This window comes from Trachurus trachurus, assembly GCF_905171665.1.
Source record: "Trachurus trachurus genome assembly, chromosome: 10".
NCBI classification, from domain to species: domain Eukaryota; kingdom Metazoa; phylum Chordata; class Actinopteri; order Carangiformes; family Carangidae; genus Trachurus; species Trachurus trachurus.
Genome location: NC_139894.1, coordinates 2,066,662 through 2,210,840, shown reverse-complemented (window position 1 = coordinate 2,210,840; position 144,179 = coordinate 2,066,662). Strand labels below are relative to the sequence as shown.

At 40.6% G+C, this 144,179-nt stretch overlaps 2 protein-coding genes across 2 annotated transcripts; both read right to left on the bottom strand.

Moving 5' to 3' along the window:
- Nucleotides 1-76,419: 76,419 nt before the first annotated feature.
- On the bottom strand, nt 76,420-91,956 carry emx3 (empty spiracles homeobox 3; the record flags this gene model as incomplete). The annotated part of the gene is made up of 3 exons (XM_083980436.1): nt 76,420-76,590; nt 80,643-80,827; nt 91,530-91,956. 3 exons carry the CDS (start codon nt 91,954-91,956, stop codon nt 76,420-76,422), a joined length of 783 nt encoding a protein of 260 aa, XP_083836562.1.
- Nucleotides 91,957-100,135: 8,179 nt separating this feature from the next.
- Nucleotides 100,136-136,295, bottom strand: ccdc69 (coiled-coil domain containing 69). Its single transcript, XM_083980432.1, has 9 exons — nt 136,189-136,295; nt 116,604-116,661; nt 109,928-110,106; nt 108,040-108,127; nt 106,292-106,365; nt 106,077-106,178; nt 105,356-105,475; nt 104,430-104,527; nt 100,136-102,951 (listed from the first exon to the last, which is right to left on the bottom strand). The coding sequence occupies exons 1-9, from the start codon at nt 136,207-136,209 to the stop codon at nt 102,783-102,785; spliced, it is 909 nt and encodes a 302-aa protein (XP_083836558.1). The 5' UTR covers nt 136,210-136,295; the 3' UTR covers nt 100,136-102,782.
- Nucleotides 136,296-144,179: the final 7,884 nt, after the last annotated feature.

The following is a 144,179-nucleotide window of genomic DNA, read 5'->3' as shown; positions in this document are numbered from 1 at the left end:
AGGAGTTGTGAAGCCAGAAATTAAAAGTAGGATATTAAAAATGTACTTACCAAGACGACATAAAATAATGAAATGCTAAAAGAAAGAGAGCGTTTTGAAATAAAAGTAGGAATAAAATAAACAACAAAAGAATAGAAGTGAGAAGATTTTCCAGAAAATGATCACAGAATAAAAGAAAGCAAGAGAAAAAAATATAAATAAATAACATTCATTAAATAGTTTTGGTAGGTGCTGAGTTTGCAAAAATGTCTATTATGATGTTTTATGTTCACCAGGTCAAAGGTCGACTTCACCGTGACATCATAAAGTTCTGTAAAAACACCTGTGGCCGTTGTGATGATGGCTTCCTATGAACTGTGTGTGTGCGTGTGTGTGCGTGCGTGTGTGTGCGTGTGTGTGCGTGCGTGTGTGCGTGCGTGTGTGTGTGTGTGTGTGTGTGTGCGTGCGTGCGTGTGTGCGTGTGTGTGCGTGCGTGCGTGCGTGCGTGTGTGTGTGTGCGTGTGTGTGTGTGTCATTCAGGAGCAGAGTCGATACGAGAAGCTGCAGCAGAAACATGAAAACAAGTTGCTGATTGTTATTGGGATTAAATATGAGCACAAGTGTGACGCTTTGTGTGTGTGTGTTAACTGTGTGTGTTAACGTGTGTGTGTTAACTGTGGTTGTGAGCAGTTTTTTTTTTTTTTTTGTGAGTGTGTATCACTTGTGATTCATTTGCAGTTTACTGGCTCTGTGAGAAGTGGAGGCGTCGCCTTCACTTCCACTCCGGGGCCGAACATGTTGCCGTGACATATTTCAGCGCCGAGCCGTGCCAAACACACGCCGACACACAAGGCGGCCATTGTTTGCTGCTCGGCGTCGTGTTTTCACAGCAGCGGTGTTGTTATTGTCGTCGTCCTTGTTGTTGTTGTTGTTGTTTGGTGAAGTTATTTGCGGGACGACGGTTCTTCACACACTCGTGTGTAACGAGACATATGCTGCTAAAAAAAAAACTCCTGTGTCTCCGACTGTGAATGGACGGACACCTGAAGGACACTTCAACCTGAGATTAAAGGGATAGTAGCATTTTTTTAAATTGGGGTTGTATGATCTACAAATAGCCTTTAAGTACTTTAATTGCAGTAGAAGACTCTCTGCACTCCTCCCGTTAGCAACACCAGCCCATAATAGCCCTGCCCAGAGATTTACAACATACATTGTTGTGAATGGACCCAAAGAAACGGCCTATTTTCACGGCCTAAAAGAGGTTTTACCTGAAAAAAAATACACAGTTCCATTGTTCACTATAATATAATTTTTTCCAGCCCTTCAAAGTGCAGGAAAAACACAGTTTTTATTTGGACCTAACCAACTCACGTATCCCTCCGCCCAGGGTTAGCGCCCGCCGATCAGCAGTTGGTTAGGTCCAAATAAAAACTGTGTTTTTCCTGCACTTTGAAGGGCTGGAAAAAATTATATTATAGTGAACAATGGAACTGTGTATTTTTTTTTCAGGTAAAACCTCTTTTAGGCCGTGAAAATAGGCCGTTTCTTTGGGTCCATTCACAACAATGTATGTTGTAAATCTCTGGGCAGGGCTATTATGGGCTGGTGTTGCTAACGGGAGGAGTGTAGAGAGTCTTCTACTGCAATTAAAGTACTTAGGGGCTATTTGTAGATCATACAACCCCACTTTAAAAAAAAAATGCTACTATCCCTTTAAAGGATGAATCTGCTTTATTTTTGTGTCAGTATCTTTAATAAGACAGAAGATTATTACATTAACAGACAATTAAAGGCTGAACAATCGTTTAGTTTATTGACTCTGAGGCTGATGTGCAGGCTGCTCCTCATCTGTCCAGATGTTTCTGTGGCTGCAGATAAAGTTCAGTGTGTGTTCAGCTCTGCAGCTTCTTCTTACGTCCACACAGAAACAAAAAACATTTTTAAACTCTTCTCTTTCGTTTCTTTCTTGCTCTCGTTCACACGACTCTGTTGAAAACAATACGATAAGAAAATTGAAGTGTCACTGACCTCGTCATCGTTGCTGCAGCGTGAGTTTAATCCTGTATTTTAACTCAGCGGCTCTTCACTGTTTCTTGTTTAGAGGATTTTTTTTGCAACAGAGGAGACAAATGTTAACAATCAGACACCAGAGACATTATTTTCTATCTAGAAAGTCCTAAAGGGAAATTCACCGCCATGATACATCACTTCCATCTTCCACTGGTTCAGTCATATTGAACGTGTTCATGTGCTCAGGCTGATAATCAAACTTCTCTGTGCACATTTGTTAGCTTTACTGTTCTACAACACACTTTAAAGCTCAACACACGCGTTCCCATACGTCGGTTCAAAACCATGATGATACATTTTTCTGCTCCTGGATGTGAAGCAATATTGTTGTGAAAGGGATAGTTCAACATTTTGGCAGATTCATTGCCATAATCCCTATAGTTTTAGCAGTAGGTTCGTTACCTTTAATTGTCGGTGCAAGCTATTTTTAGATTGGCGGGGCAGAGATACGACCTGCTCAGAGTTACACTAGGGAGGCATGTGGTATTTCATGTGTCGTAATGTGACATAATTATTTCATATGTGCAGGTCACAACTTGTCCACAAGTGCGTTTTGGAGTTGTTGTATTGTGTATTTGATGAGTTTGATGAGGGAAACGTGGAAGTACCATGCAGCACCACGCGTCTCTGCCACGCCGATCTGAAAACAGCTTGCACCGACAATTACAGGTAATGAACCTACTGCTAAGACTATAGGGGTTATGGCAATGGGCGAATTTGCCAAAATGTTGAAATATCCCTTTAAATTCTTGTTTCTCTGCATTTTCCTGGACAGATCTCTGCAGACAAGTTCACTTTTCTCTGTTTATCGCTGAGTTTCATTCTGTTTGTTGTCTCAGCTCGGTGCTGCATTCACTGACCCAACCTGAGCTAACGATACAAACAAGGGGAAGGTTTTATTATTTGCCATTGCCGTTACACCACCAAACTCAACTCCGGTTGTGGTCACCTAGCAACCTTGACAACACATACACTAACTTTGATTCACAAACACAAAGTTGTAGTCTATACCGTTAGCTCTTGAACTGAGCTGAAAACAAAAACACCAATCGGCTCTGTCGGTGTTTGCTGATCAGGAATCTTGGGACGGGATCGGACATTTCTTTACTGGTGTCGGCCATATTTGTTAAAGAGTATTTATTTATTCTTTTTCTATCGTGGTGGAAAGTGGAACTGCAGCTTGAATTACAGATTTTAATTTTTACATTTTGCATTTACAAACAGATTTTGTTCATTTGTTAGATAGAAATAAAACGTCTGCAGGTATCTGAGGTCACATGGACTATAGCTTTCCTATCCGACTGATCATTTTCTACCTCGTTAGATTTTAGATTTCGTTGTGAACTTAAATTATTGACAGAATAAAATCAGAAGAAAATCAAATAAAAAAATAAAAGCGAGTCGTCGTTCAGCGGTGACTTGGATCTGTGCGGCTGCAGCAGCGTCGCTGCCGCCGTCGTATCGGTGCCAGAGTCAGACGTGTAGTTGGCCGTCACGTTCCACGCTAATGAGTCTCCATATCACCTAATTGTCTGACAAACTGTTCCTTTAATATCCGCCAGTGTGTTTGTACAAGTGTGTGTGTGTGTGTGTGTGTGTGTTTCCTTAATTTATGCAGGAGAATACAGGACGCCTTCTGCCGAGCTGCTCCTTCCTTCCACAATAACACACATCCTCCTCCTCCTTTTTCTTTCCCTTCAACCTTCTGTTCTCTTCCTCCCTCAACTCCTCTCACTTTTCCTCCCCCCTCTCTCTCTCTCTCTCTCTTTCTCCCCCTCTTTCTCCCTCTTTCTCCCTCGTCTCTCCCGGACAACTGTGACTGTTTTAATTCTGACCACTGATTAGCCCGAATCAATTAAGTCCTCCGTGCTGAGTCCAACAGCAGAGCAGCATGGGGTATTTAGAGTATTTAGGCTCCTATTCATCGAGCTCCAGCCTCTTAATCACCCTTTAATTACAGCCTACGACTACGGGGGCTGAAGTGGGACAATTAGGCAAAGCTGATCTCTCTCTCTGTGTGCAGAGAGCCCCGGGTCCAAACGAATCAGGCGGTCGCTGCTGCGTCGCCGCGTCCTGACGGCTGATTGCTCTCAGCAGCAGGGGTCAGAGGTCAGTTAATTATTGTGATTTAGCTTATTTACTGTGTAATATTTTATGTCCATGTCGATGAATGTGGATTAAATGAATAAGAAGAGTGAAATAAAAGTTAAATATGGGGTCAAAAATCAAATATTTTTAGAATTCCTGCACTGAATTTTCACAATAAAAGCCTTTTCCTACCTGGCTCACAGACTTTTATTGTGAAACAACTACAGGAAATGTAATGTTTTACTGACAGAGGTTTAGTGAATGAACAAATATCTTAAGACATATTTTAAGAACACAAAATAACTCTGTCCTCCTCCTGTCAATCCTCCACGTGGTACGTTACTCCATTTTAAAGTATAACATAATGTAAACAGTAATCTATGAATAAAAAAACAATTCTTTACGAGTCATTTACAATAAAGTTTGTACAGATTGAATTACAAACTGCTTTATAATCACATGAATGGAACTTGTCCAGGGATCAATCAACTTACCGTTTGAAAATGTTGAAGCCACTGTCCTCAGATCAGCTGGAGGAAGAACTACCTGTGGTTAGTGAACGAATCAAGCGCTCCTCACTCTTTCCCCTCGATAAGAATAAGAAAAACAAGATTTTAAATAGTAGTTTTAATATTATGTTAAATATGGGATCAAAAGTTAAATATATTCTCAGAATTCCTGCACTGATTTTTCACAATAAAAGCCTTTACAGCACTACAATTCTTACCTGGCTCACAGACTTTTATTGTGAAATAGCTGCAGGAAGTGTCAAGTTTTACTGACAGAGGTTTAGTGAATGAACAAATATCTTAAGACATATTTTAAGAACACAAAATAACTCTGTCCTCCTCCTGTCAATCATCCGTCCACCTGACAGGTGTGATGTCACCAAGACGCCGATGACGCAACTTTTTACAAATGTGAAATGCTTTTTCAAACTTTAACTTTATTATTGTTCTGGTACATTGCTCCATTTTAAAATATAGTAACATAGCCTAATGTAAACAGTAACCTACAAATAAAAAACAATTCTGATTAATGTTTACAAGTCATTTACAATAAAATTTGTACAGATTGAATTACGAACAGTTTTACTTGTCGAGGGATCAATCAAAAAATGTTGCAGCCAACTGTCCTCAGATCAGCTGGAGGAAGAACTACCTGTACGAATCAAGCGCTCCTCACTCTTTCCCCTTAGTAAGAATAAGAAAAACAAGATTTTAAATAGTAGTTTTAATATTCAGTTTCAGTTCAGTTTATTTGAAAAGGGACAATGCACATTAATAAACATTGTATAAAAAACACACGTAAAAGCACCCGAATTAGCTTAAAAAGCTAGTTTTCATTGACTGTCCCTCTGCCAGATTGTAAAAGGCAACCTTTAAAAAGAACAACAATGGAATAAAATATTCTATCACATACAGTAGGGTAGAACACATACACATACTAACTGTCCGTAAATACATACATAACAAATACACATTTGGACGACAACAAGGTGATGCGTGTCCACGTTATGTTAAATATCAGGAAACTCCGGAGCAGGAAGTGAAACTCTCTCTCTCTGCCTCTCTGCCTCTCTCGCAGCTATCAGCGTTACTAATCCTTTTTGTGCGTCTCTTGTTCGGCGGCTCAAAGCGACAGCAGGGATAACACATCACTTCATTGACGAGGCCCGAGTCCCCGGTTCGTCAATTAGACCTGGTGCTGGATTTAATCTCCTGCTGGAGAGAAAGGCCGAGCGCTTTAAAGCCGTCTAATGACGTTATGGGAGGAATAGCCCCATGCCGCTGGGAACCTGCTAATCCCACTTTGTTCCTTTTTTTTGGGATTTGTTCAGAGACCCCTCCTCCTCACCCCGTCCCCCCCCCCCCCTCCTCTCCCTCCCGGTTGCTGATCCCCTTCGTGTTGCACCGACACAATGGGGCCCCCCGCCGTCGGGCCCCATCCACCTCTTATTCTCTAAACGCCTCTCTCATTTGTCGGGCCGCGCTCCCGTTATTATCTCCTCCTCAATTAGCAGAAAGGAGCTTGTGTTGATCACTTCCTCTCGCCGAGGTGAGTGAACATTCCTCCGGGCTGCGTTCACGCGCGTCATTAAGGAAAGGGAGGTTATCACTGCTGCCCTGCAGAGGCAAAGTGCAGTATCTGTAAAAACAGCTTTTTGTGTTTTTCATTGTCAGGTTTAAGCATCAAATTATGAATAACTACCAAGTCTATAATTGGATAAAGGTGGACTGAATTAAATGTGTTTTGTGGTTTGTCTTTCTGGCCAATTTTGACTGTTTTAAGGCAGATACTGCACTTTTGCCTTGGTTTTGATGCAGATACTGCACTTTGGCTGGGTATTAGCTACAGATACGGCACTTTGCCTTGGTTTCACAGTGTTTTTTTGGATGGACAGCAAAATAAAAAGCCCAATAACTCTGGAAATTTTAGCAGTACCAATATCAAATTCTACCAGATTTAAGAGAATATGCCACACTTTTGATTGGTCAAAAAAAAAACACTTTTTCTGCCTTTGTAGGGCAGAATGGTTCTCCGCCGCCGCCGCCGCCCCTTCTCTCTTTCAGAGACGACCGTCATTAACCTGGAGGTGGAAATCAGATTCCAGACGTTGGTGGATTCGTTCCAGGTCGACTCCTCCTCCTCCTCCTCCTCCTCCTCCTCCTCCTCCTCCTCCTCCTCCTCCTCCTCCTGCTGCTGCTGCTCAGGACAAAATCAAAACTAAAGCCTCGATGAGTGTTTCATGTCACGTCCGTTGTTCAGGATCGGGTTTAGGGCGGTGGCGGTGGCAGGACGCAAAGGCCGACAGTTGCGGACCCTCCAGAGCTCCTCCCACCTCCTCCAGCCTCATTATGGCTGAGGGGAGGAGGAGAGGAGGAGGTGAGATGGGAGAGGGGGGGTGAGGCTTTGATGAACCTGTCCTCCCATTTCCGCCGGACTAAACTCTGCCAAATCCTTCAATCCAGAAACGCTCAACCCCCATCCCCTCACTGCAAAAACTCAAATATCTTACCAAGAATATTTGTCTTATTTCTAGTCAAAATGTCATTTCTAGTCAAAACAAATCTAAGAAACATTGCATTACTGTAAAAAGTTGCTTGTTTTTAGACACTTTTTACTTCTTTCAAGCATGTTTTCTCCTTAAAAATCTGACAGTGGAGCAAGTTTTTCTTCCTTATTACAAGCACAAAAAACTTGCACTGGCAGATTATTGTAAGTGAATATTTGTTTGAAACAAGTGAAAATAATCTAAAAACAAGTTCATTTTTAGGTGATGAGTCTTAGTTTTGACTAGAAATTAGACATTTTGACAAGAAAAAGGACGAATATTCTTGGAAAGATTTTATGTTTTTGCAGTGCTCCAAACAGAGGCTGATGGGAGGAGGGGGGAAAGGTAAGGACCAGGATTAAGGACCGACGGCCACAGTCGACATCGAACTCACCGACAAAGGGAAAAAGAAACACGACTTAACTCAACCAAGTTTCAAGTTTCCTCCACTTCCTCCTCCTCCAATCAGAAGAATGACATCACATATCAGATCGATCACCTGTTGAGAGGAGGAGCCGGATCAATCATGAGACGAGGCAGGAGGAGGTTTCTGTCCGAACACACGTTGTTGAAGTGAAGCGATCATCGATCATCTGGATCCACAAAAACGTCTCAGAGAACCTGAAGAAACAAACCACAGCAACATTTTATTATACAACTGAGTGTTTGATGTTTTTCTCATGGACAAGAAGGAAAATCAACCTCCTGGTTAAATCCAAACATCCTCAACCTTGGGAAATCTACATCAAAGTAAAATTCTTTGTGTTTCATTATGAGTTATTTTCTCACACAAAAGCTCTGGACGTCACAACGGAGAAGAAGAAGGAAGTTTTGTCACTTTCTTTTATAAAAGAACATTATAAAAGGTCTTTTCAACATCCATAGTTGACTGTAGGTTTATAGGTTATAGGATAACCAAACACAATGACAAATACTGTCCAGAAACCTTCAAAGGCCTCACTGCTCTAATAAAGACACTACGGCTGATTCATTTCTACCAAAGGTCAAAGGTCAAAGGTAGAACATGTAGTAATGACTCCTCAAATTGAAAAAGAATTTGCATTAAAAATAACTTGTGCGGTCGTGCAGGTCACAACTTGTTCACCAGAGCGTTGTGGAGTTGTTGGATTGTGTATTTGATGAGTTTGATGAGGGAAACCAAGAAATCCCATAATGAGCCTCCGTAGCGTAGCTCTGAGCAGCTCACGGCTCTGCTCCGCCGTTCTAAAAAAATAGCTTGCACCGACAATTAAAGGTAACGAACCTACTGCTATGACTATAGGGATTATGGCAATGGGCCCTTTTTGCCAAAATGTTGAACTATCCCTTTAACTTTGATGTATATTATATAATATGATATATTAATATCATATGCATCTGTTTCCTGTAGAATTTCCTAAGTTCCTGCAGCCAATCAGACAAACTATGTCACATGTCCCTTGACGACTTTAAACTTGTGTCTTATTTCCTGAGCTGTGACCACGTGTCTCTCTCTCTCTCTCTCTGTTTCTCTTTCTCTCTGTTTCTCTCTCTCTCTGTTTCTCTCTCTCTGTCTCTCTCTGGGGTCTGGGTTGGACGAGTCATTTCTCGTTTCTTCTCTTTAGAGACTCTTTTGTCTTTGTTGTGTTTTGAGGAGGGGGTGGTGGGTGAGGGAGAGAAGGGGAGGTGACTCCCACCCTCACCCTCCCACCGGCTGCACCCTCTGGCGCCAAGAAAAACTCAAGAGGAGAAAAGACAGATGGCCGCTCGGTTTAAAATCAGCGCTCGGTCGCCTGAGACGCCGGCGTGGAGCGTCCGCGGCTCTGACGGCTCTGACCCGGGCACAGGAAGCAGATGATCCTGCATATGTTTCTGCTTCAAATGGTCCCGTGTGTTGGTGGGGACGACCGGGGACACGCGGAGCGGGACACCGGAGCGGGGTCGCCGTCGGTTCTGAAGGCCGAGGTCTGATCTGTGTGTTTGTTTAGATGACAGAGGACGGCGGAGGAGGGAGGAGACTGTGTTTACTCAGACTGTGGTTCAGTTCAGTGACGTCGTGAGGCCTGAAAGAGACGGAGACACCAAACCAGGCCCATCACCATAATCCCTATAGTCATAGCAGTAGGTTCTTTACCTTTAATTGTCGGTGCAAGCTATTTTTAGAACGGCGGAGCAGAGCCGTGAGCTGCTCAGAGCTACGCTACGGAGGCTCATTATGGGATTTCTTGGTTTCCCTCATCAAATACACAATCCAACAACTCCAAAACGCTCTGGTGGACAAGTTGTGAGCTGCACATTCACCACGCTATGAGATAATAACACAACGTTACCACACAGAGTTGTTTTAGGGGTAAATACAGAGACTGATGATGAAAAACTGTCCCCGACGGGAACACACATCAGCGGTTTTGCATGAATTTACCTTGAAAACAAGTTGGAGTTGTTGGATTGTGTATTTGATGAGTAGATGACGAACCTACTGCTATGACTATAGGGATTGTGGCAATGGGCCAATTAGCCAAAATGTTGAACTATCCCTTTGAGGCCTTTGTACACCAAGTCAGTTTTTCTCATCCTAAATTGTGGCATGTTTAAAGAAATTCAACCTCATGTTGTGTTGATCATTTTCATACACTGACTCCAAGGCTTTTGTCCGTCATTAAAGTTTTAGGGACAGGTTTGATTTTCTGCGTTTTTCACATCTGTAAAAAGCTTTTTTGACCATTTACATCAGTAAGTAAGTAAAATGGAAAATGCTCTTCTTTTTAATGTGTGGCTCCAGGAGATCTTATCATCATCTATCAAACTGGACCACTGACATCCTGAAATAAACTGTGCCGGGGAAGATTTTGCAGCTCAGTGACAAGCAGGTTGCTCTTGTCGTCCTCTCAGGAATGGATGGACACAACATTTTCTTTTTTTGTTGGGTGGCAGATTAGAAAAACGCAAACGATACCTTTACATTCATTAGAAAACGGTGGCGCTGAGTAATTCCTGTTAGTGAATAACTCAGATGGACACATTGTTAGTGTGGGTTTGAGCATGACCAATGGAAATGTCTCTGTACACAAACGGGCGGACGCCAAACCAATCAGAGCAACGATTCCAGATAACGTCAGAAAATGTGTCAACAGATGTGGTTGTTGTTGTAGTTCTGCAGCAGTGATGGCGTCTGAGGACAAAGAAAACCGGAGAGTGTCTGTTAGTTGCTCTTCGGTGGCGGCCATGTTGCATGTAAACAAAAGCTGCTAGACGTCGCCGGTTCTTTGTCGTCATCACATTATTCCCGTTTGTGTAAAAATCCTGTTTGTGTTTGGTTCCCCAGTTTTCGGGGAGCTGGAAGTCGCCTCAACAGTTTCCTCTCCAGATGGACCTGCAAAGAGAAATGATCCAATAAATATTGAAATATGAGTCTGATTATTTTTCTATGCTGCTCTGATTGGAGGAGGTTTATTTAACCTTGAAACTGCAGACACTAAATTCCTCTTCATATCTTTCTAGTTAAAGCAGAAGTAAGTGATATATTTGTGTTAATATAAGTCTTAAATAGTTGTATCTTCCGACAGCAATCACTTACATAGAGTGTTTGGACTGAAACACGGGTCTGTCAGTCACTCTGCTCTGCTCTGAGCCGAAGAGAAAACATTTATCGTATCCTACAGTTTTTATCCAATGAGGAGAGAGAACGGCATGCAGGGCTGTGTGTGCAGCCAAGGAACGCCGTGAATGTGGTGACGTAGCGACGAGGACTGTTATGGTGCGTTCAAGGAAACTCGTATTTTTCCGACCGTGAAGTGGTACCAGTTCGATCTGGTACGAGTTCACGGGTCAGAAGTTACGAGTGGCCGTTATAGTGACTTTCACCGGTAAAACAGGTCGGAAAAACACGAGTGGGTTGCCTGGAACGCTACAAAGTCGTAAGTTGTGACTTGAAGCTGTAATTTACGATTTCAAAAGCCTGCCTGGAACGCAGCATTAGCGAAAACGACAGGACCACTTACTTCTGCTTTAATTCTAGTTCGTTATAGTTTCTTTTGTGTCCTCATCCATCTAAACCACAGAAGAAATAACATTTACATTAATTTGCATGTCTAAGTCTTGTTAGAAATGTTATTAACCAGATTAATATGAAGTTTATCATCATATCTGTGGCTGTTCTGGGACCAGTGGATGGACGGCAGCTCAGACTCCGTCCACAGAGTCTCTGGACACAAACAGCCAGTTTGAAGACGGAGCCAGAGAATCAGAACATTAGGAGACAAACTGTGAAATCTTTGCACGAGTCGACTTTCCAAAATGAAATGGGCCTGGTTCCACGTCGCTGCCAGTGTGCTGCTGGTGTCTGATAGGTGTGGGAGAGACGACCGTCTGTTCCCGCCGTAATTAGCGGCAGATGATGGCAGGGCGTCTCGTGATGAGACGTGGCGTCCTGTAAGTGGAAGGTCACAGGTTTGAGCGCCGTGACGACGCCAGAAAGAGAGAGAGAGAGAGAAACAGGAAGTGTGACTCAGCCTCAGGTCGTCCCTGATCTCCACTGTGGTGCTGAAGTCTGAGTTCCTGTTCATCTTCTCCGTCACAATCACACCACGAGTCAAACAAGGGAACAACAGGAAGTTTGTGCTGCAGACTTTTTACCCAAGACTTCAACCAATGTGCAACATGTAAAGCTACTGAATGCTGCAAACGGAGCTGTGAAATGGTTACAAGGTGGGTTTATTTAAGTTTTTAGTCTATTATTTATTCTTTGTTGTATTTATTCTTTATTCTGTACCAATGGGATTGCAAACAATTTCAATTTCAATTTTGTTTTCTGCAGGAACCAGGATCTACATTTAAATCCAGGTCCACTGATCTTTCCCCCAAAAAAGTCGAGGTTAGTTCAAGAAGTTTTGGGGGGGTGGTCTGCAGTGTTGAGCATTTCTGATTGGTTGAGTACTCGCTGCATTTTGTTTCATCCTCCATGTTTTGTGTTGGTTTTTTTTGTTTTATTTGGAGACTTTTTGTTTCTTTATTGCAGTTCAAGATGAAGTTGCAGAAGAATAAAAACATACAAAGTATGGGCCAAGGAAGAGCTGCAGGCATCGCTCAGTCAGTGATGCAGAAGATATCGTCAATTGTTTTAAAGTGCCACTGTCTCGCTCGTTGCTGGGAGAGGTCTATTCCCTGGGCACCGACAGAGGAACAGGATACTTCCTGCAGCATTTGAACGAAGTCCAACCTGCACCAGTGATAGTTAACTTCTACACCTCCATCCATCCCTCAGTCCATCCTCTCCTCCTCCGTCAGCACCTCCTTCACTGCCGTCGCTCCTCCAGGATCCTGAGGTGAGCAGGTTGGATATAAGCCCCGCTGGCAGGAGGCTTATTGCACATATCATTTTTTTTTTATCCGTTTATTCTTTCGGTGACACTTTACAATAAGGGTCCCTTAATTAACATTAGTTAGTACATTATTAAGCATTAATATATAAACTAATTATGTTAATTAATGCTGAGTAATGCATACATAATGATAACTAATTACATTATTCAACTTTTATTATTACTTACCGTAACTAACTTTGAGTAGTAAACATTAATTAACAGCTTACTAATAGGCTACATTAATTAATGTGTTTCCTAATCCTAAGTAATACATAATAATGATTGTTAATATATCTGTAAACAGTTAATTAATGCTTAATAATGTACTAACTAAGGTTAATTAAGGGACCCTTATTGTAAAGTGTTATTCTTTCTTTCTGTGCACATCTTTATTCAGGATAATTAACTCTAATTCTATTGTATCTACATTTTCTACATAAACCAGATTCTGATTGTTGAGGTCACACGATGACGACACACATGCGTCAAACATTTAGTGTGCAGCGTGTGAGAGTTGTGAGTTTTTACACTGTGTAAAAAAAAAAAGAAAAGAAAAAGAAATGTCACCTCTGTTTTTCTACCTGTCCGATGTCTTTCTTCTCCTCTCGTCGTCTCTTCCTCTCCCTCTTTTCTTTTCTTGGACTCCCTCCTCCTGTTTCTCATCTCAAACACCTGCAGCGCCTCGGGGCAGATCTGTCGTCCACCGCTAACTCCAAAACACAGAGGGCTGTCTCACACACACACACACACACACACACTCAGCGGGAGGAAGTGAAGAAGCGTAACAGCTGAAGTGTTTTTCCAAAAGGTCAAAACATCTCAGATGATCCTTCTCCGTCCCTCCAGGAATCCACTTCAACAGTTAAAGTCCCTCTCTGTTGTTTTTTTTTTTTACCCATCAGCCCCTCCTCTGGGGTAAATCCCACTAATTTGCTCACATTACACTCACTGATGGGTTTTTTTTTTTTTACCTGCTGCTGGATGTTGTCACAGTCCAGAGTCCAGCACACGTATGAAGCAGTGAACATGTATGAACTCCTCTGTGACTCGGGGCTCAGCTGTGATTCACGGTTCATCACGTCCTCGTTAAAAGCTCATTAAAGAAACCTTCGTATCCTGGTAACTACGGAGCAAAGACACTGAACTGTGACGTTAATCATGAACTGAGCTGAATAAACATGATGATGTTGACACGGAGGATGGATTATAACACAGGTGAACACACCAGCTGTGGATTGTGGTTCACGTCACCTTAAAGGAGACATATCGATGGCCGAAATGCAAAACCTTAAAAAAATTTGGAGAAAAAAAAAAAACATATTATTTTCTTGCAGAATGCTATTTGTCAATGGTATCCAATGCATGATACACTGTTTTTGGAGTATATTACTATTATTACATACCGACCAGTATTGGTGCCTCACAAAGTGCAGATAGGAGGTTTTTCCCTACTTTTCCTGGATCATTTTGCAGATAGGAGCTTTTGCACTTGGTGCAGGTTGGAAGAGGTTCTACAAAACAATGCTCTAAATTAGGTTAATTATGAAAAGTTACTTAAAAATGAAACTAAGTTTGTGTTCAGGTAAAAAGGTGGGCCAGTTTGGGTAATGTAATAGTTATTAGTATACTAGCATCAGAATTCCTTAAAGGAAAGTATTTATTAATACGGGACCAATTATTAATCCTTCAGCATGGTCGTAGCCAGCTATGAGGTCACCGAGGTCTGGACCTCAGTAAAAAAAAAATTCTGTGAGAAAAAAATAGAAGAAGCCACAGGGCCTAAATAGCATGATAAACATATCGGTCAGCTTTTATTTAGAAACGACACACGGAAAATTGATGTATTGGCGGAACGCAGAAAACTGAAGGTGAGATGACAGGCACCTTGGTTAAAACGTGTGTGTGTGTGTGCATGGGGGGGGGGTCAGATATAGCGTCTTTTGCACACACATCCATAACTTTCACACATCCCCCAAAATCCTGCCAAAAGACTATAAAAAATAAAATAAAATAAAACATTTAAGTGTGACAAATCTGCAAGAAAGTAAGACATTTGGAAGAGGGCAAATACTTTTTCACTGCACTGTATTTGCTGGTCAGCGGTGTAAGGCTCAACCAGCCTCCTTTCATAATAAAAAGTCTAAGTCTACTTTATATAATTGTGGGTCATTTTGATGTAATTATGTATAGCTAGAGGGGTCCAAAGTGATGCACAGTTAAATCATGAACTAACTGTGATAATGAAATGAAAGACATTCAAGAACAGATGAAAAAACTAATAATTGACACCTACTGTAGCAGTCTGGAAAGTGTTACAAAGACATTTCTAAAGCTTTGGGACGCCAGTGAATTATCCACTAAAGGAGAACGCTACAAGCTTAGAAACAGTGGTGAAAACCTTCCCTAGATGGCTGCCATACAATAAAAAAATAAAATAAAATGATGATGTTAAAAGGCTGAAAACCACAGGACAAGGCTGTCCTGCTGGTCACCGGTGTAAGGCTCAACCAGGCTCCTTTCATAATAAAAAGTCGAAGTCTACTTTATATAATTGTGGGTCATTTGGATGTAATTATGTATAGAGGGGTCCAAAGTGATGCATAGTTTTTTGTCAAAAATGTCAAAAACATTTTCCACTTGTTCACATAACACTCTTTGAGATTTGTGGGGTAGAGACACAAGGTGCTAAGGGAACACAATGGAGGTGAACGGTACAGGTCCTCTGTCCCTCAAAACTCATCAAATACACAATCCAACCATCTTTGTCCAGCTCTCATGGACGAGTTGTGATCTGCACATTCACCACGCAATGAAATAATCATGTAACATTACATGACAGAGTTGTTTTCGAGACAAATGCATAGCCAGCTGCCACATTGCTGCACATTAAAGCAGAAGTAAGCGATCCGGTCGTTTTGGCTAATGCTGCGTTCCAGGCAGGCTTTTGAAACCGTAAATTACAGCTTCAAGTCACAACTTACGACTTTGTAGCGTTCCAGGCAACCCACTCGTGTTTCTCCGACCTGTTTTACCTGTGAAAGTCACTATAACGGCCACTCGTAACTTCCGACCCGTGAAATCGTACCAGATCAAACTGGTACGACTTCACAGGTCGGAAAAACACGAGTTACGGGTTGCCTTGAACGCACCATAACAGTCCTCGTCCCTACGTCGCCACATTCACGGCGTTCCTTGGCTGCACACACAGCCCTGCATGCCGTTCTCTCTCCTCATTGGATAAAAACTGTAGGATACGATAAATGTTTTCTCCTGGGCTCAGAGCAGAGCAGAGGGACTGACAGACCCGTGTTTCAGTCCAAACACTCTATAGAAGTGATTGCTGTCTGAAGATATAACTATTTAAGACTTATATTAACACAAAAATATCACTTATTCTGCTTTAAGAGTCTGTTATAGAAACTATAGAGGGAGGGTTCGGTTTGATGTCATGATGCTGCTGTGATGTCACCGTGACATCAGCAGGTTTTTGTTTGGAGATGTGACACACATGATGTAAGGAGTGAAAAGTCGGTGACGTGTTGAATCTCTAGATCATGTGACACAAACGCACACGTCACACAGACTCCGATCGGTTCACATGTGAAACTAATGAAAAAACGGACGTTCCTTTGATCTTTTATTATGAAAAAAATTGTTTAGCCATACTAGAGTTGTTTATGACTGTGTTGGTCGGTCCGTTGGTTGATCATTGATTTTTACAAGAATAACAGTTATTTAAAGCAGAAGTAAGTGATATAGTTGTGTTAATCTAAGTCTTAAATAGTTATATCTTCCGACAGCAATCACTTACATAGAGTGTTTGGTCTGAAACACGGGTCTGTCAGTCACTCTGCTCTGCTCTGAGCCGAAGAGAAAACATTTATCGTATCCTACAGTTTTTATCCAATGAGGAGAGAGAACGGCATAAAGGGGCAGTCCTCTCTGTGTGTGCAGCCAAGGGATGCGCCTGAATGTGGTGACGTAGGGACGAGGACCAATAGATCCATGACGAGGGCGGGGGCTGCTAACTCCATCTGCTGACAAGAAGTTATGGTGCGTTCAAGGCAACTCGTAACTCGTGTTTTTCCGACCGTGAACTCGTACCAGTTCGATCTGGTACGAGTTCACGGGTCAGAAGTTACGAGTGGCCGTTATAGTGACTTTCACAGGTAAAACAGGTCGGAAAAACACGAGTGGGTTGCCTGGAACGCTACAAAGTCGTAAGTCGTGACTTGAAGCTGTAATTTACGGTTTCAAAAGCCTGCCTGGAACGCAGCATTAGCCAAAACCACCGGATCGCTTACTTCTGCTTTAACTGACAAGAAGTGAGAGGTTTATCTAATCAGATAAAACTAGGTCATAAATCAAAATGAGTCATAAAGTTATTTATCACAATATTCAGGATGTTGCACAAGGTTTAAAATGGAAATAATAAAGTCTCATAGAGCCTCAGGTGATTCACACCTCTACTTGACGTGCTGTTGTGTGTCTGTGTGTGTTTGTGAATGAGAGAGACACAGTGAGCAAATATTTATTTTTGGTTTGTCTAATGCCTGGTTTGTCATTTGATTATGTTGTTGTACGTGTGTGTGTATTTAAATCTGCGTGTGTGTACTAATAATTTGTATTATCTGCCGCTGTCATCTTCACATTAGTAAACATAAACACATTTCTTCATATGATGGTGTAAATGTTTCCATATAAAACGTGTGTTTGTTCTAATTAAAAAGGATCGAGTGTAAATCGTGGTGATAATGAATGAATAATCAGCGGGAGTGACACGTCTAATGATTTAAAACTAAATCGGCTTCTGAAGCTGCTTTTCAATGGAAACAACAGGAAGGCCGGAGATCGATTGATTGATTTACTTATTGATTAATTGTTTTTTTTACTTATGATCTTTGATATTTGAACTGTTCATCTCCTCCCTCTGAGAATCAATCAATGAACTGATCAATCACTGGGCAGTTTCTGTTCATGATGTGTAATCAATTTCATTTCAGTGTTAAATATTCTTTATCACCATTGATCGTATTTAATATATATAAAATATTGTTATTTTTTTATTCTTTTTTATATTTGTATACTTTAATGAATCAATTAACAATGTAAAGTATTGATTGATTCTTATTGTGTCACTTTAACACAAACGTCCCATTGTGTTGTCGATCGTAAAGTGTCTGAGTGAAAATCAATAACAATTTGAGGTAACACTTTACAATAAGGGTCCCTTAATTAACGTTAGTTAGTACATTATCAAGCATTAATTAACTGTTTACAGATATATTAACAATCATTATTATGTATTAGGATTAGGAAACACATTCATTAATGTAGCCTATTAGTAAGCAGTTAATTAATGTTTACTACTCAAAGTTAGTTAATAATAATAAAAGTTGGATAATGTAATTAGTTATCATTATGTATGCATTACTCAGCATTAATTAACACATTCGTTTATATATTAATGCTTAATAATGTACTAACTAACGTTAATTAAAGGACCCTTATTGTAAAGTGTTACCTAATTTGATATCATTGATTGTGTTGAAGCTTTTATTTTATTTTATTGATGATGTTTGATCAAAATCAATCATGTGATGATAATGAAACACAATCCACAGTGTGTGTGTGTGTGTGTGTGTGTGTGTGTGTGTGTGTGTGTGTGTGTGTGTGTGTGTGTGTGTGTGTGTGTGTGTGTGTGTGTGTGTGTGTGTCCCAACTGGTCTGGTTTTGTTGGTGAGAACCAAACTCTGCCCATTTACCCACAATTCCCAGCAGCAGCAGCACCATCACCTCCTCCTCCTCCTCCTCCTCCTCCTCTTCTTCGTCCTGTTTAGCTTTGACACCTCAGCTGTTCAGCCGGCTGCGGAGCGGAGAGGAAGGTGTGGGGGGAGGAGGGGGGAGGGGGAGGAGGAGGGGGGAGAGAGAGTTGATAATGAAGGTAGCATGTTGTTGTCACCACAGATTGTTGCTCAGGGCTTTCCGTGCTGCCACGTTAATGTGTGTGCGTGTGTGTCTGTGTGTATGTGCGTGCGTGTGTGTGTGTGTGCATGTGTGAACTCCACCCACCTACACACTTTCACCCCCCTAAGCCCCCCCCACCCCACCCCACCCCCACCCCCCCCCCCTCCTAACATGGACTCCATTAACCACCCAAACATACACAAATATTCATACTCATCGTTAATTATGACACAACCACACACAGCTCCATCCTCGCTCTGTGTGTGTGTGTGTGTGTGTGTGTGTGTGTGTTTGATGTTTGATGATTGATCACTTCCATTGTCTGACTGACTCAGAGATGATGATGTCACCGCGTCCTGTCACGTCCAATCATCTGAGCTTTAATTGTTTCCCAGAAGTCGTACTTTTGTTATCCAGTAAATGTGTGTGTGTGTGTGTGTCTGTGTGTGTGTGTGTGTGTGTGTGTGTCTGTGCGTGTGTGTGTGCGTGTCTCTGTGTGTGTTTCAATCATGCTGAGAAACGTAGCTCACCTGAGGATTGATGCTTCCTCCTCCAGCAGCTGTGGATGTGGATGTGGATGTGGATGTGTTTCTGTACATGTCAGGGAATGTGTGTCTGTGTGCATGTGTGTGTGGATGAAAGAGGTAAAAAGAAATTCCCCTGGAGCATCAAAGCTTCTGGTATTTGTAAAATGAAGCTGTGTGTGTCTGTGTCTCTGTGTGTGTGTGTGTGTGTGTGTGCGTGCGGATGTACAGGTTGTGTGTTTGTGCTGCAGGTGTAAGGATGTAGCTACACTGGAGGTGTTGGTGGGCGCATTGATAGGTGTGTGTGTGTGAGGCTGAATATTTGCTACTTTGTGGTTGTGTGTTTTTGCACATTTCATCTGTGTGTGTGTGTGTGTGTGTGTGTGTGTGTGTGTGTGTGTGTGTGTGTGTGTGTGTGTGTGTGTGTGTGTGTGTGTGTGTGTGTGTGTGTGTGTGTGTGTGTGTGTGTCTGTGTGTGTGTGTGAGAGATGTGTGACTGATGCGGTGGCGGTTTCCCTCCAGAGAGCAGAGCCTGAGCAGAGGCTCTCCAGGCTTTAACACCTGAGCTCCGGTTGCTGGTTCTGATCCCGGCAGCTTCACCGACCGGTCTGACAGGTGTTTCTCAGGTGACGTCTCACTGGTCTCAGATCTGTTTGAGCCTCAGTTTGTTCTAGAGCTGAGACATAAAACCGATCAATATCTCCCACATGTTCCTTCTCTCTCTTCTTACCGTCTTCGTCCATGAACCTGACTGGACTGACCGTCACCAGCTGCGTCTACATGCAGCGTTTTCATCAATCTGATTGAAAACAATGGAATTAAATGAATCTCAGAGCTACGCTACGGAGGCTCATTATGGGATTTCTGGGTTTCGCTCATCAAACTCATCAAATACACAATCCAACAACTCCACAACGCTCTGGTGGACAAGTTGTGACCTGCACATTCACCACACTATGAGATAATAACACAACGTTACCACACAGAGTTGTTTTAGAGGGAAATTCATGCAAAACCACTGATGCATGTTACCGTTGGGGGCAGTTTTTCATCAAGCAGTCTCTGTATTTCCCTCTAAAACAACTCTGTGTGGTAACGTTGTGTTATTATCTCATAGCGTGGTGAATGTGCAGGTCACAACTTGTCCACCAGAGCGTTTTGGAGTTGTTGGATTGTGTATTTGATGAGTTTGATGAGGGAAACCAAGAAATCCCATAATGAGCCTCCGTAGCGTAGCTCTGAGCAGCTCACGGCTCTGCTCCGCCGTTCTAAAAATAGCTTGCACCGACAATTGAAGGTAACAAACCTACTGCTATGACTATAGGGATTATGGTAATGGGCCAATTTGCCAAAATGTTGAACTATCCCTTTAATAAAAAGTCAATATCACATCATTCAGATCTTATTTGTTAAACTTTGTGCTGACTTTTTGTGTCTCCGGAAACATTTGTTTTTCTTTTGATGTGTTTTCTCACTCTGTTGACCCCTCAGGGCCACCGTAGATACCAGACTTTCTGTATTTTTACATTGTTTTATATCAAATTTATATCAATATAAAAAAAAACATTTGCAGATAATCATAACTTTATCTTTATATCCTGATTTGACCAGTTTCACTCTCAGCTCTGTGTTATTTCTCACATCACATAGAGCCGGATGTTTTTTCTCTCCTCAGTTAAAATGCTGAGGCGACGACAACGATGATGATTATGATGATGATGATGATGATGTGTTTGAACCTCACTCATCACGTTCCTCCAGCTGACTGTTAGAAACCCCCCACCTCCTCCTCCTCCTCCTCCTCCTCCCTGATCCAACATGAAGTCTTTCAGCTGAAGCGTTTCCTGCGCGTTCGTTAGTAAACACTGATTCATATGTTCATAAGTTGAGATGACAAATCATATTAATATCCCTCCTTCCAAAAAAAAAAAAAACTTGCTAATGATACCAAACAGGCCCGGCTTGGCTGCAGATCTGCAGCCGTTTGCCACCAGTGTTTCTCCTCATACTATTTGCACCACTCTCTCTCTCTTTCTCTCTCTCTCTGAAAGTGAGAAGTTGATTGGCTGTCAACAACTTTCCACATTTCCCTCTCTCTCTCTCTCTCTCTTTTTTTCCTCTCTCCCTCCATCCACACTGTTCTCCTGCAGCCTAATTAACACTAAATGTGCCACCGGGCAAATGCTGAAACGCATGGCAATATTTGATTACATGAACAATAAATTACCATCAACAACGCGCTGGAGAAACACGTTGGAGAATAGTGACAATGATAATTATGTACAGTCAAAACCACAGTGTCAGAGGAGGACAGGTAGAGCTGTAACACCGCGCCGCCGCCGCACGCTGTGATCATAATCACCGTTAGCGAAGGAATCGGCGCCGCTCTGCTCCGGGTCGCCTGCCGGTCAATTATACATGCACGTCGTCAACAACACCTGAGGAGACGGCACGGATGAGATAACGAGGCGGAGGAGGACGAGATCACACTTCACCCCGCAGATTAACCTGTGCTTTTTATATTTATCATATGGATGGAAACGTGGACGAGATAGATGAATGTGTCCTTTAAATACAGCTCTTTTCCTGTGGTTGGTTACTGATCATAGAAAACTGAGGCTCCACATCATCAGTCAGATATGATCATATGATTTCTTCATCTAAAGGAACAGTTCGACACTTGAGCTCGTCTCTTAAGGTGTCAACAAACACCAATCAGGCCTAACACTCGGAGCACTTACAGGTGAAGTGAACAACACTTCATCGTGTGGCACCTGTTAATTGGCGGGATGTACAGTATTTGACAGCAGGTTGATGTTAGAAGCAGGAAAAATGGGCATCGTAAGGATCTGAGTCAGGTTGACAAAGAACCAAACGGTGATGTGTGGACGACCAGGTCAGAACGTTCCTGGTCTGCAGTGGTCGGGATCTATCAGAAGTTGGTCCAAGGAAGGAACAGTGGAGAACCACGGGTGTTATACCTCATCGATGTGTGTGTATGTGTTAGCTTAGCATTAAAGGGGAACTCTGTAAGTCCGGTCTCTAACCCTCCTCTCCTCCATGTGCATCTGTTTTCAACGAAGCCAGTCAGAAATCAATCCACGGAGCGGTGGATAACGATTATTTATCATCTACCATGTTACCATGTGTATATCTGTTTAGTCTTATCTAATCATAAACAAGAGATTACGGGTTAGCGCGTTACGTTTGTGTGGCGGTGTCGCCATGGAGACGAGAGCTGGGACACCGGGTCGGAGGCTCTGATCTTACACTGCAAAAACTCAAAATCTTACCAAGAATATTTGTCTTATTTCTAGTCAAAATGGCATTTCTAGTCAAAACAAATCTCATTATACTTAAAATAAGACTCATCACATAAAAAGTAGTTTGTTTTTAGACACTTTTTTCTTCTTTCAAGCATATTTTTACTTAAAATAAGTAGAAAAATCTGATAGCAGGGCAAGTTTTTCTCTCTTATTACAAGCACAAAAAACTTGCTTTCACTGGCAGATTTTTCTATTTATTTTAGGTGAAAATTAGTTTGAAACTAGAAAAAGCATTTCCAAGAATGGAAATGGTGTGACTGCTGATAGCAACTGAACGCTGTTGCAGAATTAGCAAATAGTGCAAGCAATGATCACCATACAAATGTTTGACCAAGGTCGGAATCGAACCCACAACCTCATGGTCATTAGACTTCCACTCTGCCTCTAGGCCACGGTGCACACACAGTTAACATCAAGAAAGCTTGAGAGTCAAGCTTGAATGACTTAGAATGAAAATTTCTGTGAATTTCAGGCTGAGAGCAGCAGTTTCAACATGAAGCAAGTTATCAGAAGTCAATAGAGGACAACTGGGAAAATAATTCACTATAATTGTTGTTGAGGCAAGATTTGAACCAGCAAACCTTCAGGTCTCCAGACCAGCAAGCTAACCACTAGGCTACAGACAGAGACAGTATGTGAGGGGTAAAGAAAACCTTTGATACAATGAGCTTTATACTATGAGGAATCAAAGACTGTCCAATGACAGCTGAATAATTGGAATCAAAAGTCAAGCAATGATGTGAAATGACTAAGGCAGGAATCGAACCCATGACCATATGATCACTAAACCTTTACTCTGCCACTTGGCTACAGAGAGCACACTGCTTCCAAGACTGTTGTCATTCATAGTAATGTGATGATGTGCTGCAAACTGGTATGAGTAATCAAGGAGATAACAAACACCTGTAACCAATTGAAGGCGGGGGAGGAGAGCAGAATTCAACATAACATAACAAGAGTTCTTCCCTTGGATTCGAACCAGTGACCTTAGGGTTGGCAAGCAGCCACCCTAACCCCTTCACTACAGTGGAGTTGTGAAGAAGACTGTTGTCTGTTAATGATCTGCACACTGTCAACATCTAAAAAGTTAAATATTTGAAAAAGTATAAATAGTTAAAAAGAGAAAAGTAATGCCAATAAAGTTCAAAAAAAGCTGCATGTTTTGATATATGAATTGTTGAAATAGCACAAAGTATGAAGGACTAGAAGAAGACCGTAAAAAGGCGGAAGAAAATGGCCAAACAGAAGAACAATAGTGTGACTGCTTCAGCAGTCACACTAAATAGAAAAAGCATTTCCAAGAATGGAAATGGTGTGACTGCTGATAGCAACTGAACGCTGTTGCAGAATTAGCAAATAGTGCAAGCAGTGATCACCATACAAATGTTTGACCAAGGTCGGAATCGAACCCACAACCTCATGGTCATTAGACTTTCACTCTGCCTCTAGGCCACAGTGTACACACAGTTGCAGAGACTGTTGTCTGTTAATGATCTGCACACTGTCAACATCAAGAAAGCTTGAGAGTCAAGCTTGAATGACTTAGAATGAAAATTTCTGTGAATTTCAGGCTGAGAGCAGCAGTTTCAACATGAAGCAAGTTATCAGAAGTCAATAGAGGACAACTGGGAAAATAATTCACTATAATTGTTGTTGAGGCAAGATTTGAACCAGCAAACCTTCAGGTCTCCAGACCAGCAAGCTAACCACTAGGCTACAGACAGAGACAGTATGTGAGGGGTAAAGAAAACCTTTGATACAATGAGCTTTATACTATGAGGAATCAAAGACTGTCCAATGACAGCTGAATAATTGGAATCAAAAGTCAAGCAATGATGTGAAATGACTAAGGCAGGAATCGAACCCATGACCATATGATCACTAAACCTTTACTCTGCCACTTGGCTACAGAGAGCACACTGCTTCCAAGACTGTTGTCATTCATAGTAATGTGATGATGTGCTGCAAACTGGTATGAGTAATCAAGGAGATAACAAACACCTGTAACCAATTGAAGGCGGGGGAGGAGAGCAGAATTCAACATAACATAACAAGAGTTCTTCCCTTGGATTCGAACCAGTGACCTTAGGGTTGGCAAGCAGCCACCCTAACCCCTTCACTACAGTGGAGTTGTGAAGAAGACTGTTGTCTGTTAATGATCTGCACACTGTCAACATCTAAAAAGTTAAATATTTGAAAAAGTATAAATAGTTAAAAAGAGAAAAGTAATGCCAATAAAGTTCAAAAAAAGCTGCATGTTTTGATATATGAATTGTTGAAATAGCACAAAGTATGAAGGACTAGAAGAAGACCGTAAAAAGGCGGAAGAAAATGGCCAAACAGAAGAACAATAGTGTGACTGCTTCAGCAGTCACACTAAATAGAAAAAGCATTTCCAAGAATGGAAATGGTGTGACTGCTGATAGCAACTGAACGCTGTTGCAGAATTAGCAAATAGTGCAAGCAGTGATCACCATACAAATGTTTGACCAAGGTCGGAATCGAACCCACAACCTCATGGTCATTAGACTTTCACTCTGCCTCTAGGCCACAGTGTACACACAGTTGCAGAGACTGTTGTCTGTTAATGATCTGCACACTGTCAACATCAAGAAAGCTTGAGAGTCAAGCTTGAATGACTTAGAATGAAAATTTCTGTGAATTTCAGGCTGAGAGCAGCAGTTTCAACATGAAGCAAGTTATCAGAAGTCAACAGAGGACAACTGGGAAAATAATTCACTATAATTGTTGTTGAGGCAAGATTTGAACCAGCAAACCTTCAGGTCTCCAGACCAGCAAGCTAACCACTAGGCTACAGACAGAGACAGTATGTGAGGGGTAAAGAAAACCTTTGATACAATGAGCTTTATACTATGAGGAATCAAAGACTGTCCAATGACAGCTGAATAATTGGAATCAAAAGTCAAGCAATGATGTGAAATGACTAAGGCAGGAATCGAACCCATGACCATATGATCACTAAACCTTTACTCTGCCACTCGGCTACAGAGAGCACACTGCTTTCAAGACTGTTGTCATTCATTGTAATGTGATGATGTGCTGCAAACTGGTATGAGTAATCAAGGAGATAACAAACACCTGTAACCGATTGAAGGCGGGGGAGGAGAGCAGAATTCAACATAACATAACAAGAGTTCTTCCCTTGGATTCGAACCAGTGATCTTAGAGTTGGCAAGCAGCCACCCTAACCCCTACACTACAGTGGAGTTGTGAAGAAGACTGTTGTCTGTTAATCATCTGCACACTGTCAACATCTAAAAAGTTAAATATTTGAAAAAGTATAAATAGTATAAAAGAGAAAAATAATAGCAATATTGTCCTGAAAAAGCTGCACGTTTTGATATATGAATTGTTGAAATAGCACAAAGTATGAAGGACTAGAAGAAGACCGTAAAAAGGCGGAAGAAAATGGCCAAACAGAAGAACAATAGTGTGACTGCTTCAGCAGTCACACTAACAAGTGAAATTGTCTAAAAACAAGTTAATTTTTAGGTGATGAGTCTTATTTTAAGTGGAAAGAGATTAGTTTTAACATATATGAGACATTTTGACAAGAAATAAGACAAATATTCTTGGAAAGATTTTGAGTTTTTGCAGTGTACAAGGTTGGTTTTCAGCCAAGAGACTCTAGGTGGAAGGCAGAGAGCCTCCACTCTCCCTGGAACTAGTTACAAGTCACTGATTAACCAGCACTAGAACTCTGGAACTGGTTAATTTAGGTAAACATGTAGAATAGTTCAGGTGAAAATCCTGCAGAGTTCCTCTTTAAGACTGGAAACACAAGGGAACAGCTAATACACCAGCTAGTGTCTCTAAGGAAGCGGTCCGTCCTCCTGTAGTTTGATTTATTTGGTCCAGACTGAGGGACAGAATGATCCGTTGTTGTCTTTCAGTTCTGGTCCTTTTCATGGTCACATAATAATGTCACGTGTTGTTAAACTGCAAATCATGAATAATGAGGCTGCAAAACATAGGACATGTGACATATTCAGTCATACAGTTTGAGGGTATATAAATACATACACTGCATTTACACAGCAGCCGCTCCTCTTCCCGGTTCGTCCAAATTTGACGAACCGGGAAGAGAAGCTTTGAGAAGCTTCCGCTACAAAACAAGCTTGAAAAATAGACTTATTTAATTTTTTTCGGGACAATTTCGCATTTCGGGGCTTCAATACAAGACGGACATTACATACGAGCAGCATGGAGGTATTTGGATGTTTTTTGGTGTGTCTTTTTGTTACGAAGACAGTTGGTATCCATTTGCAACCGTTATATGGACATGCACTGCTACGCCGAGACCCCCTGTAACTCAGAGAAGCCACGGAGGACTCTGAAACTTCTCCCAGCCCTTAGTCCACATGAGGGTGAGTAGATAATGAGTGCAATTTCAATTTTGGGTGAACTATCCCTTTAAAAGGTTGTGGAGAGTTAAATTATTGGTTTGTTATTGTAGTTTGTTTGAATGTGAAACCAGTGTTTGAGTTGAACTGAGGTCAGAGGAAGAGGATTATTTGTCTGTAGCTATAATCAATATTCATTTGACAACATTCGTCAGGAGTTTCCAGTGGTGATGAACCCACTCATTTATCATCTGGATCTGCAGCTCCTCTCTTTTGCAGGTTGGATGAGGTTGAATGAAGAAGAAATGAAGAAAAAAAAAAGTTACTGTTGTGAAGTGAAGATTTATGTTTTTATGTTCAAATTAGGAAATAAGGCAGTACATTTCTGGCAGAGACCGGTTTTGGCAGCTTTAGATAGAAAAGAGTGTCGTCTGCATATAAACTGATTTTTGCAAATCTGTGGTGTGATCACTGCTGATAATAAAAACAGATGGTTTGTCAGAGACCTTTTCAGCTTCCAGCGACGGTCTAATATCTCACCTAATTTCACTTAATGAGGCCTCAGTCTTTCTGTCTTGATGTTTTCACGTTTCGTTTTGTCGTAGCTCAGTCAAATCTCTGTGTTTCTTTCTTCTGCTGGTGTTTATTGGCCGTCGCTGACAGACAGGTGTGGAGCTGCTAAGCGACAATAAATCTTCTTCGTGTCTGATCTCACGACGCAGACAGGACGAGTGACATGTTGTGTCTCTTTGTTTCCCATTAGTCCGTTTTCTCTCCAAACCTGTCACCATTTCATTTTCTCTCTCTTTTGCTTTTACATATCCCGTCCTCTTCTTCTCCTTCTTTGTCTATTTCTGTTTCCCTCTGTCCTCCGTCTTTGTTCTTCCTCCTGAGCTTTCCTCCTCTTTCAGCAGGCTCTCTCCTCTTTCTCTCCTTCCTCACCTCCCAGTCTATTTTAGTCGTTCTTCCTCCACACTCTCACCCTTCATCTCTCTCCGACGCTCCCTCTTTTTCATTCCCGACACATTTTGTCTTCTCTCCTTTTCGTTCTTTTCTTCCCTTTTCCCTTGTCCTCCGATGTATACCACCCTTCTTTTCCTTTTTCATTTACATCTTTCCTTCTCACCCAAATCTGCATGTTTTTACCTGTTTCTCTTCCTCTTGTTTCCTCTTCCTAGTTTCTTCATCCTTAGTGAATGAGGTAACACAGTGTTGACTGAGCTCTGCAACATATTTGCAGTTTTATGAACTGGGTATCTGTTCATGAAGTTGCTGATAATGCAAACCGAACATTTCCTGCTGCTGCAATTTCACATTAAAAGCATTGAACTAGTGAAACACTACTTGATTTTTCCCATCAAGTTCTCACAGGAAATGCATTTACACTGACACTGGATCAGTTTGAAATGTTGTAGTATCAAGCATCAAAAGAAGAAATACTGTATGTCTTCTGGCCCAATGTGTATGCCTGGTGTCTTGGGCCCGTATTCTCCCACATCTGTGAATTGCCTTGTGCAGATTCCAGTTGTTATTCTCTGTTTCTAGTTTCTGCATCCACATGTGGAAGTAGCAACAAAAAGTCACACTGTATCGGCCAAATTCAGGCCTTGAAACTAGATGTATACTGCACCAGAAGAAAACGAGTGTGGCCTAACTTTGGGCCGGACTATCAAAACCTTTTACATCTTTTCTTCCATCTCCTTTTCACTGAGCCCTCCTGTTCACAGACTCTGGTTTTTACGTGCATCAGATCAGATCACAGTTGTTGACAGATGATGGAGAAAAGGCTGATTACAACCCGAGTCTTTGTTTAAACAACAGCAGTTTATTTTTGCAGCCCGGAGAACCAGTTGTAGCTCATTAGCTCCATCTCAAACACCTACACAGTCGAAATGATTCATGACAGAAACCATTCACCACAATAAGCATCACCTTCACTTACAGAGCGTTTCTTTCCTCTTGTTATTATGGAGGTAAATGGTTTATATACTGTCAATCATCGCACATCAATATGTCCGATGTTCACAAACTCTCAGCGAGTCACGTTTCCTACTCCTCTGAATTCAAAACCGTCTCTTTTCTCCTCGCCGGCGGGATCTCTGTTTCGTTTCCCTCTCTTTTCTCTGACACATTTCTAAGTCTCCTCCGTCTTTCTTTTTTCTCTCTTCTGACACATTTCGCCTTCTCTCTCTCTTCTGTCAGGACACACACACACGCACGCACGCACACACACAGCGGAGGTGAAGTCGAGAGGCTTGTCTTAGCGTGCCATCTGTCCTCGACGCTGACGTTGGCTCTAATTACTGCGTCTCCCCTGGCTAATGCTGCCTCATTAGGCCGCCGGAGCATGTGCAGCCGACACAAGCGCAGCAGAGAATTTGCACCAGGAAACGCGAGCTCGAGCCATTATGGGATCAGGAAATCTGTCTGGTGCGAAAGGCAATTCACACCAGCGACTAAACGCTCATTTTGCTTCTCTCTCTCCCTCTCTCTTCAAGTCTTCCTCTCTCTGCCGTGCTCTCTCGCTCCTCTCGCCTGGCTTTGGAAAGCGTCTCGAAGGCCCGAGTCCAAGCACCAAAACAAAGGAGTCAGGATGGAGTCCTGCTCCAAGAGAGACGCCCGTGAATCCACCCAGCACTTGGTGCGTCTCGAAAATGAAATTCAACAGCTGATGCATCAAATATCTGACAAAGGAGGGATCGTTCCTCTTTATTTCTTTTCTCCCATATTTCTATTCCACAAACCAGGGCTGACTTTAGTTCCACCTCTATTAGTCTACTTGCCAGCCCATAGGGCCCCATTGTGAACCCGGAAATGTTGAGTACCCCAAAGTTTTATGTTAGAAATAGATAGTATGGGTCCCCAGTATTCAGAAACTGCCGGATGCTAACTTATATATATTGGGCAATTAGCATAATTGACATAATTAGCATAAATTAGCATAATTGCCTATATGGGCAATATTTCAACAAAATTGACTTGGCTGATCTGGGCAATATTGGAGTGGTTTTAGGGGTTATTGATGATGCTGAATCCATTTCTGACATTTTCAAAATTCAAAATGGCTGTCTAAACCGGAAGTGACCAGATTTTAACCGCCAGTGGGCCGATTTTGATGGATTTCAAAATCTGGTCACCGGTTTAGACGGCCATTTTGGATTTTGAAAATGTCAGAAATGGATTCAGCATCATCAATAACCCCTAAAACCACTCCAATATTGCCCAGATCAGCCAAGTCAATTTTGTTGAAATATTGCCCATATAGGAAATTATGCTAATTTATGCTAATTATGTCAGTTATGCTAATTGCCCAATATATATAAGTTAGCATCCGGCAGTTTCTGAATACTGGGGACCCATACAATCTATTTCTAACATAAAACTTTGGGGTACTCAACATTTCCGGGTACTCATTGTTGGCAAGTAGACTATATGTAAATACTGGATTTAAACGTAGACCAGTGGCCATCTTGTCTTCATAAACCCGGCAACCTACAGGCATTGGCCCCAGAATTTACATATGGAAAACTGTGGTCACATTAAAGAGCGCCGATGTCACAAATGAGCTCATACAGCGTCTTTAACATGAAGTCGAACTTCCTGTTTCCGTGTTTGCACCTGTTTACAAACCATTTGAATTTCAAGCCACGAGTGACCTCGGCCTGACTCAGTGGCGTAGATGACGTAGGGTTGGTGGGTTTTGTAAACCCATGGGCCCTCTTGTGGTGAAATCCTGAGGCCCCCCCACACTGCCGAGGATTTTTTTTTTTTTTTTTAATCGGGGCGGGCTGGTCATAGGAAGGTTCGGGACGCGGTTGACCGCGGCTGCCTTCCGTCGCAGTGGCAGGTAGCACAGAGTGTAACATCAGACTGGGTCACTGCATTATGTTGCATATTAAGGGGGGATACGAGCGGGCGCGGCCCCTCCCAATTTGAGCTGATCCATGCGTCTATTACATAAAATTAAACAACAGAAGCTGGTCTACAACGTGTATAAAACATGTTTTTATGACCCAAACACAGCCCAAACACTACTCAAATAAACAACTAAACATCAAACTTCATGAAGCACCTCTGTGTGGACCCAGTCGCCACATTTCTGGCTCGTATACTACTGTGCATTATGCAAAACAGTACACAGCTACCGCTCAAGAGCCGGTTACAAAGATTGGAACGTTACATAGCAGCCGCGGCTGCACAGCAGCACGGCTGAGAGAGAAGACAACAACCAGCAAAGTCCAGCACACACAGACACTGCTTGACCAAAACATGGTCGTACATTTCCTCTTACCTTTGCTGTTTTGCCGTGAAAAGTTTGTTTTATGGGTAAATCCCATAGACTGTAAGGTAAATCCACAATATTTCCAGTTTGAACAGAACTTTGACAGGTGTTACATCTAAATCGGTCCGGACGGGCTTTAGGAGCGGCCGAACCTTTGTTGTTGTTTTTTTTTTTTTTTCAACTTTATTTAAAGTTGTAGCAACAACAACATTTCAGTCTTTCCAGCTCACATTCCTTAAAACAGTAACAGCACACTTTATCAGAATCAACCACTGCAGAGATAATGTTCATACATTGTACAATCATTTGATAGAGGTTTTGAGCTTTAGCAGCATCATTCTGAAGGACACTCATCTAAAATATGATTATTATTATTTTTATTTTTTTTTTGGGGGGGGGGGGGGGGAATATTATTATTTATTTATTTATTTTTCCCGTGTGCCATCTTCATTTACTCTTCACCAGTAGGCTAACATACAGTAGGCTATACTGAAATTTACACATCTCAGCAATTTCAGATGTTTTTCTAATCACTGTCATGGTTCATTCTTGATGCACTTTTTTGGCTTTTTTTCTGTCCTCTATTTGTGTGTGCAATGTGGCCCGCTGCGCACGCGGGCCCCTTGGACCTCAAAACCCATGTGGAATACAGCCCAGCTACGCCACTGGCCTGACTTCTATCATCTCAGCACACGAGACATTCATCACTGATGGCTATACCAAAATACACTACAGGCCTAGATAGAGATAGATCTGCTAGTGGACATTTGAAGAACTGGAGTTTCTGGTACTTAAAGGGATAGTTCAACATTTTGGAAAATTGGCCCATTGCCATAATCCCTATAGTCTAATGTAAAGTTATGAGAGTTGTTTTCGAGGTAAATTCATGCAAAACCGCTGATGCGTGTTCCTGTCAGAGGCAGTTTTTCATCAATCAGTCTCTGTATTTCCCTCTAAAACAACTCTGTCTGGTAACGTTGTGTTATTATCTCATAGCGTGGTGAATGTGCAGGTCACAACTTGTCCACCAGAGCGTTGTGGAGTTGTTGGATTGTGTATTTGATGAGTTTGATGAGGGAAACCAAGAAATCCCATAATGAGCCTCCGTAGCGTAGCTCTGAGCAGCTCACGGCTCTGCTCTGCTGTTCTAAAAATAGCTTGCACCGACAATTAAAGGTAACAAACCTACTGCTATGACTATAGGGATTGTGGCAATGGGCCAAATTGCCAAAATGATTAACTATCCCTTTAAAGTACAATTCCGGGCAAATTCAACCCAGAGCTCTAGTTTCCTTATGTTCTAAACAAAGGAAAAACGAAAAAACGAAAATCTTCAGATTCATTCTTTTAGACCTAAAATATTAGGAAACTAGAGCCCCAGGTTGAATTTGCCTGGAATTGTCCTTTAAACTTGTCGCCCACATTAGGCTACAGTTACAGAGTTAACCAGTTTGAAAAGGGACAAAATGTTTCCCGTTGTAATTTGCTGAACTGTTTTGACCGTCTTTTATTATCAGTCCTTGAACTCCTCACTGCTCTGTGGACTGAACATCAACAGTTTAACACTTCCTGTCTGCGTCGCTCGCTGCTCTTAAAGTTTCGCTAATATTTTTAGCATCTTGACATCTTTTTTTGCTAATTGGGATGATTTAAACAGATTTAAAGTGCCACAGGGTATTTCCATTCATCATGCTTAATGGTTTTGACTTAAAACCTCCATTGTGTCTTAAAGTGTTGCCATGGCGATGTTGCACCTGAGCACTTCCTGTACATTATTAAAGCGCTGCATGGAGGCTGCACGTCTGCTGAGAGTTTGACAATGTCGTATACCTGAGCCTGTTTTTGGCAACAATTAAATCACTGCATACTTCATTTTATCATAACACTTCAGAAAAAAAGTAGATAATTATAATCTATAATTAGGAATTTGACAAAATATGTGAAAATTTGTTTTCATCTAGTTTGATGTTGTCGTGCCTGCAGGTTTCCCCTCATGGGTGAAAAATTAACACCTGCCAAAAACCAAATGCTGTTTACAGCAGCCGGCGCTCCGACTGTAAATGAAGCCGCATTTGGAGCTTTGACTAAATCTGCCTCTCGAGCAGAGAGAGTGTTTCCTGCTGTCTGACATGTGGCTCATGGCCTGTCTCTACCTCCTCAAGTCCCTGCAGCTTCCCGCCATGAATCATCTGACAAACTGCGAGATAAGGATCTAAAAGTCTTTATTTCATCTCTGTTGCGGTCTGCGTGTTCTGACAGCAGTAAATCTGTGCAGATTGATAATTGCAGTTTATCCGTGACAGGTCGTCTGATGGCATTAACTGTAAATGGTTCCTCACGTCGTCTGAAGTCTTTGTTTACCGAGGATGTTCATGACAAGCGCTGTGGCAACTGGTTAACCAGAAACACAACAGAGGAGCAGCACATGCAGGCCTCGGAGCTGAGTGGTTGTTTTATGCTGTAATGAGAGTTGACGGCGCAGATTTACTCAAGTTGAACAGACAAATGAGGCAGAAACATGATGAAATATAACAAAAGACCCACTCAACAGTCAGTGATGCATCCAACAGGTGGAAGCAACTACTTTGGAGAGAAGCACCTGAAAATGACCACATTGAATGTTTCTAGTGCACTGCAATGTTGATCTGTTGATGTGGATCTGTTACAGATTGTGTTAGTATTCTTGAGTTTGTTGCTGATCCTACAGTACATAGTCGCACTGATGGTTACTACTTTTATTTTTCTGTTACTGTGCTGCCCACTTACACTGTATGGGGGGACACTAAAGGTGAACAGATTTCGCCATGATTTTAGGAATAAAATGTTGTATAAATCAGGCTGTGAATGATATATCAACAATCCCCTCTGTAAAAACCTTCAGCATATAGACAGGAATAAAACTGGAAGGTTTGGTGTCTGTGAGTGCTGCTGAAGTAGAGATTTCTAGCTCAGAGTCTGAGGAAAAACTCATTTTGAGAAAACGGCCTTTAAAGGGATAGTTCAACATTTTGGCAAATTGGCCCGAGAGCGTTGTGGAGCTGTTGGATTGTGTATTTCATGAATTTGATGAGGGAAACCAAGAAATCCCATTAGCCTCCGTAGCGTAGCTCTGAGCAGCTCACGGCTCTGCTCTGCTGTTCTAAAAATAGCTTGCACCGACAATTAAAGGTAACGAACCTACTGCTATGACTATAGGGATTATGGCAATGGGCCAATTTGCCAAAAAATGTCCCTTTAAAGACTTGTACTGTAAAATTCCATAGATTGTTAATGTAAATCGTACTTTTACGATTGGTTGCAGATACAGAGGAAATTGCCATTTTTACAGCCTACATAACTGTTCGGGAGAGAGAGAGCTTTACAATGACACCTACCATGACACCTGTTCTCAGGTCAGTTTACTCTCCAGACTCCTGCTGCCTTCATGTTTGGTAAAACTCTTAGAAATACACCTGTGGTCCTGAAGGTCAGTTAGCAGGTAGCAGGTAGAAACACACAGGAGGCCACGAAGCTCCTCAACCGTCATTGGTTGAACACTGAATTTTCTCTTTTACACCTTTAGATTTTCCACAACATAAATAAAACTCTCTCCAGATCTCCGTACCACACACTTTCAGACATGATCCACTGGTGTGTGTGTGTGTGTGTGTGTGTGTGTGAAGTATTCCCTCAGGTGTCATTTATCCGGACTCATCCATATGTTCGTTAACATGACGAGCTAATGGAGCTGGTACGAAGACGACGGCCAAATAGGCTCCTGACCAACTTCCTTCACTTGCCAACACTTCACTGAACTGCACGTGTGTTTGAGTGTTACTTTATTTCACAGGATGAATATCACCGTTTTCTACTTCTCTAGGAAGAGTCACATTTTAAACCACATGTCCATCCATCCGTTGTAATTCTTTATTCTGCTCGTTTCCGTCTTTTTACCCCGTTGGTCATTATTTGTTGTTTTTTTATCTTTGTCCTTCTGTTTTTGTTGTCGTTCCAGATAAGTCGTCCACTTATCAGAAGGCTGTTGGTCCGATTCCCAGCTCCTCCAGTCCAAAGTTCAAAGAAATGTTGGAGATCCTGAACCTCAACTTGGCCTCGATGATCATTAGTGTGTAAGTATATTTGTGTGTGTGCTTGTAGAAAAGAAGTGGGCGTGTAACATTTCCATCTGTGACGGTCTGAAAACATGAACCTGGAGTTAAAGAGAGAACCCGGACGACGGACCTTTACTCTCCTGAAAGATCTGTGCTGCTGATGACGTGACAAGAGACTCATCAGTTATCACATGGTTCCTTCTTTCTAACCTCCCTCATGATTCACCATGTTAACATCCAGTTTTAAGACCTTTTTTTCCCCTGAAGTTATTAATTCTTACAATGATTATACTATTGATGCCTGGCCAATAAGAGTTTTTTTCCACTACACAGTCACGGCACAGCACATCCTCGGTGCTTTTCCATTACAGCTCTCCTCTCGTCAGCTCCAAACTCACTCGTCTGCACCTCCATCACGGACCACAGCATGGTTTTCCACACAGCCGACATTTAACTACACATGAAAAAATAACAACAGTCTAAGTAAAGGTCGGTGGGCGCTGTTGTTGGTGTGTTTTTAAATTTAGTGGGTTTGATTCTCGTGTCTTCCAGCAGTGATGACCCTCTGGCCAATCAGTGGAAGGCGGTCGGCTGACGTCACGTTAAGTATCTCTTTGGCTCGCTTGGAACCCGGGCTGAGGCGTCACCAATAACGTTACCAATAAAGTACCAGGTGGAAAAGCGCCATAAGAACTAAAAATAAAATCTTTTTTGCACTAATTATTTGCACAAAAGTTGAATCTTGTTCGTTTTTTTCGCAGGGTTCCAGTTGTGTTTTACCATTTTTCAGAGAGGACAAAGTGACATAGGAGGTTCAAGGGGGGGTGACAAGCATCAAGAGGGCTGCCAATTGGACTCAAGCCAATAGCCACTGAAATTAGGACTGAATCTTCAAGGAATGCCTTCTATCAGTTGAGCTGTTGGATCTTCACCATTCAAGGTTTTCGCTGTTTGAATTTGCTGTGATACCAAGAGGACGAACTTCTGAAACCCAACTGAACGCGCAGCTCCTCCCAACCCAACAGAACTGATCGTAAAAAACTCCCTGCACAGTGAAAACCACGTACCTCAACCTCATTTTCAAGTAAACTCCAGACCAGAACCCTGAGACCAGTTCTATACCAGTCTGAACCAACCCGAGGTCTAAACACCACATCACCCTCCACTCGGTCCATACGTCCAAACCGGAAGAACCAAACACGGACCGACTCCCTCTCTCGGTGATGACGTCAGCCAGGCCGAACTGCGGGCCAAACTCCCACCGCCACCGGCGTCTTCGGGCCCCTTCCCACGTACGACCACATCATCTGGGAGGAAGCTGGGCTCTCGCCGCCGTCGTCTGTTCGGGTCAGGCCTCAGACACCCACCATGAGGGAGGGGACGCACAAATTATCCCTCCAAACGCAGAGGAACAATGGAAATGTGTCGATCCAAAAAATTAAAAAATCACTGGAATACAAAAAGACACCTACACTCATGACTTGATTAATGGCTGGAAATGATCACAGATTAAACATGACAATTGTGCTTTTTTATCAGAAATCTGGAGGAGAAAGTTTGACACAAAGTGGTGAAGGAAAAGGAGGAGAAACGCGTGTGGACGGAAGCAAAACTTCTGCTTCATGATGCCTTGATGTTGTTGCTAAATTTCACTGACATCTAAATGCAGATATGACGACAATAAACGCAGCCAGTCTTCATTCACTGATTCATTACTTCAGCCTTTTTTAAAAGCCCACACAGACTGTGGTTTCCGAGTCGTCCTGTTGCTCGTCGTGCGTCTATTTTTAGTGGAGATTCAGTAGCAGATGAATAAAAGTCTCTGTCAGCGCGGCTCAGGCTTCTGCAGAGGGTGAAGTGTCAGCTCCGGGCCCCGTGTGCGCGCTCACATCGAGCTTTGTGCTCCCATTTCTTTTCCTGAAAAAGTGACTGGACGTTCGTCATTGTGTTTGCAGCAGTGCCGTTGGCGAGCGGGAGCCGGTCCAGCCATCTTGTGTGGAAAATTTCGGACTGGGCACGAGCCGGCCATCTGCAGCTCCAGGCCTTCAGCAGCCAGCAGCCAAACGCAAGAAACACTCACAGCAACGACTTGAGGGAGGAGGACGATGGAAACCGATCGACAGCTTCAAAAAACGTCCCTGTTGCATTTTGGAAGGAAAAGCTTTGACTAGTCATGATTGCAGAGTAATTACATTCATTTACATTTGTAATAAGGAGGATTTAGAGGCTGCATTCTTCTGCACTCAGAGAAAAAAATAAAAATAAAAAAGATCCAAACTCACAAATTAAATTTTGGAACAAGTAAAACATTTCAACATATTAAAGTAAAACAAGTTATTTTCTCTGGAGTAAAAATCTGTTCATGTTCTCATCTCATATAATCATCAGAACAAAGGTGAATGACAAACTAAAAGCATGCTGACATAAAAACTGAAGAAGGAGAAGAAGTCAGCTACAATTCCCAAGGTGCAGTTCACTGACAAACATCCAATCACAGACCTCAGAGCCATCACACACACACACATTAAAAAAAATACCCCAAAAAAGTAAAGTACAGGTAAAGTAAAACTATCACAGATCTTTGGCGTCTTATTGATCCACATCTTCACTCTCCCACCACAACAGTTCCACCTACTTTTCCGACCCAGCGTTGTTGCTTCCACTTTGTTAGCTATTGTTGTTGTTAGCGTTGTTAGCTAGCACCACGATAATAACACACTACATGATAGTTAACGCATAATAAAGGCCACCACATAGTCGGGCGTACTTGACTCTGTGGACGTCCGTGCGTACTCGAGGCGAACTCAAAGCTCAATTTTTACGACCACGAAGACTCAGCGTACGCGTACTCGGTGTCGCACAATAGACTGCTCGGCGGGAACTCTTCACATCGACCTGTTTTAAATGTGACACCGTACGCTCGACTATGAAACCTCAAACGTCTGCGGACAGAGGCGCAGAGTCTGCAAACAACATACGGCTACAGGTCAAAGTCACACAACTCTCACAGTACAGTTAATTTAACAAGACTGAGTTCCTGATGAACGATGTAATGTTAAACTTCTCTCGACGAGTGGCCATCTTGGATTGTGCGCTTAGGGTTAATGAAGTTCCTCCAAGTTCCTGCTTGAACTGTGGGATTGTGACTTTAAAATCGTTTGGATTAAAGCACCAAACATGAACTATTAATGTGGATTATTCCGCTACTGAAAATAGATCCCAAACAAATGCACTGCTTCTTTTTTGGGGGGGTAAAAAAAAAAAAATACTAGGAGCAGCTTTAATGAGGTGTTTTTAAAGATTTACATCTTAAATAGGAACCAATGGGCTGCAGACAGAGGGGAGGGAAGTCAAAAAAGTGACGGACCAGCGCACTGTTGGTTTGTGTTTGCTCATCAGATTTGCAAACTATAATAAAAAAAAACACATCTACAATGTCTTGTTAAAACATATCTAGTCAGAAGCCATCATCAGACTCTTAGGCCTACTTCATGTCGTCAGAGAACAATCCACATTTTCTGACAAATTCTCCAATTATGCCTCTAAAACCAAACAAAGGGTGAAAAAAACACCTTTTCTGCGTCTGAGAGTGAGAGTGTGAAGTTCCTGTCTCTGTTTTTTTCTTTTCAGTCTTCAGGTAGAGCGGTGTGTGTGTGAATCACAGAGTGCGGTGGCGGCGGCGGCGGCGGCAGAGACGATTGTGCTGTTGTTTAGGAAATGGTCGGGGAAAGGAAGGTGACATCATCTCTACACCTGAGGCGACGGAGCTGACACCTCCAACTCTTAGACAGGTGAGAAGACAGCTGCTGGTCTCCAACAGACACAGACACACACCGAGCCATGTTTGTTGTGTTTTTGTGTAAAGGGTTTGGGCCTTCGAAGGAAACGTGCATGTTTTATCACCTGTATCATTAAGTGGCTGGCAGGTAGTAGGCTAAATTATTTTAGCCGTCAGCCATTTTACCAAAGTTGAAGTTTTACTTTTGTTGTTTGTTTGCTCAGATCAGAACGAGATTCAAACTTCCGTTGTTGTTTTGTGTCCCTCTGATTTTCCAGACAACAGATAATCGCTCAAGTTCTCCAACAAGAGAGAGAAAAACCTCCTCCTGTGGGTGAAGCAGGCTGGAGGGAGCATCAGGATCTGAGTCTCTGTTTCCTCCCGACCCAAACGACTCCACATCATCAAGAGTTAAGTGATGCTATTTAACATTTAAACCACCACAGACACACAAAAGACTATTAATAGGCTATAATGATGTCAAAACATCACATCTGAACAACAACTATTCCCTCATTGTGTTTCTGCTCATGCTCTTGGTGAGAAAATCCAGTGGAAATGAACTAAACTATAATTTAAAAATGGTAAAAACTTGTGGGTATTAGTAGTGAGCTTAACTGTAACAGAAGGCTAAACATATATTAGCTAACGTCAGTAAACTAAACTGTAGTTAGAAACAGCCTGACATTCCTAAGATAAACTGTAACGGTTAAATTTGGCTAATTAACATTAGTTAGCTAAACTGCTCCTTGAAGTTAAAATTAGAAATAGCCTAAGATAACATTAGTTAGGTCTGCATAAAATGCTAGTTAGAAACTATTAGTACGCTAAAGTGTAACATAATAAAAGCTAAAGTTGGAAACTATCTAAGAATTAGCTGAACTATGGGGCGGTGCGTGGCGCAGTGGTTAAAGCGGCCACCCCATGTAGAGGCTACAGTCGTCACCGCAGGCGGCCCCTGTTAGAATCCCGCGTCGGGCAGCCCTTTCCTGCGTGTCATTCCCCTTCCCTTTCCTGTCTATCTCTACTGTGTGCTATCAAATAAAAAATAAAAAAAGGAAAAAAGTCAAGAAATAGCTGAACTATAAAGTTATCTGACATTAGTAACCTCAACTGTAGCATACAGTAGCCTAACTGTGTTCACAGATATCATCCAGATCGGCATAGGAACCCGGCAGATGTTCATTTTTAATTTTAAGTTGAAAGAAGCTGATCTTTATGCAAATGAGCACCGTCACCGTCGAAGCAGCAGCCAATTGCAGACCGGGATTCCCAAGGCAGGAGGAATTGAAAGAGAAAAAAAAGAAGAGGGAAAGAGAAGACAAAGATGGAGGAAACGTCCGTAATTGTCTCTTTATTCATATACAGAGTATAAATACGATACAGTCATCCTTGTAAAGTGCACAGCTGGTCAACCTAGATGGACACATAGAAGATCTGCAGTGCAGTTTGGACACTTTGGGCGATACCAGCGATGCGTTTGGTGTGAACGCAGAACAATATAATTGTTTATCAAGCTAACACTCATTAGCTAAACTAACACAAAGCTATAAAATAGTTAATATTAGTAGGACTAACTATCAAACATTACATAAGCTGTGTCATAAGACTAAACCAGTTAAAATGTATTAGCTAAACTGTAATTCAACGTTGTAAACTAGCTTATCATTAGCTATAAACTGTAACAAGTAGGCTAACAATGTTTAAGTCAAGAAAAAAAAAGAGCTAAGACCAGATTTTTCCCACCTGCTCTGTGATTGTTAATGTTCAACAAAAACACAAAAGACTGTAATTATAATAGTTTAATTGGTTCTGATCAGAAGATGCAGAATAATAGCTACAACTGTTTGGTGAAATCATGTTTTTAGATGCATATTTTAACAGATGGTTTTTTTTAAAGGTGTTGGGACTTCTTTTGGAAAATATAGAAGAGAGAGATGCTTACCTCGTTCACACCTCTGATGAGAGAGCTGAGGTGTGTGTTTTGTATGTGTGTGTGTGTGTGAGTATGTTTGAAGGTGGGATAATTGATTTGGACAGTTGCCAAAACGCGGGAAACATCTGCTGGGCCGATTTTTGAAAAACGAAATGAAAAAAAAAAAGTCGCCTTCTGATGTCGTCACATGGATATTACAAAGTCTTTATTAACATGGAATCTGCACACACACACACACACACACAAACACAAACACACTCCAAGCTTTTGAATTCAACACCTTGTGAACCTAATCCTAATTGATATGTAGTGTGTGCAGATAATGCAAAATATGAAGAAGAGCCTGAGGGCAGCATTGTTCCTTCAGCAGAGAACAGGTGATGAAACAGTCACAGAGGTGATATCAGACCTCAGATCAGTTTGCCGAGGGTTAAGCAGGGTCGAACCAGAGACAGGAAGTCGAACATTAAACAGGTTGAGCTTCAGGTTTATTGATGAGAATGATGTCCGTTTTGTTTTTTTGTTGTTTTAGCTTCTTCATGTGCTGCTACACAAACAGGCGGCCATGTTTGATTTGGAGAAACTTAGAGCTGCACGGTTTACTTTCCTATCTCTGCTACCACCTATAGCCTAGCTACCTAGCAGCAGCAGGTGACTGAACAGACAGGATTCAAGGAATGAATTATAATTACATCTATTAACACTGAACAACTTCCTGCTGTGGAGTGAATCCAAAACAATTAAACCAACTATTTACTTCTGTATTCATTCAAGCCTCAACGGTCATTGAGGTTTCCCTCATTTGCAGCAATGTCATGATATACATGCGAGATCAACAGAGTGAGGTCTCTGCACTGCAAAAACTCAAAATCTTACCATGGATATTTGTCCTATTTCTAGTCAAAATGTCATTTCTAGTCAAAATAAATCTCATTATACCTAAAATAAGACTCATCACATTAAAAAGTAGCTTGTTTTTGACACTTTTTACTTCTTTCAAGCCTATTTTCACTTGAAATAAGTAGAAAAATCTGATAATGGAGCAAGTTTTTCTTTCTTATTACAAGTACAAAAAAATTTGCTTTCACTGGCAGATTTTTCTACTTGTTTTCATTTGTTTGAAACAAGTAAATTTTTAGGTGATGAGTCTTATTTCAAATGTAAAGAGATTCGTTTTGACTAGAAATTAGGTATTTTGACAAGAAATAAGACAAATATTCTTGGAAAGATTTTGAGTTTTTGCAGTGTTCCAGTGGTTTACTGTAATCGACCATTCATAGGTGAACATCGATGTGATGCTCGTCCACTTTTATTCTTTACCTTTCACCTCTGAGATCAGCGTTGTCAGTTCTGAGGAACATCAAGACCAGGACAAACAGACCCCAAAGCCATCACAGTACTGAATGCAAACATGAACTGACAGCCTATGGCTATATAATATCTCTTATTTATTCACTTTTTATATTTTTATAGCTACTATACTCTCATATTTTACCCTGTTAGTCATCAATGCACTTGCACTTATCACTTTATCCATACGCATACTCATATTGTTGATTGTTGAATAACTGAATGTCGGCACTGATTGCGTTATCTGTCTCGTAACACACACATAAACAACACAAATTGGGTTGTTATATCCTGAAAATCCTGCTGTTTCCTAGTCAGTGAACTCATCATCCTCAGCCGGGCAGAGATCCAGATCACGTCTGATTTATTCTGACACTGACACTCAGTACGACTCTGATGTTTTCAGTGTTTTGTGTAAAGCACCAAGCTGCAATTTGTATATTTCCCCTTCTTCCTTCCTTCCTTTCTTCCTTCCCTTTCTTTCTGTCTTTTTTTTTTGTTGTTGTCTTGCTGTTTCTCTCTCCACCCACCCGCTCAGCTCTGCGCTGCCTCAGGATCTGTTTCACTCACTAAATTGGCTCCTCAGACACCCTTCCCCTTCTTCCCCATCTCTCATTTAAAAAGTGAGAAATTATAATTATCTGAATTATGCTTTTAATGATGCGTTAATTAGAGTCATGGAGTGAGATTAGCCTATGAATTATTACTTGTGAAATCCTTCCAGATTCGTACGAGCTTCTCTTTGCAGGCGGAGAGAGAGGAGGGAGAGGAGAGAAATGTTGCTGCGCTCGGTGATTAGCGCACCAATAAATAACAGAACAGATTGTGGTGCATATGCTTACGATTACAACTTTTAAACCAACGCTTTAAACTCACACCGACTGTCTTGTGCTGGCAAGAGGTTCCTGTACCAGCAGCCCAGTCAGTTTTTTGTGTTTCCTTCAGAGGCTCTGTGCAATTCTCACCAAATGTGAACTATTATTATACTGTGTGAGGAGAAAACTGATTGTTGATCTCTCAGCTTTTACTGTCGGCGAGCTAATGCTGCAAAATGAGTCTGAATCCACGAGTAAACATGCAAGATCCGCTAGAAGCTGTACTTTGTGTATTAATATTATCTCGATAAATCCTCAGGGGGTCATGCACATAGACTTTTATCCTCTTTTAGCTGCTGTTTTTGGTTTTGCAGCACGTTTCCATTCTCAGATGTAAAAAAAAAAAAAAGAATCACACCTGGAGCAGCCTGACTGACTGTTTTACACAAGCACAGCGGCTGCTTCGCTTCTTGTTTGCAGCTGCATCGGCCTACTTACAGTTTACAGGTCAATGTTAATGATTCCTTTTCATTTCATATTGATTTTTGATTTATTTTAGACAGAAAACATCAATTAAAAACAGTCACTGTATCTGCATGTAGTTGCATCAACAGTTAAACAGCTGCCAGTTTTATGTCATGTTAATAGAGCGATGTCACTATGATGTCATTAGGTCTTTGCTGTGTTTTCTTGGAGACTCTCACATTGATTGGCTCTTTTATAAACAGTAGATCTGTTCCTGGTTCCTGGCTTCCTCTTATCTGTGTACAAACATAACAGTGCTGAACAGCAGAACTTTTCTGGTGCTAATTTAGAAATTATACCTGAGTCATAATTGATTGTCCTTGACCTTGTAATCAATATTGATTGGAAACTGTGGTTTCACTCATTTGTTGTGTGTTTACACTGTTTGTATTGTCTAATTTATTTATTGTTAAGGTTCAGACAACTTTATTTATCCCAAATGGGCAATTAATTTGCAGTTTCCCTCATGCACACAGTGAAGGGAAAATTAAGACACATGGGCACATGAAATCAACCCAAATTAATAAAATCAACAATAAAAGAGCTAAGCAGCAGAAGGAATAAAAGATTGCGTATTGGGCACCTTATAGTGTAATCTTTGCGTAACTTATGGTTCGTGCTGCATTCAAGGCCTGGTCACTCTTGAAAAAGAGATGATTTTCAATCTTAATGAGGTTTTAACCTGGTTAAATAAAGGTCAAGTTCAAGGTCAAGGTCAAGGGTAAAACTGTTGTGCAGAGAGGAGATGCAGCATCTAAAGCATATAGCACATTAAAATAAATGAAAGGCAAAAAGGGCAAAATGTAACATACTGTATAAACATGAAGCCTAATGTTGTGTTTTCAGCTTGTTTCATTTCTCTTCTCTTTTTCATGACAGAAATCATCTTCATCATCATCTTCATCATCATCATCCTCCTCTCAGTGGCGACCAGCATTAATAACCTGTTCCTTCTCGACCGTATGAACAGACCAGGTGAGCTGGTAAAATACCAAATGATTGAACTGTTATTGATCTCAGGGAAGTTTTGACCCCGTTTGAACACTTGTTTAGTGTCTTCTCATCACCTGTGTGACCTGGTGTATTGACATATTGGATATAAAAACACATTATGTCTTGTCTTGTATGTAACAACATCTACTGCACATCTGTCCGTCCTGGGTGAGGGATCCCTCCTCTGTTGCTCACCCTGAGGTTTCTCTGATTTTTCCCTGTTAAAAGGGTTTTCCATGGAGTTTTTCCTCAATCGATGTGAGGGTCTAAGGGCAGAGGATGTTGTTACGATGCCATGTAAAGCCCTTTGAGACAAACTGTTTGTAAAAACGGGCTATACAAATAAAATTGCCTTACCTTGCCTTGCCATTAAATACACTCATACTTCATCTATCAGCATCAAACCAAAGTCAGCACTTTCGCTCCACGCGACTCCGTCTCCATCAGCCACTTGATTTGATCACAGCAGCGTGATAATGAACCAGTGAAGGTTAAAGCGTGTCAGACAGAACAGGTAAATCTGACGACTGGTGTGAGGTGAAGGTGATTGAAGAGCGGAGGTGAGTCAGAGCGGCAGGTTAATGTCAGAGGAAGAGAACGGCTCATTAAGCTGCTGCTGCTGCTGCTGCACAACAACAACAACAACAAGCAGCTCCTCTCCATGGAAAGCAGCTGAAGCTACAGACGCTACAGGAGAGACGGTATCAAACACTCATTTGCACTTCAGTGTGATACCATTGTGTAAACATTAACATGTAAACAAGATTTAAAACAACACCGAGCTGCATTTAACTCTGACTCCAACCAGCTTCCCATCACCTGTTGTTATTATTATTATTAATCATTGATTATTGATCAAACCTGTCGTTCAGAAAAGATCCAGAAACTTGAGGAGTTTTTTAAAAGTTGTCAGAAATTTGCTCACATGTTAAAGGGACATTAGGAATTACTAGCGTTGCGGTACACTTCAGTTTGTTGATGGGGGGGATTACTGGTTAATGAAAAACAGACTTTTGAACCAAATAATCGATTTTCGTGAATAGATAACAGGAGAAGTTACACAATGTCCCTTTAAAAGTTGTCAGGAATTTGCTCACATGTTAAACAAATGTAAATAAGATGCAAATCAGATAATGACTTTGTGTAAATATGTCCTAGATGACATACTGTAATGAATGGAGCAGTAATAGCTCTAAAACACAAACACACACACACAATGACTTTTACAGTCATCCTTTTTAATTTGATCTATTATGTAATAAAACAACATTATGAGGTAGACACAGGTTAAAGGCAGAAGTTTAGTCGTATAACCTGTGCACACAGCTGCAGAAAATACAGGAAGTGGAAGCTGCTGCGTCTCCAGATCTCAGATCAGTCAGAAGTTAAATCAATAAAGTCATTTTTTAATTTGTTGATAAATCAATCAAACAAAAAAATGAACAAATATCTGCTCAGAGAGAAGAGAGGCTGGTTTCAACTTCACAAGTATCCGATGATCTGTGTGAAACTATTTGTTCTGGCAGAGGGTGAAACACACACACACACAGCCAAACACACACACATAAAACACACACACAGAGACAAACACGAAGCCTTTTACTGCCTCATTGCACTTATGTAAAACACGTATGCCATTATTACCCTCCTTGTTCCACTCAGCTCCTCACATTTACATGGAGGGGGAGTTGGGAGTTGGGGGGTGGGGGTTGTGTTTTCCCTCCTCAGCCAGAAAACCTCTGATGTTAAACAGGGTTAATGCTGCTGTTAATGTGTTGGACGGTTCAGACCAGTCAAGTTCCTCCACGTCAAACTGGAAACAGTTCCTCATGGAGCTTCTTTTAATTAACATCCTGCTTTTTTTTTTAAATCTGTGCTTTGTGACAGTTTCATTTAATTTATTGTTAATTTGACTAGTGCACATTAATGAACAATTCATGTAAAGATGCCGGATTCAGCTCAAAGCTAATTTCCATCCGTAGTCCTCACATTTAAAGACGGACAGACATACCACACAAAAAGATAACAGTAGGAAGCTACCTGCGTAAGTATGAAAAAACATAGTATTAGCAGCAGTTACAACAATAAGAAAACAGATAACAACCTGCATAAATATAAGAGAGGACAGAGTAGCAGCATTTATGTCAGTAAAAAATAAGAAATAAGAAAACAGATAATGCTGTGCAGCGCTGCATGGCATTGTTATCTGCATAGATATAAGAAAAAACTGTTGTTTTGAAAAGTGCTGTATAATATAGATTATTACTGTTTTACTGTCATTATTATTAGTAGTAATATGTTATGGGTTTGTTTACATTTTTACATTCATAGTCAAAAGCTGAGACGATGGTTGTTGCTGCTGCGTTAGCTCGTTAGCTTGTTAGCTTTAGAGTTTAGCTCCGCTCTTATTGTCTATTTTATTTCCCTTTAAATGTAAAAATAAACTGAAATACCAAATTGATGCTGAATAGTTTTAATGCAGTTGATGTAGGGAGATAAATTATATAATATGTGAAATGTAAAGTCTTTATTCATTAGGCTACTTCATTTGCTCCTTAAGTTGATAACTGATGATGACGCTTGTTTGTTGTCAGGGGAGACAGCGACATCACTCATGTTGTTGTGGGAATCATATAATCATCTTCACCTGAGGTTTAACCCTCCTGTCGTCCTTCTGGGTCAAATTGACCCAATCTGTTCCCTTTCTCCATCCTTCCTTCTTTCCACAATCCCTTTTCCCTTCCTTCCTTCCTTCCTTCCTTCCTTTCGTCCTTACTTCTCTTCCTTCCTCTTTTGATCCATTTGACCTGATCTGTTTCCTCCATCCATCTTTCTTTCCTTCCTTTTTCCCTTCCTTCTTTCGTCCCTTCTTTCCCTTCTTCCTTCCTTGAACGAATCTGTTCCCTCCCTCCATCTTTCTTTCCTTCCTTTTTCCCTCCCTTCCTTCCTTATGTCCCTTCGTCCTTACTTCTTCCTTCCTCTTCCTTTTTCCCTTCCTTCTTTCCTCCCATATTTCCCTTTGTCCTTCCTTCCTTGACCCAGGGCAACAGGAGGTTCAAGTGATGGTTCAGGTTTTTAGATGTGCTGTGTTTTCCCACAGAAACAAGCTAACTTCAGTCAGTGAGCTTTGTGTTGAACATTGTCACCACTTCCTGCAAACAGGTGCAACGTCACTAACAGCTGCTCTGTGGAATACAATACACGTTTGGGTGAAGGAATCTCATTATTTTGCAAAATGTAATAAGAAAATACTTCAAATAATCACAAATGATGAACTTCTTAAGACAAGTAAATGTTCTGTTTTTAATGAAGCGATGATTTCTCCTGTCACGACGTCGTTCCTGCTGCAGAAATTATATTTGAGTTTCCCTTTTGCAAAATATTTCTTGCAAAAACCATGAAAATCTTGTGTAGCATTTGAGTTTTTACGTGTTGCTGTTGTATCTTATTGCGTTACTGTCCCGAGTGACTTCAACACACTCGTCCTTATCTGTGTTAGTCGTCGTCAGTGTGTTGTAGCTCAGTGTTGTAGCTCAGTGTTGTAGCTCAGTGTGGCTCCATGTTTTAGTTAATTAGACCTCATCATGCTCCTCCACCGGCGAGGACGCTCCTTCACTTCCTGTGCTGCTGCAGCCAAACCGACCGTGCACTGGACATTTGGGTAATCCCCGCTTGTAACAACACCGGCTGGAGCGTTTTGAATCGGAGGCGGCCATGTTCGCTCAGCCACTGTGACGCTGGCCTCGGTGTTTAGGGCCTGCAGATGAGTGGCGGGAGCCTTTGTCCAAACCCCGCGAGGGAAATCAGCTCTGCTAATTTGCAGGATGTGCCGTCCTCCTCCCCGTTTTAGGCATGCATGGCTGCAGCTAAACAAGCAGAGGGGAGGAGGAGGAGAGGAGGGGGGGGCTGCGGGAATGAGGCTCGCTTTCACTGTTTGAAAAGACAGAGCCGGATAACGAGGCCTCCTCTTAACCTGCCTGTACCTTTTTAAACAAATTAGCTGAGCTGGATGTTGGAGGAGCACACACACACACACAGACACACACAGACACACACACACACACACACACACTAAATCAGCTGAGCTCAAGTCTTCAGTGGAGCTGGGAAACCAGAGGGAGGAGCACACGACTGATGAAACAAGGAGCAGAGAAATAACTATCAGACTGAAGGTGGAGCAGCTCATTAACAGAGTCGAGTACAGATTGTTCCAGACCAGTACAAACTGCTGCTGCTGCCGGAGACGGAGAGACTTGATCTGCACAAACACACAGAGAGAATCCGCACAAACACATGACAAACACACACAGAGAATCCGCACAAACACATGACAAACACACACAGAGACGACGAGAAAGAAAAGGTTGAACACATGAAAGTTAACACACACACACACACACACACACACACACACAGGTTACATGAATCAGTTAACCTGCTCTGAGCTCAGAGGTCTGAGGTCATCGTTTATACAGTGACTGAGTGGCAGGAAAGATAGTGAGTTAGTGAGTGAGTTACTTTGTGAATTAGTTACTTACTTACGTTGTTTATTAGTTTAGTTACTCTGTTAGTTTGTTTAGTTAGTTACCGAGTGAGTGAGTGAGTGAGTGAGTGAGTGAGTGAGTGAGTGAGTGAGTGAGTGAGTGAGTGAATTAGTTTACTTACTTTGTTTATTAGTGTAGATAGTTAGTTCGTTTGGTTGGTTGGTTGGTTGGTCACTAAGTTAGTTAGTTAGTACGTTAGTTACTTACTATGTTAGTTTGTTAATTGTTTAGTTAGTTTGTGAATTAGTTTACTTAGCCTACTTATTTTGTTTTTTTTGTGTAGATAGTTACTCTGTTAGTTCCTTTACTTAGTTGGTTGGTTGGTTAGTTGGTTAGTTATAGTTAGTTGGTTGGATGTTTGGTTGGTTAGTTATAGTTGGTTGGTTAGTTGGTTAGTTGGTTGGTTAGTTATAGTTAGTTGGTTGGTTGGTTATAGTTAGTTAGTTGGTTGGTTAGTTGGTTGGTTGGTTAGTTATAGTTAGTTAGTTGGTTGGTTGGTTGGTTAGTTGGTTGGTTGGTTAGTTATAGTTAGTTAGTTGGTTATAGTTAGTTAGTTGGTTGGTTGGTTGGTTGGTTGGTTGGTTGGTTAGTTGGTTGGTTAGTTATAGTTAGTTAGTTGGTTGGTTAGTTGGTTGGTTGGTTGGTTGGTTGGTTGGTTGGTTGGTTGGTTAGTTATAGTTGGTTGGTTGGTTGGTTGGTTGGTTGGTTGGTTGGTTGGTCGGTTGGTTGGTTAGTTATAGTTGGTTGGTTGGTTGGTTGGTTGGTTGGTTGGTTGGTTGGTTGGTTAGTTATAGTTGGTTGGTTGGTTGGTTGGTTACTAAGTTAGTTAGTACGTTACTTACTTACTTACTATGTTAGTTTAATTATTTTGTTTGTATAGTAAGTTCATTTGTTAGTCCATTAGTTATTTTGTTAATTTGTTAATTTGTTAGTTTCTTAATTAGTTAGTTAGGTAGTTAGTTGGTTACTTTGTTGGTTTGTGTTGGCTGGTTGGTTGGTTGGTTGGTTGGTTGGTTGGTTGGTTGGTTGGTTGGTTGGTTGGATACTTTGCCTTCTTACTTAGTTGGTTAGTTACTTTGTTTATAATTGGGTTTGTACGTTAATTTTGTTAATTAATTACTTTCTTATTTAATTTGTTAGTTTGTTCATTAGTTTGTTAGTTCATTCATTGGTTGGTTTGTTGGTTAGTAAGTTAGTTCAGTAGATGATTAGTTTGTTAGCCAGTTCGTAAGTTATAGTTTTAGTTTTTTTTTACCTGTGATTAGCACACAGTATGATGTCATTGGTTTTGTTCAATGGATAATGGAGTTACATTTGCATAAAGCATAGAATGAGTATATTTGTAGTGGTCAATTACCTACGGACACCATGACAACCTGCCAAAACTGGAGGTTTTTATGCCTTTGGATGAAACCTGATATTTATTTTCCTCAGGATCTCTGTCTCTGTTGTTTGCTTTCAGTGCTGCCCCGCAATGCACCCTGGGACATGTTGAACTATAAAGATCAACCTGTGGGAAGAGAAGACGGACGTTGTCGTGCTGCGGTGATGTAATCAGCCTTTAATTGAGCTAATTACCTTGAAATGAGTTTGTTTTCACTGTAAACAGACTGTGTCTCCACCCTGAAGGAAACCCACGCAGCCGTTTGACTAAGTGGTTGTAAATATTAAAGGTTTTATTGTAAATACTGATAATAACTTCAGTTAAATTTGACCTCGTGCTCTGTGGGAATTAATTAAGAGTTTGATTTTATGAGCAAACCAGCTTTTATTTATTAGCTCAGTTGTCAAAGTGAAGTCTTTACAGCAGCTTTTCTTCCTCTCGTCTTCGTCCATTAAACCAAAAATCATCTGTCAACACTTAATAAAAAAAAAGAAGAAGAAGATTAAATCTCCTCCAACAATCACATTTGAACCCAGATGAGATAAATCAAGCCAACGACGTCCAGAGGCCGACAGCTTTATTATCAGCAGCTGTGGTTGTTGGCGTGACTGGTTTTGTCATGACAAGTTGTTTTATGTTGTTTGATATGATGTTGAGATACAACTGAATCAAGACTAATCCTCACATCACTGCACGTCAGGCTGCAGCAGTCGAGTCCCATCACTGTTTTTATCTGCTAACAGGGAAATAAACGGCCGGACGGAGACGAGACGCTTCACTGATTCATGAGTGTCCACTCAGTGATAGAGGAATGTAAACAGGAAGTAAAACATATTTACCTGCTTTCAGAAATAATTTTAAAAAATGTTAATTATTTCAACACAGTATTGTTCTCAACTTGAAAATAAATGATTTAAAAAACTAACTTTTGCTTTTGTTTAGGAAAATCAAACTCACACATGACGGCATGATCGATTTTATTTCACAATATTATGCTAATGTGAAAAAAAAGGTACCGTGGAACTTTGTCAAGTTATACCAACAGATCTAATATATAAAGTTAAAAAGCAATATTTCAACTTTAACTCAACAGGCGGTGAATATCAGTTAAGTTTCTATGCAATTATAGAATACAAAACATTTTCTTTCAGTTAAAATGATCTGTTTAAATTTACAATAACATTAAAGCAGAAGTGAGTGATCCGGTCGTTTTCGCTAATGCTGCGTTCCAGGCAGGCTTTTGAAATCGTAAATTACAGCTTCAAGTCACAACTTACGACTTTGTAGCGTTCCAGGCAACCCACTCGTGTTTTTCCGACCTGTTTTACCTGTGAAAGTCACTATAACGGCCACTCGTAACTTCTGACCCGTGAACTCGTACCAGATCGAACTGGTACGACTTCACAGGTCGGAGTTACGAGTTTCCTTGAACGCACCATAACAGTCCTCGTCCCTACATCACCACATTCACGGCGTCCCTTGGCTGCACACACAGCCCTGCATGCCGTTCTCTCTCCTCATTGGATAAAAACTGTAGGATACGATAAATGTTTTCTCCTCGACTCAGAGCAGAGCAGAGTGACTGACAGACCCGTGTTTCGGTCCAAACACTCTATGTAAGTGATTGCTGTTGGAAGATACAACTATTTAAGACTTATATTAACACAAATATATCACTTACTTCTGCTTTAACAACACTCACACGTCCAAGCACATTAATCTGCTCAAACAAACACAAAAACAACCACCGCTAACCGCAGAGGGTGAGATCTAAATTAAGTATAGATAAAATAAAAAAATAAATTCATAAAAAACAACATTTCAACATGTAACAGGTACCAAACATTACCTTTGCATCCACATGTCTACAACCTGCTCCTCCCTCACTCCTTCACGTGGACTGGATGTACTGGTCCCATTGTAGGTGAGTTTTCCACCTCAGTCTAAATTCAAACTGTCTCAGAAACTCTTCATTGAACCAGATCTGTTGATTGGCGACTCCTGACTCGAGCTAAATAAACCCAGTTAGCTTTTATATCAACAACACTTTCCTGATTATAACTCAGTGCTGATCCACTGAGGCTTCATCCAAACCATGAACCCACTGTACAGATGTTCTGCATCGTCTTTTTTTGCAGAATGTTTTGGACAGACTGACTTTGGGGAAGTTGAATGTGTGTGTTTTTTACAACGCAACAGAGCCAGTTTTTAAATAAGTTTGACTTGAAGGAGTGAGGCCTCGTCCTCAGGTCCGTGAGTCCAGCAGCTCTTTGTTAAATGACTCCTGTCGTCTCGTCGCAACAAGTTTTTCTTCCGCTCCTCTTTTTCTCTTGTTCTCTTCACCTCACTATTCTCACTATTTTAGCTTCCGGCGGTGTTTGTCTTCTCCGACACCTCTATTGGTGGGTAATTGCAATTCCTCAGACACTGTTTTAGTCATTTATTAGATTAAATATAAGCACTGCTGTAAGGTTGTGTGACTGTCTCCACTGTCAACCTGCTAATTGTTGCAATATTCAATTTTCCTTTGTCTTGAATGTGATTAGCACCCAGCTGGCATCGCTGGAATCAGACATTATTTACACGTTCATTTTGGGCTCAGAAACCCGAGGATCCACCTTGAAGCCTGCAGGATCCTTTTCCTTCTCCGCAATCTCACACTTTGCGTCTGCAATGCATGCGGGTCGACTCAGAATAGCAGAGAGAAAAAAAGATCTAACGAGGTACAGAGGGCTGCCCCCCCGCTGAACGCCCTGCCCACCAAGGAAGAAGGAGAAGAGGAGCCCACTTTGGGTGTCAAAACACTTCGCCGGCCCGCGGACTCGAACGCAAGCGACTGGAGATCCTGTTGTTTTTTCCTCCTTTTTCTGCTCAGGTTTATGCTAATGAGCTGGTGCACCCCCCAACCACATCACCCAGCTCCCCCCCACCCCCCCTCCCCCACTTCTAACATTAATTAGCACAGTGCTACCTTGCTCAATATTTGGTAACAGAGCCACCGTCGACGGATGCAGAAATTTGCAGGATTTGGCTTTTAATTAGGTACAGGAGAGCACAGGTGCGCTAATGAGCAGAAAGGAGCTAATTTGAATAAAAAAATGGTCCCGTCTATGAGGAAGACGAGGAGAAGGAGGAAGGTGGGGAGGAGGAGGTGGATATAATTAGCATCAGAGAGGTAAACGGCGACAGAGACCGTAGCTTCTGCTTTAATTTCCTCATTGTGAAACTTGTCGTAATTTCACCTGTCGAGGAAACAAACAAAAGACTTGACAATTTACAACTTTAATATAATAGAGGAAGGAAGGAAGTGGAGTCGAGGGGAAAGAGAAAAGAAAGAATTTAAACTCCTACATCTTCACTGAGACGTTGCATCAGTTTGAGCTTCATGATAAACTTCATTATTGATTCTATCAACAGAAACTTGTGTTAAAAATGAAAGAGAAGAATGAAAACAATGTTTTTTATGATTTTCTTCAAAGTATACTCTTATATTTATTCATTTTTGTGTCTGACTGCTTATGTTTTTTATATATATTTTTTTTGGCAAAACAAGAAATCAAGAAAAATCTGACTATAAACAAACAGTAAGTTTCATCAACAACAACCACAACCACAACATCGCTGCTTGATAACGTTACATTTGTCAAAATGGTGAATTTTGTTTAATTTAGTTTTATTTTGGTGAATTCCAGATCCGCTCTCCAATCCAGATAGAGTGAACGTAAACCAGGCAGCTCTCTGTGTGAAGAGCCTGGTGACATGAGGCTAATGAGCCACGGTAAAATCCTCCTGGTAACGTCAACTGTGTGAGATTGGTGCATTAAAGCAGAAGTGAGTGATATATTTGTGTTAATATAAGTCTTAAATAGTTATATCTTCCGACAGCAATCACTTCTATAGAGTGTTTGGACTGAAACACGGGTCTGTCAGTCACTCTGCTCTGCTCTGAGCCGAAGAGAAAACATTTATCGTATCCTACAGTTTTTATCCAATGAGGAGAGAGAACGGCATGAAGGGCTGTGTGTGCAGCCAAGGGACGCCGCGAATGTGGCGACGTAGGGACGAGGACTGTTATGGTGCGTTCAAGGAAACCCGTAACTCCGAGCTGTGAAGTTGTATCAGTTTGATCTGGTACGAGTTCACAGGTCGGAAGTTACGAGTGGCCGTTATAGTGACTTTCACGGGTAAAACAGGTCGGAAAAACATGAGTGGGTTGCCTGGAACGCTACAAAGTCGTAAGTTGTGACTTGAAGCTGTAATTTACGATTTCAAAAGCCGGCCTGGAACGCAGCATTAGCGAAAACGACCGGATCAGTTACTTCTGCTTTAACACGGTTAGTCCTTCTTCTGCTCGTCATCATCACTACGGACGATGTTGACGATCAAGAGAAGTGTCCATGATAGAGTTTGTTTATGGCCGTCATCAGGTTTTGGTATAGGTCTTATGTGTCTCACAGGCAAAAGAAGAAAAAAAAGCACAAGTTAGGTGTTCATTAGCCTGTCGCTAATTGAAGTTACAAACAAAACAAGCCGGTAGTTGTCTTGACGGGCAACAATAGCGTCCAAAAAAGTAGAAGACGTTGGCAACTGTTGGGATTGTTGGTTCCAGTAAGTGCAAAACGACAGTAACCTATAAACCTACACTGTATTAACCTATAAGCCCTGAAACCAGTGTTGGCCCAGATTCAGTTCAGGCCTCAATCGATCAATTTTTGCAAACTGATAATGTAATTTAAAGGTCCAGTGTGTAAAATGGGGGTACTCTCTCTAAAGCAAGACCCTTGCTCAGGGCCGTTGAAAGAATACTAAAGTGGGCGCCTGACTTTTCCACTTTTTTTCTTAGACTACGTATGTATTATCATTTTTTATTTAGCCTACTTTCTTTTGATGCTAATGCAGCATTACTATGAGTATTAGTCAGGGTCTTATGCAGAATAAATCAGTCATACAAAGATTAGACTACTGGGTTTTTTTGGGGGCCCTACTGGGCGCTGGGCCCCTAGAGTTATCATCACCTTTCTCCCCTATACAACGGCCCTGCCCTTGCTATATGTATATATAAAAGAAGAATTATAAGGCTACGAAAACCAAACTAATTTAATTTTATAGCGATTATACACTTATACTAATATATTCATGGGTAGTATTCAGATTTTGCCAATAAACCTTGACAAATATCACACACTGGAACTTTAAGACAAGTAACTATAAAAGACCTGGGGCCAGATTCACAAAACCTTCTTAAGAAGAAAAAAGAGAAGAAGTCATATTCTCCAAAACGTTCTTAAATATTTTCTGAATTTTCTTCTTAAGTTTCTTCTCAAGAAATAATGTAAGAATAAATGGTTTAGCCTACTCTTGAAAGTTCTCAAATTTGTTCTTTACTTTTTCCTTAACTTTAAGACAACCTCTACCTGTCTTAAAATTCCTACGGTGAAAATCTTGCAACTTGCAGATATTTTGAAAGATAAGCTTTTCATACATTAATTTCATCCACCATCACCTCAAGCTCCTGCCTTGAAAAGTTTCCACATCTCTTTTTGTCCCTCTCCATGGTTAGTGACTAACGGTTAAGACGCAATATGTTGTTTGTTGGCGCATGCAATGCAATGCAGTGACGTATTTTAAGAAGTTCTTTTTTTTATAAGACTTTTATTGGTTTTTTCAAGAGAAGTTTAACAGCACAACATAAAGGGACTGTGCACGAAAAAACATATACAAAAATAGACATGATAACAATAAGAAAAACAACAACAAAAAACAAGAACAAAAAACAGACAAACATTTACATTGCAGTTGCATAAAATGAAAAAGAAAAAGATTAGTACATTATGATGGGCTATGTGGCAAAAGTATACATGATGTTAAGTAGAGGTCCATTACATCTGGGGTGCATTAAGAAAAGAGGAGAATTAAAGCTTATTTCTAATGTAGTCCATGAATGGCTTCCAAATGTTCTCAAAGTTATCTGAGGAGCCACATACTGTGTATCTCAACTTTTCAAGTTTAAGGAGCTGTATGATTTTCCGCGCCAACAAAGTGACGAATTTTGTAATTTTCAATTTGGTTCCAGAAAGAGTTTTATTGTTCTCTCTCCCTACCCCAAAAATGGCTATTACAGGATCTGGTTGAACATTTTAAGAAGTTCTTAAGTAGGAAAAATAAGAAATTTGTAAGAAATGACTGTTCTTAAGAAAATATTGAGGAATTGCACTTAAGAACTTTCTTATGAACTCCTTAATTTTAGATCTTAAGATCTTTCTTAAGAACATATTGGGCCCTGAATCAGCCTGTCTGAAGCTCCTGCTGTTTGAGTAACTTCCCTTGAATGTAGAAGAGGGTATTTCACGTCTTGTTGCCCCTCCCCTCCCCCTCCCCTTCAACGACCCGTCGTCGTGGCCACAGGTGGTTCTGAGTCTCAGGTGCAGAAAGCGACCGTTTGTTTATCTAAAGCTAAAAAAACACTCTCTCTTTCTGGGAAGCAGAACCACCGGCTCCCTCTAATAAAGAGCCACAGAGAAGCTTCAGTGTCTCTCTCTCTCTCTCAGCTGGAGACCCTGAGCCGCCTGCAGCCTCTTCCCTGTGTGGGATCCACCTGCGCCGACTTGTATCACAGGGAGAATTAATGACAGGGAAGGATCCGTCCGATCGGCGGCTCCCACCGGCGCATCGGCCTCGGATCGCTGCGGGCTTCACCGGGGAGAGAGGAAGCTGTCGGGTCATGTTCTCCTGGTTCTTCATCCTCCTCTTTAATTCTTCAGTCTTTGTGTTGAGCTGAAAACAGGAGGAAATAATAATCACCTTCTGGTGTTTTATTATCATTTACTTTACATGTTCACTTTATTATTGATCAACCCTTAGGTGAAATATGACTAAATACACTTCACCTGAATACTGTCTCTTCACATTATCTTCTACCTCTACTTTAATACTGTTCAGAGGGAATTATATAATAGTAAATAATAATAAATCAGTTAAATGCAAAGTTCTTCACCACAAAGAAATAACTGCAGCATGTTTAAAATATAATATATAATAAAATATAATATACAATATTATATAATGATACATAGATATATAGATATGAATATAATAAAATAACATAGATAGATAGATAGATAGATAGATAGATAGATAGATAGATAGATAGATAGATAGATAGATAGATAGATAGATAGATAGATAGATAGATAGATAGATAGTTTATCTTTTATAAGTTTGTGTAATTGACATTTAGCTGTTTTCATCGTTGCATTCGCTGCAACTTCAACAAAGTTTAATTACAGTTAATTATAGAGTTAACTAGCTTCACATAGATAGATAGAACGATAGATAGAACGATAGATAGAACGATAGATAGAACGATAGATAGATAGAACGATAGATAGATAGAACGATAGATAGATAGATAGATAGAACGATAGATAGATAGATAGATAGATAGATAGATAGATAGATAGATAGAACGATAGAACGATAGATAGATAGATAGATAGATAGATAGATAGATAGATAGATAGATAGATAGATAGATAGATAGATAGATAGAACGATAGAACGATAGATAGATAGATAGATAGATAGATAGATAGAACGATAGATAGATAGAACGATAGATAGAACGATAGATAGATAGATAGATAGATAGATAGATAGATAGATAGATAGATAGATAGATAGATAGATAGATAGATAGATAGATAGATAGATAGATAGAGATAGATCACACCAACCTTTGACTTCCAAAGTCTTCATTAGTTCGCCCTTCAGTTGCAGTGGAAATGTTTAAAGGGAGTTATTAGCTTCACGGACACAGAAGTTTTGTGAGGTCACCCGACCTTGACCTTTGACCTTTCACCTTTGACCTTTCACCAGCAAAATGAAACCAGTTCATCCTCGAGTCGAGGTGAACGTTGGTGCAGAGGTTCCCTGAAGGCATCACTGAGGTATCTCTTCTACCTGAGTGGGACAATAGCAGTTTTTAATCAGACATTTTATTGACTAATAAATCAATTAATTACGCCGCCGTCGTTCCAGTGTTTACCTGCTGCTCCTCCGTCAACACCACCGCACCGTATTAAACCTTATTAAATGTAATTATCATTAAACCATATCATGGCTGCTCGTCAGTAGTTCATCAGTTCATCAGTTCAGTCGACGCGTTCAGACTCGGCGCCTTCACCTCGGCCGTTTAGCGAGCAGGTGCTGGCTGCTGACAGATGTGTGTGTGTGTGTGTTAGCGTGTGTGTGTGTGTGTTAGCGTGCGTGTGTTTATGTCACTGGCGTAGCCACGGGTGTGCCAGGGTGTGCCAGTGCCACCCACAGAGGAAGCTGGCACACCCAAAAAATTTGATGCATTTTTTGTTTTTGTTATAGTCTATAGCTACTAACATGTTATCGATCAGTTAATACATTTGTAAAAATTGCCGTCAGGTGATGCGTTGCGGAGAAACTGGACTAATGGAATAATTAACGAGTTCAAGGCCAAGCCACGCCGTCTTGCCCTGAATTGAGAGCTGCGCAGTGCGCACAGGTAAGCAGCGATATCGTTGTCCTCTTCTGCTTTGCGATATAAAACCATCAGGCCAGGCTGTTACATAATCATATGTGATGAATGATAAGCCCAGTAGTTGTGTTCAGATAGTTAAATAGCTTTGTTGATCATGCGATCAAAGTCATTTAAGCGCCGTTACGCACGCCGCACCTCTCGTCCAGTGCGCTCCTCCTCTCCTCTCCTCTCCTCTCCTCTCCAGTACCTGGCTGCTCAGCTCTGGGACCGGGGCTGAGAGACGTCACCGCTGCCTTCACTCCGTCCGTGATCCATCTGGTCAGCGCGTTTAGACCCGAGTGGCCTGAGTGTCCCACCTGAGCTCTGTGCCATAGCGCGCAGCTCCAGCTCAATGAATGACAGCTGGTCTCCCAGTTACCTGCTCAGCTGCTGCTCAACACTGGTCAGAGCAGCTCTCCCACGTTTGCTGAGGTTTTATTATAAACTAAAAATCTTCTTTTGTTCTTTGCCGCATAGGCCTATATCTCCCCATCTTCTCTTCACTTCATCTCTTCTCTTCTTGTTTTACCAACCACATTTTAACTTTCTCATAGATAATCTCCCACGTTTCTTATGCTGCAGCTCCACAATATGTTTATTTGTCCCTCTCTCTATTAATGCGTCGGATCAAATTTGTATTCTGCGTTTGTATCCATCCAGCTCTCTGTCCACACTCTGCATGGCGGAAACGATTACGCGCAAAACCCTCATTTAAATACTGCGGTTTGCGCGTGTTGTCATTTAGTGTGTTACTCTTAGTAGATCACCTATTGTGTGTGCGCTAACAAGACACGCAAAAGTGTGTTTTTTTATGACTTTGTTATTGATTTATTTGAGCACGTCATATGTGTGAATGTTTAGACCTGTTGTACTGTTGACTATAAGAGCAGTTACTAAGCAGTTTTTTTTACTCAGCTTTGCATATAGATTAGAAGATAAGTATGATCATACAGGCTTGCCATGATGCCACTGTTACATTATGTGCAGTCTGTGTCTGATGCTTGTTAAAGGCCTATGGCTTGTTGAGAGCGAATAACACATGGTTTGTTATTACTGATGAGAACGCACACAACATATAATGTTGGAATTCTTTTGAATATTTATGGAGGTGTAACGCTCAGTTTGTTGAAAATAAATTTGGCACACCCAGTCTTTGCAGGTGCACACCCAATGTCTTTTTTCTGGCTACGCTACTGGTTTATGTGTGTCTGTCCTGTTTGTGTTCCAAGCATTTGTATAATTAGTGTTTTTGTGTTCACCTGTACGACAGGTCGGGTCACATCGTCCTGAGAGAGGTGACAGTTTAACACCTCAGTGTACACACACACATACACACACACACACACACACACACACACATCTGTACAATGGTGTGTGTGTGTGTGCGTGTGTGTGTGTGTGTGTGTGTGTGTGCGTGCGTTCTAACTTCTAACCTCCAGCGACACTTCTACTGAAGTCGAAGAACATCACAGGTGTAATTATTTAGTTTGTTAACCTGACGCCTCTTTATTTCTTAGTAATTGTTTCACAATAAAAGTTCACAATAACTCATCATCATCATCATCATCATCATCATCATCATCATCATCATCGTCATCATCATCATCATCTTCATTATCATCATCATCATCATCATCATCATCATGAGATAAAAAAAAACCCTCAGTGTTTCACAATGAGAGGTGGGAGCTCGACATGGCGGCGGTAATGATCCTGTGATCTCGTTGTGGGTTCATTAAGTCGTTTCTCTGTGATCACAACAAAGAGAATAAATGAGTGTTTGCACCTCGTTTCATCCGCCGTCATAATTAGAGACAAATAAACGACTCCACAACAGCATCGACTCGGGGAATGAAACACTAAACGTGGCCTAAAGTCATGTGCTGTCATCACTTCCTGTTGTACAGTATGACCATGACATTTACATTTACCAGTAATGATTAATTGAAGAGCCGTGTAAATGTACTGGTGTTTTGTTAAACTGTTGTTGTGTTTGTTGCGGTTAAACACATTCATACATTTTTAATTAATCTACGTTAAAATGCAACATTAATAAATAATAAAAAAAAACTACAGTAGCTAAGTGTCTTTTATTATCAACAACAGTGTGAACAGGACACTGTCTGTAAAGCTCTTTTTTTAAAGTTACGATTGACTCTACAAAATAATAAAATAACAATTAAAAGACAAACAAAAACATATTTTATATTAGATTAAATATTGTTAATATTGATAATATAATACAAAATGTAATTTAGCAGACAAAACTTTACAAATAAGATCGAAAACAAAACGTGTTGAAGGAAAAATTGTGTTTTAATTAAAACAATAAAGAAAAATATTCAGATATAAATATTAGTCGCTGTGATGTTTAAATTGTGTGAAACTTTAGTGTTTCTACACTCGTGGCCCTTCACAATAAAAGTCTGTATGACAACACGAGTGGGTTTATTTTGACGGGGTTCGGTTCCCAGCAGTGATCTGAATCACGCAGCGAGCGTCGTCTGGACCGCCGCATTAACGCCAAACTAAACGTTATTTTCCCCGTGATTAAGTGTAATTATCTCAATCATTGTTCTGCAGACCTCGTCTAATTCCTCAGCCGTCATTACACTTAATTAAAACTCTTTCACTGATTCATAAAAAACATCTTTTTACTGCCCGAGCTCCGCGGCTGCAGGCGCTTATATGCTGCTGCTCTCAGCCAATCGCAGCGTCGCGTCCAGGTGGCGGCGAAGGAAACGCTGAGGGGGGAATCGATGATTCAGGGTCAGCACAGCGGCTCTTCCTGAGGTTGTTCGAGCGCTGATCTGGGAGCTGCTGCTGCTGCTGCTGCTGCTGCTGCCTGAACCAGCTCTTCGAGTCTGTAAACGCAGCTCGCTCACAGCTCGGCGCAACAAACCCCGTCATTATCCCGTCATGGCGGTCGTAAATCAACCACCGGCAGCCCTGTTGTCCCGGTAACATGACAGGCCCAGTGGTTTGTAGCCTACACCGAGGTCGTAAATCAAGGTGGGGTTGGCCTTTGGCAGGATGGAGGAGGAGGGGGGGGTTGGTGGTGGTGGAGAAAGTCCAACAATCTTTTAGGTCGGATGAGTTGTTTTATGCAAACGACTCGGAGAACAGGTGGCGGCCGGTGGTTTGCATCCTGCAGGACGACCCACCGCCATTTCTGTCGTTTGGCGTCTTCTCCTGCAGCGTCTTCCCCTGGGAAGTCTCTGGGCCTCCAGCAGCAGCAGCAGCAGCAGCAGCAGCAGCAGCAGCAGCAGCGCGTCAGGGAGGAACATTAGCCCATCAATCACCCGCCCGCCCGTTAACAAATGGAGGAGTTTACCCGGCAGTTAGCGAGGCGGAGCCGTCAACGTGTGTCACATAATCGGCGTCTGATTATCGATGGATATGAATCACTGACTTTTATTGGTGTGCCATTCATTCCTCTTTGACGTTCTTATCTGCCGGCAGTTGTAGCTACATGTGGCGCTGCGTTGGAGGCGAAGGCTGCGATGAGAGTCACGTCTCTAAAATCTGCAGCTTAAAGATCTTGTTTAGTTTTTTTTTGATTTTGGCGAAACCCAAGAATCTTCATTTCACTCTGGTTTTGATTTCCTGCGTTTATTTTTTATCATTTCAGTCACAAAACCAGAGATATTGTCATTTATCTTAAACAGCAACTTAAACAGTTCAGTAATTATCAATAAAGCTGCTGATGCATTTTAATTATCGACTCATTTCAACGACTTTGAGTCCCCGTGCGTCGAGACGTGTTGCGTCAAGTAGCATCGACACATAAAAACTGCTCCATGACAAACAGGTGAAGGAGTTCATCAGAGTTTCACCACAACGACAGATCATTTTCACTTTAATTGTTAACACCGATTGTAAAACGGTAGAAGAAGCGACGCTCGTGTCGTAATCTCCCAGCATTCCCTGCTTGCGTGTGCACGATCGGCCTGCGTGGCGTTCTGCCGGATGATGTTGCAGGAAATAATGAAGCTGATTAGATTTTTCTTTGCATGGAGGACGTCAGCGAGCCGATGAGTCACGCCGCTGCTCGTCTGAGTGTGAAGTTTGAACCCGGCTGCTGTTTCCTCCACGTTGACCTCTTTGACCTTTGGGTTATAAAATGCCGTCACTTCAGATCGTCCCTGCAGACATTTGAGTTCGACCCCCCTCTAAATGTTAATAAACTCACCCTTGAGCCCTGGTGACTGTGAAGAAGTTCTGTCGAGTCGATAGTCGGTCCTTTGAATCCGACCTGTGGTGCCTTGTTGCAACACTTTGGTGGAGTTTTTCGATGTGCGCGGCATTTGATGGGATCGGTCCTCACTAAATCCACATCTCGACACCCAATAGTAGAAGAACTGGTGATCAGGTGAAGGAAAAAGTATATAAATCAGAACGGTTGGGGGGAGGTTTGCCGGAGAGAATCACTGTGCGGCCATCTTGGCTCCTTCCAAGATGTTTAGGGACTGTTGCAACACTTTGTTTCCTGTCTCACTTCATCTTCTTGTAGAATAAAGGCCTAAAAAATGTCCCAAAATTATATATTGAATATATTTTTTGTGATCAAATGTTTATTTAACAAGAATACAAGTTACAACCAAGAAACATGACTCATTAATTGACAATAGAGACAGTACAAAATTGACTGCAACAACTAAATCACAAAGTATAACCTTGCACTTCAATAAGGTGCAAGAAAAACGAAAACAAATGTGCATAATAATGATTTTTTTTAAATACATATATATAAAAAAAAGGAGATTATATTGAATGTAATTATATATTATAAATGAATATATTACAGTAAAGGAGACTGTGTTTATGAGAATGAGATGGACACAGATGGACGAGCTGCAGACATGATACTTTGGTCCCAGCTGCTGCCGGTGTTGAGATTTAAAATGTGACCTTGAAATAGTGATAGATAGATAGATAGATAGATAGATAGATAGATAGATAGATAGATAGATAGATAGATAGATAGATAGATAGATAGATAGATAGATAGATAGATAGATAGATAGATAGATAGATAGATAGATAGAAAGAAAGAAAGAAAGAAAGAAAGAAAGAAAGAAAGAAAGAAAGAAAGACTACGGAGGCCCAGAAGGGTCTTTGTGGACTTTTACTTTTCCTTACAAAAACATTTTATGTCTCATGTGTCAATCTGTTTGAATTCAGAAGACACATCTGTCGGAGGACTGAGATGGACTGAAACGTGTCCTCATCCTCACCGCCATATCCTAAAACATGGCTGCTGTCGCCTAGCAACCCTAACAACACATGACTTATGTTGGAGCATAACTTCCCGTATATCTGGTGGCTGGTTCCAGACGAACCGCCTCCTCCTCCTCCTCCTCCTCCTCCTGCTGCTGCTGCTGACTCACTTCCTTCCTCCACCTTCTACCTGCTTCAGTCTGACGTGTTCAGTGGTCGTCGATCCAGCTGCTGCTCATGCGGCCGGTTCCTCCAGATGTTGAAAACACAAATCCACATGCAGTGTCGGCGTTATAACTTCAGTCAAGAGTGCTCACTTCAAGCAAACATGGTGTGTTTTAACGTCAACAATGTGTTTGATATGTTGATACTAGCAGGTCAAAATAAGGAAAGTTATATAGGCGGTGATGTGCTGAAAACAGAGATACTGTATACCATAATACACACAGCAAAAAGTGGTTTAAAGGTATTCAGAAAAGAAAATTGATTTTGAGCCCACTATATATGGGTCTTAAAATTTGTGTAATAACTCATCAATCAGACGATGGAGCTCAAACTTTGTGCAAAATTCTATTTTCATGTAAATCCGGGGTGAAAGTGGGGTAGTTTTTTTTTCGCATTGGATAATGCAGGCGCACGAATTATGCGTCACGTTGCTCACGATTCATCAGCCACTGATATTGGATCCGTCATCTGTCAATCAAACGTCGATGGACTCTCCTCCATCACTTAGCCTCGCTAGTATAGTTAGCAAGCTATAACGTAGCTAGCCTACTAGCTAACCGTTAGCTAGCTAGTTAGCCCACTCGATAACGACCAATCAAATTCGTTTTCCTTATTCAGGTAAACTCGTGTGGCAACTCGTGGAAACTCGTAGAAGGAGGCGACAAACAGGACAAACAGGCCATTTCTGAACACCTTTAAAGAGGCAAAATAACAAAATCTGTCTTTGAAGTTAATCATACAGATGTTTTGTAATGTAGCCTAATGAAAACGCAAAATAGTTCCATTAAAATTGATTCTGTAAAGACACAAGAAAACACGGCTGCAGATCTTCACAAAAAAACGGCATTATGGGTAACTATGCAGGATGACTGAGATCTTAAACTGCGGCCTCATGGGAAATTTCACATCATGCACAGTTAAGGACTCACATATCAGTGTAACCAGGTGTGTGTGTGTGTGTGTGTGTGTGTGTGTGTGTGTGTGTGTGTGTGTGTGTGTGTGTGTGTGTGTGTGTGTGTGAGAGAGAGAGAGGTGAGGAGAGAGTGAATGGCTGGAATTTCCCTCCGTCAAGCCCCGACAGTTTTTCTCTCCTCATCCCTCTCTCTCTTTCTTTAATGAACACACACACACACACACACACACACACCTGGTTAACTGTTGAGCTAAATCTTTCCAGAGCTACTGTAATTAATTATGGTTATGCTTTTTCACATTCACACACATAAAAATGCAAATACCTACTGAACCACATGTAAATACACACACACACACACACACACACTTACAACACAACTTAAGGGGAGAGACACTACAGGTGAATAGGGGAAAAAAATAACTAACAAGCTATCACCATGAAACTTCCCAAGTTTATCACTTACATTAAGACAAATATTTTTTGTATTACAAGTTTTGTAAAAGTGTTTAAATATGTAAATGAGGTAATATCTAATTAAATATGCACTAATTTGCATACATTTCCAGAACCAAAATCTGAACAACGGATAAACCACTTTCAGAATTCTTGTTTTATTTTGTTGACAAATTAGAGTCAGAAGTTTTTACAGAGGGGGTTCTGGATATCTCTTTTATCACTCTGTAAATGAGAAAATACTGTCACAAGCCCTAAAAAAATAAATTTTTGCCATGTTTTTCAGGAAGAAAACGTTGTATAAATCAGGCTGTGAATGATATATCAACAAACCCCTCTGTAAAAACCTTCAGAATATCGACAGGAATAAATCTGGAAGGTTTGGTGTCTGTAAGTGCTGCTGAAGTGGAGATTTCTAGCTCAGAGTCTGAGGAAAAACTCATTTTGAGAAAACGGCCTTTAAAGACTTGTACTGTATCCATAGATTGTTAATGTAAATCATACTTTTAGGATTGGTTACGGATACAGAGGAAACAACCGTTTTTGGAGCCTACATCATTGTTCAGGAGAGAGAGAGCTTTACAACGATACCTGACATGACATGGGTCAGATAACAGGTAGGCCTAGCAGTATGTCACAGCAGCATGTTAACTTTTGGTGAATTTAGGAGAAATCTACTGACAAAAGAGACAAAATGAAGTAAAATAACCACCTTAATGTGAATTTTCTACCATTTTTTTCGACTTTTCTGAAAGGAGACATGTTCAGGAAGAAAAATAGCTCAAAATTGATCAGTGCATGAAAAAACAGTGGGCCTCATTCACGAACCGTTCTTAAGAACAAATTTGTTCTTAAGTCCTACTTACGAAGTTTTTACGAAGATTGTGGCATTCATGAATGTTTTCTTATCCAGAATTTGTTCTTAACTAAGAACAAAATCTACGAACAGTCAGGAGTATACTTACGCACTTTTAGGTGCTGAGACTTCTGCAAAAATAACCGATTATAGCGTTTTCTTTTGTTCTGCAGTTGTATGATATTATATGATTTGAATAAGAATTATTTTCTTATCTTTTATGATGTTTTTAATAATCATATATTTTAATAATAATAACTGACAAATCATTGCAGTCTCTTAAAAAACATTATAGACACTTCATTCATATCAGTTGTTTTTTTCTCTTTTTTTGGGGAGGAGGGGCGGGGGGGCATACAGCTGCCGATATGATTTTTTTTTTTCCTAATTGCGGGCTGCAACAGTGCACTTACTGTAAGTGTTCACACTACATACAACTGTTTTTTTTTTTAAATATGTGATAATATGATGATATTTATGATGGCACACGTGAGAGTGTGGTCTCTCTGATAACAACCGAAGAGCTGCATCCACTGCTGACGCTACTAAATATAAATATAAAAATATAAACTAAATATAAGCCTTTTGTTTGTTTCTTTGTTTCATTCCTGCCGCAGCAGCGCCACTTCACTACTTAAGTTATTTTTACTTTTGGAGTCTGGTGCTCCCTCCCAGATTTTCATTTGAGCATTTCAACTTTCTTTCTCACTTCACCTTCTCTGCTCAGTGCCTGTGGGTTCTGTGTGCACACGGCCCTGCAGTCTCATGCCCTTTTACGGGCATTGATGGGGCGGTTACCTACGCTAATCATATGTTAATTAGACTCACCTGGCACACGCCCTCAACTTACGAGGAGATGGCATAAGAACACAGCTGCCAACAATTCTGAGGCTTACGAACGCGTTGATGAATCTGACGTAGGGTTTTCTTAAGGAACTTCTTAAGAACAACTTAAGAAAGAATCTAAGAAGGTTCTTAAGAAGATATTAGGCCCAGTGTTTTTGCCTGTAGTCTCTCCCCTTAATACAGATAGGCGTAAATGTGTGGTTCAAAGCAGTAGTGGAAGTGATCAGCAGATATTTGATCAATAGTGTCTCCACTCTGAGGTCCTGATGCTGAGCTGCAGCTTTGACGGAGAAGCTAACAGGCTAACGACAGGCTCTTGTGTTAATTGCTTTTGTTTGCAGCAATTAAGTTGATTTAGTTGATTAGAGGTTTGATAACGAGTGGCTGGTTAATTTCCCTCGTTTGGATAAATACTGATTAGCCTAACGTTGGCGAGCTGCTGAGCTCCCTGAGGTTCAACACACACACACACACACACACACACACACACAGAGCCACAGACTGATCAACGCTGATGTCAAACTGTTTATCAAACTGAACAAAAGAACTCACTGAATCTGAATGTGAACAACCGACGCTCCTGAAGGTGGCGCTAGTGAACCAACAAACCTGTTCAGCAACTCCCAATAAACAACAGAAGAAGAACAAGAACCACTTTGTTTTAGGTTTCACTGCAATAAATCAGTTCAGATTAAAACTAAAAAACTTTAATTTACTTTATTTGTTGTCAATAAAAACAGTGCATGAAGGCGTATAGAGCCCGCACACCAAAACTCTGTTTCAGACTTTTTATTAATTTAAACAACGTTTCGACCACCAGCGTGGTCTTCTTCAGGTTGGTGAGGAACATGTGATGTTTCCCCTCGCCATTCAGTATAATTAATTGACCTGCTTTTTTAGAATTGATACTGAAACCTAGATGCACTATTGTGTAACATGTCGCTGTGAATGTTTCTCAATGCTTTTTCAATATGTTTTACCAATAGGCTACATATTAATGTTTGTTAAAGCTTTCCTTATCAGACACCACATAGTCTTGTGTTTTGTGTCATTAAATTAGTCATAGGGACGGTGTTGTCCAACTTCTACCTGCTGACATGTTGTTGTGTTGCTTTAAGGCACAAAACTACCAATTAATGAGGAGTTATAGCTCATGTTAGCTAACAACGCTAACAACAACAAGCGCTACCAAAGTTTCAAAGGTTGATTTTCCTGGAACACAGTCGACTATAAAACTTTATAAAAACGTTTATTGACGCACTCACTGACCATTAATAGGCATAGGCATGTAGCTAGCTATAATTAAAATAGAGTCTGTTGACATTTAGCCTAATAGCCTAGGCTAAATGATAAGATTTAATAAATCTCTGACATCTCCTAACTGCGATAAAATCCTTGGTTTAGATGATGAATTTATAATTTAAGTATGAAATTAAATCAATTATTAAACATGTTAGGCCTATAGGCAGCTGAAATTATTAATCCATGATTAAACTGTTTGACACAATTTACATAGGCTAGCTACTAATTAGCATTAATGGTAGGCTAATGATTTAAGTGATAGTAGCCTACACGCCAACTGGATTAAATTAACATTTTAAATGATTTCCAGGTCTCCTTGGTTCAGTTTACACCTTTTTTTTTTTAGGGTCAACTTTATTGCTCTCTCTTTCGTCGACAATAAACCTCTTCCAGCTCATTTCTCTGAAAAACACAAACATGAACACGTTCGACATGAAATCGGCTCGACCCCCCGAGAGCCTCAAACGTCACGCCTGTGCCCTCCTTCGTCTGTTTCATCCTTAAATTAAATTAAATGTAATTTAATTTAATAATCACCACCAGTGATACCTGCCGTGGTTCACCTGGACACCCCAACCCCCTCCTCTCCTCCTCTCCTCCCCTCCTCCTCCTCCCTCCCCCTCCATCTCCCTTTAAACAGTCACTGCTTCTCTCACATGGGAGATGAGAAGACGTGATAATTTGTTTCTGCTGGTCGTGCACCTACACGCATTCCTCCACCACCACCATCTGTTATTTCAGTTCAGCCTTTCCCAATGTGGAGACTGAGGCGTTTCCATGGCAACAGCACCAACATACAGGCTACAGGCAGGCAGGTAGTAGGCTACAGCATGAAGCGACCAGGGGGGAGGAAGAAGAGGCTTTTATAATAATTATCTTCATACAGATCAGTCACTGGAGTCAGTTTAGATCTAATGTTGCAGCGTTGTGACACCTCGACTCACCTGGATGGAGTGAAACCAGAGTTTATGTTGTTTTTATTTAAGTTTTCAAACCTCAAACCTCTTAATCATCAGTGTTATATTTTTTTAATTTTACCGTTAAACTGAAATTAAATGAACAAAATCATACAAATACAACCATAGCAGCATGATTATTAATCAATTAATCAACAGTTATAATAATAACCACTCTAACACATGGTAGCCTACTGAGAGGGGACGGGGGAGGGGGGTCCTCAGCCCAAGTGCATGCTGGGTAAAGTCAACATATTATTGAGTTAATGTTATTTGTACTCAGATTGTGTTAATTATGGTTCAATTACAGTAATTATTGTTAATCAATCAATCAGTGAGTCTCTGGAAAATGTTCAGCATTGGTTCAGGTTTGTGCTCATTTTGAGGCTGTGGTGCATGGTTTTATGATGAAGATGATGATGATGATGATGGTGAAGATGTCCTGTCTGAATCCTCGCCAATGTTGAACCAGTGACTGTTGTATCAGATTTATACAAATAAATCTGATCAAACTCTATCAAGATCAATATTTAAGGATCAGTAGTCGGTCTACAGGCTTCATAAGCTTCATAATGATCCATTGACTTCATTCATTTTGAACGTCCCATAGCCATAATTGAACTAATTATTCATTTATAAATATGTTTATTTTAATATCCATCATAAATGGTCAGTTAATACCTTGGACTGTGTTTATTATAAAATACTTATAGATGTATTATTACATTATTGTAAAACTAAAATCCGAAGCCTTTTGTGATCGACAGGCTTCACATCCTGCAGCTTCAGTTGTTTCTCTGCAGGACAGAGCAGCTGCCTCCTTCGCATTAGAGTATTTAACCATAAAAATGATGTAAATGTTTGGTTTAATAATAAATATCAGGTGTTTTTACAGTGACGCAGCTCGTGAGTTAAAGGTGTTTGATGCGTCGTCACGTGCTCAGTCTGGAGGTTTTTTCATCCGCACGTTCAGCGGAGAAATATTTATTTAATATATATAGCTACACCATAATATTTGCATATTCACAGATGGACTCTGTCTACATGTATAAATCCACATGTATGTAGCCTACTTCAGGAGCAGAGCGGAGCGGGTCTGAGTCCGGGCTGAGGCCTGGTGCTGCGGGGAGCGGCGGGAGGAACCGGGACACCGGGGCAGAGCCGCAGCTGCAGCCGAGGATGACGCTTCATCCTGCGGACGCTCCTCCGGTCTGACCCCGCTGCTGTTCTCTCTCTCCAGCCCGGACTTTTATTTTGACAGTCAAGAGACGTAAACAGCTGTAAACAGTAGTAGCTGCTCCGTGGTCACGAGGTAAAACACTTTTCTTTTTTTTTCTTTTTTACTTTACATCTTTGTTTAAAGTGATTAAGACTTAAAAACTTTTGATTTGATTTGATTTAGGCTAATCGATATTTTAGCTTTAAACACTCGGGTTGAATCTGTTCAGACATTTAATTATATAGGTTAAATTAAGACCAATAATCATGCTTAAACATAATTTTATTTTTTTTAAATCAATTAATGGGTTAGCCTACTATTGATATTCTGGCGCACGTGGCTGTGGTGCAGCGTGAGGCCCAAGTTCGAGTCCGACCCATGGCCTCTCTCTTGCTCTGAACTTCCTGTTTTCTTATCAGAATAAATGCCCCACTTTTTTAAAAAAGTAGGTTATTTAACCAAGATTGTCTTTATATTTTAGGATTTTATTTTAAATAGCATATATTGATAATAAATATAACAATAATAAACCTGGTTTTCCTTTAGTTCTTTTTCAGTTTCTGTTAAAAACCAAATCCTCAAATTAAAACGAGTTCAAATTAACCTGAAGATAAAGATAATAAAGAAAAAAGCACAAAATATCTAAATATAAAAGAAGAAGAAAAAATTCTGTCCTCTCAGATTTTCAACACACAAAGAAAAAACTTTGTATTTTATTGCATTTTATTTATATTTTTTCCAAATGTGAACACAGGAAGTACAAAGCTTCTGTCGTGTCTTTCCCTTTCTCAGAGGAGACGAGTTGTACAGTTAGTGCATTCGATCCTAAAACAATGAAAAAATAGATCTGACTAAGAAGAAGAAGAAAAGGAAGAGGAGGAAGAAGAATAAGAAGAAGAGGAAGTGCTACATAAGGAGGTGATGAGGTAAATCTGTCCAGGAAGAAGAAAAAACAGATGAACGGATGCAGAGAGAGAAACAAACAAACAGTCACACATTATTATTATCATTATTATTATTATTATTATCCGTATATACACATCAGATGCATAGAATACTTTCAAATCCATTTGACATAAATACCTACATTTGTTTTTGTCTTTTTCTTTTGTTTTGTTTGCTTGTTTTTCAAAATAAAAGACAAAAAAAAGCAATTATTAAAAATAAAAAAAAAATAAAAAACTACCAGACCGAAAAAAGTGGAACTGGTCCAAACTGCTCCAGGATCAGCTGGTTGATGATCTCTGGTGCTTTTTTTTTTCTATCTCCAGTGTGAGGTGATTCTTTATTTTATTTTTTATTTCAGTTTTAACAGTTTGAAAAGACACAAACCAGTTTTCTGAGGAGCTGCTGGTCTCGGTCTCGGTCTGGACCAACATGGAACCAGAGATGTTGTTTTATTTTGTTTGGAGGGGGAAGATGAAAACTGTTGCATCCTTCAGAGGCATCAGGGGTCCAACAGATGGTCCTACATATCCCAGGATTCATTGCTCTTCGCCAACAGAGAGCCAAGTGTTTTAAGTGTTTTTAAAAACCTCAAATTTATGTGGGAAAAAATAAGTTACGTGTTGACGGTGATGGCGGCCAAAAAAAGCAAAAAATCCTCCGTCTCATTTCAGTTTAGACCTTTACTCCTCTGAAGGATGCGACACATCTGGACCTGATGGGACACAGCCAGCTGCAGGTTCCTCCCGACAGGAAGTGAAGATTGACTTTCACATTAAAATGCACAAATTTAAACTCCAGATGTGAGAAATCATCAGTCTGTGACGTTCAGCCCAAAAAAAACCAAAACATTTCCATTTCTCTGTGAACTCATCACGTCTAAGTTTGACAAAGTCACTTTCCTACATTTCCCAGAATGCTTTTCAGTGCAGAATTAATATGCTATGCAGGTTTCCAACCAGGTTGTGAACGTGAATTCATGTCAGACAGAAAATAATAATGAAAATCTGAATTAAACGATGTGAGAAAAAAAAAAAAAACGAAGGTAGCGCTTCACATCCAGATGTTCAGTTCTGTCACAGCTGCTTTTAATCAGATTTTAATTGGCTGCATGTCCGTGTCGCCCTGCACAGATATTAGGCTACAGTGACGTACTTTTATTTTGAAATTGATGCCCCGCCTCCTTTAAAGCTAAGTGCACATTATCTTTTTATACTTGACATCAATTTGACACATTTTAATTAGAAACCTTCTTATAAATGTTTGTTTTTTTGTGTAAAGTGAAACCAAAAAAAACAAATCGCAGCGGCCATGTTGGACGGAGCAGGAACGTCACAGACTGAAACTTTTAAAGGAGTTTAAAGTTTAAAGTGTTTTCTTTCTGAAGTTGGAAACAAACTTCCTCCAGCTCGTGTCTGGGTTCAGGATGTTCCTCTTCTCCTTCTTCTTCTTCTCCTTCTTCCTCCTCTTCTTCCCTTCCTGCTTTCCCTCCGTCAGACGTGTTTGCGGGGTCCAGCAGACTTCCTGTTCGCCTCCGTCTGTTTGCGACAGACGCTCAGAAACCTGCAGCCGAGCAGCTTCTCAGCTTCGCTCCGTGTTTTTTCAGGACTCTGTGTTTTTTGTGTGTGTGTGTGTGTGTGTGTATATTTGTGTGTTTGGCACCAAAATCGTTCAGTCAACAGCTGTGACCACGTTTTTTTTTTTGTTTTGTTTTTTCTTTTAAGTTTTGTTTATTTCTATTTTGGCCTCTTCAGAAGCGTCAGATCTCCTCTTCAGTCCAACAACAACTCCAACAGGAAGTCAGGGTTTTTTAAGCTCCGCCCACATCGGCGGATCAGTTTGTGTGTCATCGTCGCCATCGTCGTGTCATCGTCTTTGTGAATTCCTGCTGATGCCTTCAGGGACATCGTCAGTCTTCGGAGAGGTGAGCTGTCATGTAAGTGTGTCAGTGTGTGTGTGTGTGTGATGAATCTCTGCAGAAATGGTGAATCTCAATCTAACAAACTGTCCAAATGTCAAAAAAAAAAAAAAAAAAACGTCTTAAAGCAGAAGTAAGCGATCCGGTCGTTTTGGCTAATGCTGCGTTCCAGGCAGGCTTTTGAAACCGTAAATTACAGCTTCAAGTCACGACTTACGACTTTGTAGCGTTCCAGGCAACCCACTCGTGTTTTTCCGACCTGTTTTACCTGTGAAAGTCACTATAACGGCCACTCGTAACTTCTGACCCGTGAACTCGTACCAGATCGAACTGGTACCACTTCACAGGTCGGAAAAACACGAGTTACGGGCTGCCTTGAACGCACCATAACAGTCCTCGTCGCTACGTCACCACATTCACGGCGTTCCTTGGCTGCACACACAGCCCTGCATGCCGTTCTCTCTCCTCATTGGATAAAAACTGTAGGATACCATAAATGTTTTCTCCTCGGCTCAGAGCAGAGCAGAGTGACTGACAGACCCGTGTTTCAGACCAAACACTCTATAGAAGTGATTGCTGTCGGAAGATATAACTATTTAAGACTTAGATTAACACAAATATATCACTTACTTCTGCTTTAATCAATAACTAATAACTGATCAGATTTGTCGGTCTTGGTGTGTTTATTTCCACCAGGACAAATCCACAGATTATTATTGCGTCTCCGAGTGAAACGTTGAGTTTGTGACGACGAAGCTGTGAACGAAGACTTGTGAAGCCAGAACTGATTTAATAAAGTTTTTCAGTTTCATCAGAGCTTTAGCTTTTAATCAGATTTTAATTGGCTGCATGTTTCTGCGTCGCCCTGCAGAGATATTACAGGTGACGTACGGCGTCACGCATGAGTCACAGCTCCATAAAACCAGAGAAATTGATGCCTCACCTCCTTTAAACTAATCCGTTTGTTTTTTAAACTGACGGAGCCTCGGAGGTTTAAAGGTCGACGTCCGCATGTGATTATAGATTTAGAATCTGCTCTGTTTTTTATTGGATCGCTCAGAAAACATCAGAAGAGAGACTTAGAGCCTCCTCCTCTCTTCTGATTGGCTGACACAGACCTGTTGTTACTAGAGCTCCAGAGAGAAGCTGAGAAAACTACTCTGAGATGGTTTTAAAGGAGACATATTCTGCCCCTTTTCCACAGATTAAAATTGTTCCCAGGTGTCTTAAAGGGATAGTTCAACATTTTGGCAAATTGGCCCATTGCCATAATCCCTATAGTCATAGCAGTAGGTTCGTTACCTTTAATTGTCGGTGCAAGCTATTTTTAGAACGGCGGAGCAGAGCCGTGAGCTGCTCAGAGTTACGCTACGGAGGCTCATGGGATTTCTTGGTTTCCCTCATCAAATACACAATCCAACAACTCCACAACGCTCTGGTGGACAAGTTGTGACCTGCACATTCACCACGCTATGAGATAATAACACAACGTTACCAGAGACAGAGTTGTTTTAGAGGGAAATTCATGCAAAACCACTGATGCGTGTTGCCTTCAGGGACAGTTTTTCATCAAGCAGTCTCTGCATTTCCCTCTAAAACAACTCTGTTTGGTAACGTTCAGTTATTATCTCATAGCGTGGTGAATGTGCAGGTCACAACTTGTCCACCAGAGCGTTTAGTCACTATGACTATAGCGATTATGGCAATGGGACAATTTGCCAAAATGTTGAACTATCCCTTTAAAGACATGTCTGTGACATGATCTGGTCAAAATCCCCCAAGGATCAAACATCACAGCTCTTTTCATCCTCTCAAAACAGCCCTGTTCAGAACGGCTGGTTTCAGTGCCTGTCCCTTTAAATGCAAATGAGCCACTGCTTCTACCGGTCCCAGGTAGGGGCGGGGTTATGCAAATTTGAATCCTAGTTACATCACTGGAAGACAACTGAGGGAACAGCTCGTAAAACCACGTGGATTTCAACCTCGGGAGCCTGAAAACTACAGATTGTTTTGTCAATTCTCACAATTTGGAGGCCGGAAGGCAAAACAAACACCTAAATATATGTTAAAGAGCCTTTAAAAAGTGATATTTCCATAATATGTCTCCTTTAAAAGCAACTCCTCAGATAAAATATGAAAGTTCACAAGTCTTCATTCACAGCTCAAACGTTCACCTCACTCTTCTCTGGTTTGATTGTCTCTTGTTGACGTTAACGTGGACAGGTGGACTGTGTCTCAGGTCGGGGTCTTCATCCTGACCTCACACACAGCGCCGGTGTTTTCACGAAAGCTGCTTTTTTAAAAATGTTCTTCTTTTCTTTTTTTTTAAATACACACATTAAACACGTTCAAAGTGAATCACTACAAATTGGCTGCAAAAAATTTGGAAAAAATCTCAACGACGACAAACGCGTAAGAGAGAAACTCGTCAACCTGAGTTTAAAACACTGAGACACACCGTCGAAGTCCTTCAGGTTGTTTGTGTCTCACTTCAGCTCACTCAACTTTAATACGACTTTATGAAAGTGTGTGAATGTGTGTGTGTGTGATTGTGTGTGTGTGTGTGTGTGTGTGTGTGTGTGTGTGTGTGTGCTGCAGTCTAGTCCTCGCTGATGACGTCCACGTCCTCGCCCCCCGCTCCCTGCTGCGTGGCTGCTCTCCAGCGGCTGACGTGTTGACTTCCCTTCCTCTTCTGCAGCGCTTCGGGAGATTCCTCCTCCAGCTTCTGACGCTTGTGCTTCGTCCTGCGGTTCTGAAACCAAACCTTCACCTGGACGGAGAGAGACAGAGACAAAGAGAGACAGAGAGGTGAGACTTTGATTTAAAAACACTCTGAAGATCTCAGCTCAGTCCTCTGCTGCTCCTGTTTCATTCACGTCCAACTTGTCTGATATTAAACTAATAAAATCTGATGAATCCAGATGTTCGTCCTCGATAAAAGTCACAAAACGCTGGCTCCTTTCCTTTCGTACATATCATAGTATTATCTTTAGATCATCATCTTCATCATTATTATCAGTGCTTAAAGGGATAGTTCAACATTTTGGCAAATTGGCCCATTGCCATAATCCCTATAGTCATTATAGCAGTAGGTTCGTTACCTTTAATTGTCGGTGCAAGCTGTTTTTAGAACGGCGGAGCAGAGCCGTGAGCTGCTCAGAGCTACGCTACGGAGGCTCATTATGGGATTTCTTGGTTTCCCTCATCAAACTCATCAAATACACAATCCAACAACTCCACAACGCTCTGGTGGACAAGTTGTGACCTGCACATTCACCACGCTATGAGATAATAACACAACGTTACCACACAGAGTTGTTTTAGAGGTAAATGCAGAGACTGCTTGATGAAAAACTGTCCCTGAAGGCAACACACATCAGCGGTTTTACATGAATTTACCTCTAAAACAACTCTGTCTGGTAACGTTGTGTTATTATCTCATAGTGTGGTGAATGTGCAGGTCACAACTTGTCCACCAGAGCGTTTTGGAGTTGTTGGATTGTGTATTTGATGAGGGAAACCAAGAAATCCCATGAGCCTCCGTAGCGTAGCTCTGAGCAGCTCACGGCTCTGCTCCACCGTTCTAAAAACAGCTTGCACCGACAATTAAAGGTAACGAACCTACTGCTATGACTACAGGGATTATGGCAATGGGCCAATTTGCTAAAATGTGGAACTATCCCTTTAAGATTCAAGATAATTCAAAGTGCTTAACAGAAACATATAACATAGAAGATAAAATATATTTTGCAAACAATAATAAAAAAAATGCATAAAATAAGGTAGTTGCTGTGATAAAAGACATTAATAAAAATGTAAGAAGCAACTTAATGCATCTTTTGAAGGTTTAACCAGTTCATATAAACATACAGTATATGTTACGTATATGTTAACATATACACTACTCACAAAACTTTAAGGATATTTGACAAGAACATCCCGATAAAAAGTTGATGCTACAGTGATATTCTATCATGAAAGCCTTTTAAGTAGAAGGATGCAATGGTCATTTCTTTATCTCAAACAACAGCTAACAACCGTGGCGGTTGTAGCACAATAAACATCTCAGTGTCTCAATAACTTGATCAATTTGTAATAATCAAAGTGTTGTCTTGGTCTCATGATGAGGAGAGGGAGAGAGAAGAGGACTGTCTACAAACTCTCACTGAACCAGAACATTTAGTCGTTCAATGACTGAATCACCTTGTTAGAGAACAGCATGTTATTCAATAAGGACTGAAACATTGAACAACTGGACATGTGCATTCAAAAGTTTAGAGAAGGATAAATTAAGTTCACCTGTAAAGGTTATAGTGCATTTTAGGTCCATTCTGAAATTTAATCCACAAGCCAAACATCCCTAACGTTTTGTGAGTAGTGTATGTACATGCTGCCTTACAGACAAGACTCAGGGCTGCAACAAAAAGTGATTAAAAAAAACCTGAACAAACACTCTTTAAGAAAAAAAACTATAGTTGAAATTGAAAGATAAAGTCAAAATGAAATAAAAACTGAAAACTTTTGGAGCTTTTGATTCTGCCACATGGTTTTCTTCATCAGCAGCTCCAGATGAACCATGTGGTGTCAGTTATTCTTCTGGGAAATTACTTTATACTGTCATTGTCGAACATAATAACAATGATAATGATGATGATGGTGGTGGTGGTGGTGGTAATAATAATAATGATGATGATACTAATAATACTAATAATAATAGGTGTTGGAGCTTCTCTGTCGGGACTCGTCCTGCCTGAGTTGCTCAACCTGTCAGACGTCAGAGCCGAAGGCCCGAGGTGACGTTTACCGCCGGCGCCTCGTCACCGCGACGACAACGATGTCACCGACGGTTACAAACGTAGGGGGAGGGGATGTTCATATCTACATCTGGTATAAGGAGATTTCAACGTTTTATTTTGAAGGAGGCTGCAGGGTCAAAGGTCGAACAACAGAACTAACAAAACATGTTCAGTCAGTGAATCTGTTGATGATAGAGAGACACTGACTCTCTCTCTCTCTCTCTCTCTCTCATTGTGAAATTAGCTCATAAATATCTGAGGATGATTCACGTCGCTGCTCTGGCGTCAGCGCTCGTCTCGCTGTCAATCACTCCTGAGAAAAGGTGGAGGCAGCTGACTCACCCCCCCCTCCCCCCCCTCCACATTCCTCTGATCCTGATCATCACCTAATTACGACGTGTCCCGGTTTCATTGACAGTAACTCGTTCAAACATTTCTGTTTCGGATTTCATCACTTTCCATGTGGCCCAGTTGTTCAAAGGTTTACTGTAATCCGATCGGATTTTGGATAATGGATTGGATCAAATCTTGAAAACGGGTTGTTTCAAAAACCAAAAACGGATTCTGAGATCGGATCGGATTAGATCATGTTGTGTTCCAGTCTTGGTTTTCATCTGGATCAAACCCTCAGTTTGTGTCGTTCAAAACTTTTTAGTAGGATCGGGAAAACTTTGATCCAAAATCCCAGCAGTTGGGTGGATTTCAGGAATAAAATGTGATTTAAATTAAATTCAAACTGGTAAAATAAACAATATTTATAATGTAGTATAGGCCCTATATATACATTTATTGATTTATACTCAAGGGGGCAGTTGTCGGTCTGAGGAGTGAAGCTCACTTCCGCGTTCAAAAAGCTGCAATCCCCTCGGCTGTCGCTGGGGGCTGGCTCCAGAAGGGAGCAACTCCAATCGAGCCCCATGTTAAAATAGCCGATTTTACAGCTTAAAAAAACATATTTACAGCCTGGTACATTTCATTTTTTTGGTCTCAATCGATAGTTTCTACCCCCGCACACACTCTGAGGGGGGTGAATTTTTTTTAAACTCTACCGTTTTACTATTATTAGGTTTAAAGTTCTGGCCAATTAGGGCGCAGAACCGTTGAGTGACAGGTCCGGAGACCGCTGCTACGAGGCCAGTGGGCGGGCTCTCGGCCGGCCAACGGCCGCACCGCTCCAAATATGGCAAGTAGAATCCAACATGGCGCGGCTCAAACCCCCGTAGTAGCGGCACAAAACAGACTCCCCCAAACCAATGGGTGACGTCACGGACGCTACGTCCATTCTTTTTACAGTCTATGTTTATACTGTATTTTGCACCTCATTTTTAAACCATAACAGTGATTCGTAAATCAAGTTAATAACTTTTGAATATTCTACAACTGAAAAACTTTTCTCCAAACTGTTTTGGAAAAATTTGAAGTTTGAATTTGAAACACATGGGGAAATATTCACAATTTCACTAATGTACTGTATATTTGCTTTTTTAAATTTATTTTTATATCCCTCAAATTTATTTTTTTTACTTATTTATTTTAACAGCCCAACCAGATGGAGTCTGGCTGTTTAAAAGACATTGAAGAAACAACAAATAGCACAGGAGTGTGAGTGACCTCGTGCTGCTGTTCTACCTGTTGTTAACAGACCAATCAGCCTTCAGTGTGATGCACAGTCCCATCTAGAGACTCAATATCCGGATTAGGCAATCCTGAAAACTTTGGATCTGGATCAGACTGATCCGATCCTGCTTTGCTCTGAACAACTGGGATGAAACTAAAACGGATTATGTAATTTTTATCCAGATTACACCTTTTGAACAACTGGGCCCAGATGTTTAGATGCATCAACCTGCAGCACTTCCTGTTTCCCATCATGCACTAGCTACTGCTCCTCCTGTTTCCCATCATGCACTAGCTACTGCTCCTCCTGTTTCCCATCATGCACTAGCTACTGCTCCTCCTGTTCCCCATCATGCACTAGCTACTGCTCCTCTCCTGTTTCCCATCATGCCGTGCTGCTGTTGCCTACCTGCGTCTCGGTCAGACACAGCCCGCTGGCCAGCTGCTTCCTCTCGGCTCCGACCACGTAGTGGTTCTTCTCGAAGGCTCGCTCCAGACGCAGCAGCTGCGACGGACTGAACGCCGTCCGAATCCGTTTGGGTTTCCTGGAGAACGGACCGTGGAGCAGCAGGCTCTCCGGACTGCTGTCCTCCCCTGGACACACACACACACACACACACACAGGTTAATCATAAGGCCTGACATGACAAAAAAACGTCCATAAATCTTCATAAAAGCTCCAGAGAATGAACAAAACTAATTTTCAGATAAATATAGAAACTACAAATCACTTCCACATCGACACAGATAAATGTTATTTTCTAAGGTGAAAAATCCTTCTTTAATATCCTTGTTTTAAAATATCTTGGTCTATTGTTTTGTTTTGGGGGGTTTTAAACCTCTTTTAAATCTATTTATTGATTAACATAAATAATTAGCTGACGTTGTGCTGATTGTTTATTTATAGTGTCTCTTAAAAATGACAAGTTTATTAGGAAAAACATGAAATTATAAAGTTATTCATGACCTACAATACAATACGATAAATCTTTATTATCCACCGTGGTTGAAAATTGCCTTCGGGTCACCGTATAAAAAGTATAATGTGAATAGAAAAATATAAATTGCATCAGGCAAAAGAACCCAATTAAAAATACAATTAAACAAATGACATTAATATAGCCTAAATTAAAAAAAACACAATTAAAATCTACAGCTTAATGAATCAGCAGCAGGAAAACAACGTGTGTCTGGGTCAGAGGGGTCAAAGGTCAAAGGTCAAACAACCACAGAAAGAGAAGAGACACAACATGAAGTAAAAAACCAACCCATAATAACCATAAAACACATTTAGAAACCCACAGCGACAGTGTTATAATCTGTCTGTGGTCCAATGTCCTCACAAAGTTTTCAAACAGACCTTTCAAAATAAAGGTCTATTTCATCTTCGTCCTAAAATATAAAACTCTGTTTACTCTATGAAATTCATTGTGTTTACATGTGACACATCAACAGACCGAGGAACAGACACACACAGATTTAAGTGATGACAAACAAAGAAAGGTGTGTGTGTGTGTGTGTGTGTCTGTGTGTGTGTTTAGTGCAGCGGTTATTTGCAGTCAAACCTCAGAGCAACTGAGTCAGCGTCGTGTTTCTGCTGCATCAACAAACTGTTGTCGACACTTTAACAAGAACTGAGACACAGAGAATGAATAGATAGATAGATAGATAGATAGATAGATAGATAGATAGATAGATAGATAGATAGATAGATAGATAGATAGATAGATAGATAGATAGATAGATAGATAGATAGATAGATAGATAGATAGATAGTTTATCTTTTATACGTTTTTGTACTTGACATTTTGCTGTTTTCATCGTTGCTTTCGCTGCAACTTAAAGGTGAATTGCGGTTAATTAACAGTTATTGAACAGTTAATTATAGAGTTAATTAGCTTCACTTCATTATTCTAATGTCTGATGTTACTGATGCTTCACTGTGGCTGATGAACTGAGCCTGAACAGCTGATGCACTTGCACTTTACACACTCCTCCGGTTATGATTGCTGTCCAGCTGGTCTGGTTATTATTAGTAATATATTATATATATGTGATTATTATTGTCATTGTTGGTGCTAATCGTGCTGCTCTCTCTCCTTACTCTGCCTACAGGGACAAATAAAGTGTTTCTTCTGAACTCCTATACAACATCTAAGACATTTTGAACTTTAATACATCAATAGAATTTGTAAGATGTGAAAATATATTTTTTTTAAAAACTCCCAGCGCACACTGTTGCTTCGTCAGCTTCACTGTTGATTGTCATCAGGTGCGTGCTTAAGTATGGTTACAAGCAAACCAGACATGTAACCACCTGTAACTTACATGTAACAACTGCCGGGGCACCACTTGAGTTTTTATTTTTCAGTTAATTGTCATCGTCATTCTTTGGCTCTAGAAGTAGTTACATAATTACAGTTATGTGTTACATTTCTTGCAATATCTACACACTCCTGCTTGTGCAACTGTGTGTACGGGCATAGTGCAATACAACTTGGTACCTATGCACTCACTGCACTTTAGCACTTGTCACTTTGGCCCAGCACTTTTGCGCTTTTGCACTTCATCTCTCAGAAACTCTTATGGTCCCCCTACCCATGGAAGTGTTGTCAAAATGTCAATGTTTTATTTCGTTATAGTCGTCTTGTTATCTTATTGTCTGAAATTAGCATTGCTGCTATAATCCGGCACATTTACATGTTTTTATATGTTCATTAATGTGCACTGTCCCACCCAAAGAAAGAAAGAAAGAAAGAAGACACCCTAATCTTAACAGCCTGACAATCATTCCATGAAATACACATATAAATGTATTCAAAGGCATATAAATACCATAAATAGGAATCCATCTACTAAATATCAATATACAGATAAAAAAAAAAAAGCTCTGAGAAAAGCGAATATAATAGAGAAGTATAATTTAGGACCCATTACAATGATGAGATAAGAACTGTACCAACTCAGTATGTATAAAAGAAGAGAGTGTGTTTACAGTGAGTAATAAAAAGATATTTAGATTCATAAAATGTGAACACATGATCATTTTCTCATAGAATTAGTTAAAAAACAAGCATGAAACTAAACTAAAGTGTTGCAGTTCAGGTCGTTTGAACGTGAACAAAAACTAATTACGATAAAAATGTGACCTTTATGAAAAGCGTGCGCTCGTGTTGCTGCCGGTTCTGCAGGTGGAGACAGAAACGTTGTGTTTCTTCTTGTGTGGTTTTTCCGATTTGAAACAAACAGCAGCTCATTTGTTTATCAGACGCGGCGACGTGGCGTTCAAGTCCCGCCTAGAAAACCCCGAACGTTGTGTCTCTTTGTGTCGTCGCCTTCGCTCCAAACCCACGTTCCCACATCTGCGTCGCTTTCTTTTTTAAATTGCACGGAAATTTTTACATAAAAACAAATCCACGCTCGAGTTCCTGCAACCGCCGCCGCTCGGGCTGAAAAGAAAACGCCTCCACCGCCGCCGCCGGCACGACACGACCGGTACGCAAAGAAGTCGGTTGGCCCGGCGGCGGCGAGGAGGCGTTGGGAGGACAATGATGGCGTGCCGCCGGAGGGTTGGACGCGTGCTCACGTAGCTTTTTGATCCGGCGTTAGCATCAATAAAGTCGTATTCATATGCAAAACGCGGTGGCGTGGTGAGCGAGGTGAGCGAGGCCGAGCTGCGTGACGGACGGACGGACGCCTCGGGTTTTTGCAAATGTGACGGTTGGTTTCAAATAACCTGCGACTCTGACGCTGCCAAGTAACGACAGTTTGGTCACAGAGGTCAAAGGTCACAGAGAGAGAGACCTGGCTGCACGACATCATCGCAGGATAAAGAGATTAAAGAAGAAGAAGACGCTACATGCTACATGCTAACGACTGGAACGACTTTTACTCATTTAATAGATTTGATTTGATTTGATTTTTCTTAATTTATCTGAGTCACTTTTCAAAATTAAGCTTCATCAACTTAAAAACACACAAGTATGAATGTAAATAAATCAAAGCTCAGACTCATGGTCCGTTATTTCACAGTTAAAATAGAAACTTTACTCAAGTGATTCAACTTTTCTCTAATGGAAGGAAAAGAAAGTAAAACACAAAATATAAAACAATATAATAATATTCCTCTGTTTCAGTGCCATGAACATCTGATGAACTTTCTCTTCATAGAGCTGCATTATACTTTATTATACTGCACTTTATCCATCTTCATATTACATGTATTTGTTCTGTATTTTTATTTATTTTTTAATAATTTCTATCATAATTTTATGAAACAACTCTGTATTTAAACTCTCTGACCTGCACCACTTTGCTTCTGCTTTTTACTGTTTCTCACTTTGTTTATTGTTCTGAACCAAAACAAATTCCAGATGTGAAAATCATATTACAGATACTGTGGCTCATATAATATATAAGACTATACTCTCTATACTATATTATATGTTTCACATGCTGTCATTGTTTCTATTCGTATCATTTATTCTAACGTCTTGTTTTTTTTTTATCTCAGTCATTTTACTTTCAGATCATTTATTGATTCATTGACTCGCTCGATCACTCGGCTGCAGATTTACAGTCGAACGCTCAGATCTAAAGAGGAAACTGATCAACAACCGAACACGACACCGATCAGATCTGTAGTTGATCCGTCAGCGGCACAACGAGACGAAACCAAACCTCCAACCACAACTGACGGCTGGATACAAACATGATGATGATGAAGTTTAGACACGTTCAGGTTTACTGTAATTTGAACTCCAACAGAGGAGGTGACGTTCAGGATCTAGTTCACATCTGAACACATCTGGATCAATGAGACTGAAGGAGAAGAAGTTTCGGACCAATCAACTAAAATCAATCATGTTGAACATGTTTCTCTCTCTAAATCGTTAAAGGTCTGAAGCTTCTTCTTTCAAACACAGAGCGAAGAGTGGATGATAAAGAAGAGACACTGAAGAGGAGGAGGAGGAGAAAACAGAAGCTGGAGAAAGAAAGAAATGAAAACAGGAGGATAAATGAGTAAAATGTGGAGAGAGAAGAGGAGGAGAACAAGAAGAAAAACTGGAGAAAGAAACAGAAGAAGGGGAGAGTAAGTAAAGAGACGAGGAGGAGGAGGAGGAGGAGGAGGAGGAGGAGTTGAAGAGGGATGAAGAGGAGGAGAACGAAGGATGGGGAGAAAAACAGAAGATCAGGAAACAAAGGATAAGGAAAAGAACAGAGAAGAGGATGAGGAACAAGTGGAGGAAGAGAGAGAGGGTGAGGAGGAAAAGAGGAGGAGGAGGGGGAGATAACAGAAGCTGGAGAAAGAAAAACAGGATAAATGAGTAAAGGTGAAGAAAAGGTGGTCAGAGAGGAGAGGAGGAGAGAAACTGGAGAAAGAAACAGAAGAAGAGGAGAGTAAGTAAAGAGACGAGGAGGAGGAGAAAGAAGGATGGAGACAAAAACGGAAGAGGAAGAAAAAAGGAAGATTAGGAAACAAAGGATGAGGAAAAGAACAGAGAAGAGGACGAGGAACAAGTGGAGGAAGAGAAAGAGGGTGAGGAGGAAAAAGAGGAGGAGGAGGAGGAGGAGGAGGAGAAACGTTGGGGCAGATGGTGCATCAGGCTCCCGTGGTACTAAAAACAAGTCCAGACCTGTGTGTGTGTGTGTGTGTGTGTGTGTGTGTGTGTGTGTGTGTGTGTGTGTGTGTGTGTGTGTGCGTGTGTGTGTGTGTGTGTGTGTGTGTGTGTGTGAGATATGCAAGAAAACAACAAGTTAAAGTTTCCATGGGTAACAACACTGCAGTGTGTGTGTGTGTGTGTGTGTGTGTGTGATCTCAATACACACACACACACACACACACACACACACACACACACACACACACACACACACACACACACACACACATTCAGTGGGTGAATCAAATCAAACCTAACCTACATACTTTTATTTTGAAAGTCTGTGTCAGTTGACATATTAGAATGCAGCTTTTACTTTGACGGGTCTCTGATAAATGAGGAGGAAGGAAGTTCGGCCATGTTTGTTGTGTTTTCAATAATATTAAATATATTAAATCAATTAATATTAATCATTAAATCAATAAATCAACCAATCAATCAATTAACAAGCAGACCCCCATCGTCATGGTAACAACGACTGACAGCTGATGCTCTGGTGCATTAACTTCCTGTTTCATCGACCATGTGAGCGTTTTAATGAGCTGATGTCGATTCTCGTAACATAAAATATCATCAATCGCTCTGATTAATCAATCAATCAATCGATTAATCAGTTGATCAATAGAGTCCAGACAGAGTCAAACTGCTGCATCATCATCATTTTTGTTGTGTTTGTTTACATCTGATCAGCTTCACGTGCAATGTGTTGCCATGGATACACAGTAGTGAGTGAAAGTGAGTGAGTGAGTGAAGGCTTCAACTTGGACCAGTTTGTTCTGTATAGAGACGAAGCAGTGGAGTCTTTACTCTCTGATAAAACTATCAGAGGAATCGAACATGCGATCAAACGCTGATAGATCTGACTCAGAGAACACACACACACACACACACACACCATCAACCAGAAACTACTAACTAAAATACTGAACGTGGACTAATCCGCCGCTGAAAATAGTCCCCAACAGATTCACTTCTCAGGTTCAGGAAATGTTTTAAAAAAAAATATGAAATAGATTTTATAATTTAACAGATACATTTAATGTTTTTCAGATTTAAATCACAGCTTCTGTTAGAGAACAGGAAACGATTGGTTGATTTTTATGATCAATAACATCGGACTTCTCCTGCTGCAGCTGCTGGATCATTGAGATTTAGGAGTTTAGATTTTTATTATCAAGAAAATAATTGTCAAATAGAAAATGTTGAGAATCATCAGCTGCAGCTCTAATGAATGAGTCCTAACGAGCAGCTGTTAGTGAGTCTCATCATTGTATCTTTACAATTTTACTTTAAAAAGTCAAACTAAAGACGAGATAAAGGAGAAAGTTATTATTAATAATCAACACTGACACATAAAAACAGGTGAAAGAGTCGAGTCATGTGATCCTATTCATTAAGATATGAGATCAATTACTTAAAGAGTCTGGGATTTTAATCTTTAATTACATCATAATGTTGATCTGTTTAAATGTTTCAGAAATGAAACTTTACATTTTTAATATGATTTTTTTTTTTTTTTGCAGAATTACACACACACACTTACACACACACACATTTACATGTTTCAATCTGTTATAACAGAACACAAGATGATTATCTATATATATGTATATCGATCAGGTCTTTTAATCTACAATGAAAACGTCGTATTACGAAAATGTAAAAACATACAGAAAAAAAATCCCACTGAGATTTATTTTATTTTATTTTATTTTATTCTAATTTCTTCCTCCAGGAATTATAAACTTGTTCTTTATTTTAAATCTGTTTCTCCGATGTTTTTGTTTTTGACCAGATAAACAATATATTTTTTTAAACGGCTGAAATACCTGATGAAATGTCGACATATATAAGTTTTGACTGATATTATGATCATGTTTATTATTATTAAATGATTTAATATGACACAACATTTAATCAGATGGAACTTTGTGACCCTATCTATTATTTTTATTTTTTACTATTTCCTGACAAAACTGATAATCAATCACCTGGTATTTAGATATTGAATTTATTCACTTCTGTACTCATGTATTATCTTTTATTCATTATTCAATAAAATCTTTATCAATAACTCAACATTTTAGGTTTCATTTATTGATAGTTAATAGTATCTTTCTTTTAGGAGATGGAGGAGGCTCCTAATCAATATCTGAATGTTCTGTTTATCAGACAATAGGCAAAGTATTGGGAGAAAAAACTGATCGATTGACTAAATAAAATAATAATCAATATCTGAACGATCAGACTTGACTCATGTTGTTCAGATTCTGATCAAAACAAACAGCAACTGGTTAAAATCAATAATCACTAGGCTACCTGTTCAGGAGGAACTAGACTGTTTGTTTGATTGACAGCGGGACGGACCAATCAGATCACAGGGTTGATTCCCTGCACGAGCATCAGTTATTGATCTTTGATTTTTCACCCTGACTGAGGCTGATGATGTCAGAGGTCAAGGTTAGTTCACAACTTTAAACTTTTAACTTCAGTCACGAGAACTGAACAGGAGGTTTATGATCAATCAATCCAACTTATTGATCAAGTGACATCAGAGATTCGGTTTCCCAGAATTCAAGGCGACGACTTTAAGTGTCAAAACTCAGAGAGAGAGAGAGAAACAAAGACTGACGTTTAAAATCTGAGTAATACAATCAATGATCAATAGTTTAATTTTCTGTGGATCAATCATCTCATTAGACAGATTGACATTAAAATCTCACTGATGTGTTTTTATTTTCCTCAAATCAAACTCTCTGTTCTTTTGTCTTGAAAAGCGAATTTACAAGATAAATCATGACTTTTTGTGTTTTGTAGATAAAAAATATTTTAATATTGATCTTTAGCTTTTTTTATTATTTGTATTGAATAAGACAAATGTATTGTTTCAATTTCATAATTTCTTCATTAAATCATCCTATCTTTATTTCTATATAAAGACATTATTGTTTTATCCTGTAGCCTATGTTTAGGTATTTTTTTTATTTCATGATTTTTATCAAAAATTATGTTTGACAAACTCTTTTTTATTCAGAAACTTTTCCTTTTGTTGTATTTTTTTATTAATGATTAATTAGAAATACTACTGAATTTTCTCTCAAACGTTTCAGATAAGATTATTTTTTACCTCATGTTATTTTGTTTATAAGATGTTTTCTTCTCTTACTGTTTCATAATTTGACTTTTTATAATCTTATTTCACTGTTTTATTATATAATTCAATAACAAAGAGCTAAAAACAATCAGACAGTTTCACACGTCGTCATGGTGATTGATTCTGACTCAGAAACATTTTTAAGACGAAGTGAAAATGTGATTTTCATGATTCGTCCTCAGTGTGATGTGTATTTTTCTTTTTCCAGCTTTTATAATCTGTCTTACTTATTTATTCATTCTTTTTTTGTGTGTTAAAAATCAATTTTAAAGGAAAAAGAAGAAATAATCAATGAAATTTTCCCCCAATAACAAAATAGGACACTTTTATTTTATAAATTCATATTGTAGCCCCTATGTTATATCTAATAATTTAATTAAATGTATATATGTGAGTCTCGGTACATGAACTGAACTAAGTCCAGTTTCATTCTCATAGGCTAAATAATTATTGCTGCTATAATAAAGGTAATTCTATTTATTCTATTCATCCATTATATCAGGTACATAATAATAATAGAGCTGTAACACACACACACACACACACACACACACACAGCAGCTGTACACAACAGTGTGTGTGTGTCTGTGTGATGATTTCTGCTGCTTCAACTGATTAAAAACATCAACACGATGAGACGTTTAATTCTGAGACTCTGTTAAACAATAAAAATATATATTATAATAAAACTATAGAAACATCAGAGGGAAAGTATTAATTATTTCCACATAATTAAAGATATTTAATGTCAATACTGTGTCACTGTTAATGAAGTTACTGATGTTTTAAATCTGAATTTGGTCCAAACTGATTCTCATCCACGTTTTAAAAAAGTTGTGTGTCAAAATTTAATTTAATTTTTAATTAAAAACAGAGGGAAACAGATAATAAACCATCAGCTGAGGTCAAATCTGAAATTTACGAGAATCCTGAGAGGCCTCGAACACAACACCGCGCTATAGGAATAAACTGGGAATTAATGAGACGCAGATTCTGTCTGAAGGAGATTAGAGACAAAATAATGAAGATTTTACATCATTCAGTTATTGATTTAAGCGCGTGCAGAGTGTGGGGGGAGAGGGAGGAGGGAGAGGGGGAGAGATGTAAGAATGAAATATTTAAAAAATGTGAATAAAAAGATAAAATACAGCACAAAGGAAAAGCGTTTGAATTGAAAATGAAAATAATCCTCTAATATGAATATTGATAAGCGTTAATAATCTGATCACCTTGGATCAATGAGTCAGTGAACTCTCCTCAGCAGCATCAAACATCGAACAACCAGAGGCTCTGACTCTCCAATAATCAACCAATACATCATCGATTCAGCATCAAAACTGGCGCCAAATAACGTGCAAACTGCCAATCAACCCGCAGCACAACTGAACATTTAATAATATAAGAATAATTATTGATTCTAACGTTATTATTAGGCTATAGGCTATTATGATTATTATCTACAAGCAGAATGTGATTAACAGATGAAGTCTGCAGGAAAACTGTGAGGAAAAATGAGAATATTATAAAGTTATTGGACTTTTCTGTTATGATGGTGGTATGCTGGTTCTGGTTCTGGTTCTGGTTCTGGTTCTGGTTCTGGACTCAGCGGTGAGAGACGAAGTGAGAACAGAAACAAAAAACCCGCATCAGAAAGTGTCTGAATCTGTTGAGCTTCATGTTCACAGTCAGAGCTGCACTGACTGAAACGCACCAAACTGTGACTAAACTCCTAAATGAGACATTATATTACACATCATTTGATTATTTATTTATAGGCTATTATATAAGACATAATTGATTTTAATTAATTTAATTTCTATATGCAGCCTCTCAGGAAGACCAGTCGTTATTCTAGGTCTTTATTTGTGCCTTCTGCCATTAAATTGTTGAATGCTGAGCTGGTTTAAGCTGTAGTTAGTACAAGTGTTGTTGACAATGTGTTTTTTTTATGTATATTGCCCTATTTATGTATTTATTATCCTATACTTATTGTACTTTTTATTTTACCTGATTTTAATTTGCACTGTCTCGCACTTTCCTCCTCATGCTCGTGTAAATGAATGTGCATGGTGCAATGGGTCAACTGTAGAAACAGAATTGCCCTATGGGATAAATACAGTAAAGTAATCTCAACTCAACTCTAGCATCTACTCTGCTCTTGACGTAACCAATGGAAACCTTCAATCAACATCCCTTGCTTTTTTAAGTTTTTGGTAACCTATTTATTGCACTCACCGCCCTTTCTTTCTTTATTTCCTTCTTTCTCTTTTCTTGGTGTATGTTTGCCATCGTTACTGTTGCACATTCTGGTGTGCATGCATTGTATATGGATGTACGTGTTAAGGCAGTTGCTACGGCGCTATACTTGCCCAAGACAAATTTCCCTTGCAGGACAAATAAAGTTCATTTGATTGGATTTGATTTGAACTCAACTGAACTCAGTGAAACTCAGTGAAACTCAGTGAAACTCGCGGCTCACCTTGGAAGCGGTGTCCCAGGTAGCGGCTGCGCAGCACCCACGGGTAGAAGCTGAGCGCGTCTCGGTGGTGCTGCGGGCTGAAGAAGCTCTGCGGGTGGGGATGGGGGATCTGCAGCGTGTGCAGCGGGTTAGGGAGCTCCATGTCCTGCTGCCCGGCGACCGGCGAGTACAAAGTCCTTGCGCCGCCGCCGCCGCTGTGATTCCCCTGGAAGCAGGAGCCGAAGACCCCGGCGGCTGCAGCGGCGGCGGCGGTGGCTGCTGCTGCTGCTGCGGGGTGCAGAGAGTCCGGGAACCTGAGCGCCGTGGGCCGGATGGGCTCATGATCCCCGGAGCCTCCACCACCTCCACCTCCACCGGCCGCCTCCTTCCCGACCAGAGACTCTATGGTGAAGCATTTCTTGTTGTTGTTGTTGCTGTGCTGGAACATTGTAGTAAACATCTGGAGCAGAGTTGAGCTGAGCTGAGTGGAGAGAGAGGGTAGTTATAGGTCCAGTTATAGTCCAGTTCCTGCAGCTCAGATTCCCAGATTCCCCCGGAGAGCCACCATGCCTCTCCTCTCCTCTCCTCTCCTCTCCTCTCCTCTCCTCTGTGCGTAAAAGCCGCGACGAGCTAAATAATCCGGACCGATGCACCTGAGCGGCTGAAGGGAGAAGTGAAGCTCCTTCCTTCCCTCTTCTCCTCCTCACCTGAGTCCCGGGCGGTGTCTCTTCTGCAGCGGCTCCTCCGCGTCGTGCAGGTTCAAAAATCAAACCAACCAACTCCTCTGAAAGTCTCCAGCGGGTCTCAGATCAGTCGGTGTCAGTGTCTTCTCCTCCTCGCGCCGCATGCTGGAGCCTGAGCGCAGCCACCGGGAGTGAATGAGTGAGTGTGTGTCGGTCGGTGTGTGTCTGTGTGTGTCTGCAGGCTGCTCACTGACTGACTGACTGATACCTGCCCTGCCCTCACTCCCTCCTCCCTCCCTCCCTGCCAGAGGTGCGCTGAGCATGCGCACAAGCTGCACGAGCTGCACGAGATAGGCCTACCCACCTCCTTCCCTCCCCAACGACAGCCATTTTGTTGATGGAGAGGAGGGTGACGGTGACGTTGAAGGAGGGATGATGAGAAAACGGTGAAAGTGATGATGATGATGTTGATTGACAGTGATGATGAAGATGATGAAGGTGAGTATGAACTTAACGAACAGCTGTGTTTCATTAATGAAGCTGATCTGGAGTCTGTTCATCAGTGTGTGTGTCAAGGGCCCCGGGACATGAATATAAAGCTTTGGCCCCTGTTTGTTTTAATTAACTCAAACTCACTTTCATTGATCAGGAGCCGAGTGATTAGATGTTAAAGGGATAGTAGCATTTTTTTAAAAGTGGGGTTGTATGATCTACAAATAGCCCCTAAGTACTTTAATTGCAGTAGAAGACTCTCTGCACTCCTCCCGTTAGCAACGCCAGCCCATAATAGCCCTGCCCAGAGATTTACAACATACAGTGTACCAAAGAAACGACCTATTTTCACGGCCTAAAAGAGGTTTTACCCGAAAAATACACAGTTCCATTGTTCACTATAATATAATTTTTTCCAGCCCTTCAAAGTGCAGGAAAAACACAGTTTTTATTTGGACCTAACCAACTCACGTATCCCTCCGCCCAGGGTTAGCGCCCGCCGATCAGCAGTTGGTTAGATCCAAATAAAAACTGTGTTTTTCCTGCACTTTGAAGGGCTGGAAAAAATTATATTATAGCGAACAATGAAACTGTGTATTTTTTTTTCAGGTAAAACCTCTTTTAGGCCGTGAAAATAGGCCGTTTCTTTGGGTCCATTCACAACACTGTATGTTGTAAATCTCTGGGCAGGGCTATTATGGGCTGGCGTTGCTAACGGGAGGAGTGTAGAGAGTCTTCTACTGCAATTAAAGTACTTAGGTGCTATTTGTAGATCATACAACCCCACTTTTTAAAAAAAATGCTACTATCCCTTTAAAGCTTTATTTTAAAATAGGATTTATCTACAGGAAACCTGCGCAGAATTAGTTTATAGTGTAAAACCAAAATACATCTAAAATGAATCCAGCAATGTATTGGGTTTGTGTCCATGGCGACTGTAATTACTGCTGTACAGTTATTTATAATGATGAATTCAATCACAATCAGTCAATTAGTGAAGGAATCCGACAAAGACAAAAATGTGAATGGAGTAAATAAGATCTTTTTTTAAAGACAACAAATAGCTATAACCGACAAATAAAACCAATAAAATGAATCATTGCATGACAGAGACAAGAACAACAACAACAAGAAAACAGATGCACAGTGTAAAAACAATGGAAAATGTGTAAAATAAATAAATAAATAAAAAAGATTTAAAACAAGCAACTATGAGAAAATAAAACAATAAACTGATGTAGTGTGACGACAAATACACAAATAAAACAAAATGAATTATTAAAAGAAACAAAAACACTTGTAATCAATTAATTTCCTGTTTCACTAATGAACTAATTGGTTTGTAATTGGTCGTCAGGAGAAATTACAAACCTGCTGTTTGTTTGATGTGTGAGAGCAAAGCAGGAAAACCTTTTTTTTTTTATCTTTAATATTAATATTATTTAATTAGTTTTTCTGTTGGTCAAACTTTTATATATTTGTGAATCTAACAGGCTCGAAAAAAAAACAAAACAACCTTTGAATAAAAGTCCTGGAGTTTAATGAAGAAGTGGAGGTTTACTCAGTGGCTGCAGAGGGAGGAGTCCTCTGACCTTTGACCTCAGGGTCAATTGTCTTGTTCTGTGTCAACTGACCTGTCACTCAGGGAGACACACACACACACACACACACACACACACACACACACACACACACACACACACACACACACACACACACACACACAGAGGGAGGGTGGGAGAGACACCGGTTTGTCAGATTAACTCAGTTCATTCGTTTTTTGAACACAAATCACTGTTTGTCCATTAAAAAGATTTAAAAAACAACACAACTCAACAGCTTCACTTTAAAGACGACTGTTGCTCGTCCTGAATCCTGATTGGTTCATTAACCGTCGCTGTTTCTCATGTTTAAGTCATCCAGGGGCCTCGGGGAGCTGAGGGGCCCCACAGGAGCCTCTGACACTGTTGTAAAAGTCAATTAAATGAATAAAGACACACAAAACAAGTCGACACAGATCATAAAGTGATTCAGAACAACTCAGACACACAAGAGACAAACACAGACTCACTAAAGAGACACAAAACGATCGAAAAGACAAACCGAAAGTTAAATAAAGTTGGTTCAAAACAAATAAAAAGAGACAAAAAAACAGGTGAAGAGAGACGCTATGTGATCACAAAGAGAAAAACAACAACACAAACTGACGACAGATGACGTCGTCTCTCAGTGTGATTGTTGTTGTTACACAGGAGGGGGTGAGGGGTGGGGGGGCTTTGTCTCATTGTCCGTCCATGATTTAAAGCAGAAGTAAGCGGAATGTTTATGTTAATATAAGTCTTAAATAGTTGTATCTTCCGACAGCAATCACTTACATAGAGTGTTTGGTCTGAAACACGGGTCTGTCAGTCACTCTGCTCTGCTCTGAGTCGAGGAGAAAACTTTCCTTGTATCCTACAACCTTTATCCAATGAGGAGAGAGAACGGCATAAAGGGGCAGTCCTCTCTGTGTGTGCAGCCAAGGGATGCGCCTGAATGTGGTGACGTAGGGACGAGGGCCAATAGATCCATGACGAGGGCGGGGGCTGCTAACTCCGTAGGCTGACAAGACGTTATGGTGCGTTCAAGGCAGCCCGTAACTCGTGTTTTTCCGACCTGTGAAGTCGTACCAGTTCGATCTGGTACGAGTTCACGGGTCAGAAGTTACGAGTGGCCGTTATAGTGACTTTCACCGGTAAAACAGGTCGGAGAAACACGAGTGGGTTGCCTGGAACGCTACAAGGTCGTAAGTTGTGACTTGAAGCTGTAATTTACGGTTTCAAAAGCCTGCCTGGAACGCAGCATTAGCGAAAACCACCGGATCACTCACTTCTGCTATAAATAAAATGTATTGAACAAATCTGTCGAACGTGTGTCACATGTTTCCTGTCTCATCAGGACTGGTCTCAGGTCGGTCTCGGCCCGGTCTCGGCCCGGTGTCGGCTCAGTCTCGGCCCAGTCCGGTGTCGTCCGTCCCTGTGCAGCTTTGGGACCTGGGGGACAAATGCCAGCCCATTCAGGAGCCTCTAATTGCGGCCTGGGAGCCCCCCCACGTCCGGCTTCAATAGGCTGCCCTGTGGAGGCCCGTGTGAACCGCGGAGCCCCTCTTTCTTCCCCATCCTGCCTCCCTCACCCCCCCCCACCCACCCATCCGTCCTCCCCCCTCCACATGTTAATTAATAGGCCTCACTGGCAGATTTGGATCCTGCTCGGCTTTGATTGCAGGCGGCCATTAGCATCTATTAATTCTGCCTCTGGCGTTTCATCGCCGGCTCTGAAAGGAGGAATTAAGTGGTGTGAGTTATTGTGGGGGCCCGGGGGGGGCCGGGCTGAGTTAACATGTGATTATTGTCCCCGCGGCCCCGAGCCAGCTAACTGCTGCTAAGCCCTCTTGAAAGTGAAGGGGCGACTCCTCTCATTAGAGCCCAACAAGGGAAAGATATTAACAGGAAATAACTGCAAATTTCTCCTTTCCACCTCTAATCTCTGCTCTTTATGTCCCGCATCAAAAGGACACTTAGAAATGTAAAGGGAGGGGGGGAGTAAAAGGGGGAGTAAATGTGGGGGTGGTGGGCAAACAGCGACAGTGATGATACAGTAGTCGGGACGGACGGCGTTTACTCCGGTGTTTTATAAAGACAGGATTTAATTTAGAGGACGAGCAGCAGCAGAGTTCAAACAGGAAGTGATGCAACCTGCAGCTGAGCAGCAAATTAACACAAACACATTAATTAATAAATGATTTAATTAACTTTAACTTGAGTTCTTTACTGAGTTCTTTATCAATCTATCGGTCTGTCTATCTATCTATCTGTCTATCTATTGATCTATCTATCTATCTCGATCTATCTATCTATCATCTATCTATCTATCTATCTATCTATCTATCTATCTATCTATCTATCTATCTATCTATCTATCTATCTATCTATCTATCTATCTATCTATCTATCATCTATCTATCTATCTATCTATCATCTATCTATCTATCTATCATCTATCTATCTATCTATCTATCTATCTATCTATCATCTATCTATCTATCTATCATCTATCTATCTATCTATCTATCTATCTATCATCTATCTATCTATCTATCATCTATCTATCTATCTATCTATCTATCTATCTATCTATCTATCTATCTATCTATATCTATCTATCATCTATCTATCTATCTATCTATCTATCTATCTATCTATCAATCTATCATTTTAGTTTTCCTGATTGTTTTGTCTTCTGACCTCCTCTTTCTGTCCTCTTCTTCTCTGATTGACACCTCTCTCATTTCTTTCTTTCATCCTTTCTTTTTCTGTTCATTCATCCGTTCGTCCTTTTCACACACTCCTTCTCTCTCTGTCGGTCTTCAGGTGTCTCCAGGTGGCTGTGAAGTGCCATGGGAACGCCGTGACATGACAGCACAGGCTGTGACCCATGGCTAACGCACACACACACACACACACACTCGCACACACACACACACACACACACACACACACACACACACACACACACACACACACACACACACACACTCACACACTCACACACACACACAGCAGGGTGGTGACCTGCAGGTTTCAGGTATTGTCTCAGCTTGTCAAACAGCCACGGACACACTGATCCCTTCACATCCGCTTAGCGCTTCACACACACACACACACACACACACACACACACACACACTTAGATGTGTGTGTGTTGCTATCTCTATAGAGAGACACCAGCTGTGAGGAAGTGTGATGTCATAGGAAGTTACTTATCACAAGGAAAAGGTACAATCATGTTTATATAATGAAGAATAAAGAGTGAAGAAGATTCATTTGATAAAATAATATTAATATATGGAAATAAAATGAACCTGGGCCTTTACCTGCTTGTGCAGTGTGGAATGAAGAGCTGTGATTGGTTAACAGATCTGAGGCGTGTGATGAGGTCACAGCTTTATTAAACACTTTACAACAAATCTCTGTTCACCAATGTGAAGGCGAATCCGTCATCATCTCAGAGTCTAAAAGTCTGCAGATGTTTAACAGACAGGTAAGTTTTTCTAATTTTAGGAAATTAGTTGTTTTCATTGTTGTTTATATGAAACTTAATGAGGTGTGTGTGTGTGTTCAACATGTTCACAGTCTGAACAGTGAAGATCTTCATGTTGTCTTCACCCGACACTGTGACGATGGACTGCAGCGCCCCCCACAGGCAGAGATCAGGAGTTCACATGTAATGAAGATGATAGAATTTGTAACTTATGTGACATCCGAGAGGTGGAGAATGAAATGCATTTTGTGTTCTACTGTCCTTTCTATGACTCTATAAGACAAAAATTATTTAGTAAAGTAGATCCAAATAATGAATTTGTGTGGTTGGACGATGCTGAGAAGCTAAAACTTCTTTTTTATTTGAATATTTTTGCATTTTCTTTATTTCTTGAAAAGGCTTGGGCAATGAGACGAAGAGCGATATATAGTTGAGTACTGAAAGTAATCTGAAATTGTTTATTTATGTCACACCTGTGTGGCAAGTAACACCAACAGGAAGGACTGTCTAGTTTTTGTTTTTTTGTATTTGTTATTGTGTCTTGTAATCCCATATGGGATGGGCCACAGTGGTGGCATGACACGAAAATAAAATATTCATTCATTCATTCATTCATATGACAGAATGTTACAATAAACCCTAAATAAAATATAGACAGCACAGAAACAGAAGACAGAGGATAAAATAAAATAAAAAGTAAATAAAATGAATATTGACAATAATTAATAGAGGGTTAATAAATGCATATTTATAATACCTGTGTAGATAAATAGATTAAAGAGGCAAGGCAAGGCAATTTTATTTGTATAGCCCGTTTTTACCACCAGTTTGTCTCAAAGGGCTTTACATGGCATCACAACAACATCCTCTGTCCTTAGACCCTCACACCGACTGAGGAAAAACTCCATGGAAACCCTTTTAACAGGGAAAAATCGGAGAAACCTCAGGGTGAGCAACAGAGGAGGAATCCCTCACCCAGGACGGACAGACGTGCAATAGATGTTACAGACAAGAAAACAGTTTACAACAGAGAATGTGAGAAACATGGAAATGTTAACAACAGCTGAAGGAGGAAGCTTCTGGTGGGCTGGATGGCAGACTGGTTCATAAGAGAGGAGAGAGTGTGTGAGAGAAGGACAAATGGATGACTGAATGGAAAACTGAGGGATGATAGATAGATAGATAGATAGATAGATAGATAGATAGATAGATAGATAGATAGATAGATAGATAGAAGTTTGGCATTTTGCTGTTTTCATTCTAAAGTTTAATTACAGTTAATTAGCTTCATTTATCTGGTGTCTGATGTTACTGATGTTTCACTGTTAAACTGATAAACTGAGCCTGAACAGCTGATAAACAGAGTGAAGAGTCTTGTGCTGCTCTCTAGTGGTCAAACATCTGTATTACACAAATTGAGAGACACCTCATCCTTCAAAAACTTTTAACATGTATCACATATAGATTTCCATTGCTTTTTAAACCTTTGAACCCAAACGTTGCAGACAAAGACTTTACAGTATACCTAAACATGAAACTAGATTTTAAAAAATTGATTGATGATGGATAGAAAATGAAGTGTTTATTGATGATTTTTGACAAAACTGTTGGTGTAATTGTTGCAATTTTGATTCTCTCTAGTAAAAACTGAACTAAAATAACATTTACACACCATACTAAATTAAATATCGAAGCATGTGTTTGTAAAAGGATTTAAAATTCTTGCATGATCATTTCACTTTGTAAACTGAGCTTCATAAATAACCACTTCATAAATAACCAAAATAGCCTATATAATTTTTTTAATTTGTGAATCCATGCTCAAGATAAAACATCACATTTCAGGAGAAAAGACGTTAAACTCAGTTTTAATTGCAGCTTTTATTGAGTCAAGCCAAAAACAAAGAGGGAAACATTTCTGATTGTACCTAAGGCACGCTGAAAACACACAGCTGGACTCTGATCCAACCTCGAAAAGATAAAATAAGTTTTTTTTTACAAAGTAAGAAGCCGAGAAAATTCAAAACTATACAACATGGAACAAAAAAATCTCTCTTATACAAACTCCTGGTGAAATACTGGTCAAAGTGCTAGTGCATAAGGAGAAGGCGTTATTTTGTTTTGTTTTGTATTTTTTGGCAAATTGCAAACGTCACTTTCCATGAATCCAACAAACTGTGAAGTTCACACAAAGAAAAAAGTAAAAGTTAAACTGACAAAATAGTTTTCACATCTTTAAAAAGTATCAAAATAGATCAAGTTGTGGAGCTTTTTAAAGGCAAGAAGGAAACAGTGATTATTGTCCCGTGGCTGTTGTGAAGTAGTTTTTTACTTTAAATCTTAAACTGTGATGAAGTAAATACAAGTTTTCTCTGGGATTAACAAACTGTAGACACAAACACAAACACTCTTTCACTGTTGTTCACTTTCCAATGATTTTAAACCGAGCTGAGAAGCTGTTGCATAGTCCAGTGTCACAAGACTTCACTTCCTGTATCACTAAATGGCTCGCGAACTGGTTCACTGGGTCAATGAGTTATTAATGTGACGGTTAAAATCCTATTAACTGACAATACAACACTGCATCAATTATATTTTGGTTTATTTAGCTATTTAGCTTTACTAATTTTAGCTTAACATCGACAATCCTCGGTTCGAGACCCAAATTATGGGATATTTCAAGAGGAACCGGCTTTTCCTAAGCTAGTAATTGTGCTAACTTCAATATAACATGAGCAACAGCATTAGCTTTGACTGGTAGCAAGGCAGCGAGCTTAGGAAGCTAGGTTTGATTGGCTAGCATGTTAGCGGCTAGCTCATTGTCCACAAACGCTCAGCAGCTTTTCACCAAACCTCTGGAGACAGATGTTCAGAGTAAGTTAAACGAGTCACCATTTGGTACGACCATGTGCTAAAAGGCTACAGCTACGTTAGCTTCTGCAGGATTAGTCCACAAATTATCAATTAAGTCTACAGCTACATTAGCAATGGTTTTTCTGATGGTAATACTGTGATTGTAAGATGTTTACCCGCCAGTGCAGCTGAACTTTCAACTTAGCTTTTACCACTGTAAACTTTACTTGAGCTACCTGAGCTTTAATTTGTGCTAAAATACTGATTTGCAAACAAGAACATGTAAACACACTCTAATGTCAACAGATTTGCATTAAGAGGGAAGCTAATGCTAGTTAAGTCTGTCATTTTGGATCTAAATCGACTCAGCCTTCAAGGCAAGACACTAAAAAAGACCATGATTCATTGTTCATTGAGAGCCAGTGATTGTTAGAAAGAAATATTGATTCTGAGGCTCAAACACTTTCAAACCCCCCAAAATACTCAATGTAAAATACAGTTATTTATGTCGTGAGCGAAGTGCTGACTTCACGCAACGGCTTCAATAAACAGGGTGATAACACGTTTGTCTGAGGCACGCAAGTAGAAAAAGAGTAAAATTTTGGCTTTAGGTTTGATTGAGAAGAGAAAATCACTGTTTATGTGAAACGTAAATCTGTCACGATCATGAAGTTTTCAAAGAGCAACTTTTAAAAGGTCTTAGTATTTAGTGTGTAGGCTAATTAGAGGGAAACCTAAGTGTGTTTGTGCTTTCTGTTGAAAATCTCTCACTGATGTTTATTTAGGCGATTCCTTAGGGCTTCTTACTCCAACCTCCAAGTGACACACTAAATTACTAAATTAAGTTACTATTACCAACTACATTACATTAAAACTAACGACCTTTGAAAGACCCTTTCAGACCTTTATGGGATCTAACGATTGCAGTCATTGGGGAACGCTTGACTTTAGCCCTTGGGATCCAACATAATACTTCTTAGACGACTTAGAGAGAACCAACCATCCTTTGCTATTGGACCGGTTTAGACCATGAACAACCTGGAGTGACGCTCAAACTCCCTCAGTTATGGGAAAACTGGATCAGTAACAGCTTCTCAAATCTACCTTCACTGGAACTCATTCCCAACAGTGTCCAACAGTGAAAGACGGCATCGGACAGACGTAAAAGTGTTGGGTTTCGTTTTGCTTTTCAAACTCATCTTTCCTGGGAAAATACAGTAGTTTGGCTTCTTCAAAATGAACTAAGGGGGTTGTGGAGTCTGTGTTTTACAAGGACTTGAAGCCATCATCCAGGAAGTAGTTTTGAAACCTCAAAAGGTAAGGTAAAGGTAATCACGTTGGATGGAGAAACAGAAAAGGTCTACACACACGGACTGATCTCCCGTCATTATGTCAGATTCTGGTCTCAGGCACTTTGGCGGACAGGTAGATCCTAGAACTGTACGTTACTAAGACCCAGTCACACCAACATCTCTATAAAAACAAACATAAAAAACAAACACAAACTGCAGAAAGTAGTGGATTTGTTCATGAAGAGCTCGACCTCCGTGAACTTTTACACGGGTAAACCAGAGGACGATCTCGTATCAAGATGTGTCACTCACAACATCCAGTTGGTCTGCAAACTGACTGACTAACAAACTAACACATGACCAAAGTATTGCAGGTGCTGCTTCACTGATCCATCTCAAGGATTAAAACCGTCGACAATTATCTCTCGGTCAAAGATTTAAATCTAAAAACCTGGACGAGCTGACGTCAGATCAGTGGAGCTGCACCTTTACCTGGGATGATCTGAGGTCCAAACTGTTGTTGTCTGGCTCGATACAGCACACACACACACACACACACATACATACATACACGTACACACACATACACACAGCATCTAGCTTTAACTCCATGTATCTGCTGACTGTAGTGGGTCCGTGGGTCCAGGATGATGCTCGACAACAACAACAACCATGGAGACGCAGTTAAAACCAAGTCTGCAACCCTGGACCAGAGCAGCAGATACAAGTCGACGCTACCCGTCGCACTCGTAGCTCTCACCCAGGTCGCTGCAGGTCGCCTTGACAGTAAAAATAACGGGCACGTGCACAGTCCAACACGGAGTCTGGCGTCTTATCTACACGGAGAAACTCTCAGGATTCAGACCCTGACGGAGTCATCTGGGAGCGATCTCCTGCACCATGGCCGGCAGGTGGATGGTCGGACACGAGTCCCTGTGTCTCAGCTTGAACATCAGCTGCTCTTTTTCCTGAGAAAGCTTCTGGTTCACCGCCACCTGCCTCTCCAGCGCCACCTTCAGGTCCTGCTGCTCCTTCGACAACTGCCTGCACAACACACAACAAACACAGAGATCAAAAGATGAAAAACGGACTCTTGTACAGAACTAAAATAAATTTTCCGTATCTCTGTCGTCAATAGGGATGTCACGATTATAGATTTTCTTGGTACGATTATTGTCAGAGAAATAATTATTACGATTATCACGACTATTATGCATCAATAAATTCACAACAGTATGAATGTGTAAAATTAAATATAGTTAAAATATAATTACATTACTAATCTCTTAATATAGGACCAGTTATTAATCCCCTGGGGGAAGTGTTTGAAATATTTATAGATAGATAGATAGATAGATAGATAGATAGATAGATAGATAGATAGATAGATAGATAGATAGATAGATAGATAGATAGATAGATAGATAGATAGATAGATAGATAGATAGATAGATAGATAGAATGCCTTAATTGTCCCATAGGGAAATTCGTCTTCACACTCTGTCACTGATCCACATAAAACACTGTCATTATTTGTCCTATATACCAAATATTTAATATTTTTTTTACAATACAAATGACACGCTAACATTTAAATTCCTACCAATTCAGTGTTACTTTAGATAAATGGACCAGTATCTGTGCATTTACCTTCACTTTGGTGCACACCTGCCGATACGGTTCCAACATAATCTTTTTCGGAAATTGACGGTATTTAGGAATCTTTACGATCAATGAAAAGCCGTGAAAACAAGTCATCGTAACATCCCTAGTCGTCAACCTTTGCTGCGTTTCTGCATAGTTTAGTTTCTGTTTAACAAATCCAAAACACAAACATTTGATCTCAAAAATGTCAGCAGTTCATCTTGGAGTCTCCAAGTTTCTTCAAGGTCTTACTGAGATATCATGTAGACGAGAACAGGACGGATGAAAAAACAAATATGGCTCCAGCTCTGACTCTTGTAGGAAGCATGGAAGAAATAAAAAAATGAAATAAAATAAAATAAAATCCTCACATTTGTGCAGTGTTTGTGTAATTTGGGGTTAGTATCACCTGAACAAATTTGACTTGTTTCTAAATACAAAGATTTTCCTCTTATAAGACACTTAAATATTCATCTTGAGTTTGAATGAACTTGAAATTAAAATGTGATTATTTTTGTTATAGTACTATTTTGTTTGCATATTGTTTGAATATTGTCTTCCATGTTTTATGGCACGTCATTTGGGTATTTTATACACATACGTACTTGCATATTAGAAACTTCATTCATTAATAGCGTGAGGAGAGATGATTCAGGTTCAAGTTTAACGTTTTGTCTCATTAACTCATTAAAACTATTTCTGATTTTATTTTTTAAAACATCCGTTACTTGGCTGGTTGATGCACCGGAGACTAAACCACCTGTGGATCATGTTTATGGCAGATGTCCAGCAGGTGGCGCCACATCCTTCAGCTGCATGAACAGCTGTTGTTATTAACTGTAACTGGGATTATTGGATGGTAGGCGGGAGTCACGTACTGAATGAACGTCTGGCAGTTGTCGATCCGGACTCTCAGATCCTCGTTCTGCTGCAGGATGTGGATCGTTTGATCCTCCAGGGACAAGTTCCTCTCCACCTGAAGAGCAGGTGAAGAACCAGGAGGAGGAGGAAGGAGGAGGAGGAGGAGACAGAAGGAGAACAGGAAGTTATTCTGTGTAAAAGTAAAACAACAGATCTGAATAAACACAACATTAAAGGGATAGTTCACCCAAAATTGAAATTGCACTCATTATCTCCTCCCCCTCATGTGGACTAAGGGCTGGGAGAAGTTTCAGAGTCCTCCGTGGCTTCTCTGAGTTACAGGGGGTCTCGGCGTAGCAGTGCATGTCCATATGACGGTTGCAAATGGATACCAACTGTCTTCGTAACAAAAAGACACACCAAAAAACATCCAAATACCTCCATGCTGCTCGTATGTAATGTCCGTCTTGTATTGAAGCCCCAACATGAGAAATTGTCCCGAAAAAATTAAATAAGTCTATATTTTAAGCTTGTTTGTAGCGGAAGCTTCTCGAAGCTCCTCTTCCCGGTTCGTCCAAATTTGACGAACCAGGAAGAGGAGCTTCCGCTACAAACAAGCTTGAAATATAGACTTATTTAATTTTTTTCAGGACAATTTCGCATTTCGGGGCTTCAATACAAGACGGACATTACATATGAGCAGCATGGAGGTATTTGGATGTTTTTTGGTGTGTCTTTTTGTTACGAAGACAGTTGGTATCCATCTGCAACCGTTATATGGACATGCACTGCTACGCCGAGACCCCCTGTAACTCAGAGAAGCCACGGAGGACTCTGAAACTTCTCCCAGCCCTTAGTCCACATGAGGGGGAGGAGATAATGAGTGCAATTTGAATCTTGGGTGAACTATCCCTTTAAATCAGTGTTTGGTCAGTGAACGCACCAGATCGTCCATCTGCTGCAGCTTCCTGCTCTGCCCCTGAACACGTTCACTCTTCATCTCAATGACGAACAACAGAGACTCCTGCTCCGACTCCCAGAATGCACCTGGGCTGCCGTGGGCCTGGAGGAGGACGACACACACACACACACACACACACACACACACACACACACACACACACACACAAACAGGTTAACATGTTAACGTGTGTTTCATCTGCAGCTGGAAAAACTCCAGATGTTTAATGTTTAATTTGACTGATTCTGAACAGACGTTTAAGATCCTTTGAATTTTATTAGTTACATTAAACATATTTATGCAGTTAAAGTCAAGTTTAATATCAATCTTTTTTACACTCTTTACAACTCTGACACACTCACACAGCTCTTGTAAAAACTGTTTATTACTAGTTTTTATCTGTCTCTTTTATCTATATACTGTATATGACGCCATTTTATAGTTCTTTTCTTGTTTTATTTTATTTTATTTTATTTTATTTTCTGGTTTGTTTTTCTTTTGATGTCCTGCTTTTGTTTGTGATTCCTGTTTTTAACACATGGTATTTTATTCTTTTATCTTTATTAAGCTTCAGTTTTGCTTTGATGGTTTGTTCTTTGATTCTTCATTCTTAAGTTTTTCATTAGAATAAAATAAATTAAAAAGCCGTTTAGAAATTAGTTACAGTTATTGATATTGATATCAGATGTGAAGACTCCTGTACCTGTATGTTCCTCAGCAGGTCTTTCTTGAACGTCGACTCTTGAACTCTCCTCTTCAGCTCGTTGTAAACCTGCAGCTCTGACGTCAGCTGCTCCACTTTGCCCTTCAGTCACAGCACAGGGTTAAAAAAAAAAAAAGAAACACATCGCCAACAATGAGGACCAGTCATCATGAGACCGAAACACAAACTTTATCGACAACAACAAACGTTCTCACCGTGAGGACGCTCTCGGCGGCGCGGAACGTCTCCGTCAGCTGATGTTTCTCTTCTCCGTGTGTTTTCTGCAGCTCTGCAGGAAACGACACAAACACACACTTTAACACACACTTTAACAAAGACTTTAACACAGAGTGACCACTGTGTTAATTTAAATAATTAAAACATTGAATTTCCTTTTTGTTAATGTCTTTGTCAGAAGTTTCCTAACTGATCTTGTGTTTTTAAATATTTTTATTTCTATATATTTGCTTTTATTGTTGTTAAATGTAATTCTATTATTCTATTTGTGACGTGTTTCCAGTGTAAGACACCTTTGTCTGACTACAAATAAACTTTTGGGGCCAAAACAAAGGTATAAAAAAGGATTTATCCAGATGTTTTTAACTCTGGGAAAAAAACAAAGAGTCAAATTCAAGTCAAACCTATCCAATCACATTCTCCTGATCTCCTATTGATAACTAATGTAATAACTTTGATATAATAATAATAATTTGTTTTCCATCCCATCTACTGAGCCTCCTCAGAAACTATTTGCTAATCAATAGTTATTGGATATTTTAAGAAACATAAGACTAAGAGAGAGTTGCAGTATTACAGCAGGATTTAATAATCATCATTATCATAGAATGAATAAAGCTAATTAAATATTAATAACATACACTGGTGCTGGCATCTTATCTGTTACTGTGAAATATAACATGTTCTCCAGAAATAAAATGTATTACTACCGTATTTTAATTTACTCGAATACTTAAAAAGATAAATAATATTACAGGTCCTATTTGATAAATATAAAATGCAGATATGGTTTGAGCATAGAGTCCACTGAAGGTTTTATGAGAGAACTTAAAACTTATCTTTTAGACAGACTTTTTACTGTTGATGCTCTGCAGTCTCTGTGAAGTTACCTGCTCTTTGTGCTGTTGTGTGTTTTTTGTTGTCGTCTCTGTATTTTATTGCATTTTATCTTCACTTTAAAGCACTTTGTGATTTTATCTGTGAAAAGTGCTATATAAATAAAATTAAAATAATTCACAGTTTAATTAGGCCTAATGTTTTCTTGGAGGAGAGCAGTTTGTCCTGAAGGTGGCGCCAGACAACAGGTCAACTTGTTTATTCCCTGGCTACATTGTACAGTTCACTTCACTGTTTGACATTAACATTTTTATTGACTAGTGAAAAAAAGAAAAAACTTCATTCACAACATTTACACTTTTCTCATTTGTTCACGTTGTGGAGATTTAAAACTTAAGTTTTCCGAACGAGGCTCAGTTGTGTTGAATGTTCAGTTTATCAGCTGCACTGATGCTGCTCGTATCTGGTCCATGTGTTTAAAGTGGACGCAGTGACCTCCTTATAAAAAGGTCCACGCTGTCCGGACACGATCCAGCTCTCATCAGCTCTGCTATAATTAGCCTGTTAGCTCGAAAGGCTACAAACTAATAATAGAAAATCTGGACGACTCCGGCCGACTGGACACTGATGAGTTCAAAGTGTCAGTTTTCAAACCTGACAACAACTTGACAATAAAATAAAAACACACCTGTAGATTTGACGTGAAGTGAAACATGAGGACAGAAAACCTCCTGTGTCTGCATGAAGTTCACATCTGTGTTTTATATAACAGCTCGTTCATGAGATATAAAAAGATCTGAACATCATGTGAAATGTGTTTAACACATTCTCAGAAAAAGAAAAAAAAAAACAGTGAATATATGATGAAAACATGTGTTGGGTCCGTTACCGTCCACCAGCCTCTCGTGCTCCTCGGTCGCAGTTTTACTTTTCTGCTCGTGCAGGACGTTCAAATCGGCCGTCGTCTCCGTTTTCACCTGGAAAAAATAAAAAAATCACATCAGAACAAAGTGAATTCAGTTTAATGAGAGAAAATCAAACTTTGTATGAATGAAGATGAAACTGGAGAATTAACAGAAACTAAAACTGTGATTATTTCACATGAGCATCAATAATAACATGTGGTTTTTATACATAGACATATAACAGGTCGCCTGACTCCGCCCCCTAACCACCTGTTAATCCAAATATGGACAAAGAGGAAGGGTCATCTGTAATAACGAGACTGCCAGTTTATATAATGTCTATTTCAATGTGCCGTCATTCCTTCATTTCCTCACGTGGCGACAGCGCACAGCAGCCAACTGTCAACCTGAATGTCAAATACATGAGTTCAGGGTCCGATATTTTCAAAATAAAAGCTCATTGAATTATTTCTCTCACGTGATTTCTGCCCCTGAACTTCACTGCACAGAGTATCGATCAGTTTCAGGGTTGTTAGACATTGCTTTGCTCTTATCTGTGAGGCACAAGTGATGTTTACTTTTGATGTAGTTCACGATGGAAAAAAATTGACGCGGCGCATATTTTGATGGACAAAATATTAAAACAAGTTTTATTTTAATGTCACAAGAGCACCTCAATCTCAAAAGAAATAACTATTGCAACGGGAAAAACTAAATAAATAAAATAAAATAAATTTAAATTAAAGGGACAATGAGGAGTTTTGGAAAGCGAAGTGTTTCCTACTACATTTACCATGAGCCTCTGCACGCACGGTGAAATTCTTGGACCGCAAGACAGACTCATGTTTTCATTCATCAAGAATTAAAGTCAGAGGTTCGAAGACGATCAGATACCGCTGGTCGGCTCGCCCAGCATTTCCGCCACCACTAATAATAACAAAATAACAGTAAAATAGAGACAAAACGATATATTTATCGAAAATGGACCATTAACAAGTGGTAACATAGATTCATCCACATTAATATGAGACTTTTTTATTGTCGCAGAATTTTCCGTTCTGCCGCTGGAGAAACTCCTCGTTGTCCCTTTAAATGGCCATTATTTATTCACTTTTTTTCCCCAAAAAAGTGAGCTCACCCCCTCTAAACCACGAGAGCCACAGCAGAGAGATGAAAGAGCCGCAGGTTGCCGAAACTCTGACCTAACCCAAGACCGAGACCAAACCAATACCAGACCATTTTCAAGGCCATCACTGTATGCAGTCCCAGTCCTCATAGTAACCATGTGGTTTGATATTTACATTATTCCTCCTCTTCTTAAAAGAAAAGATGATTAATCTAAGATCTAAACCATATTTACGTAATGTGAACAAAGTTTGGATTGAACAGAAGAACACAGCAGGTTCTGTGCTGTGTTCTTCTGTTCAATCCAAACTTTGTTGTTCAGATGGTTTAACACAAGCAGATACTTTAGTACAACCACTTGAATTATCTGCAACTTATTGAATTACATCACATAAACCAAAGGCAGCCAGTGACACAGACACATTGTGGTCTCGACTGCTCAACCGAGACCGAGACAAGACCTTGAAAATGTCTCTCTGTCACTGGCAATCTGGCTCACTTTGGTTTATGTGATGTAATTCAATAACTTTAAGATGATTCAAATGGAATTAAACTCAATTACACACAACTTTATTCCTTCTGTAAACATGTTTATTTCTACTGTAAAGTTAAAGGACATTTTAACATGGTAGTCTATGGAGACCGACTCCCTCTAGTGGTCAGGAGAGGAACTGCAGCTGCTGGTTTAATTACATCATCCTCCTCCTCCTCCTCCTCCTCCTCCTCCTCCTCCTCCCTCCTCCTCACCTTATCCAGGATGCTGAGGACGAGCGTGCACACGTCTTCGTCGGCGTGGTCCTTCAGGAGCTCCGCCCTCTCCGGGTTCCCATTGGCCGAGAACACTTCCTTTAGAATCCTCAGCTGCCACTCGAAGCGCTCGAGCTGCTTCTCCAGACACACGTCCTGCTCACCTGACGTACGTTTACCTGCAGACAGACGGACGGATGGACGGACCAATCAGAGAGCAGAGAAACGCACAGTGGCAAACTGCTAATAGATCTTTAATCAATTAAGTAATTTAATGGTTGTTAATCGGTAATTGATTAATCTGTGACGTCTGTGAATCTAATGGTGAATTTGACCATGTGTTAAAAGTTTTTAAAGGGATAGTTCAACATTTTGGCAAATTGGTCCATTGCCATAATCCCTATAGTCTTATAACAGTAGGTTCGTTACCTTTAATTGCCGGTGCAAGCTATTTTTAGAACGGCGGAGCAGAGCCGTGAGCTGCTCAGAGCTACGCTACGGAGGCTCATTATGGGATTTCTTGGTTTCCCTCATCAAACTCATCAAATACACAATCCAACAACTCCACAACGCTCTGGTGGACAAGTTGTGACCTGCACATTCACCACGCTATTAGATAATAACACAACGTTACCACACAGAGTTGTTTTGGAGGTAAATTCATGCAAAACAGCTGATGTGCGTTGCCTTCAGGGACAGTTTTTCATCAGCAGTCTCTGTATTTCCCTCTAAAACAACTCTGTGTGGTAACGTTGTGTTATTATCTCATAGCGTGGTGAATGTGCAGCTCACAACTTGTCCACCAGAGCGTTGTGGAGTTGTTGGATTGTGTATTTGATGAGTGTAGGAGCCATATTTGTGCTTTTATTTTGGTGTTTGTACTTGGCGGGTTTTATTGTGGTGACTTCCGCTGACACCGGAAGTGCATGATGCACTACGGGTCACGGGGGTTATTTAAACCGTGGACAATCAGCCTACAGGTGTGCTGGTCGAAGGCATACAGTTTTGACCGTGTCTTTATGTGCTTTCGTGTCCCATCCGCCAAGGAGGTAATGTGTATTTTGTCTATAATAAATGTGTGTTTTAGCACAAACCCTCGCCTTGGGCACCTTTTGTTGTTAGCTGCACTAGCACGCGTCCGAACACCGGAGACCAGCAACCGTGCCCTCTTATAGGGAAAAGAAGGGCACGTACAATGAGTTTGATGAGGGAAACCAAGAAATCCCATTAGCCTCCGTAGTGTAGCTCTGAGCAGCTCACGGCTCTGCTCCGCCGTTCTAAAAACAGCTTGCACCGACAATTAAAGGTAACGAACCTACTGCTATGACTATAGGGATTATGGCAATGGGCCAGTTTGCCAAAAATGTTTAACTATCCCTTTAACAGATGCTGAAGGGTTAACACACAGCAGTGCACAAAGATATGATGTCATCGTCATGGAAATTTGAAAAACAGACATTCAACAATGTCACACACACACACACACACCTGAATCTCAGATCATTCAGGAAATGTTTCTGACTCATTTAATTTCAACCTCAGTTACATCATCGACATGTAGACACACGACCTCTCTCTCCGCCACACACACACACACACACACACACACACACACACACACACACACACACACACACACACACACACACACACACACACACACACACACACACACACACACACACACACACACACACACACACACACACACACACACACACACACACACACACACACACACACACACACACACACACACACACACACACACACACACACACACACACACACACACACACACGGATAAGTTCCAATGACGTCTTCCCTGTGAGGGATGATGAACCAGATGTCTTCAGGCTTTGGTTTTAAAAACATCTTTCGAGTGCCACAAACTGAATGAAGATAATCATTAACACCGCGACGACCTGCTCGTTAACTCTCTGAGCTCATTACTCAACTATTTCTACTACAGAAAAACAAAAACACAAAACATCTGGAGCTCAATCGTGAAGGTGGAAAAAGCTGCAGTGATTGGTGGATATTTAAAATGTGAGTACGTAAAATGATGCAACACAATAAATAAGTGTTTAATAAGAGGAAAAACTCATGTTTCTGTTCTCATCACCTCACCTCACACCGAGGCGAAGCAGGTCCGAGCCTGTCTGACGATGAATTGATGTTAAACAAAGACCAGGTTTAGTTTTATTCTGTTGCTATTTGACGGTTGAAACACAGAGAGCACAGATTTGTCGTTAGGGGAGAAACAAACAGGATGGGATCGGTCACTCTGGCAGCACAGAGTTATGATAAATCAGTGTTTTTTTTTTATCAGGGTAGCAACACTTTATCAATCTGTGAGGTTTATCGAGGCTTTTATTTTGGTGACCCATTATCAAGGCTTTTATTTTGGTGACACTGTGAAAATACACAGCAGTTTCTCGACACAGAAACAGGAGGGGACCTAGACGTGTTCCCTGAGGAACTCCACGTTTGTTTAAATCTTTTAACTGTGCTACTCTGCAGACAAACTTTAGTTCTACTAAATTTGAAAATGTCCCTACAAATATTTTAAATATATTTCATGTAAATATTGTTTTATTTTACTGCAACTTGAATGATAATGTGACAATAAAGTATCTGTCTGATTGGCTGACTGTTTTCTAAAGTGATCCAATAAAAAAAAAGAGCAGATTTCACAATAAAACACTCAGAGAAACCAAATCCTGCAAAGTGATGGATGGATGGTGGGTCCAGGTGGTGAGGGGGCGGGGCTTTGTTGTGACATCACAAAGTGACAGGAAGTCCTGACGGCTGGTTTTAAGGCTCAGTTTCTGAATACAGGCTGTGTGCATTTCTCTGTGGACTGAGGCTTTGATACTTTCACAGTATTAATATAGAACCTAGAACTGCTTTATAATCACACTACACATGGACATCTACCTTTATACTGTATGGAGCTTTAACACAAACATCTACCTTTATACTGTATGGAGCTTTAACACAAACATCTACCTTTATACTGTATGGAGCTTTAATACAAACATCTACCTTTATACTGTATGGAGCTTTAACACAAACATCTACCTTTATACTGTATGGAGCTTTAACACAAACATCTACCTTTATACTGTATGGAGCTTTAACACAAACATCTACCTTTATACTGTATGGAGCTTTAACACAAACATCTACCTTTATACTGTATGGAGCTTTAACACAAACATCTACCTTTATACTGTATGGAGCTTTAATACAAACATCTACCTTTATACTGTATGGAGCTTTAACACAAACATCTACCTTTATACTGTATGGAGCTTTAATACAAACATCTACCTTTATACTGTATGGAGCTTTAATACAAACATCTACCTTTATACTGTATGGAGCTTTAACACAATCATCTACCTTTATACTGTATGGAGCTTTAACACAAACATCTACCTTTATACTGTATGGAGCTTTAACACAAACATCTACCTTTATACTGTATGGAGCTTTAATAAAAACATCTACCTTTATACTGTATGGAGCTTTTAATACAAAAGAAGCGCTTTGTAGTATTAGGAATAAACAGGATTACAGAAGGGACAAATATTGAATCTTAATACTTGTTGTCAGATGTAGAAAATTGGTGCTGAACATTTTGTCTGATTCATAATCTCATTTGTTTCTCCTCTGATCACATATTTTCTTATTTAAATCATAATTTTTCATTTTAAACCAACAGAGTTCTTGTGTGCTTCTTCTGTTAAATGAAAAAAAGAGGCTTCTGTGGAAAAATTAAATTTATTATCTGTCTCTGAGTCTCTGGAAACTAAACTAAATCCAGACTGAGATATTAAATCAATAAGATTGAAAAGCCACAGAGGGGGAACCTGAACGGTCTCAGTATTTTTTTTATTTTTTTTTTATTCTCCAGCTCCTTCTGCCACAGCGACAGTGAATCACACACACAGAGATGACGACAGCGTGTCCTGCTGTAAACCAGTGGTTTCTGCTCGTAAACAGGAGGAAGTGAACGAAACCAACGGCCAGTCACACATGACTCAAGGCCTCAAGCCGACGATTCATTCAAACTATTGTGATACATAAAGAGGTAAAAAGAAAAACCTCTTCCTCTCTATCTGCATCCTGTCTTATCTCTTCATCTCTCATCTCATTTCTCTCTCTGATGATTCTCATGTTTTGTTCTGGGAAACTCTTGAAGCTGAAACTCACAATTAATTTTTTATTCAATCACATTCATTCAATCACAACATATTTTTCCTCGTCAGATGATCCGAGTCTTTCTGAATTGTTTATAATCGTCGGCTGTTTTCGCTTGATTGCAGGTTCATGTCTGGGTCACTGCATGTTTACATGTCGTCGGTCAAGACGTACTATATATAATGTAACGTATATTTTACGGTATTGACTGTAGAAATGTCTGAATACACGTGTTGTAGAGAAGGTTTCATGATAAAGACGGCTAAATAAACCTGAACCTTATCAGCAGGCTACAGAGAGCCACAGTTAGCCACATTGGCAAAACCACGAACACTGTGTAAGTCATTGTCAGTTATAGGCCAACAAACAACACAAATAAAGTATCCCAGCTATGCTAACTGTTGTGAAAAGCTGATTAAAATTTTTTAACTAGTCTGAAAACATTGTCTAAACTGTTCTAAAAGGATGATAACCACATCTCCTCGCCTCGTCCACATGGAAACGGAGCTTCACCCAAAACGATCCTTTTCTTGTTCGTTTTAAAAAAGTTTCCTGGAGCTAAACACGGCAAAAAATATCTGCAGCTCCACTGAAAACGACCAGAACACTGTATCTAGTACATCCACCAGGTCTGTGTGGAGCGTAAACACCAAAAACAAAGAAGAAGACAGGAAGCTTCCCCGCTGTTTTCAAACTCTAAACACTATAAGTGGATTAAATGTTGACAGGGAGTCGCGTCAAAGTAAATATGACAGTAGTCCATTGTTGTTGTTATGTTACGTCCATAGACTGTAGCGACTAGCATTGTGTCTCAGGTTACAGGTTGGAGGGGCGATCCGTTTTGGGCCTCTACATGAAAATGCAGCGGTGGTGTTTTGAGATTTTCCCAAAAAATACTGATTTCTACGGTGGCCAGGAGGTGCAAACAAAGATTACAAGATGTAAAACACTTTTACAAAGCTTGAGACAAATCAGATCGCTGTCCATCTTGGGTCATCATGAACAACAACAACTCGTATTGACTGCTCCCATTATCACTTCCGGTAGTTGGTACATTCCCTTTCCGGTTGATTTGATTTTGATTTTGGGACTTGTAAAAGTGTTTCAGCACTTGTAAATTTGTCTCGGTGTTTGTAAAAGTGTTTCGTTTCTTGTTAATTTGTTTTCTGTAATGTAAATGTAAATTTGTTTCGGGACTTGTAAATGTGTTATGGTAATGTATTTTGTTTTATGATATGTAAAAGTGTTTTACCGTAAAACTTCAAATAATGGCTGAGTCCCAATTTGCCGCCGGTCCCAATTAACCGCCGGGTGTAGCAAAATATTTTTTATATTGAACGCCCATCCCAGATAAACGCCAGGTCAAACATTGTTTTTCTGGTTGCCAAAAAATATTCTATGCGAATATAGCGGCTGTCTCGTGACGTTAAAGACGGCCGAGGACGGACGAGACGCCTCTCAGCTGGTTGCTCCTGCCCGGTCTGTCCACTCCTCTCAACCGCACTCGCTCCTCGTTTTAAATGACTTATTACTCCTTTTAAAAGTAGCGTAAACAACCTACTGTTCTCTGATTACTCATAAAGCGTATTCAGTTAGACTATACGTTGCATTATTATTACGGTAGTTATACTTATACTATACTACCTCAAAAAAAAGAGAGAAAAGGACAGTGGAGCGAGCCAACACAGGTGCTGAAGTGTGGGAGAGGAGGAGTGGAGAGACTGGGCCTCCGCGGGGTTTTTGCAACTTGCGGCGGATCAGGAAGGGCGGAAATAAATGCCCGGGCCTTTATTCGGTGTTTTACGGTACATCTTGTAATCTTGGTTTGCACCTCCCAGCCACAGTAGTTTTCCCCTTCCCAAAGAAACACAGTTTCCGTCTTGACGAAACGCCGAAACGCAAAAAAAAAACGTACACAGATTCACTGAAACCCGTATCCATGTGTGGACGGGCTCTAAAACAACTGATGCTAAGAGGCTAACTACAGTTACCACATGTTAAAGATGATGGCCTCCATGCTAATTGTTCTGAAAAGATACTGGTGATACGAACCCTTCTGAAAAGATGATAACTACACTTGCAGCTCTGAAAAGGTGCTAATAATGCTTCATATATAACAAAAAAGATGTTTGTACTCATTTGTATTAAACCTTTTAATAGAGATACCAGCTACATAAACTGTTCTGAATAGATGCTAAACACTAAATCAAACTATCAGTGAGAAGTTCAGAGGAGGTGATGAAGTTTACAAGTGAAGATCCTACTGAACAAAAACATGTCAGCGTTTTGGTTTCAGATCTAAATCAAACATTTCGGGGGTTAAGGTTTGATGAAAACAGGAAGTGAGAAGGTTGCCAGGCTGAGAACAGTCAGAGGAGGAAAACCACAAAGTCACACACACACACACACACACACACACACACTCATATGTACAAACACACACATGCGTAGATATGAACCCACTCACCTCCTTCATCTCGGCGGCTCTTGTCTTTCTTCTCTCCCTTCTTGCCTTTGCTTTTCTTCTAATGACGACAAAAAGAGAAAAAGAAAAAGTTTCAGTGACAACATAAACAAAAATAAACTGATATAAAGACTGATAAAGATAATAAATAATAAAAATGATTAAAAAAACAAATTAAAAACAAGCTCCAGTTCATCATCTGATTGATTTCAGATTGACTTTTTCAGTCACAGTAACAAACAGAAGCTGCTGCATCATCAGTCCGTCACACGCCGACTGCCACATGACTCTGTTTTATTGATCCGTTATCGATCGATCGTCGGTGACCTTGGTAACGAGGCATCAAAGCCTCCACGGTCGACCCCGTCTGTCCCGACCCGCCGGGTTCAGCAGCTGACACTGCATCAAGACTCGTAGTCTATTTGACCTAATTATTTTGCACTAAAATTAATTACACACTCAAGTCTGTCGGCTCTGTCAGCGTTTTGCATCACGTGCATCTGAGCAACATCGTAGCCCAAAATATAACTACCATAGTGATATCAGCGCAAGAGCTGTTGAGGAATATTTAGACAATTGTTTTTGTCATGTTAAAATAATTGACAGACACAGAGTGAGACGAGCTCAGCTTCGTGGCTGAGACACAAATAGACGACCATATTTCCTCAAATAATAGCGGGGTTTCATATAATGGCCGGGGGCTTTGTTTACACCAGGGGTCGGCAACCTTTGTGACATGGAGTGCCGGTGTGCCACTACAATAAAACAATGTGACACAAAATACAACAACAACATAACTGGGGTTTTCTAAAAAAAAAATCCCAGTTATGTTGTTTTTGTATATATGGATAGATAAAATCATTTAATCTATAAAGCCCACATCAAATCATATTTTGAAGATATTTTCCCGTTATTCACAACACTGCTTTTCAGAAACTTGGCCTATTAAAACATATTGCAGTGGGAGGAAAATGCTGAAACAGAGACTACAGTGTATCCAGAATAACAATTTAGAATATCATAAAGGCCGTAATAAAGGCCCCGGTCCTCCTGATGAAATTAACACAGCAAAAAATCAACCAATCAGGATTTTGGTCGAGCCAGAGCATAACGACCAATAAACTGACGAGTCGACTGGGAGGTTACAGCCCTACTAACCCGATCTACAAGGCCGATGACAGCAGAGTGACATCATCATGTGTGTGTCCTTTTAGACTGACTGAACAGAATTAACGATCATTAATCACCTCCAAAACAAACTAAATACAAACATAGGCCTATTATTTCACGCCATAAATCTCCAACGTCTTGTTCTTTATCATAAAGTCAACTTCAAAACTTTTTTAAGTTTGTTTTATTATTAGAAATCAGATCAATCATCACAGTTACAGGACACATTAATATTTATTTTCTGAGCTCACACTTCAGAGTCTGGTTCATAACAACCCACGTCACGTCACATCACGTCACGTCGGTCATTAGGGGACATGAAGCAGGGCATTCTGGGAGGAGGTGCAGAGGTCTGGAGTTAAACTGGATCAGTGGGTTAGTTATGAAATCTGACTCTGACCTGCCAGTTTCCTGCTCATTAGTCTCCACATGACTGACGCTGCAGCTCTCGCTCTTTTCTCTCCCTGCGTTACGTAACTTCAGCTGCAGAATGAACCGACTCAGGACAACGGGACGACTGTTTGTCCCGGCTGCTGCTGCTGCTGCTAAAGATGATGAAGACAGAACCGGCCGACACCTGCACCACCGCCTCCACGATCAGACACGGCTCGACCCGGCTCACTGCTGATCGATTTAGAGAGTTTAGAGATCACATTAGGTATCGATTGATTGATTGATTGATTCTTTGTGCACAGATGCTGTTAGAAGATGTGGAAGATACGTTATTTAAAGCAGCAGCTCTGTGTAATTATTTCACTTTAAAGTGCTCATGTTGTCATCTCATTGGCTGTGAGACTGTGTGACCATGACTCCGCCCCCTTTAGGAGACCAGCAGACCATGACTCCGCCCCCTTTAGGAGACCAGCAGACCGTGACTCCGCCCCCTTTAGGAGACCAGCAGACCATGACTCCGCCCCCTTTAGGACACCAGCAGACCATGACTCCGCCCCCTTTAGGACACCAGCAGACAAAAGCTGTGTCCCAATTCAGGGGCTGCAGCCTTCGGAGGACCCAGCCTACGCGGTCTCCGGAGGCAACGGCTTCGGAGACTCCTCCGGGGGGCGCATCAACCGTCGGTAAATGGGACGGTCTAGCCTTCAGAGCATTTCCTGATCCAAACGTAAACAACGGCCTAACATAAACAACGGCCGAACGTTAAACATTTAAAAGTGGCGCTTGCAACGGCTCTACCGCTCCTCACTTTTTTTTTTTAAAGAAGTAGAATCAATACAAGGGCAGTTATCATTAATATACTAATAAACAAACCATTGAACAGCAGCCAGGGGGGTAGGCTGTTAAGTGAATAGAGAATAAAGAGCACAAGTGATGTGTTTTCATAGCTTTCTGCTTTGCCTCCGCTCCTCACCTGTGCAGCCAGAGCAGAGCTCAGCTCAGCGGGCGACCGCACCTCCGAGCCGGCCACAGAGCCGGGTTACCGTGGCTACAGCACAGAGCTGCTCCGTTCAATAGCTGGCGGCTAGGTTGCTAATAACAACAACGGTGCGTCAAGCATCTTGGGATACGGGAGGCCGCGAAGGATAGTAGCGGTGCATCCTCCGAATGCAGGGGAAAGGAGGACGCATTTGGAGGACCCTTCGAATTTAGACGAATTGGGACAGCCTTCGCGCAGCGCTGTGACGTAATCGGCCTTCAAATGCACCCTTCGAAGGATGCAGACTCTGAATTGGGACACAGCTAAAGACTCCGCCCCCTTTAGGGGACCAGCAGACCGTGACTCCGCCCCCTTTAGGAGACCAGCAGACCGTGACTCCGCCCCCTTTAGGAGACCAGCAGACCGTGACTCCGCCCCCTTTAGGAGACCAGCAGACCGTGACCCCGCCCCCTTTAGGAGACCAGCAGCAGCAGCAGGTCTTGAGTCTATTGACTCCAGTGGGAAGTGTGAACGTGAGCTCAGGTTATGGTCGATTCTTTCGCTCCAGAGTCACTGAAGTAAATATTGGACTCACAAAACACATCTCTTCTGAATGTTTTGACATGAAAATGTAGGGCTGCCCCCGACCAAAAATTTTCTTGGTCGACCAATAGTCGTCATTTAGGGCGATTAGTCGACTAATCGACCCCCTTCATTTTTTTTCATTTTTTTTTTTGGACCACCGGTGAATACTTTTGGACGGGGCTCACGGCAGAACCCGCTAATTGTTGAAAACAGCAGTGATACGTGCTTTCACATCAGAGTTTCCAAACTGTAACAACATCGGAAAAAGTCGCTTTTGACCCCCCCAAAAAAAGGGAGCTGCGTAAAAAAAAAAAAAACCCGACAACGAGCGAGTGTCACGACTTCTTGTATCCGGCCCTTCAAATTAAAAGCCCTATAGTACAGTTCAGTCATATTGATTTTGACTAAATTTTGACAAGACAGAAGGACAATAATATAAAGTGAAACAAAAAGAAACAACTGGGAAGTGACGCGAAGCTCGGACTGTTTTTTGTTTGTTTCTTGGTTCAGATCAACAGCCGATAATCAATCGATCGATTAGTCATAATTCATCTGTTTTTTTATTTTGTTTTTGTGTCTGTCTCAACCAGTTGATGATCCGTGAGGTCAGAGGTCATGATGACAGGACGAACAGGAAGTGATCAGGTCATCCTCTGGTGTCATTATTGATTGATCTAGTTACATTGATTGATTGAGTCGTTTCTGTAAGACAAATTAGTTGATGATGATGATGATGATGAAGACTGTCACCGTCACGGTTACGTTATGTTTTCTATTAAATCAGATTGGCACATAGAAAGTGGGTGATGTGTTCAGGAGCCTCAGGAATTTGGATTACTCAAAAAAAATCTTGATTATTTGAGAAATTGATTTACATCCAACCCAGATTAGAGTATAAACACACACACACACACACACACACACAGAGTCATTGCACAAGCACAGTGTGGAGCTCAACGAAACACACTCCAGGCCACGTTGTGTGTGTGTGTGTGTGCACTAACAGACAATACACACACACACACTGGCTGAAATACTTTACTGTATTGCCTCACACACACTCGTTGCTCAAGCAGTGAGGCCAAACAATCACACCCTAAAACACTGCTGCACACACACACACACACACACACACACACACACACACCCTCCCACTGTATAAACACTGCTAAACTCTGCTCTGTAAACTGGACACCGACTTTATTTAAAGTTGGAGCTGAAACAATAAATCTCTCTGGTTTAAACACGTCTCTGGGTTCAGACGTGGAGACCTGGGGCTCGGCAGCGCGTCGCCGTGTGCTTCACAGCTCGGAGTGAAGAGGAGGAGGAGGAGGAGGAGGAGGAGGAGGAGGAGGAGGAGGAGGAGGAGAAGCATATGTTCCTCCAGGCGTCGTGAAGGCCCCTCGCTTTTAAAACGGCCATAAATCAGAGTAGCCGTCGTCTCCTCTGTTTGTACAACTGAACTCTCAGTAAAAACCTGCGCCGAGCCGACGGACGTTGATCCGGCTTCTGCAGATGTTCCACAGGTGATGAGTATAAATCACCTCATTGGCCGGTTTGAAAAGCCTCGGGGGTGGGAGGAGCCAAAGAGGAGAGGTCAGATAACAATCACATCACCTGAAACAGGAAGCGACATCGCACTAGGGTTGTCCTCGACTAACTGTGCATTCACACCAAAAGCTTCCAAAGCGTCAAAACGCCGTCAGTCAATTCATTTTCAAAGCGGCTGAAAATATTTGCCGTTTTGGAAGCTGTCTTGTCTGAAGCGCACACCCTCGAGCGTTTTTGGCGCTATGGAAGCTTTTGGTGTGAAGGATTTTCATATTCAAATTCAATTTCAAATTCAAAACAACTTTATTAATCCCACCAGGGGCAATTCATTTTGAGCAGCAGGTTGTCAGGGTTTATATAGCCTACACATGGCCCACAATAAATAGTCAATAAATAAATAGTCAATACAACACACATCAGACAACATGGAGCTTGGAATAAATAATAATATAAAAAAAAGCTTTTAAGAAAAATAGTCATAGTCAAATCTGCTTCGTCAGGTTTTGCCTTTAGTCGACTCATCGTTGAATCATGTTGTTTTTTTACGTCACTGATTCATGAATCATGATCTCATTTGCGTTTTTTTCCGCTCCAGAGAAAAGAGTTAAAACACCAGAATAAACACATTTAACTTCAGCTGACATAAGATCACAACGTTCTCCATCCTTTTCCTGATCTCACTCAATAGCGATGTGTGTGCTGTGAATTACCCTAACAAGTGTGCCCTTCAAATTAAAAGCCCTATAGCCTTTCATATACAGTTCAGTCATATTGATTTTGACAAGACACGGCTCCAAATGTTTGTTTGTTTTTCCTGCGACCAATCGACCAATGAAAATTTGGTCGACTAGTGACTTTCTGGTTGACTATTTGGGGGCAGCCCGACTAAAATGGCAAATAAAGAATAAACACAGTTTGACTATGTGAAGTTGTAGGATGCTGTATCAATGTATTATGAGGGAAAGCTATGGTGTTCATTGTTCATGTCTTTGCGTTTTTATTTTTTATTTTTATTTTTTTTAAGGTATTTGTTTACAAGAGCCTTTTCATTTTTATTGTGTTTTTCCTCTTTGTGGGGAGGTGGGTGGATATGAGATTGAGAATGTTTGGGGGATGATAAACTGTAGAGGCGGGGAAGGTATTTTATTTATTTCTTGAATGAATTTGGAGCTGTATAAGATACTGCCTGTCCTCAACTTGCTGTATACCCCCATCAAAAAAAAAAAACTCTCAAAAAAAAGATATTAAAAAAAAAAAAAAGTAGAGACAGAGAGACGTGTGCTCCGGTGCTCGAGCACTCACTGCATGTGATGTTTGTATCTAAACAGTCCGGCCTATATTATAAGAAAACAAAGGAATTCTCTGTAAAATCAGATGTTCAGCAGCAGAGAGCTCCCCTACACTCAGAATGGTACGATCTTCTTTTCATAACCACATGTTGTGTCTTGTCAAATCAGAGCTTTCCTAATCGAACCGTCGAATAGCCGACTATTGGAGGTCACCGCTACATCGCACCGAGGCCGGTTGGTGTGTGTGTGTGTTGGTGTGTGTGATAACGAGCGACACAGGATGATGACACATCTCCAGACACAGAGGCTCAGTGTCTCTGTCACATGGTTTCATCTGGACAAAGGCCCCTGACCTCTGACCTCTGAGGTCTCTTCCACAGAAACAGGAAACGCCTCCGTTACTTCCTGTACAGTCGCCCACTGTGTTAATGTGATGACACATTAACACAAGAGGGAGATAACGACAGGACAGAGAATCAAAGCGATGATCACACACAAACACACACACAGATAATTATCACTGGATCAATGTGACGCTGAAGGAAACGAGTCTGCAGAGATACAGAGCGATACGCCTTTTTTCCTGCACGCGGTCTCTAAACACATCTATAGATGTTTTACTCAGAAAGAGTCTGTGTGTTCAGAGGTCAGAGGTCACAGCTTCTACTGGTCAAGGTTTATTAAAACACAGTGAAGGTGCAGAACTCGTGATTAACAGTCTGAGACACAAGAAACAACAGTTGTTGTTAAGAAAACACAAACAAAACATTACAAATAAAGAATAAAACTTAAAAAATAAGGCTGAACAGATCAACTAAAACTCATTACAGAGTGATGTGTTATAAATCAGAAAGCAGAAAGATAAACTGAGTTCAGAGATGTGCAGATATAAAATCTCACTATAATCCATTTAACCTAATCATTATGACAGAAACAAGACGGTTCCTCTCTGGTCACCTCACTGCAACACAAGAAGTGAATGAGATCACAGATCATCACTGAAGTAAATCCTCAGAGACATTATTCAGGAGCTGCAGATCGTCCAAACTGTCCAACATCAACGTGACGATTTCTCAGAACCAGACACAAGGAAGAAAATGTAGACTACTCTACAACAACATCTCTGTGTGCTGGTTCTGCTTCGCTGCTGCAGACGTTTATACGTTAAAAACAGGAATTTAACTTTAAATCAAAATAATACTTGAGTTTCTCTGTTGAATTACACTGTTGTCATTCATTAGAGTTATTAGACAATTCATTCATAAATTAACAATGAATTCATGCAAAACCGCTAATGCGTGTTGCCTTCAGGGACAGTTTTTCATCAAGCAGTCTCTGTATTTCCCTCTAAAACAACTCTGTGTGGTAACGTTGTGTTATTATCTCATAGCGTGGTGAATGTGCAGGTCACAACTTGTCCACCAGAGCGTTGTGGAGTTGTTGGATTGTGTATTTGATGAGTTTGATGAGGGAAACCAAGAAATCCCATAATGAGCCTCCGTAGCGTAGCTCTGAGCAGCTCACGGCTCTGCTCCGCCGTTCTAAAAACAGCTTGCACCGACAATTAAAGGTAACGAACCTACTGCTATGACTATAGGGATTAATATGGCAATGGGCCAGTTTGCCAAAATGTTGAACTATCCCTTTAAAAAGAGAACCAGTCGGAGCTCAAACGGTGGAACGCGGCGAGGAAACAGTGATGGCAAAACGACATTTCTGTTAATTACATCCAGCTGTTTCTACACAGAAGAATGGAAACGGTTTTAATGATTATGCAAACGCTCAGATGTTTGAGATCAGGTGATGATGTAACAACTGTGACCGGCTCAGATGTGAAGTTAGTGGATAAAAACAAGTTGCCTGTTGATGAAGCTGGATCTTCATCTTTGTCTCTGGTTTAATGTTGGAGACAGACAGAGTCGCAGCTGTTTCCAGTTTGTTGTCGTTGCTGTGGCCTGTGTGTGTGTGTGTGTCAGACTCTGCTCCACCATGTTCGCTACAAACATGTCTGTGCACAGCAGTAATCACTGTTTTCCTCCTCCGAGAAACCACAACACAACAAAGCTAACGGTGCTGTGTGTGTGTGTGTGTGTGTGTGTGTGTGTGTGTAGCTCCTCCTCCTCTCCTCCTCCTCTGCTCCTGCAGGAGGACAAACACACCTCTGTCTCCTCCCGTCGACTCTCGGCTCCGTGATAAAACGCAGCCGAGTGTTGAAACGTTCCCGAACGAGACAACGTGACGTCGTGTGAAGAACCGGGTTAAACTCACAGACGTACCGACGTGTCGAATGTCTCACGTTCGAGTCCGGGGACGACGCTGCTGCTGCTGCTGCTGTTAAAGGGATAGTTCAACATTTTGGCAAATTGGCCCATTGCCATAATCCCTATAGTCATAGCAGTAGGTTTGTTACCTTTAATTGTAGGTGTAAGCTATTTTCAGTACGGCGGAGCGCAGCAGCTGGCTGCTCAGAGCTACGCTATGGAGGCTAATGGAATTTCTTGGTTTCCCTCATTAAACTCATCAAATTCAACATCCCAAAACTCCAAAACGCTTTTGTAGACAAGTTGTGACCTGCACAATCACCACGCTATGAGATAATGACGGAACGATACGAAACGGAGCCGTTTTCGAGGTAAATACAGAGTCTGCTTGCTGAAAAACTGTCCCTGAAGGCAACGTGCATCAGCGGTTTTGTATGAATTTACCTCGAAAACGGCTCCGTTTCGTATCGTTCCGTCATTATCTCATAGCGTGGTGAATGTGCAGGTCACAACTTGTCTACAAAAGCGCTGTGGAGTTTTGGGATGTTGAATTTGATGAGTTTAATGAGGGAAACCAAGAAATTCCATTAGCCTCCATAGCGTAGCTCTGAGCAGCCTGCCGCTCCGCTCCACCGTTCTGAAAATAGCTTACACCTACAATTAAAGGTAATGAACCTACTGCTATGACTATAGCGATTATGGCAATGGGCCAATTTGCCAAAATGTTGAACTATCCCTTTAATGCTGCTGCTGCTGCTGCTGCATCAACTCAGCACTTTAACACCTGTCGCTCACTGACGAGTCTCAGAGTCATTAAACTTTTCTCTGAGGGGGGAAAAACAACTGCGTCGTCGTCATAAACACGAGGTTTTACATTCACTTCGCTCTCGTTTCCTTTGAAGAGTTACAGGCTCCGAAAAACTCATCAGATCAGTTCAGATCAGAGGACGAGGAGTCGGTTACTGCAGGAAAACGTCTGCGACAATAAAAAAACACACGACATTAAAGTGACTTTTGATTTAAATCACAGCTGCTATGAATGAACTGAAGTCTGAGCATCAAAATGTGTCTGTGTTAAAAAGTTCTCTTCACATTGTTTATAGTTCACATTCAATGTGGCAATAAAATATATCGTTATAAACTCTGTTTCTCGCAAAACAATAAAAGTATAAATCATTATTTGACGGAAATCAAAAGTTCAGATTGTGAATCTTTATCAGATTATTATTTGAAGACTGAATGAATCCACTTCATGTGTGTTTATTGCTTTTAACTGGAGCCTGAATGGTGCAAAAAGGCAATTAGAAATGATTTTAAGCAGAAATGACTTGAGAGAGTTCATGTTTTACCGGTATACACCAAATATGATAAATAAAAGTGGCAGGTTAATCAATAATGTCATATTTTCTATCTACACTCAATGATCCATTGATTCGTTCTATAAAAACACAGACAGATGTGTTGAGTAAAGAACAAATCTGTCATTTCAACCGACTCTGATTTATCTGTGGCGTCTACGGTGGCCTGCAGCGGCCAAAAGATCAGCAGCAACATGTTCAGGTGTAGGGTTGTTCGGTATACCGGTACTAGATTGGTACCGGGGTACTAACGCATTTAAAACGGTACCATACTGCGCTTAGATGGGACCGGTACTTTCATTCTGCGCCGCCAGCAGCGGTGACGTCGCCGCGTGAAGTCGCCGCATTGTAATTTGAGCCGCGAGGAGCGAGTCACAAACGAAGCAAGGTGCTTTTTATCATTACCGTTACAGCGCCACCTGTCCATGTGCCTGTGTTTGTGTGTGTGTCTGTGTGTGCGCCGCGCGCGAGAGAGAGACGGCCGCCACAGCCTCGTTAATAAGTTTTGTTTTTACCGCGGATCACCACTGGCTGCATGCTCTCTCTGTCTCTCTCTCTCTCTGTCTCTCTCTCTCTCTCTCTGTGAGTGAGCACGGCGAAGCAGCGCTACGCAGAGATGAATTAACGGAACGATATTGCGTTGATGGGGGTGGGGGGAACAGAATCAATTTGGTCTACATATGGGAAACAATAGGTGTGTGTGTTTGAGTAACATGAACGTTTGTGTTTCATTCTATAAACTACTGATAACAATTTCTCCCAAAAATTACAACTGGTCAAAATAACAAAAAAAGATGCAGTGTTTTCAGACCTCAAATAATGCAAAGAAAACAAGTTGATGTTCATGTTTAAACAGACATTTTTTAATTTAGGAAGAGTTCAGATTAATATAGATGGAATGTAAATCCTGCAGCAGCAGTAACTGTTTACTGATTTCCTGTTCTATGGTCCAAAACTTTTTCTATTAAAATAAAGCCAATAATGACATTTTTTGTGTTCTCTTTTTATGTGGAAAAGTATCGAAAAGTATCGAAAAACATGTTGGTACCGATACCGGTACCAAAATGTTGGTATCGTGACAACACTATTCAGGTGCATCAAGAAAATTTACATTTTAAACAACTAATTTTTACTATTTTTTTTAAAAAACTCAACAACAACAAGGAGACGAACACGGGGCCGATCGGCTGCTTCCTGCTGGAGTTCGTTAACTGATTAAGTCGAGTTGTTGCCAAACCAGAACGTCTGGTCCTCATCTGGTTCACCGCCGACATGTGGCCGCGCTCACGTCTGTTCTGAGTCACGACGAGTCGGACAAACAGCAGCAGCAGCAGAGTCTCCTCATGGAGAAAACTGAATTAAAACTCCTCAATAAAGAGCTTATACATTGGTGTTTGGTTGTTGCAGGTTTTGCAGGTGATCGACTGCTGAATAACTTCATATAAATGACAACACGTGCAAACAGGAGGACTGAAATGAGCGTTTTGTTGTTGTTGTGTTGTTATCGTGGAGCGATTGGATGCAAACGCAACATGAAATTGGATCCAATGGATTAACAGAAAGGAACAAACTAAGATATAGTTTAGCTGCAGCAAAGAAGAAACATGTGAGAGAAAGTGAATGTGGTTGGAAAAACAAAGAGAGAAAACAAGACGATTAGATATAAAGATGAAGAGCAAAAGAAAAACTGGTTTATAATAAAACCAGAGAGGAGCAGGTAACTGAGATACCAGCTGTCCATCACTGGACCAGACTGAGGCCACGTTTACACACATTTACAAAAACAGATATTTCCTCCTCTACGTTTTCAAATATAACATTGTTCACACCAGAACATTTCAAAACAACTCTTCATTCACACAAACCTTCATAAATACACACTTAAAGGGATATTTCAACATTTTGGCAAATTGGCCCATTGCCATAATCCCTATAGTCATAGCAGTAGGTTCGTTACCTTTAATTGTCGGTGCAAGCTGTTTTTAGAACGGCGGAGCAGAGCCGTGAGCTGCTCAGAGCTACGCTACGGAGGCTCATGGGATTTCTTGGTTTCCCTCATCAAACTCATCAAATACACAATCCAACAACTCCACAACGCTCTGGTGGACAAGTAGTGACCTGCACATTCACCACGCTATGAGATAATAATGTACAATTATGTAACATTACGACACATGAAGCAAATACTCTTTTGCTTTTAAACTACTTTTGCTTTTGAAATCACTCCGCCGAGTAGCCGTGTCTGGAATGTAGTTCCGGCTGTATTTACCTCTAAAACAACTCTGTGTGGTAACGTTGTGTTATTATCTCATAGCGTGGTGAATGTGCAGGTCACAACTTGTCCACCAGAGCGTTGTGGAGTTGTTGGATTGTGTATTTGATGAGGGAAAGCCTGGACCGTGCGCCGTGCAGAGCTCACGTCTCTGCCCCGCCGATCTCAAAACAACATGCACCGATAATTAAAGGTAATGAACCTACTGCTATGACTATAAGGATTATGGTGTGAGGAGAAGTTGCCAAAATGTTGAAATGTCCCTTTAAGAGCTACTATGGGCATGACAAAAACCTATAGGTGGCAGCGTAACGAGAAGCATGAAGCCATGCTAGCCAATCAGAATCCAGGAAAAAACACAACAACAACGAGTGAAACAAGTTACTTCCTGTTCCCTCTGAGAGAAACACAGCTCACACACACAGTGTCGTCCTCGTCGACATGCAAACCTCACATGAAAACTGAGTTTTTACCAAATCTTCCCTTTGGCCTTTGGAGTTTTCAGATCTCTAATTGTTTTCTGTGACTTGAAGCTCAGTTTCTGGTGTAAACTAAAGGTCAAAACACCAAAACACATGGGGAAAAAAATCACCATTTCTGCTTTGTGTAAATCTAATCTATCTGCATTTTCTTGAACACCTGTTGCACATTCAATAAGACAATGGAGCAAGTGTCGTTTTGTTTGCTCGTAGGTCAGTTTGCATGTTTTTCACTGGGTGATATAAAGTTTGCACATCTTTATTTGAGTTTTTTCTTGACATTTGGTCCTAAACTGTGTCAACAGGCGGATCAATAGTGAAACCTTTGTGTGTAGCAGCTCTAACATGAAGGAGTGAATCTCTAGAAGCGTCTTCAGGTTCCCTCAGGTCACTTCTCACCTCCTGTCTGACTCACACCGACTCTGAGGTCACAGTTTTCCACCCGGAGCCGCGTCGAGGTGTCGCAGTCAGCTCAGTTCTTTAAAACATGGAGAGACCTCACAGAGAGAGCGTGGGCGTTTTCAAAATAAGAGCTGGCCGGAGTTAGAGAACTAAGAACTCATTAAAACTGCAGTGACTTCAGTTTCTGCTGCTGCTGCTGCTCGGCGTGACCTCTGTGACCTCTGGTGTTTGTAGCATCAAACTGTGGCTCAGTCTGTTCACAGGCTGCAGCTGAAACTACATCATCGTCATCGCGTCATTTTCCTTTTTAAAAGATCCGACCGGAGCAGGAGGAACTCCTCCGACAGAAACAGGAAGCACCGACGACGTTCCTCGAGCTTCTTCCCTCCGAGAGGAACTGAAAACGGTTCCCAGGTCTCTGATCTGATGAGATCCTGAACCACGAGAGCTTGTCGTCATGTGACGTTTCATCCCCGAAGCTACAGGCAGAGGATTTAGCCCGTCTTGTCGCCACAGCAATGGGAAAACATCATACACCCTCCTGTCCTGATTTGGCTCGAACCGTCAGCATGTGAGTCAGAAGGTCGGTTACGTCCTCGTCCTACAACTACAACAACAACAACAACAACACAGGGTCACGAGGCTCCACGTTGGGAACCATCACAGTGACGTGCAAGGAATCTAAGCTCCGCCCACTTCCTCCATCAGAGCCGCCATTTGGAAACTCCACTTGCATCATGAATTTAACCCAAATATAACAAATCACCAACCAAATCCACCATTAATTGAATATTACTGATCGACTCATCAGTTAAATGACTTCAACTGTCACAACAATTTGCACAATAACTTTCTCTTTTTTATTCTTTTTATATAGGCTAAATCATAAATTGTATAGAGTATATGCGTATTTTTTTGCACTAGAGTATGTTTATTTTAATTTATTCTATTTTATTGTTATCTTATTTTATTCAAATTTTGATTTTATCCCCGACCCAACTATTTTTTGTTACCTTTATGTTTGCACCTGACACCACAACAAGTTCCTTGTGCTGCAAACTGTGTACTGCTCTTAGCAATAAAAACATTTCTGATTCTGATTCTGTCACTTTTGAGGTTAAAATCCACTGATCATAGACATATTGTAAATAAAATCTACTATAACAACAACAATGTATATTATAATATGTCCATACAGATAAATCCCAGCAGGTTCATCACAGTTTAGTGTCCCCTGGAAACACTTCCTGTCATGTTGTGACTATTTTCAGTTCAAACTAATTACAGAAGAACTATGCAGGACTTTTACCTTAACTCTACTACATTTGTAGCTTAATGAAGCAGCTTCAGAGTCCTAGTGCTGGTTAAATCAATGACTTGTAACTAGTTCCAGGGAGAACGGAGGCTCTCTGCCTTCCACCTCTGCGGCACCGCCACACAAACGTAACGCGCCCCGTAACCCGTAATCTCTTGTTCATGACAGATAAGACTACACAGATATACACAACATGGTAACATGGTAGATGATAAATAACGTTATCCACCGCTCCATGGACCGATTTCTCACCGGCTTCATTGAAAAACAGATGCACATGGAGGAGAGGAGGGTTAGAGACACAGAGGAGGAGACACCAGACCTGGAGAGTTCAGCTTTAACTGTGTTTTGTCTGGTTGAGGTGTATTGAGCTCTCAGGGCCACCGTAGTTCAGTCCCTTCAGTGTTTTGTGTTCTAGACTCAGTGGCTCCATGAAAACAGGATTTAAATCATTTTTATTAAAAGTAAAACCTGACGTGTCACTAGTTTGACGTGAACATCAGGTTTGTTCCTCCTCGTCTCAGATGAGTCGAAACCTCGACTGCAGAGATAAGATCAGCTGAGTTTTCTTTGTTTGGCATCTTGTGAAACTTTGTGTTGACTCCTCACGGCGTTGCACAGGTGAGTCAGCTCAGCACAGGTGCTGCTTTGAAATGAAGCCGTATTAAAGCCCATCGTCCCTCCTCCTCCTCCTCCTCCTCCTCCTCCTCCTCCTCCTCCTGCTGAGCTGCTCTGACCAAGCTGTTTCTATTCTGAGCTAATCAAAGCTTTACTGGCTCTCAGGTTATGTAACAACAGCCTCTGGGACTGGGACTGGGACTGGGGTCTGCTTCCTCTGTCCTGGTGGTGAAACTCAAAATCTTACCAAGAATATTTGTCTTATTTCTTGTCAAAATGTCTCATTTCTAGTCAGAACTAATCTCTTTCCACTTAAAATAAGAAAATGTACTTGTTTCAAACTCATTTTCACTTGAAATAAGTAGAAAAATCTGCCAGTGAAAGCATGTTCTTTGTGTGTTTATAATAGGAAAGAAAATCAAGTTGAGCTGTTTCTTCTTATACACTGCAAAAACTCAAAATCTTACCAAGAATATTTGTCCTATTTCTAGTCAAAATGTAATTTCTAGTCAAATCAAATCTAATTATACCTAAAATAAGACTCATCACATAAAAAGTAGCTTGTTTTTGACACGTTTTACCTCTTTCAAGCATATTTTCACTTGAAATAAGTAGAAAAATCTGATAGTGGAGCAAGTTTTTCTTTAAAAGAGATTGGTTTTGACAAGAAATAAGACAAATATTCTTGGAAAGATGTTGAGTTTTTGCACTGTGCTTCTCTAAATGTTTTCATTTCAGTCCAAAGATTACGACGAATAATGACTCATGTTTTTCTGCAGAAACTCTTTTTCTCTCGTTCGTTAGATGATTTGGGTTTAGCCCAGAAAAATCTGAGAGCAAGAGAAGAAGGAAAATAAAATCTCTCTTCTTGTCAGTTTATTTGTTATAAAACAGTTTAAACGATTCATTTTCTCTCTGCAGCTCCACATGTGAGTCTCATTCTACAACTGGGAAACAGATGAACGAGCATCATCAGTCCATCAGCAGCAGCAGCAGAATGATGATGTCACCTCTGACGCTCTCCAACACCTGGTCAACACCTGGTTTACACCTGTTTTGGCAGAACTCAGTCCAACAGATTCCTCACGTCCAAAAGACACAAAATAAAGAACCTGGGAGATAAAAAACCAGAGCCAATCGTATCCCTTCACGATGGCGCCATGAGCTACAAACAGCCAATCATTTAACAGGTGTGTTGTCCAAATGTCCAATGGGAAAACAACAACTTCAGACGTAACAGAACTGATTTTTCTTCCTGTTATTGTTGATTTCAAAACCAGAACTTGTGCATCAGCTGAGTTAAAAAACCTCATCTACCTCATTAAGGTTTGAATTTCCTTCACTTCCTTCTCTAGTTCCTCTTGGGACAAATTTAACATCATATACTGTAAACTGTACATGTTGTATTTTTTTTTGACTGGTGGGACTTTCCTGTGCAACATGTTGCCTAATTGTTGACTCTTTGCTTAAACTTAACACTTGTTACAGGAAGTCAGTTCTTCTTCTCCGACCTAAAGCAGCAGCTGCACGGTGCGACTTCCTGTGTGAACTATAATATTCTTTTAAAACAGTGAAGACGAAGAACTGGTTCCCAGAGCAAACAAGCAGCTGTTTTATCAACATCTGACATTGATTACTGGGTCAGGACTCAAAGAACTCACTGATACCTCTGATACTGTATTCAGGAAGTACTGGAAGTATTTTCTGATGATAACAGTATCAGTATCAGAGCGACCGACGTCTGGTTCGTCTCAACAAACAGCAACAGGCTCCGTCATCAACACCGTACTACGACAAAACGACCAAAACCAACGGACTTTACGACAGATAAGTCATCAATACTGTACAACAAAGTGTCAAAACTAGGGCTGCAACTAACGATTATTTTGATAATCAATTAATCTGTCGATGATTTCTTCGATTAATCGATTAATCGGATAAAAAAAAAAGGCACAAATTTGATTTACATTGTAGGGAAGAGAAGAACGAGAGGAGGAGTTGTTTCTTAGTTTGATCCAGCATGTCACTGGTATCATTTATTTCTTTCTCCCTAACTTTATTCAAAAACAGAATGTTATTCCAAATGGACAATATTAGTGCAAAAAATTCCACAAATAAGTTTTTTTTAAGTTAGTTGAACGGCCCAGAGCTGTTAAACTAATAATACATTAAAAAATAATAGCCTAATAGACCAAATTCATTAGGGCACTGCCTGATTTGCTTACAAGTGGAAGTCTGCAGCATGTTTACATCCAGAGGAAAATTCTGATCAACCCTGAAAGTTCATCATTCACCGGATCAACCGACAACAACCTGACGTTACTCCGACAGTTTTCAGTTTGGCTATCATTAGTAGCAATATTGAATAATTCTTAGCAATTACCGTGGTACTGGTTCTTGTTGGGGGAACAATATTTCAGTTTTTAATGAGAAATGACAAATACAAATTCTTGTAATTGTAATTCTTGTAAAATCCAATGTTCTCCTGGATTTTATTAAAGATAAGTCATCAATAACAATCAATATAATCATCATTTTTTGTCATGATGACGGCTCGTGCTGGGAGAAACACTGTGTAACAACAACACTTCACTGGACTGATACAGCTCAACGGGACCGAGTCGATCACATCGCAGTTCAACTCTGCTAACTTTATTATAAAATTCCAATGTCAGGTAGCTCATCATAAAAACAGAGAATGACAAACACACTTCTATTCATCCACATTAAGAGCACAGACGACACCAACACAAACCATAAAATAAGTCCAAAAATAAGTTAAAGTGCAAATGTAGAGCTTAAAATTTAAATTTAAATCAATATTACGCTCTACATTTGCAGATGTGAGGCCTCCAGCTGAAGGTTGTCAACGTTGATATTAATGATCGGCCGAAGAGAAGCCGTGGAGTTCCTCAAGAGTTCAACACAAATGGATTTAAAACACACAACACAACACAACACAAGGGACCGTCTGTGATTTATATTTGACAAATTGCCATCAGAGTCCGACAACAGGAGGCCCCGGGGCCCTCGGCCGGGAAACCTCTGACCCACATGGAGCCTGAAGCCCACGGCCGCTGCTCCGTCACTTTCTATCAATAACTGGAGGAGGACGGCAGCTGCCAACCTCCAGATACTTTATATCCTGGACTCAGTCGGTCGGAGAAACTGCAACTACACAAACAACAGTAAAGACCAGTGTGTTTGTCTGCGGAGGGTTTTTTTTGTCCACAGATCAAAGGTCGCATCTCTCTAGGCGATTGAATCAAGTCGACTGGATTTAGTTTTTTGTCTTGAAGACGTTTCGATCCTTATCCAAGTGACTTCATCGTGATGAAGTCACTTGGATAAGTTGGATTTCTGTTAAACATCCACCAACTATGAGTCACTTCTTGTCCTTTTAATCTCCACATTAAACCTACGGTAACAACAGAGGGACACATGAGGTCATAAGTTGGTTTCTCTTGGTTTCTGTGGAGATTAAAGGACAACACTGCAAAAACTCAAAATCTTTCCAAGAATATTTGTCTCATTACTTGTCAAAATGTCTCATTTCTAGTCAAAACTAATCTCTTTCCACCTAAAAAATTACTTGTTTTTAGATAATTTCACTTGTTTCAAACACATTTTCACTTGAAATAAGTAGAAAAATCTGCCAGTGAAAGCAAGTTTTTTGTGCTTGTAAATTATAAGAAAGAAAAACTTGCTCCACTATCAGATTTTTCTACTTATTTCAAGTGAAAATATTCTTGAAAGAAGTAAAAAGTGTCTCAAAACAAGCTACTTATTATGTAATCTTACGTATAATGAGATTTGTTTTGACTAGAAATGACATTTTGACTAGAAATAAGACAAATATTCTTGGTAAGATTTTGAGTGCTTCATCATGAAGGGACGAAACATCTTCATGACAAAAACTACCGGTAGCCTAAGTCCAGTTGACTTGATTCAACTGCCCAGAGAAGTAAGACCAGTGTTTTATTCCTCTGGTAACAACAGAGGGACACATGAGGTTAAAGAGTTTGTTTCTGTGGAGATTAAAGGACAAGAAGTGACTCATTGTTGGTGGATGTTTACAGAAATCCAACTTCATCATGATGAAGCCACACGGATAAGGGACGAAACATCTTCAAGACAAAAAACTAAGTCCAGTTGGCTTGATTCAACTGCTGGTTTGTAAATGAACAAGATAAATACACATGGATGTGCACTCACGCTTTTCCACAAATGAAGTTCCTAACAGAAAAATAAAGTTCTTTGCATTGAATTGAATTAACTGAATTGTTTCTTCTGTGGAGATTAAAGGACAAGAAGTGACTCAGTGTTGGTGGATGTTTAGAAATGTCACTGTGTGAACATCAGGACAATAGGAACCACATGTTAGACACATGCAGGGATGAGTTTAAACTCAGTGTGATTAATAAATGGGCCTATTGATTCTTTATGATAGAGCTATGAAATGTTCAGAACCGTCAGAATGAAACTTAGAAAAAAGAAAAAGAAAAAAAAAACCGCCTCAAATTCAAACACGATGCAGATTAAAACCAGATGTGGAGAAACGACTCTAAAGTTTCGCTTTGCAGGGTTTTTTTAACGCATTTTTTTTTTCTCCGGCGCCGCTTCGACACCTGCATCAGAGCTGATCCCGGTCCAGACCCGGACCCGGAGCTCCGAGTCCGGACTGAGCTCCGTCCGCAGCACCGACCGGGTCCATTATTATCCGGAGCTCATTCCCCGCACGTTTCTCGGCCGTGCAGCAGCAGCAGCAGCAGCAGCAGCAGCCGCCGGCCGCCTGCTAATGAACCTCCTCCTCCTCCTCCTCCCCCCAGAAAACAAAGTCAACTTCCCCCAGAGTCTCGTCTAACGTTGAACCGAGCCGGTTCGAGTCCGGCCGGCCGGGGTCCTCCAGTCCTCACCTTGCTTTGGCTGCAGCCCATTCCTCCTCCGAGCTCCGGTGTCGGTGTGAAGCCGCTCAGACTCTCCGCTCCTCGTCCTCCTCCCTCTGTTGACAACTTTCAAACACTCCGGAGGAAAGAAGAAAAAAAAGTCCAGTGAACGCAGCACCGCTACAGCCGCCGGCCACGGGGGGACTGACTGAGCTTATCTGTGCTGCGTTCAGGGACCCGGAATAGGCTCGTCAATATAGCTGCTGCTGCTGCTCCATGAATTAACCATGTGGGGATAAGGACGAGGTTACTGTGAGATAAAATAAATGTGTTGTCATGAGGTTTTACTCCAAGTTTTACCGGGAAATGTAGAAAATACAAGTGTGTTTTTAGTTTTAACCGAATAAAAAAAAAAAAAAAAAAAGTAACCAATGCTTTAAAAATGCTGTTTGTAGCCTATTCATTCACAGGTCAATGTGTAACATTTATCAATTAGAATTAAAAGCCATGTTTGTCATTGAAAAAACATAAAACAGATCATTTTTAATAAATTAAAACAGAAGTAGGCCTAAGCGGAATATTTGTGTTAATATAAGTCTTAAATAGTTATATCTTCCGACAGCAATCACTTCTATAGAGAGTGTTTGGTCTGAAACACGGGTCTGTCAGTCACTCTGCTCTGCTGTAAGCCGAGGAGAAAACTTTCCTTGTATCCTACAACCTTTATCCAATGAGGAGAGAGAACGGCATAAAGGGGCGGTCCTCTCTGCATGTGCAGCCAAGGGATGCGCGTGCATGCGGTGACGTAGCTGACTCCATCGGCTGACAAGAAGTTAGCCAAAACGACTGGATCGCTTACTTCTGCTTTAACCGAATAAAAAATAAAAAAGTAACCAAGCTTTAAAAATGCTGTTTCTATGCATTCACTGGTCAATGTGTAACATGTATACATCATCAATTAGAATTAGAATTAAAAGCATCTTCTGTCATTGAGAGAGAAAAAAACAGATCATTTTTAACTAAACTGAGATAATGAGATATTAATTAGAAAAATCGTCATGAGTCAGGTATCCTATCAATGATAAATGATAAATAAATGTTGGATTCCACCTGAGTATAGTTGCTGTCAAGTTCTGTTTGCTTTCTGTGACCACAACTCTGCCCAAACTTGAAAAACAGCTTGATCAATGAATCGTTGAAGGATGCAAAGGACAACTCAGTTCTTCTTATTCTTTGATTTTATTTTTTTGAAGATGTTTTTTTTTTTTTTTGATGGTTTCAGAGGACACGTGAATAGGTTGATAACCTTGAAGATAAATAACACATGCATTAGTCGTCAATAAACACCAATAAACATTTTCCCCTTAAAGTAGGCCTATTTCTAAAGAAAGAACACATTTTAATAACATTTACTTGGTTCAAAACTGCACAAGAATCAGCTACAGAGATGGAGTTGTGTAATTTCCTACAGCTCATGAAGGCAGCGCCTTGTCAAACCTCGACATGCGCAGTAGCGGGTCCATTGTCTGTGATTTTAAACTGTTACCGTAATGTTGAGAGAAGCTGTGAAGTTTGCAGTTTGTTAAATCTCAACTTTATGTGGCGCTAAAATAATAAAAGGCTAATTAAAAAATAAATAAAAAAAAACCTCTCTGCGTGCCACAGTCACAATGCAGTTTGTTTTTCCAGAGGTCGCTTCATCTTATTCCTACATTGTCACGAACTCTGTGACGTCATTGTTTATTAATTTACAACAAAACGTTAAAATAATATATTTTTTTTTTAAAAGTATCCACTTTACGTACAGGGCTATTGTGGTGTGCGTAAAGAAGAATGTTCTCATTATTTTTTATGATCACACTAAAAGAATGCGTTGATGTCGACATCATCATACTTTAACAAGGGGATGATAAAACCCCGCCCTGCCTTAGTTACCGTTGCTAGGTTTGTCACTGCAGTGGGGTTCTAGAACGCTCGTGTCTCACGCGTTCTAGAACACATGACGTGACGTGTTGTGTTCTAGAACGCAGAGTTTGCATCTCCTGCAACTGGTACAGGCTGACTGATGTTTCCACATGTCAGCTATGATGATCATACAGGTTTCTAACATGCATGGGAGGCCCAGAGTAAAGTTATATGTTATGTTTATGTATATGTTGAATTTTTATGTAATGTCTGTCTGAAATATAAGCATATACGGAGGGTAGACAATACATATGAAAATGCTTCTAATTGGTTTCATGAATCACTTGTACATACTGTAGTTAGCAACTTTTTTATTTAACAGTAGATAATTAATTGTATGTATATACAGACTGTTCACAGCTGTTGTAACCTGCCTGTTGCATTTGCACTTTAGGCCCCGTGCTGTTTAATATTTATTTGTTTGGCACTTTTTAATTATATTTTATCTTGCAGTAGGTTCTTTTAATCTGCCCATGATATGTTACATGTTATCTGGTGTTGTCTATTTGTGTGTGTTTGAATGTGTGGATCTTCCTGGCTGCAAATCAATTCTCCCTGTTTGGGACAAATAAAGACACTTTGACTTTGATGTAGGCAGTTTTATGTTAAAATAAAAAAAATGGTGATATTTCAGTTTTTCGTTTTTTAATTAATTTGCAAAAAAATCAAAAATTCTGGGTTTGTGCTTTCATGATGGTGAGTATATGAGAAATAAAAAAAAAAAATTTAGATTTTAACATAAATCTGCAAAAGAACAAACAGTGACAAATTGAAGGGGGTATGAATACTATATATCACATGTGAGGCCGGTCTCTGCAGATGTTGCAAATTAAATTATGATCCTTTATGTACTGTAATGTTCACTTGTCTGAGGTTGTGTAGTAAAAAGCGAACAGTGCTGAGCTGAGCTGCAGCTTCAGGAGGGTGTTTCTACTTCAGCAGCATCCGTGTGAATCGTCCCATGAGATCTCTGATATCATCACATTTTTAAAAGCTGATGTCACACACAGCCCAGTGTGTACTGTATGTATGTATGTGTGTGTGTGTGTGTGTGTGTGTGTGTGTGTGTGTGTAAATATAATACCTCCCATTCATTTTTCTCTTATGTTATTAATTTAATCTCCACAGACAATGACAGGAGGAGACAGCAGCAGGAACAGATGATGAGACAATGAGCACAGACTGTTTACTGTTGCTGTTGTGTCTCTTTGTGGTCGTTTTGTGTCTTTCAGGCTTCATGACTTTCAGACATAAGACATGTTAATAATCAGCAGCGGGGGCCCTCGGGGGGGTTTGGGTGTCTGTGCTTGGTGCGGCTGTTTGTTGACGGACAGTTACAGTACATTTCAAAATGGCGGCTGCATGCAGTTTGCGGTTTTCAGGACGAGGCTGCAGATTTATTGTTTACTGCCTGTTGAGCTCAGCAGGTTTCTGGATTCTTCTCCTCCTGCTTCTGCTCATGGGCGTTTATATGAGCGAAACCTACAGCCCATAAAACACACACACACACACACAGAGCTGCAGATGTTGTCATCCATATGTTCATGTGAGGGCGTTGTGAGTCTCTGACAGCAACACACACACACACACACATGCATAAAATTAATGTAAAAGCAGAACATGGACACACAAAAAAGTACACAACAAGACACACACACAGTTAGTCAGCAGGTTTGATTCCTGTAAACCAGTAAATTGTCCATTGACTCCACAGGCACCGTGAGTTTCTCTCATTAACCCGTTCTTGGTTTTTACGCGGATGAAGTTGAGCACTTTAAATCTGAACTGGGATTAAAATATATTTTTAATAATAATAATAAATAATCTTGCCGAGACTCATTCACTTGTTTTCTTCTTGTTTCTGCAGAAAGCAAAGTTTGAATCCTGGTGTTTGTTTCATCTAGTATCAGTGTCGGTGTGTTTGTGTTGTAAGGACATCGAACCATAACAACCTCAGGACTGTGGATGTATAAACTTTGAATATTTAAAGGGATAGTTCAACATTTTGGCAAATTGGTCCATTGACATAATCCCTATAGTCATAGCAGTAGGTTCGTTACCTTTAATTGTCAGTGCAAGCTATTTTTAGAACGGTGGAGCAGAGCCGCGAGCTGCTCAGAGCTACGCTACGGAGGCTCATTATGGGATTTCTTGGTTTCCCTCATCAAACTCATCAAATACACAATCCAACAACTCCAAAACACTCTGGTGGACAAGTTGTGACCTGCACATTCACCACGCTATGAGATAATAACACAACGTTACCAGACAGAGTTGTTTTAGAGGGAAATACAGAGACTGATGATGAAAAACTGTCCCTGAAGGCAACGTGCATCAGCGGTTTTGCATGAATTTCCCTCTAAAACAACTCTGTCTGGTAACGTTCTGTTATTATCTCATAGCGTGGTGAATGTGCAGGTTTTTGGATTGTGTATTTGATGAGTTTGATGAGGGAAACCAAGAAATCCCATGAGCCTCCGTAGCGTGCAGCTCGTCGCTTGGTTCGGCCGTTCTAAAAACAGCTCACACCGACAATTAAAGGTAACGAACTGAGTGCTAGGACTATAGCGATTATGGCAATGGGCCAATTTGCCAAAATGTTGAACTATCCCTTAAAATACCAATTTAAAACAGAAAGAATAGAATATAGCCTACTGATGGATTTTTAAGAAATGAATAAAATTTTTCCTAATGAAAATCTGCTTTTTGAGGATTTTCTTTCCTGACCTCTGGGTCACGTTCACAAAAACAAGAAAGAAAAGGAAAAAAGTCAAATTCAAATCCTCCTAAGCTCTGAATGTCGGAGTGATAAGACGTCTTAAATCAGTGTTATGTGTGGACGTGTTGAACGGCGTCATGGAAACAGCCACGGGCCTGAAATCACCCCCTCATTCACTCCCACTACCGTATCACACACAGAAGGTTTGATAATCACCGTCATGTGTTTTGCTTAGTGGTGGGATAAAATATTCTTTCCTTCCACTGTTTAGTTTGACGAGTTTACTCATGACTCTAATAAATACACCACCACACAACATGGACACTGTTTCCATATTAATGTCCAAATAAGGATTTATAGGCTACTGTGTTTTGAAAAATGGAAAATGGGATAATTTCAATATTTCCAGACACAAACAGGTGGAAAATTCACAATAAATCAAATCTGGTCCCAAACATCTGGAGACACAAGGAAGGTGAGACGAGACAGATGTGTCGGACGTGTCTCTCTGAGTATGCAACGTGTTTATTTAGATTTTTAGCGTTATTATTTAGGCCTAAAATTGGTGATATAACCCCAACATGACACCCGGGTGCCACAGAAACAAAAAAGAAGTATTAATTATCATATTTACGTGCTAAAAGTTTAATTTTCAGCCATGTTTCTGAGTGTTTTTCATACTTTGTGTTTTTCTTCCTGGTCAGTTCCCAGCAGCGAACACACTCTGGTATCTCTGCAGCAGCTCCTGATAAACCTGTCGCTTTGCCAACACAAACTCCTGCAACAGATACACTCAGAAACTAAACACCACAACGCAAGACAAGACAGGGAACAGAAAAAAACAAGCCGGGTCGAGGTCAGTAACACAACAATAAAACACAAAGTTTGACTTTCACTGATACAAACATGTTGGTGTGGATCAATCAAGTGCAACTGCATCCTGTAGCTCTTAATCAGGTTTGGTTAATGACTTAAATGGAGGTAAAAATGTTTAGTTTGACATCACCTGCAGCTCAAGGACAGGTGAACTTAATCTGATTATCTAGTTTAATTGAGCCTGGGTAACTCAGCTGGTTCTCGGCTAAATCTGGGATTAAGTGAAGTCGTTAATGAGAAACGACGTCGTCCAGATCCATGAATGAAGAGATGAGACGAGACTTGGCTGCAAACTCAGACTCAGGTGAGACGTAAACAACTACAGGCTGTTTACTATGTTTACTAGCTACAGTCAGACTGGACTCGCCACGTTTATTCTCATTTCAACAGAAAATTCATTGTTAATAACCAAATTTAAAAGTTATTTCAACAAACTATATTTTAAATTTCATGCAAGTGGTAAATTATTGATTCATTATTGATCACTATTGTCATTATTATCTAAGTTTTTACCTCTTTTTTTTACCTCACTAGTGCTAACCGAGCTACAGCGGCTAACACTGCTGGGTATCAGAATCAGCAGCTTATGCTACTTTGACTTTTTCATTTTCACTTCCAACATTACCTAGCTAATGTTTTATAAAGTTATTTTAAAACAAGTTTTTAAACAATAATCAAATGCTAATGCTAATGACATTTTTATTCAATCTGGACCTCAGACATGTACTGGTTAGCCGCTAATGCTACATGATGTCATATTTTACCAATAGCCTATATTGTAATTAAGGCTGACTTTAGCACCTAATGTTTTATGCAATGTTATTTTAGCTATCACAAGTTTTTACTAATAATAAAGTCTGCAGCAGCTAGGCTAATGCTAATGACTTGCTATTTTCTTGTTGCATTTATTTTAGAATCACTACGATGTCGTTCAATAAATAAGATTACTGACAGTAGCCTACTGATCTATAGAAACATATTGATCTTTATCAGTGGTGTAATATATGTAATACACAGGTATACTCAGTATACCCACTGAAAATGCATAAATATTTCAGTATACCCAGTACAACAAAACTATCGAACTACAGTAAAAGTAGGCTATATGTCAATGGTTCTCAAAGTGGGAGGGTTGACAGGGTTCAAGGGGGTCCCTAACTAATTTTTTCACCTTTTTTTCACTTATATTGATTATTGTTTGACTGTTTTAGCCTGACAAGCCAGACTACATCATTAAAATGTCTAGTCTGGCAACGACCGGTAGACCTCGGCTCAATCCAGGGGGCGGGATGAAGGCTGTCTTTCAAACTGCCTCTGCACCAATAGGGTAGCGCGCCGCTACGACCAATCAGAGCAAAGAGCAGGATGACGTTAGCCTGACAAGCCAATTAAAATGTATGTCGTCATGGCGTTAAGCCGCCCAACGACTCTCTAAACAGATAGAGCGCTGTGATTGGTCAACACAAACGGTGTTCGAGACTCAAAAAGTTCCTATGGCTCGTTTCTAGACCCACCTACGGAGCAAATATATTTGCTGCCGCTAGGGTGCAGCTAGATTTCTAGGCTATGACTGTTTTCTTTCTTTTTTCATTTTACCACTTTTCTTAGAATTTTTTTGAGAAATTCTACCAGTTTCTTCTCAATTTTTCTTTTCTACTAAAAGAAATTGTACCATTTTTTGTATTATTTTGGGGTCCTTGATATAAAAAAGTTTGAGAACCATCGGTCTATGTGATACAAGTATGTACAGTTTACCCACTACAAAACATTAGACCACACCACTGATCTTTATTCAGGACTAATGAATCATCATCATGTGATCTGATTGGTGAGTAGCTGGACTCCAGCACAGGTTCCCATGGTGATCTCCCTGACTCACCTGGTGGTGCAGGTGCTGCTGTTCACACCGGCACGTTATCTGGACCGGGACCAGGTGGCGTGGACTCTGGGTCTGAAGGGGGCGTGGCCTTGGCCTGGAAGTGGGCGTGGCCTGTTCGGACAGTAACAGTGAGAGAAGCAGCTGCTGTTGGATGGAAACTTATTCTCAAGCTGGAAACAACAACTGCTGCTGAACACGCTAAAAATACACACAAACCCACATTCCACACATCAACTGACCCGTGTGTGTGTGTGTGTGTGTGTGTGTGTGTGTAACATACATCAACACGCCTCTTTGTGTGTGTGTGTGTGTGTGTGTGTGTGTGTAAGGCCTTAAACTTCGAGCTTCTGTGTGTATGCATTACAAGAATGACTGCTTGTAAAGGGTGTGTGTGTGTGTGTGAGCATACAGTACATACCTGAGTCAAGTGTGTGTGTGTGTGTGTGTGTGTGTGTGTGTGTGTGTGTGTGTGTGTGTGTGTGTGTGTGTGTGTGTGTGTGTGTGTGTGTGTGTGTGTGTGTGTGTGTGTGTGTGCGTGTGTGTGTGTGGTTCTTAATATAAACTGAGGCCGAGATGCTCTAA

Excerpts from the sequence above, each read along its gene's own strand:
- ccdc69 (XM_083980432.1), bottom strand. The coding sequence starts at position 136,209 with ATGGGCTGCAGCCAAAGCAAG. Across the intron at positions 110,107-116,603 it reads GAGCCGCCGAGATGAAGGAG|GTAAACGTACGTCAGGTGAG; the intron begins GTGAGTGGGTTC and ends GTCTGTCTGCAG. Across the intron at positions 106,179-106,291 it reads CCGCCGAGAGCGTCCTCACG|GGCAAAGTGGAGCAGCTGAC; the intron begins GTGAGAACGTTT and ends CTGTGACTGAAG.